The sequence below is a fragment of the Monodon monoceros genome, unplaced genomic scaffold, assembly GCF_005190385.1.
Source record: "Monodon monoceros isolate NGI ecotype Baffin Bay Population unplaced genomic scaffold, NGI_Narwhal_1 Super_Scaffold_1, whole genome shotgun sequence".
Lineage (NCBI taxonomy): Eukaryota > Metazoa > Chordata > Mammalia > Artiodactyla > Monodontidae > Monodon > Monodon monoceros.
Genome location: NW_021703765.1, coordinates 13,287,221 through 13,431,399, shown reverse-complemented (window position 1 = coordinate 13,431,399; position 144,179 = coordinate 13,287,221). Strand labels below are relative to the sequence as shown.

At 43.6% G+C, this 144,179-nt stretch overlaps 1 protein-coding gene across 5 annotated transcripts; it reads right to left on the bottom strand.

Annotated features, from left to right (window-relative positions):
• Positions 1 to 50,743: 50,743 nt before the first annotated feature.
• RNF152 (ring finger protein 152) lies at positions 50,744 to 123,852 on the bottom strand. 5 transcript variants are annotated; one of them, XM_029224553.1, is made up of 5 exons: positions 123,746 to 123,852; positions 122,452 to 122,575; positions 97,866 to 98,225; positions 95,395 to 95,460; positions 50,744 to 52,204 (listed from the first exon to the last, which is right to left on the bottom strand). In XM_029224553.1, the coding sequence occupies exon 5, from the start codon at positions 52,052 to 52,054 to the stop codon at positions 51,443 to 51,445; it is 612 nt and encodes a 203-aa protein (XP_029080386.1). In that variant the 5' UTR covers positions 52,055 to 52,204; positions 95,395 to 95,460; positions 97,866 to 98,225; positions 122,452 to 122,575; positions 123,746 to 123,852; the 3' UTR covers positions 50,744 to 51,442. The 5 variants fall into 5 exon arrangements, with proteins under 5 accessions (XP_029080386.1, XP_029080397.1, XP_029080390.1 ...); XM_029224564.1 differs by lacking the exons at positions 95,395 to 95,460; positions 97,866 to 98,225 and having other exon boundaries at positions 123,742 to 123,779; XM_029224557.1 differs by lacking the exons at positions 95,395 to 95,460; positions 97,866 to 98,225; positions 122,452 to 122,575.
• Positions 123,853 to 144,179: the final 20,327 nt, after the last annotated feature.

The window sequence follows — 144,179 nt, the reverse complement described above, 5'->3', positions numbered from 1 at the left end:
TACAGTCCCTGGTGCCTCTGCCTGCATATCTCTGGGAGGTCTTCGAGGGGCCCACAGGCTCTGGGGGCAACGCCCAGCTTTGTCAGATGAGGTCCCCACTGAAGAGAAGGACAGGACCACTGAGCTGTCAAGGTAGTCCCTTCCAAGATCAGCTTGGTGCTCTGTGACCACCTAGAGGGGCGGGATAGGCAGCGTGGGAGACGCGAGGGAGGGGATATGGGGGTATATGTATATGTAGAGCTGATTCACTTTGTTATACAGCAGAAACTAACACACCATTGCAATTATACTCCAATAAAGATGTTAAAAAAAAAAAGCTAGTCCCTTCCACCAGCTGCCACTGTCCCCAAGATCCTCCACACTGGAAGGCTCCAGATTGTCCACAGGACAATGATGCCTAAGGTCTGAGGACCACCCAAGCGAAAACACCTTGAGTGCTGCTTCAAACATGCAAAGTTCCGGACCTCCAGAAGCGGACCCCTGGGAATAGGTCTCAGGAATCTGAGTAAAAAGGCCACTGGACTTGAAGAACCACTGCTCTAAATGCCTCCATTCCAACGGGAGCCAGAATAACAGTAATAGAATGACCTGCTAACAGCGGTGGGAAATGAGGGGATGGGGCCCGAGATTGGGGAAGCCTGATAGAGACAAGAAATCACCTCTGTTTGGGGCTCAGGTAATCCCACCCCTTCCCCATGGGGAGTTGCTGGTCCCCTAGGGGCTTAGGGCCTTCCTCTTGAAGTTCCGGGAATTCCTTCCTTGAGCTAGTTATTTGGTTTCATATTTTCTTATTATGGCATCAAAGAACATCACCCTCTACCCTCCCGTTCTAACCTCCTTAACGAAGGGGCCTTGTCGGTGTCAAGGACAGAATGGAAGCCTCAAAGGAATGTGCACTGTGGGTTCCACGGGTGAAGTGATGGGATCGCCTTTACAAGAGGGTCCCTGCTGAACTCCCTTCAGATGGGTCCATGGGGCTAGACTTGGGGTGGGGGGGGGAAGGTCGGGGGTTAGCAAGGAGCCAGGCAGGGGCTGGGTGGGATCTGAGAGTGACAGGGCTGCCTCAGAGATGGAGGGAAGAAGGGGAAGGAGATCCGTGGACATCAACTTGATCCCCTGCAGTTTATCAGGCTAGGAGATCAGGTAGGGTCACGGGGCAGAAGCCCCTATAACATGATTAGGAGCGTTGCCCCCCATGCAGCTCATCCCCCAAGAATCAGGAGGAGTACGGGTCAAGAAGCCCCTTAACGCAGATACAGAACCTATAAAGGGGGACAATTGCAACACTTGGTCCTGGCTTTCTCTGCCCCGTCCCCCATTCCCCATGTCCCCCATCACCCCTGCACACTTGCTCAGGCTTTAGGGTTAACCTAGAGCTTGTAGAAGGTGGATCCAGACTCTATGCAAAGCCATCCAATCTTGCCGTGTGCTCGGCTGTATGTCTAAGGAAGTTCTGCACTTCACACGTGTGTGGTTTCCTTAGGCTGGTGGAGTGGTTTCCTAGGGCTGCCACAACAAAGTGTCACAAACAGGGTGGCTTCAGCAACAGAAATTCATTGTGTCACAGTTCTGGAGGCCAGACGTCTGAAATCAAGGTGGCAGCAGGGCTGGTTCCTTCTGGAGGGCCCTGAGGGAGGGTCTATTTTATGCCGCTTTTCCAGCTTCTGGGGGCTACTCATAATCCATGGCATTTCGTGGCTTGTAGATGCATCACTTCAGTCTCTGCTTCCATCTTCACATGGCCTTCTTCCCTGTGTGGGAAGGAAGAATCTGCTTTTTGTGTAGAAGAAACGTTCAAGTCCTAACCTTTGGTATCTGCAAATGTGACTTTGTTTGGAAATAGGGTATTTGTAGCGTAATCAACACCTGAATAATTAAGAAAGGGATCCAGAGTGATTTCCGTGCACGGACCCGGCGACCTGCTTCAAGGTTATTTAACCTCCCTGGGCTGCAGCTTTCACTAGTAAAGGAAGGAATTAAATTAGATAATCTCTTCTGGGACTAAAGGTCTCTGAATCTGTTTTTTTTTTTAATTGACTTATAATTGACATCCAATATTATATTAGTTTCAGGTGTACAACATAGTGACTCAATATTTTTATATATTATGAAATGATCACCAACTTTCTCCTCTGTTATTTCCTCCGCTGCTTCCTTCTCTGATCGGAGATGGAGGGTCTGGAGGGCGATGGGCTGATGCCCACATGCCTGCCTGCCCTCCCTCCCTGTCAGTGTTAGAGCTGGCAAAGACTTTTTTGTCCAATATTCCAGGTCTGACCCTCAATTCCTGGTGTAAAAACGGAATAAGTGGTCCCCGTGTACACCCAAATTCCCTCAGCTCCCTCCTGGCCCGGCAGCCACCTACCAGCTCGCACATCCACGCCTTCCCACAGGCTCCTGGCCTGAGCAGCCTGTCTCCCTGCTCCCTTGATTTATTTCTCGCCCTTTCTCTTGTCTCACCTACACACCAGGTTTCCGGTCTTTCTTTCCATCCATTGTTTAGCTGCCAGTTGGCCTAACCACTCTATTTTCCACTTTTCCCCCCACCAACACCTTTGTTTATATAGGACACACAGGGTTTGGCATCTTGTCTACAGGCAAACAGTCCACAGGATCCAGGCTGAGACAGGAGGCCCGTGTTTGCACCAGGTTGGGCTGAGCTGCCCTGGTGTGACTGCCGCATCCCCGGGCCTCGCTTTCTCCTGTGGATGATGAAGGTGCGGGACCCAACGGGGGTAACAGGCTCCAAGCAAGACAAGGGTGAGCAGGGGACGTTAGATACGCCCTCTGCCGAGCTCGTGTTTCCCACTCACCCCAAAGTAGCCAGAGCCACTCCACCAAATCTGTGGCTCCTCGGGGCTGTGAGGATGGGGCCAGGGCTTGCTTGTATTAATACGGCGTGTCCCCCAAGCATTCAAATAAACGCAACTCGGAGTGACACTCCCACCCCCAAATAAGGGTTTTCAGAGTTCTAGGGATCAAACCCGAGGCTGCAGCGGCTCTGAGGAAGCACAGATTCCTGCACTGGAAGCAGGGCACTGGTCATCTGTTTTGACTCTAAATTTGAGAAGGAATTCTGTGAGCTGCTATGTAAACTGCACGAGACTGCTGCGTCACGGAAACCGGCGCAGGCAAGATTCCTAGGCAGAGGCGGGGTTTATCCTTGTTACATGGGCAGAAGGTCGACAGAAACGGAAGTCCCTCCAGGGCCTGAGCAGCAAGGTGGGCGTAAGCGAGGGGAGTCGGTGGGTTCCAACCACGTTTCCACACATCTGGCCGTGAGAGGAGGAAACCTGGGTCACCTCCGTGTCCCAGGTATTTTGGTGGGCACCTAACTGCGAGATCTCACTTCAGCCTCATAACTCTTGCCGGCATTATTATCACTGTCTCGCGTTGCTGTTTTAACTGAGGGGAGTGAGGGTAAATCACCTTCCCTAATACACACATAGAAAGAGAAAGGCAAGACTTAAACCTGACTCCAGCCTGTGCTTTTCCTGCCATGCCTTCCCCTCTGTGCTGTGTGAGGGAAAGGACAGCAGCACAGTTATCTTGAAAGGGTAAAAGGTTTTATGAAGTGATTGTGCTTTATGTTAAGGGACAGCCATGCATATTTGTCAGGGAGGGAGAGGAGTCCATAGCAAGAAGAAGAGGAGAGGAAGAGGAAGAGGAGGGCTCTTCTTTCTATGAGTTGTGGGGATGGGGGGAGGACGGGAGACCAAGGAACAGAGATCCTTCTCCATTTAGAATGGTTTGCAAATAGCCTCACACGTGGATCTTTCCACTGCCTCAGACTGGCCTCTTCTCTAACAGGTATAAAGCAGTGAAGTTTCTCTTTGGCTTCCTTGCTGGGTCATGGCCAAGTTTGCCTAGAAAATCTCAGCTATCACTGATTGTGTTCTTTCTTTTCTCCCTTTTACCACCAACCTCTGATACCCCAAATGAAGTGTTCCGTGAGAACAGAGGGAGATCAATGGTGTGGAAACAGACAAAGGGCGTAACCTTGACCAAATCTGGTATGAAAATCTTGCCAGAATGTCGTTTGATTTGTCTGCCATCAGAATGAGTCTTGGTCATCGTTACAAAGCTTTAGAGCCCCAATATGGCACCTCTTGTTCCTGAGTCTCCTGTACGCACTGCTAGAACCTGGCGGACATTGCTAGCTCCACTTCAGAGATGGGGAAACTGAGTCAGGGAGAGAGAGCACCACACCTGTCTGAGCTCCACCGAGATAAGCAGGCAGAAAAAGACTGAAGTTCAGTCTTCCAGCAATGGGCTAAAATGTCTTCTTTTTTTTTTTTTTTTGCGGTACACAGGCCTCTCAATGTTGTGGCCTCTCCCGTTGAGGAGCACAGGCTCCGGACGCGCAGGCTTAGCAGCCACGGCCCACGGGCCCAGCTGCTCTGTGGCATGTGGGATCATCCAGGACTGGGGCACGAACTCATGTCCCCTGCATCGGCAGGCAGACTCTCGACCACTGTGCCACCAGGGAAGCCCTAAGGTGTCTTCTTTTGTCTAGAGTAATAGAAATCAGGATTTTAAAGTCTATTCCCTTACATACCCCAGAGAGCTCAAGAAGTCTTTCTTCTTGCTTTTTAATAACTCTGGTTTTGCCTAGAGAAGTAAGTAGCACTATAAATCCCAAATAGCTTCCTACCTGCTGTTCTTCCCTAGGGAGATTAGAAGTGATTACTAGATATGGTTTCCGGCTCTGCAGAATGATAGGAAACTTAGAGAGTTTGCTTTCTGCTCAGATTTACCAGGGAGAGAGGGTAATGTAAATGGCATTTCATTATCTCAAAAGAGGTGACAGTAAATATGTTCTGTTACTGAGAACAGACACTTAACTAATTTCTATTACTGGAGATCTTTCTGTTGGAATTAGAGGAAAACTTCCTAGTTCAAACACTTTGCCTTTCCTGATTAGACAATCCTGTACCAAATTGTCCCTCTTTAAGACCAGTTGCAGTGGGAAATTGTCATCCCTTTGAACAATGAGTAAAGGTAGAGAAGAAAAACATTCAATACTTTATCTGCCGCAATTCCTATGTGGCCCTACTCATGGCTGGACCCAGGAGGGCCCCCTCCTCCTTTCCAGATGGGAAGAAATTGGTTGACAGTCTGAAAGTTGTCTTTTCCAGAGGACAACACCTGCCCCGGGGCCCAAGTTATTGAGAAGTACACATTAAGCCAGAATCTTACTACAGCTGTCAGAATCACAACGATTGACAGCTGGGAAATCTCACTATGCATTTCTGCAGCATTACAGCAAAGCTTTGATTAGTATTTAGACATTCACATTTGCAGGAGCAGCATTTTTCTTTGCTCTTATAGAATGTCTGATAGCGCTCAGGCCCAGCATTGAAACTCTGTAATGAGCTGAGGACGAAACCGGTGCCTTACAAAACTAAGGTGTGTTTTGGTTTGTTTCTCCTTAATTTCATCTTGGCTAGATCAGCTCTGCTCTTTCTTCTCTTGGATAAAGAAGGAGCTGAACAGAAGTTAGTCAGCCCACAGTTTGTTTCCAGGATATGACACAGATTTGCTCTTGACCTCTGAAGCACATTTCCAAATTCTTAAATGTAGTAGGAATGAACAGCAGAACAGGTTTAAGATAAATAAATCAAAGTGCCACCTTTATTTGCAACTAAGAAGGGTCACATGTTTACATTTGGTTAAATAAAACTCCATGGTTATAAGGAAACTTGCATGTGGTCAGTAAGGATATTTCCACAGAATCTTGACTTGTTTAAAGTCATAGGTGACTAATGGTAAAAAATGAGATTTTTTTTTTTTCAAAACAACTCCTTGTGGCACAGCATATGGTGCCTTTGTATCACAAGGACCATGGGTTCCACTCATTGGAATAGTGACTGTGTTGGGTTTTTGTTTTGTTCTTTTTTTAAAATACATTTATTTATTTGTTTGTTTAGTTTTGGCTGCGTTGGGTCTTCGTTGCTGCGCGCAGGCTTTCTCTAGTTGTGGTGAGCGGGCTTCTCATTGCAGTAGCTTCTCTTGTTGCAGAGCATGGGCTCTAGGCGCGTGGGCTTCAGTAGTTGTGGCACGTGGGCTCAGTACTTGTGGCTCGTGGGCTCTGAAGTGCAGGCTCAGTAGCTGTGGCGCACGGGCTTAGTTGCTCCATGGCATGTGGGATCTTCCCGGACCAGGGCTCGAACCCATGTCCCCTGCCTTGACAGACAGATTCTCAACCACTGTGCCACCAGGGAAGCCCGATTGTGTTGGTTTTTAAGCTGTTGCTTCTCTGCTCCACATCCACTATTCTGTACTCTGCTTTGTGATTCTAGGGTTGGGTTGCTATAAATCCCATTTTCCTTTCTTTCTACTCTTTTAAAATAGCCTTTAAATGATACAGAGAGTTTCATTTTACTAATAACTATTCCAAATAAAAAGAGGATTTTGAAATCCATTATTTAGAGCATTTCATTCCCATCAAAATTCTCCCAAATGGGGCATGTTATGGAAATAAAATGTTTAATGAAGACTCTAGGGTCAGAGACTGTACTCTCATTGGACCCCTATCAGCAGTACGGAGCACACAGTAGATGCGAATGTAGCAGATCTATCTGAGAAAGACCTGCTCATTCTACTAATTTCATGGTAGACAGATCAGTACAGAAAATTGTTGCAAATCTGCAAGGCTGCATAAAACTGTCTATTCCCTGAGGTATCCACCTGTTATGGTCTGAATATTTGTGTCCTCCAAAATTCATATGTTGACACCTAACGCCCAAAGATAATGGAGTTAGGGAGTAGGCCTTTGGGAGGTCATGAAGAGAGGGCAGAGCCCTCAGGAATGGAATTAGTGCCCTTATAAAAGAGGCTCGAGGGAGATTTCTAGTCTCTGGACACAGGGAGAAGTTGCCAGCTATGAACCAGGAAGAGAGTTGTCAGCAGAACCCTGTCACCAGAACCCAACCATGCTGGCACCTTGATCTTGGACTTCCAGGTTCCAGAATTGAATGGACACGACTCCAGCTAACCATTCTGAGTAAGGAAGAAATAACCACTGGGAGCTGTGGAAGCCTGCAGGGTCCAGAGGAATGTCTTTGAAGGTTTTGCACAAAGAGCACAACTGCTCAAGTTTCCATAAAAAGCGACCCAAGCCAGAGCCCTGTGCCCCATTCCTAAAGAGAGGGAAGAGGGCAGTAAAAGAGGATCTGGTGAGTCAAATGTCTGAGAAGACATGAACCACTGGGAGATCAAATTCCAACTCCAAATCCCCAAATGGAAGTTGTTCATTTCCATGTTTATTTTGTTTTAATTTTTAAATTTTAAAATATTTTTTATACAGCAGGTTCTTATTAGTCATCCATTTTATACACATCAGTGTACACATGTCAATCCCAATCTCCCAATTCATCCCCCCACCCCCCCCACCCCCTGCTGCTTTCCCCCCTTGGTGTCCATACGTTTGTTCTCTATATCTGTGTCTCTATTTCTGCCCTGCAAACCAGTTCATCTGTACCATTTTTCTAGGTTCCACATATATGCGTTAATATATGATATTTGTTTTTCTTTTTCTGACTTACTTCACTCTGTATGACAGTCTCTAGATTCATCCACATCTCTACAAATGACCCAATTTCATTCCTTTTTATGGTTGAGTAATATTCCATTGCATATATGCACCACATCTTCTTTATCCATTCGTCTGTCGATGGGCATTTAGGTTGCTTCCACAACCGAGTAATGCAAATAAAAGCAAAAATAAACAGATGGGACCTAATGAAACTTAAAAGCTTTTGCAAAGCAAAGGAAACTACAAACAAGATGAAAAGACAACCCTCAGAATGGGAGAAAATATTTACAAACAAATCAACGGACAAAGGATTAATCTCCAAAATATATAAACAGCTCATGCAGCTCAATATTAAAAAAAACAAACAACCCAATCCAAAAATGGGCAGAAGACCTAAATGGACATTTCTCCAAAGAAGACATACAGATGGTGAAGAAGCACATGAAAAGCTGCTCAACATCACTAATTATTAGAGAAATGAAAATCAAAACTACAATGAAGTATCACCTCACACCAGTTAGAATGGGCATCATAAGAAAATCTACAAACAACAAATGCTGGAGAGGGTGTGGAGAAAAGGGAACCCTCTTGCACTGTTGGTGGGAATGTAAATTGATACAGCCACTATGGAGAACAGTACGGAGGTTCCTTAAAAAACTAAAAATAAAATTACCATACAACCCAGCAATCCCTCTACTGGGCATATACCCAGAGAAAACCATAATTCAAAAAGACACATGCACCCCAATGTTCATTGCTGTGCTATTTACATTTCCATGTTAATAAATTTTATTTTATTGACATTTGTGATGGACAGCACCAGAGATTTTTTCTTGGGTTCCGATATTCATAAATACTACTGATAATGGGCAGGCCACTGTAGCATTTTCCCTATAAAATACATAAATGAAAACATAAAAATACGGAGCCACACTGAGATGCAGATGCTTGGTTAGACACTCTGAACATGAGGAGCTGGCCCCATACCCTGGCGTCCTAGGGAGGAGATTCAGCTCATGTGTCAGCAACTTAAATCCCTAAATCATGGCTCTTCCATGTTATTTGCTAAGGGTGCCCAAGAATAGTCTAGCAAATAGTCAAAGCCAAGAAAGTTAAATCCTCCAGTGCCAAAGGTCTAGTCTTTATATTGACTTTGGTTGGTCTCATTTGATTAAAATCTCGTAACTAAAGTTCATACAGAGTGAGAATACAACATGACGTATTGGAGGTAGAATGAAGTTTGAAGGGGGTTGGTTTTATGTAGAGGTCCTTGGGCACAGCATTTGGACTCCCTGAGCCTCAGTTTCCTCATCAGTAAAATAGAGCTAGTAATGATATTTGCTTTCCCACATTGTTATAAGGATAAACGCAACATTTCATGTCAGAACACTCAAACACAAGGACAACTTTGATCCCAGGAAACACTTTAGAGCTCTTAATAACCCCTATGGCCACCACAGTGTCTGGCATATAATGGGTGTTCAAGAAATATTCACTGACGACTGAATAAATGAATGCATTCCATGATTTATTGAAATATCCTGACAGTACCTTCACGCTATGTAAGAGTTTATATAGCTCTTAAAAGAGCCCAGGGCTTCCCTGGTGGCGCAGTGGTTGAGAGTCCGCCTGCCGATGCAGGGGACACGGGTTCGTGCCCCGGTCCGGGAAGATCCCACATGCCGCGGAGCGGCTGGGCCCGTGGGCCATGGCCACTGAGCCTGCGCATCCGGAGCCTGTGCTCCGCAACGGGAGAGGCCACAACAGTGAGAGGCCCGCGTACCGCAAAAAAATAAAATAAAATAAAACTTAAAAAAAAAAAAAAGAGCCCATATCAGGGAGAAGCTACACAGACATCGGAAGGACCTGGACCATTTGTTGTAATTCATTTAAATGTGATCCTTCTCCTGAGAAGCTTTAAGAACTTTCCAGCAATCATATCATTACTCATGAATTCTGGGAAGCTGGGTAAAAGGTATGCAGGAACTCTCTGTACTACTTTTTCAAATTCTTAGGAGTCTAAGATTATTTAAAAATTAAAAAAAAAAATTTTTAACGGACCAACAAAAGAAAGTCATGAATCCTTCTGATAAAAAAGAGTGCAAGAAAAAAAGCCTGCCATCTACAGCAGCTGTATGACAACCATAGAAACTGAGGCAAAACCTGCTTCCCTGATCAGCTGCCCTGGGCCTTGGGCTTTCTGGTACTCAGAGATTGGCTGTTTCCAGAAATCAGCAATAAAGAATGGCAAAAATCTGTTGCAGATATGTAACCCAACCGCACTTCTGCTCGCAGACCATATTCTTGTTTCTTCTTCCCTCTTCTGGAAAGGAGAAAATAAATTGATGTTCTCTACTGATTCCTGGTATGCATAGCCTAGCTGTGAAATTTGCTCAGCAAATACAGTTGCAGATTCTGGCTTTTCTAAAAAGCAGCCTCAATATTTAGATAGAATAGGGCATAGAGATCACTTGACCAATAGTCACTGAATTCTCTTAACAGCCATTCATTAGAAGCGCTGTGCTTCTAAGGAAAGCAAGACCCCACAGCTTAGAACACTAAAGAGGAAAGAGAAAGATGTGCTTGTGGCTGATTTCTTCCCACCACACCCCGTGCTCTGTTTCGTTATCTGACACAAATACATTACATGCCAGATGAATTTCCCAAATCTATCAGTGAAAAAAATGTCCAGGAATCCAAAGATACTTTTTATATTGCTTGATGCACTGGGGATTACATTTAAATATTAGGCAAGGGGCTTCCCTGGTGGCGCAGTGGTTGAGAGTCCGCCTGCCCATGCGGGGGACGCGGGTTCGTGCCCCGGTCCGGGAGGATCCCACGTTGCGCGGAGCCGCTGGGCCCGTGAGCCATGGCCGCTGGGCCTGCGAGTCCGGAGCCTGTGCTCCGCGGCGGGAGAGGCCACAGCAGTGAGAGGCCCACGTACCGCAAAAAATAAATAAATAAATAAAAATTAGGCAAAGCCTATTTACATGTGACATTATTCTAAAACACCAAAAATGACAGTACCCCGAGGCCCCTCACAGCACCAGGAAAGGATAATTCAGTTCTGTTGCCACCAGAGGCGATTCAGGAGCACGAGATGCCATATCAAGATGATTCATTGTTGGAAAGAGAAAGCAGGAAATAAACTGTGATAGCAGAATTTCAGAAAAAGATTTTTCCTGACCACCCAGGATGCAACTGAGGATGCTAAACAGTTCAGGGTTGTGTCCTATAATCACCAGAGATTCTACCGATGTTCAGTGTTCTTATCTGTTCTTATCTGCACTAAATCTGTGACTGACTCTACCTTTGTGAAGCACATTGCAGTGAATTGCCTAGATGCCTGTCATTCCCCTTGACCTTGAGTCTCTTGAGGACCTAACATATAGCAGATGCAGGGAGAATGAAAGGAACATTTAAGTAACTGCCAGAAGGGTCACGGTAAGGAAGACCCTGGAAATCTCCATGGGAGCACCTCTTCTGAGGATGCAAAGGGCCTTCTGAAAGTCCTCTGAAGAGAGGACTCTAGGAGGGGGGCCTAGGGAAGCAACAGTGGGGACACATAATCATGTCAAAGGTGACCAGCCCCTCTGGAAAAGGAGCTCAGCGGTCTGCTCAGGATGGGGCAATAAATTACAGAAAAATATATTTACATTAAACTAACATTTATCACCAACTCCAACATTGTGTTAGTACGTTCAGCCTGGGTGGCTTAAATATTTATTTGTCACAGTCCTGGAGGCTGGGGAATCCAAGATCAAAGAGCCAGCACATTGGGCGTCTGGTGAGGGCACACTTCCTGGTTCATACACAGCCATTTCTCACTGTGTCCTCACATGACAGAAATCGAGAAAGCCCTCCGGGGTCTCTTTCATTAGGGCACTAATGCCATTCATGAGGATTTCACCCTCATGACCTAATCACCTCCTGAAAGCCTCACCCCCTAAAATCCATCACATTGGGGGTTAGGATTTCAACATATAAATTTGGGGGAGACACGTTCAGTCCACAACAACCATCCTTTTCAGGACTTGCCCATTGATAACCAATTCCCCCGGGCCTTCTAGACCTCGATGTTTCTTTTTCCTCCTCTTAGGCAGAGCAGTGAGTGAATCCCTGCAGGGTGGCATGGAATCCCAGATCTGCCATTTGCTAACTGTGAGAATGTGGAGAAGTTTCTACATCTGCTTGAATGTCATTTCCTCACCTGACAATTGGGATAATAAAAACTACCTGGGGATTTTGTAAAGGTTAAGTGTCCATTGCAGTCACTATCATATTGTGGCATTCAGGCACTCAATCAAAAAGAAAAAAAAAAACCAATTGATTATGTGCTGTATTCTAGCAACTTCCTACTGCTACAGGGCTGACAGCTGTCAGATTCTGTTACACACTTGGGATGAGTGGGAAGAAGGGTGGTCCAGAAGTGTTAAAAAATAAGGATCATTGCGGTAGAGTATATATCATCTGAATACCCATACAGAGCCACTCAGTGAGTATTCGTTTTTTCCTTTCTCATTGTCAGCTATGACTTTTTAGGGTCACAGAGTGGTGATTCATCAAAGACTCATGGGCACACAACAGCCCCATCTCAGCCTGCAATAATTCAGATCAAAATCTGGCCAGTCTCATAGAAATACTCATGAGAATCTTCTCTAATCTATATGCTCGTCACTTATTTAAATAATCTCTATGGTCTGTTAGAAGCAGTGGGGAAGTACAGCAAGGATCGGATGAGATCATGGGAGAATCCTTCTGTCAGAAGCAGGAAGACCAGCGTGGTACAGTGGGAAATGCATGGACCCTGGAAACCAGAGACAAAAGTTCCTAATCCAGCCCAGTTGTTACTGGTGTTGTGACTATAGGCAAGTTCCTTAATTTTGCCTCAGCGTCTATCTCTGTAAAATGGGGCCATTAATGTATACTTTGCAAGGCTGCAGGGAGAATTAAATGAAATGAGGCTCATCAAGCCCCTGACCCATAAACATTTGTTTTTCTTCCTCTTGAATTCCTGTTATAATGGTATATCAGGTTTATGCCATATCATCAAAAATTAGCATATTCCATTCATTATAATATAGGCTGACAATATGTATTCTTACTTACAGACAGTGTAGACCATTATACAGTAAGTAATTTGTCCGAAAGAATTAATGAGGTCTACAATGGTCTCAACTGCCCTTCTATGACACAAACTTCTGAAGGGCATGGTAAATGTCTTACTTACCTTCAGATCCCCCAGAGTGTCAGACCCAGTGCTGGTCACGTAGCAGTGTTCAGTAAGTATTTGTGAAAACTGGTCAGTTTGTCTCAAAACATTAAGATGTTTCATTTTACTAGCTCTACATGGCATCCCCCAAATAAATCTATATTTATAAGACACACATTCTTCAGTGGTTCCCACCTTGAGTTTTTCAGCTCTTGGGTTTCTGAAGGGATCTATGGAAGCAAGAAATTTGGGAATCATGATGTCATTTGTTCGTTCCTTTTATGCGTTCTTTTCTCCCCCATTGGGCAAGTCAGTGAGTAGAATCACCAGATGGTATCATGGGATCCCAGATCTGCCATTTGCTATCCGTAGACCTGAGTGCATGCATCGTCATCTCCTCAAACCTAGATTACTATCCTGCTCTTAACCAAACTTACTGAATTAAAACAAAATGGCTGCATCTATTATTCAGGGATAATTGCAGTTTCTGCTTCTGGTTGTACTCTGCCTGGCAGAACAATTTTTAAGCGTAGGTTAAAAAGGCAATGACTACAGCTCTTTGAAGTGTTCCCTCCAACCCACCTCACAAAAGAATATTTCCTTATTCTCTCCAGCTAGCCTGGGATTCTAAATTCCCCTGCACAAAAGAGAGACTCATTCTCTGAGGTTAAGGCATTTTCCATCTACCATCCTCTCAGTCAATGTCAACAGTCAGTCTCTTGGCTTTGAGTTTCCACAGCCAAGCCACAGAGATCTTCCTTCAGGTCTTTGAAGGTACCGGGCACTTTGTGGTCTACCGGACTTTGAATTTCTTTCTCTCTACCTGGAAAACTATGTCCTGCCCATCCTAACTCCTGTCATCACTCCCTTTTCACTTGCTAAATGACTCCTACTTCTTATCTTACAGGTCCCCTCAGCTCCAGAAATCCCTCCCTTCCTTCCTATGTGTCCTTATAGCGTGTTTGTTTCCCCATCGTAGTCAATTAACATGCAATGAAACAAGGGCTATTTATGACCGTGCATGCTCCAATACACTACAAGCCTCATGTGACCAGGGACATATCTGTCTTATTAATCACTGTTTCTCCAGTGCCTGCCCCAACCCCACTTACCGTCTGTAGTACTCACCCCCATTCATGTTCTATTTTGAAAGGCAAACTGCAAATATTAAATGAAAACTTATTTTGTTTTTCGTATGTATTAGTCACTGACATAAGTAAATGTATACCAACCTCTAATGAGTACAAATTAGGTTCCTTTGGTTATAAGTAATAGAAATTATGACTCTGGCCATGTATTGGCAGGATATCTGGTGGCTCAGATACTAGAGAACCAAGTCTAGAAATTTGGGTCTGGTGGGGATGGTGGGTCAGAGAGTTTAGATCACTATTTACAGTATTATCAGAGCGCTACCTCTGTGAACAATGTCTTTTTTTCATTCTGATCAAAATTTAAACTCCAGGGTGGCTTGGGCCACTATCCCATCCCTTGGCTAGGGGAAAACTGGACAACTTTAGTAACAGTCTCACCAAACTATATTAGATGGAGGAGAAATAATTTCCCACAAGGCACGTGAAGTACTATTACTAAAATATGTGCTGAATTCGAGAGTCAAAAGTATCCTTACTTCAATAAAATATGCAGTGTTACCACATCCAATCAATTAAGTTATAATCAGAAGCAAATAAATTTAACATTTTTGTTAGCCTGGATAAGCTTATGATGGATAATCTTCTCAAAACAAAAATCTATTTTAACACACTTTAAATTTAGCTTTGAGAAGGAGAAACTCAATAAGACGGGAGCAGAAAACAGCTCTCTTCTTCTTCCTCACTGTCTGTTTGAGCTCTTTCTGCCCGCACTCTCTTGGACGAACTCTTGGCTAGATCCCATGTCTTTGTCAGGCACCCTTTGATAAGAAAAAGTTCTCCAGCCACTTTTAGAACCAAGGACAGCCTCCATTCAGTAACTAAAACCCTCTCTTCAGTTTAACAAATAAAACTACAAACTTCATTAAAAGTTCCCGCCTCTGCAGATGAGCTTTGTTTCTGCCTGGGAGTCTGCAGGGGGAAGGGGTGGCAGGGTTGACTACTTACTGGTTTCTCTGCCTTCCCCTTCTTCTCCCCTAGTTGGGCAGCCTAGATTGCTGAATCCTCCAGGATTGTAGCTTGAAGGTGGGATTCAGGGGCCAGATACTGGCGGGGCGTGGTGGGGGGGGAGACTGGAAAGAGCTTACTTGACAGCTACTGTCAAGGTCTACTAACGTGTTCCGTGGGCAATTCCTTTGTTGACCCTCTCATGGGGCACCTACTAGAAACATCCATTTGCAGCTCTCTTGACTGAAAATGTGAAGTCTCTCCTCCAGCTGTCTTCTTATGACATTCCGATCAGCTTCTGCGTCCAAAAGTGCACCTGGCAGGATGCCATTTCTCTGTGACCTATATTTAGTCTACAGTGTACCCCTGCCTTGCCACCAGCAGCTCAGTCTTCTCCCAGTAGTGCCACGTTGGTGAAGGGAAAAATGCCAAAGCATGTCAACAACCACATCAAGGAAATTCTCTCGACATCTTCAACCTCAATCCTTTTCTATGCTTAAGGTCACAAGATAGGCTTATAGGAACTTCATTTGCAAGTCCAGCGTTAAGTGGTCTAGCACCCCACTTAGGAGCATGAGGGTACTTATCTCATTTTGCTCTGAGTCTTTGAAAGAGTCCCATTTCAAAATGTTAATGTGTAAAACCTAATATATTTTCCAAAAGTTGATCATGCACCAGGCACTGCTAATCACTGGAAATCCAAACATGAATTAAGCTTCCTGCCCTCTAGAAGGCCATAAGAAACATTTTAAGATAGGAAAAAGTATATTTTTAAAATATATAGTAATCAAACATTCCTAGTAAGTATGATCTTGAAAAACAATTGGTCCGTTTTGATCCTTAGCTTCCTTACCTTTAAAAATAAGAGGCTCGGGCTTCCCTGGTGGCGCAGTGGTTGGGAGTCCGCCTGGCGATGCAGGGGACGCGGGTTCGTGCCCCGGGCCAGGAAGATCCCACGTGCCGTGGAGCGGCTGGGCCCGTGAGCCATGGCCACTGAGCCTGCACGTCCGGAGCCTGTGCTCCGCAATGGGAGAGGCCACAGCAGTGAGAGGCCCGCGTACCGCAAAAAAAAAAAATAAAAAAAAATAAAAATAAGAGGCTGGTTCCTCAAAAGTTTAAACATAGAATCACCATATGATCCAGCAATTCTAATCCTAAGTATATACCTAAAAGAATTGAAAGCAGGGACTCAGATATCTGTGCACCAACATTCATAACAGCATTTACAAGAGCCAAAAAATGGATCTTTTTTCTCTTGTAAATAATGTGTCCCTCAACAGATAAACAAAATGTGGTGTATATGCATGATGGAATATTATTTATCCATTAAAAAGGAATGAAGTTCTGATGCATGCTACAAGATGGATAAACCTTGAAAACATGCTAAGTGAAATAAGTTAGGCACAGAAGGATTAAATTTCCTATGATTACACATGATATGGTGTACCTGGAATAGTCAAGGTCATAGAGACAGAAAGTGGAATGGTAGTTACCAGGGATTGAGTGGGCCTGGAAATGGAGAGTTATTGCTTAATGGATACAGAGTTAATATATGGTATGAAGAAAAGGTTCTAGAACTAGTTACTGGTGATGGGCTGCAAAACATTGTAAATATACCTAATGTCACAGAACTTACACTTAAAATGGTCGAAATGGTAAATTTTATGTATATTTTATCACAATAAAAAAAATGAGTTGGGCCTGAGAAACCCTCACAGCTCCATTGGGTTCTAACTCTCTAATTTCTCTGAGTATGGAAATTGCTGCTATGATGAAATTATTTTTGCTTGATTAACTATAAATATTAATGTGCAAATTCTAATAGGAGAAAAAGGAAACTGTATCCACCCACCAAGTTGACCTCAGCCTTAAAGGGAAGAGTGTGAGAAGAGTCAGCTGACTGAGGCAAAATAATTCTTATTCTCAGAAACCACAGCTGGCAGGGAGCTCTTAATTTATTCATTTATTGACTGTGAAAACTATGGCTAAACATCTGAGGTACAACTTCTCATCCAGGAAGTCCAATTATATGCTGTGAAGCAATGAATAAAGTGAAGCAATGCTTTTTGTTGGCGGGGGGTGGGGGGGGGGGGGGGGGGGGGGGGTGGGGGGGCGGGGGAGGCGGCGGGGAATGATAGTGAGGGAACCGAGTTTTAAATGGCTTTTGGGAAGTCAGCAGATCTTGGAGAATGAGACTTACAGACTGAAAAACTAAGAATGCCACCAAACTGCCACCTTGGATCTAGGGAATGAAGTGGCTGTTTTATTTTGAAGGAAATTTTAGGAGACAGTAGAAATGAGGGCCCAGGAACCATAGAACCTGAGGTTTTTACCACCCAGATAATGTAGGCGACTAGCTCCTTGGAAGATTTATTTGACACTGAATATTTCACAAGTCTCATTTCAAAACCTAAGTGTGTTAAGGTCACGATTTGGGGAAATGTCACACCTCCCCTCCACCGCTCAAAGCAAGTTTAGAAGAGGCGGTTATTGGAAGTAAAATGGGCCACAGAGGGAGAGGAAAGTGGAAAATGCAAACTACTGACAACATTCCGTACAGAGTAAGCCCTGCCCAAAGGGAAAATCGCTTGCAAAATTTATAGTAAACACACCACATCAGAAATCTCTGCTTCTTGCCAGATGCTTATGCCCTAAATCACCTCTGCTAAATTGTTTTTATTCCAGCTCCCTATTGAAAGATTAAATTCTGAGAAGAGGTTTTCTCCTAAATGAGTCATGTTAATTGGCCTGGTCTGAAAGTAAGGGGGACGTCTGCATTGATTAACAGCCTTATCTGTGGAGAGCAGCCTCTCAGGACAGCAGGCAGATTTGTCGTCTGTCTGTTTGCAGTGTCAGCTGGGTACAACTTTAATCGAGGTGTAAATTTATTTCCAATTCATCATTACCCTCAAGACATAACCCTTTGAGTCTCAGCTTTATGTATGGACCTCTAATCAAACACCCAATGGGTGGGACCCAGCTTTTGTCAAATGTCCCCACAAGGCTTTGAAAACCAAGTTCAAGTTCACTCAACAGGAAATGTTGAATCAGTGCTCCACCTACTTCTATAGGTTAAAGCTTCTACTTAGATTCTGAGTATTCCTTCTTCTTGCTAGCTCATTGATGCATTTGAAAATAATTTTTTAATAGTTTCAGAGGCAGAGTCATTATGGTACCAAGTCCAGCACACCGCCAGAAATGGAAAGGTTCCTTTAATTTTTACAGGTTTCCAAAGAAGTGGAATTAATTTGACAATGTTCACCCATGTATCTCATAAAATAATTCGTAAGACTTCGCCTTAGTAACTTCAGGCTGCTATAGCAGAATACCATAGGCTTGGTAGCTTAAACAACAGAAATTTATTTCTCACGATTCGGAAGGCTGGGTAGTCCAAGATCAAGGCAACAGCAGATTCTGTGTCTGGTGAGGGCCTGCTTCCTGGTTTGCAGATGGCCACTTCTTGCTGTGTCCTCCCTCACATGGCAGAAAGCAGAGAAAGATAACCTCTCCTATGTCTCTTCAATAAGAACACTAATCCCATTCATGAGGGCTCCATCCTCATGACCTAATAATCTCCCAAAGGCCCCACCTCCTAATACCATCACATTGGGGATTAGGGCTTCAATGGATGAATTTTGGGGGACATAAACATTTAGTCCATAGCAAGCTTATTGTTTTCTCGTGACCTTTATATGGTTTGATCTCAAGCAGCTGCATGTGTAGCTCTAAATCAAGAAGATGCAAAAGGTGAAAGAGAGTTCAATTGTGCTTTCTTGTCATCTTGAGTAAACTTTTAATAAGACATCCCCCTTATTCCTCAGCCTCGCCCCCCATCCATCCCCACACAGAGGAACTATTAAGATATTTTCAGACATCCTAACGTGGATGGAATGACTTTGAATTTCATTGCTTTGCGAGAGATGAATCTATCTACGAAAATATAAAAGATTCCCAGCCCCACTAGTCTAAACACCTTTAGACAGCTTTTCAAGAAGCCTGGCTGACTAAATCATCCTCATAAAGCCCCTTTAGGTTATGGAATCATGGAGGTTTAGAGTTGGACGTTGTTGCTTCAACATCTCATTCAATAGCTAAGGAAGTTGAGGTCCCAATACCTCAGCTGGGACTAAATCTGCACCTTGTACATTGCCTTGCTCATAGGAAGCAGCTTGGTTTGATTCAAGTGGCCTGAACCCCAGTCCCAATCTCTTTCCTCCACACCCCACTGCGAATATTCATACAACCCAAGACTTGCTCTCTGAAGCTATAAGGGCTTTGGAATACAAACATCGCCCAGAGAAACTTCCTTCCATAACCTAATAAGACACATAGAAATATTGTTAATTTATGCTTTAGAGTGAATTTCAGCTTCTATTTTAGCTCACATCTCTGATTTGGCCACTCATAATTTTTATGTGCTATTTGCATACTTTATAGCCCATTGAGAGCCTGTTGTATAATGTGCACCGTGCATTTATGACCAATTCATAGGCATTACTATTTTAATTAACTGAAGAGGTTAATAGTTTTGTATATTTGATTTTATGGCACATATTTTGCATATCCATTATTTATTTGATATTGCATTCTGGGTCAGAGATGGAACCCCTAATTATAACGTGGTTCCCGAGGGAAAAGATAACTTGCTTTATGATAATTACTTTATGACAACAATTTCTAGAAATGAATTATGGTCTACATATAATTTGTAACATCAAGTTTATGAGTAATGGGATTAGAACAAGTGGCCTGTGTGCCATAATTTGAGAGGCAGTGTCATTAGCAGCAGGATCTTGACAATTTTCCATGGGATAACCAAGATTTTGTGATAATTTGGTGGAGGAGAGGGGATTGGTTGGAAATAAAGCATTTAAAGAAAGAGTGCATATTATTAACTAGTGTGATATAAAATTGTCTCATCCCACTAATAAAGAGCACTGAATTTGTTATTTTATAGCAGGCTATCTGTCTCCTAGGGAATACAATTATTGGTAATATTTTTAATGGGAGAAAGTAGAATGGTGTGGTTGCAGGAGCTAGAGGGAGGGGGAAGGAGGGTGTTATGGTTTAATAAGCAGAGTTTCAGTTTTGCAAGATGAAAAGAGCTCTGGACGTGGATGGTGGTGACGGTTGCACAACAATGTGAATGTACTTACTGCCACTGAGCTGTATATTGAAAACTTGTTAAAATGGTAATTTTTATATTAAGTGTATTTCACTACAATTATTATTATTATTTTATTTTTTATTTTTCTTTTTTGCGGTACGTGGGCCTCTCACTGTTGTGGCCTCTCCCATTGTGGAGCACAGGCTCCGGACGCGCGGGCCCAGCGGCCATGGCTCATGGGCCCAGCCGCTCCGCGGCATGTGGGATCTTCCCGGACCGGGTCACGAACCCGTGTCCCCTGCACCGGCAGGCAGACTCTCAACCACTGCGCCTCCAGGGAAGCCCGTCACTACAATTATTTTTAAAGGAAAAAAAAAAAAGATGATGTGACCTTAGTCCAAGGCTCTGAATCCTAACATCTCCAGTCTTCTCAGGACTTTAACTCCATTCATCATCCTGTCTCTTTCTCTCTGGGACTTTCAAGGGCTTTTATTTTTTTCCTTCTCTCTCTCTCTCTCTCTCTCTCTCTCTCTCTCTCTCTCTCTCTGTCTCTCACCACTTTCCAACCAGTATTATTCAATATTATTCAAATAAGTGTATTATTTGTGCACTTTGTAGAAGCTATTTTTTCATTCCCCAACCACTATCTTCAGACTTGCATCCTCTCCACTCAGTCAACAATCATCCCTCCTCCTAAAATGCAATGCATGCTTTTTAGTTCTTACCTGGCTGGACCACTGAGCAGCCATTTATCCTACCAACCTCCTCCTCTTCCTTTAAATTGTTTCCATCCCTCCTGTGTCACACCAGACTCATCTGCTACCTCAAGGTCTCACTCCCCTCCCGCCTCTTCAAGGTCCTTTGTAGCCATTCTTCCTGTGTGCATAAGAGCCGGACCCCTGACCCCCAGTTCCATCCTGGGCACTTTTTTGCTCTCACTTTGCACACTTTCGGAGCGATTGCATCCATGCTGGCCTTTCTCATCATATGCTGATGATGCCTAAGTCCACGCCTGCCGCAGAGATTTCACTCCAGAACGCTACACCCATAATTCCTGGCCGTCTGGACCTCTCCACTTGGATGTCCCATATACATTTCAAACTCAAGGTGTTTAAATTTGAACTCATTTTGGCCCCTCTCCACCACACACATACCAATTCCTCCTCCAATATGCCATTGGTTGAAATGGCAGAATTACCATTAAATAACCCAACCAGAAAGTTCACATCATCCTTCACTTCTCTCGCTCTCTCATGCCCATTTCTCAACAGTTATAATCAGGTCCATTTCACCTATCCAGGGAAATTAGAAAATCCCCAGGTAGGCCAGTGCCCCTGAGAAGAAACTGTGTAGTGCTCTGCCCATCTGGGAGGTCATTGATAAGTTTAATAGTGTGCCAGAAAGACATCTTTTAATGGTGGTCTGATCTGTGTATTTGGAGAAAGGATTTGAATCTTCAAATGAATTGACAATCATTGGTAATAGGTATTTCACAAGGATGTAGTAATCCCCGTGCCAAGGATGCTCTCTACAGTCTGCTTTTGAAGCATTTGAATTGTATTTGTTGTAAAAAGTGTGTATTCAGTATCGGCAAGCGTGATAAGTTACTTTTAGAAGCCCTGGGAACAACATCTCTTGCTAGATTATAAGGCATCAGTTCTAAAGCCCCAAGACCCTGACATGTAGGAAGGAGGCAGTCAGCTGGCGTTTGCCAGGAAGGGCTGGTTGAGGAGTCCTTGGCTCCCCCTCTGAAGCCTGCTGGAGATTTTCAGAGCTCCTTCGAAGTTCAAACACTTGGCTCACTCACTTCCTGTGGGAAGTTGCATCATCCTACGTGTTAAGACCCTCCTTCCTACACTGCTTGGAGCGAAGAAGGCATCTAGGGGGTGATGGCAAGAGAACTCATGAAAGTGAAACAACACTGTCGACTACTGAATAATCTGTGCTGTGACCGAAACCTCTTAAAGGGTGTTGGAGATTGAATTGTTTCCCCCCAAAAGATGTGTTTCTAGGATCCATGCCTGTGAACGTAACCTGATTTGGAAATAGGTCTTCAAAGATGTCATCAAATTAAGATGAGGCCATTGCATTAGGTCCTAATCCAAGGACTGGTGTCCTGATAAGAAGAGAGAAATTTGGACACAGAGAGCACAGGGAAGAAGGCCATGTGAAGACGGACGCAGAGATTGGAGTGATGTGTCTACAGGGAACGCCAGGGATTGCTGTCAGCCATCAGAAGCTAGAAGGGAAACAGGAAACAGATTCTTCCCTAAAACCTCAGAGGGAGTCTTGGTTTCAGACTTCTAACCTCCAGAGCTGTGAGAGAATACAGTTCTGTTGTTTTAAACCCCCAGTTTGTGGTACTTTGTGGCAGCAGGCTTAGGAAATGAAAATGCTGGGGAATCCCTGGATGGGACAGACACAGGAGCCAAAAGGGAGGCCTCCAAGACCTCCATCACAGATGTAAACGGCAGCCGAACCAATACACAGTATGTTAAATAGCTCTCAGGTCCACCCACTTCTGTGAACTAGGCCATCATGCCCCCTTGGCTGGATTCCAGAATGGCCTCCTGACCAGTCTCCCTGCTCTATTCTTACACCAGTGCATCAGGGAAACCCTGACAGAATTGCTGCATTTATTGAGAACTGTGTCCTTGACAATGTCTGAAGAGTTCACATAGTGTGTGCAAGTGCAGGCAGAATCCTAATGAGGATCTTAATCTTCTATCATGTTAACCTTGATCACAGTCCTTTGTGATGTGTTGTACTATAAACCTCATTTGGGAGCATGGGGACACTCCAGCCCAGGGAAGCTGAGTAATTAGCCTGAGGTCACACAGCTAGAAATTGAACTCAGGTCTAGCTGCCTCTTTATACTCTATACTGTATTGCCTGGGGGGAAACCACGGTTCAAGGCTCAAAGGAGCAAGCAGGGCCCCTAAAAAAGACAGAGCACCCACCTGGAACAGTCCTTTGAAACTGGGAAGAAGAGGCATCATCTTTGTCAGTGGAGACACTGAAATCTGAGATTTGCTTTAGGTTCCCGATGCAAGTCAGAACGTGGACCAGAAACACCAATTTCTACACTTTCTCTTCCCCCGCCAACCCCCTGGCCTCCCCCCAGCCTCTCTTCACCCACCACCCCACTTCCATCCCCAGCCCCACCCCGCCGCTTGCTGGCTCGATAACCCGCGTGTTATCAGTAACTTTCCCAAGAGTGCAGGGAGAGTTAATGTTTATAAAGTGCTCTGAAAGCCTCTGATAAAAGACGTTAAATGGTATTAACAGAACACATTCTACAGGCCCCGCGTTTCGCTCGGCTTGATTGATACGCGTCCCTCTTGCAGAAGGGTGGACTCCGCTTCCGATGAACTGAGCTCATTAATTAGGATCCTGCCTGCAGGGTTATTATTGGTTATTAACGTAATTAGGATCCTCAGCCACCACTATCTCACTGTACACATGTCGGGGGAGGGGGACTGTCTCCTTGAACCCATTGTGCTCATAGTTGCTAAATTCAAGCCCATTATCTTGTACCAACAGGCAGCTGAGACTCTAATATTATAAAAAAAGGAGTTCGCTGATTTCAACCGTGCTTTCTTGAGACGATTGGCATATGTAAGCACAGCAGTGATAAATGCATCACTTAATAGTGCTTCCCTATTTCCAGACATGAGCTCAATTCTGGACCTGTAACTTCTCTCTACAGCATTTCCACTCAACATCTCATAGACATTTTAAAGCAAAATCAAGTTTCTTTACCCATTTGCAATCAAGGGACTCTTTGCATTAGCCAGAAAACTGCAGTACTTTTAAGGCAATTCCTTACAAAACTGGTCGCATGTTAGAAACCTCTAGGGAACTTTTAAAAAATCCAGGTACCCAGGCCCCAGCCTCAGAAATTCTGATTCATTTGGTCTGGGGACCACACATAAGTACATCAGTATTTGTGTGTGTGTGTGTGTGTGTGTGTGTGTGTGTGTGTGTGTGTTGTTTCTTTCTTTCTTTCTTTCAATCAATAGACTTTATTTTATTTATTTATTTATTTTCGGTACGTGGGCCTCTCACTGTTGTGGCCTCTCCCGTTGCAGAGCACAGGCTCCAGACGCGCAGGCTCAGCGGCCACCATGGCTCACGGGCCCAGCCGCTCCACGGCATGTGGGATCTTCCCGGACCGGGGCACGAACCCGCGTCCCCTGCATCGGCAGGCGGACTCTCAACCACTGCGCCACCAGGGAAGCCCTAGACTTTATTTTTTTAAGAGCAATTTTAGGTTTACAGAAAAACTGAGCAGAGTCCAGAGTCCCCATATACCCATACCCATAAACCATATAGAATGTTTTTCAATGCCTGGAGTGATGCAGATGTGCGGGCAGGGCTAAGGATGTAGTGCTATCATTGCCTACACAGCTGGAATTCAACGGCCTTTTAAAAAATAATTTCTGATTAAACCACAACCCAATCACTTCTGGGTTTTCTCAATACGTTTCCTTAATGTAACAGCCCAAGCTTGAGAATGTGCTTGGCATTCACTCAGATGAAAATGACTCCACTCACCACTGTGGTTTATGCTTTCAGATTGCATAACAAATGGCCTTATCAGTTATTACAGGTCTTGGAGGACTCTCTTCCTTGTTAGATTAAAAGAAATATAAAGAGATAATACAATAGAGACAACACAGTGGGCAATCTAGAACTCTTTGAAAATGGTTGATGATTTGCAGAACTGAAGGAAAATTAACATATTACTTCTAAAAAGAAGTTATTTAAATATTTTAACATTAGTAGTCTTACTGGAAAGATAATTAAGTAGAGTGAAGGCAACAATCCATTTGATAGAGAATAAAAAATATGAAAAAATGTTTTACACTATCCAAAAGGCAGCTATGCACTTAACCAAGTCTTTTGGGTCCATATTCATTCATTCATCCATTCATTAAACAAATATTTACTGAGCACCTACTAAGTTCCAGGTTCTAGGTGCTGTGGATAAATAATGAACCAAACAGGAATAGAATTGCTGATGGCGTATTAGAATATATACTCTTCCACTTGCAAAAATATTGTTGAAAATGTCTAATTATCCAAATGTTGGATACTTTTGGAAATGTGAAATATGTAAATTCTAAACATTATTAATATTGACATCACTATGGCCTTTAATCACACTAACATCAAGATACAAAGGAAACTCTAAATTATGAAATACACTTAATTGTTGAATTTTGACTTTAGAAAAAGCTACTATGCTTTGATATTGGTATGTTGTAATAATTGGATTGCTGAAGTATAAATCACAAATCATATAAAGTATAGAAAAGAAATAAATTCAAGTTCCTTCCATAAGGTTAACAGCTCATGCATGTGTTGGGTCTATTTAAGCTGATAGACATGTTTTTGAATCTTGTTAGGAGGAAATGGTATCTTTATTTATTGAAGGGGACTAGTGTCTACCAGTTAGCTTATGCTGCATAACAAACTTCCCTGAAATGAAGTAGCTTGAAACAACCACCATTTTATTTAGCTCACAATTCTGTGAGTCAGCTGGAAGTTTCTTCTTGATTGGCTCAGCTGATCTTTGTTGGACATTCACATGTGCTGGGGTCAGCTGGGGAGAGGACCTCACTCACAAGACTGGTGGTTGGCAATCTGGTTTGTCTAGGGCCCTGCAGCTGGGATGGTGCATCTCTTCTCCATGTGGCTTCTCATCCTCCAGTAGGCTAGCCTGGACATCTTCACATGAAGGTCTCAGGGTTCCACAAAACATAGGGAACAAGTGCCAGTGTTCAACTACTTTTCGAGTCTGTGATTATGTCCCATTGATCAAAACAACTCAAATGTCCAAGCCCAGAGTCAGTGTGAGAGGGAATGACTCAAGGGAAGAGAAGGAAATTATTTGTGCAAACAACTACCCCAATATCCCATTACTGGGGTACAGGTTTTTAGGTGAGAATCCCCCAGAAATTGCTCTTTTATAAGAGAAGTTCCCCATTGGTCCTGAGCTCCACATACACTCAGATCTGACTGTTCCCAGTGAATGCAGTCCAGGGAAGATGGCATCTTGCTGCATCACTACCCATCATGCAGTTCTGGGACCTGGAGATGCACACTTCCTTCATCCTCTAGGCTGTTCTACGTACATTCTACCTCTGGGGGCTATGCTTTCCTATCTTAAAGTGGCCTCATAAATTTCATATATAACCCTAATCTCCATGGGGACCAAACCCCTGCATCTTTAAGAGAAGAGAAAGATGTTTGTGATACTGTTGTGAATCTCTCTCTCCCAGGACTCAAACCCGCACTATCTTCCTCTTCCTTAAGCCAAAAGTATGAGTGAATCATTGTTAGAACCAGTTGTAGGGGATTGCAGGCTTGGGACTCATGGGGACCATGTCAAAAAAGAGGTTCAGGAAAAAGAGAACAATATACCTCCTGGGCCAACTCAGATTAGAGCTCTTCCCTCAGAGATGAGAGCAAGTGTAACAAGGTGGAAAACCAAAGAATCTCTATTAGCATCTACATCTCTTAATTTGGAAAAGTCATTTAAAATTCTGTTTCACCTGGGCTTCGCTATTGAGTTTGAATATAATTTTCATGAGTAACTCTCTGTCCTTGGGCAGGAGGAGAATAGCCTTCTCATTAGGAGGGCAGACTTCCCTGGAGTCCTGCTTCTACCAATTACTACTTATCACCTGTGTAACCTCGAACACGTTAGTCCATGTAAGCCTCAGTTTCTCCATCTGTATTAGATATGGAAATGTGGATATGAATATAGGTATAGATACAGATATTTTAGAGAAAGAGAGAGAGATTTTGAGGAATTGGCTCATACCACTGTGGGAGCTGGCAAGTCTGAAATCTGTAGGACAGGCTGGCAGGCAGGATTCTGATGAGTCAATGTTGCAGTCTTGAGTCAGAGCTCCCCAGGGCAGCAGGCTGGAAACTCAAGCAAGCTTTCTATGTTGCACTCTTGAGTATAATTTCTTCTTCGAGGGTGACCTCAGTTTCTGCTCTTAAGGCTTTCAACTGATTGGATGAGGCTCACTCAAATTATGGAGAAAAACCCACTTTACTCACAGTCTACTGGTTTAAATGTCTAAAAAAGTAACTTCAGAGCAATAGCTAGACTAGCGTTTGACCAAACAACCGGGCACTATGGCTTAGCCAAGTTGACACATAAAATTAACTATCACATCACCCATCAAAAGGAAGAAAAATAGTACATACACCATAGAATTGTGATGCAAAGAAGCATACAAAGCAGGGAGAATGACTCCTAGCATTAACCTTGGTCGTCACTGTCCTTGCCCATATCCTATGGATACAGTAAAGGCTGGTCATTCATGTAAGTCAGGGCTTTCTAGTTTGAGGAAGGGGTGAGCACAAGGTTTGGTGGATTTATGACAGGTTGTTTTATTCCTTACAGAACCAGAGCAGGGCCTTTGGGGTTAGTTTTCTGTGTTTATCTTTTGCTGTTGTTGTTGTTGTTTTTAATAAATTTATTTATGTATTTATTTATTTTTGGCTACGTTGGGTCTTTGTTGCTGTGCGCGGGCTTTCTCTGGTTGCGGCGAGTGGGGACTACTCTTCGTTGCGGTGCACGGGCTTCTCATTGCGGTGGCTTCTCTTGTTGCAGAGCACAGGCTCTAGGTGCGTGGGCTTCAGTAGTTGTGGCACGCGGGCTTAGTAGTTGTGGCTTGTGGGCTCTAGAGCACAGGCTCAGTCGTTGTGGCGCACGGGCTTAGTTGCTCCATGGCATGTGGGATCTTCCTGGACCAGGGCTCGAACCCGTGTCCCCTGCACTGGCAGGCGGATTCTTAACCACTGTGCCACCAGGGAAGTCCTGGGGTTAGTTTTAAATTGATGTTTATTTTCAAAAGAAAAGGAATTTAAAAAGAGCTCTGATCCTTTAAGACTGAGCTATTGCTTTAGAGACCCATCACCTAGCAACAAGAAGGTAATACTTCTCTCCTCCAACAGGTAAACCTCTGGCTTATCTAATTGAAATTTCAGGCTTCCTGCCTCACTCCTAAAAAACTATCACTTTAAAGGGATCAAACCGTACAAGCCAAACAAAGTCAGAGTTAAATGCACTACTTTTCAAATGGCAGGCTAATGAGATTTTCATTGGGAGAAGAGATTTGAAGCTTTGCAGCTCATAATTTAAGTAGCTTTGTTCCACTGGCATTTGCTGAATTTCACAAAAAGAGTTTGCAGTAAAATTCCTTTTTTGACTCCTGTCTGGCGATCAAAGATAAGTGTTAAAGGAAGAAACAAAGTATAAATTTTAAGAAAATAAAGAATTATCTAGACTTTTCACCAGGTTGAGTTATCTTTTATCCTTCCCTCCCGATCCCCTCCCCTCCCCTCCCATATTCATTGCAAATGCTACCCATTCTGCTCCTAAAATGACAGCTCCTTTCATGCTTTTCCATTCCACTGACACTGCCATTGTCAGGGCTCCTAACCCATCTTCCTGACCAGACTGTGCCAATCTCATCTAATCTTCACATAGCTGGCTGGTTTATTTTGTTTAAGACACAGCCTTTCCTCTTTCTACTTTGCTCAAAAGTTTCAATAGCTACTATTGCTTTTTTCAACAAATTCAAACTCTTTTGCCTGGCATTTAAGAACTTCTGTGATCTGACCTCAAACTCTCTTTCCAAGTTTGTTTCTATTCAGCAATTCTAGCCAAATACAAATGTCTTGTCCTCCCCAGACATGGCCTATGCCTCTTTGACTCCACACCTGTTTGTACTAGAACTTCCTCAAATGCCTCTCCTTGAATCCTAGCGCAGTTGACCCTTGAATAACATGGGTTTCAACTGCATGGGTCCACTTATATCTGGATTTTTTTTCGAGTAAATGCTACAACACTACACAGTTCGCAGCTGGTTGAATCCACGGGTGTGGAGGAACCTCAGATATGCAAGGCCGACTATAAATTATATGCAGATTCACCCCCATGTTTTCCAAAGGTTGACTGTAAGTCATCTAGGCCTTGGTCAAATGCCACTCCCTCCAAGAAGCTTTCCTTGATTTCCCTTCTCCTAAGTAGTAGACTCACCTTTTAGTTACAACTCTGTTGTGATATTATAACATTTAGAGAAGTCAACAGGGCACAGTGGTTAAGAGCATAACCTTGGAGGCAGAGAGCTGGGTTTGAGCCCCAGCTCTGCTGCTTCCTAGCTGTGTTACCTTGGACAAATCGCTTACCTTCTCTGAGTCACACCAGCTATGTTTGTCTTTTTGAAAACTGAGGTAGCCTGTGATTGTGAAAGTTGAATAAGTTAAATCATAGAAAGTGCTTAGCACAGAGCCTGGCACGTGGCTGATAGCAAATATTAACTCCTATTTTATAAAAATCACATTTAACCTTGTTTATAGTCCATGTATTCTCCATCTCTTTCCTCCATTGTAAAATTTTGGGGGAGTACAATCGATATCATAATCCCACCCTGTCCCACTTCCCACAGCATCTGACATGTACTAGAACTCAAAAAATTTTTTATTCAAAATCTTGGTTCCTGTGGTCTTCCCTAGGCACCCTACCCAACACGCCAGCCACACTATCTTTTCAGTGTGCCTTAATTTCCCCATGACACTAATTATCACCTGAAGTTATAGTATATACCTATTGTTTTTGTGATTTTTTAATTTTATTGTCTATCTTCCCCACAAAAATGCACTTTCAAGAGGACAGAGCCTCTTCTGTGTGTTTTGATTATTGCTAAATCCCAGCACCTAGACTTCTTCACCAGGACTGAGGGATGGATTTGCATGAGTCCATGATACTTTCTGACCTTTGCGCAAGAACAAATAATTGGCCAGAAGATGAGACATGATCCATGACCACAGGTTATGGCAAATGGATTGACTTGCCAAACGATGAAGTCCATGTCCTTGGCTACAAGAGCATGATGCTTTAACCAGCTGAACTCATGAGTCATCCTTAAAGACATTTCCAAACCTATTGATTCATAATTGACACCAATCCAACCCATCCTTGGTGTTAGAAAAATCAAACGTTTTAAGGTGTAGTCTATGTACTTGAGGGTCTTACAGTCTAGTTGGGGTCCAAGTGACTGTGTCTTCTGAAGCAGAAATAAAGAGAGAATTGTGCAAAATAATTTTCTGTTTCAGAAAGTCTGGAACTTTCTGTCATGTCAGTATTACATTATAAAAGGTAACACATGATAATCCAAGAGTAGTGTGGACACAGTAAGTGGTACAGAAATGAAAAGCTGCCAAAGGAGGGACTGGGCAAAATTTTATCGAGGAGGAGAGAGAAAGGAAAACTAAGACTTGCATCTGAGATAGGAACTCAGATGTCCACAGGGCCAAGCAGAGAATGTGACACTAGCGCAGGAGAGAAATATTAATTCCACATGTCCACCTGCTGCGTGGGAGCGCGGGGCCCGGGTTACTGGACCTTCAGATTATTCAAGAAAAGGTAGAAATCCAGATATTTGTAAGAAATACCAGATTTTAAAATATTGACAACTAAGATAAACAGGGTTGCAGGTCAAATAAAACGGTTTCTGAGGACTTCCCTGGCGGTCTGGTGCGTAGGACTCGGCGATTCCACTGCAGGGGGCATGGGTTCAATCCCTGGTCGGGGAATTATGATCCCACATGCCACACGATAAGAACAGTTTCTGCCTGACCTGGATGACTGCTGTGCGCTCTGACCCAGTCAGCGAGGTGGGCAGCTTGGGAAAGTTCTTTCTTCTCCTGTCCCCCGAGCCTTTGCATTTCAAGTGACTCATTTTACTCTCTGCAGAATATATTTAGCCCTGATTAAATTGATACTAGATGTAGTGCACTGACTTTGCATAATTCCTTAATTTTGATGAGGACATTTAAGATATGCATTCCCCGCCCTGCCATGATTTTGCTCTGTCAACAGTAATCGTCCTGAGCCACCACGCCCACCGGTCAGAGCTGTGGAAGAGGGGTTGGCTGTGATTAATTAAACTCTGTTTGCTGAGAGCAAATGGCAGCGCCCTCAATCACGCTTAATGCCTCTTCAGCTGCCTCCAGAGGAAGCTCTTGCCCAGGATTATAAAACTGTTATGGCATTCTTCCCCATTTACTTTTTTTAAAATTAATTAATTTTATTTATTTATTTTTGGCTGTGTTGGGTCTTCATTGCTGAGCGCGGGCTTCCTCTAGTTGTGGCGAGCAGGGGCTACTCTGCGTTGCGGTGCACGGGCTTCTCATTGCGGTGGCTTCTCGTTGCAGAGCCTGGGCTCTAGGTGCACAGGCTTCAGTAGCTGTGGCTTGCGGGCTCAGTAGTTGTGGTGTGCAGGCTCTAGAGCGCAGGCTCAGTAGTTGTGGTGCACGGGCTTAGTTGCTCCGCAGCATGTGGGATCTTCCCGGACCAGGGCTTGAACCCGTGTCCCGGGCATTGGCAGGCAGATTCTTAACCACTGCGCCACCAGGGTAGCCCCCCATTTACTTCTTATTTTATTTTTTTATTGTGGCAAAATATACATACTATTTACCACTTTAACCATTTTAAGGTGTACCGTCCAGTGGCGTTAAGCACATTCACAGTGTGGTGCAGCCATCACCAGCGTCCATTTCCAGAACCTTTTCATCATCCCAAATAGAAACCAAGTACCCATTAAACAGTAACTCCCATTCCTCCCTGGTAATCTCTATTCAACTTCCTGTCTCTATGAACTTGACTGCTCTGGGTCCCTTATGTGAGTGGAATCAGACAATATCCTTTCTTCTGTGTCTGGCCTATTACACGAAGCAAAAGGGTTTCAGATCCATCTGTGCTGTAGCAAATATCCCATCTACTTTTTACTTTGTTCCTTTCCTCATGCTTCCTTCACCCCTTTTCATATTTTAGTGGTAAATATTTACAAAAAGGATAATGCTTTAGCATAAAAACCACCAAGGATAAAACATTCAACGTTTTAATTCTCTTAAAGAGAAAGGATCCTGATTTATCCAAATCTATGGCTTTCAGACTGCCTGGATTTGAACCCTGGCACTACCATTAACTACTCATGTGGCTCCAGGAATGTTATTGGACCTTCCTGTTCCTTAGAATCCTCATCTGAAAAACCAGGATAGTAATAATTCGTACATACACTAATATCTAATGTTATATATAACATGAGTATACATGAACACAGTAGCACCCATTTATTCAGAAAACCTTTAGTAATTTAATTTTCTTGAAACATAACTAGGACTGGTTATGTATATACATCATATGTATATTCTAAATAATTTTAAAATAATCTAAATAATTTCTTTAAATAAGTCCTTGCTAGTAAATACTATTTACTAACCAGGGACTGACAGGTGAACCAGGGCTACTAGAAGTAGAGGAAGAGCCCAGGCACATCTCCCTCTGAGATAGACGGAAGGTTGGGAGCAGAGGATACGGTACACAACAAGACCACAGTGACAACTCTCAGTAAGAAAGTCAAAAGTAATACTTGGAAGGAATGAAGAAAAGGAGGGGAAAATGAACAGAGGGAGGAAGGGAAAAAAAGGAGGAAGCCAGTCCATTGAATGGGGGCAGTAACCCTGACATCCTTCTTATTAGCCCCTGAGAGCATCAGCTGTTTCACTAGCCAAGCACTGTACAAAGAGTCCAGGTGAGACAAAAGATACAAGTAAGAACCCTCTCTACAGACCCCTTATACAGGCTGATCACAATCCCTAGGAAAGAGAGGTGTGTAAGCCAGTGAGTTCTACAAGAGTGATGAACACAAGAAGAGAAGTACATAAGATACTGGTACCACAGAGGAGGAATTGATGAACCCTCTCTCATACGGTCAGGAAACCTTCCTTGCATCTATAACATCTACACTGAAAAACTGAGTGGGAGTTTCCTAGTCAGACGAGAATGGCTGGGAGGGAGAGACAGTGTGTGGACAATTGCATTTAGGGAACATTGAAAATCCTTTAACACTGCTGGACCTTAAAAATAGACTAGAGAAGCAGGGAGGGAGAGGAATGAGGAGCCCTGTGTGTGATGCTCGGGTACGGAGACCCTGGTCTTAATGGTGAGATGGAGCCAGTGCAGGGCTTATTCAGGAGAGGGGCGTGCGCAGAGAACACACTAGCTTTAGTGAAGAGGATACAAAGCTCGTGACAGAGATAGAGCAGAAGGCAGGGACTTTAGCCTTGGCTAACGTCGATTGGAATCTCCTGAAAAGCATCTAAACTGGGGCATTGGTGGCAAGGATGTAGAAGAAAAATAAACAAACGTGGTGCTTCTTTTATCATTCTTTCTGGTCTTTATAGTCATTCACTTAACAGGTGTTTATTGAGCATTCATTAGTAACCGAAGTATTTCATTAATGCTATTTATGAATAGTGACCTATTTTTAAGCTTAATAATTTTCACAAACTTCATTATCTTGTTTGATCCTCAGGGTAAGTATGTGAGGTAGTAAATGTTTTATCATCCCCATTTGACAGATGAAGAAACTGAGGTTCAAAGAAGTGAACGCATTTTTCCCAAGGCTACACAGATAGCAAGCGGCAAAGCCCCAGCTTAGGCCCAAATCTTCTCACTCTGGCCCAGGTGTACCCTCCAACCCCATCCCATGACATCATAGTCCAAAACAATTTTATTATTTGTGCATCCCCGGGAAATGAAAGTCCACTTGGCAATGGGCTATCCTTCAGGGGAACGGAAAACTTCAAAGAAGATGAAAGCTTTAGCAGTCTGTAGAATTCTCTAAGTCATTGATCTAGACACAAATGGCCCAGCAAATGGGAAGGAATGCGGAGTTCTTTCTGGTTTGCTTTTTAAATAAGCAGTGAATCCACTTACCCACACACACCTCTGGCACGGTTAATAAAGAAAATTTATGGTGTGCTTGACAAGATGCCGTCACCTCCTCCCTGTGGTAGGGGTAAACATCTGTAAAATCTCTGCGTTAGATGAAAAGACCGATCAGGCCATGAAGATCTGTCTTGATCACTAAGGAAAACCAAAAAGCATTTGGTGACCCATTTAGGCTTAATTTGCTTTCAGTCTCCTCTACCATCTGCAGAGCTGGGAGGTGAGCTGTTGTTCAGCCCATTTGTATACACTGATTGTGTCTGGTGTCTCCATTCACCTGCATCCCAAACATGAGTCCCTTCAAAAAGACAGAGTCACATCTTCCACCTGTTGCTCAGGTCGTCATTTATTTGTGGCTCCCAGACCTACCTGTCAAAAAATATTTTCCATTCGGAGTCAAATCTGGCTGATTGCGCCAGTGTATTTATATGAGTGGGTCTGTGTTTTATTGCTGTAAAAAGGGATTAGTCCTGCTGTAATAATATTTTCCATTTAGAGAGCACTTTGGGCTGAGAGCCCCATTCGAAGGCATGTTGTTCTGATGCTGCTTTTCTAAAAACACCCGCTTTATCCCATCAAACTTTGTGAAAATGACAGCCTCCAGGCGCACCACCCCCCCCCAGTCAGCTGGCAGAGGAAACAGCCTTAAACAAGGTTATTTTGGCGATTTATGTCCTGAACCCCCATGGGAAAGACTGCCAAAACCTTGAGTTCAGACCCAAATCAGAGTCAACTGAATTAGTGGGAAAAGCCTGGCTGGAAAAAAAGTAGCCAAGGACTGGAAAGCACCTTAGAAATCACCCAGAAGAGTGATTTCCAAGTTTATTTCTCCAGCAGAACTCCTTTTACCTGACAAAACAGACGCCTGCCGGTTACTGTGGCCATCCTTGGTCCTACCCTGGTGGCTCCCAAGGGTCCCAGGGAACATTTTTAAAACCTGTACTGCAGGTCAACTTCTTCATTTTACAGATAAGAAAATGGAGGTCCAGAGAGATGACATGACCTGCTCAAAGGCTGACAGCAAGTGACAGGGACAGCATGCTGTCCTAACGGTCTCCTCAGCCAAGGAGGGACTGGAAAGGAGGAACAGGGACAGCATCTTGGTTCCTCTTTGATGGTTTTGATGTCAGTGGTTTTCTCCTGAATGGGAACCTTCAGTAGAGCTTGAATCTGGGTTCTCTCTGGTTTGTTCCTTCCTGGTGCCCCGTAGAGGGGACCAGCATCTTTCTTTTTTCCCTCCTTGAACGCAGATTGAAACTACTAGAGACCCTTCAAAGGCATACAGGTTCATCCACTCCAGAGCTTTTCCATTTGTGAATCATAAAATAAATAGACCTCCAGGGACAGAGCCCAGGCCTTTGTAGAAGGGTTGGGGGCGCCCTTCACTTCCGGGTCCCCAACTTCGCCCTGCACGGGGCCCCTCTCTGACTGCTCCACCTTCACCCAGGAACTTCTCTTGTTGTGTATGTCAAATAAAAAGGCAAGCAGTGTGAACCTAAAATGTCAGGATCCAAGAAAACTGCAAGACTAACCTGCTTAACCAAGCATTTCTGGAAGGGAAGAGTCCTTGTGATGAATGCTTTTAGACTGTTTGCTCACTCTCCATCCATCACCAGTTTTTGTTTGCCAGTCCCAAGCAGATCATTTATACGTGCTCAGAATCCCTGGGTAATGGGCATGCTGTAAAAATAAATGGAATAAATAAATTAGTGCTTGAGCTTCTCAAATAAATCCAGTTGAATTAGACACAGCTAAAGTCACTCAGTCTTGAAGAGCAAAGTGGAGACTGTAATGAAATGAGAGACAGGCTTTTTGTTTCAGAAAAAGTAAGAAGAGCAGAAAAACCTCACTCAAAAGGCATGAAAAATTTCAAGAAATAAAGGGAGTCATATTTGTACAGAGTTATTATTATTATTGAGGCTTTGTCTCCCAACTGCCTTTTTCCATAGCTTCAACTCACCTTATATTTCTAGAGCCCTCCACTGAGATTTGAATGCAGGTCTTTTTAAAAGTGACAGTGGGGCTTCCCTGGTGGCGCAGTGGTTGAGAGTCCGCCTGCCGATGCAGGGGACGCGGGTTCGTGCCCCGGTCCGGGAAGATCCCACATGCCGCGGAGCGGCTGGGCCCGTGAGCCATGGCTGCTGAGCCTGCGCGTCCGGAGCCTGTGCTCCGCAACGGGAGAGGCCACAGCAGTGAGAAGCCCAAGTACCGCAAAAAAAAGAACAGTGACAGTCACTTGACAATCACTGTATGTGCCCAAAGAGAAAATAAGGTTGTTACACCTCAAAAACTTACCCCTCAGAAAGGAGGAAGTAGCGCAAATTTTCACATCCTTATTGTCTTTCCTAATATATTTTGAATAAAAAGTTTCTACTTGGGTTAGACACATGAGCTAGAAACACACACACGTATATAACCATCCTTTGTTTTGTGGTTTTTTTAAATCTAGGTTGAATATTTGCACTTGGAATGAGAAGACCCTTCTTTCTTTTTAAATTAATTTATTTATTTGTTATTTATTTATTTATTTTTGGCTGCGTTGGGTCTTCGTTGCTGCACGCGGGCTTTCTCTAGCTGCAGCGAGCGGGGGTTACTCTTTGTTGCAGTGCGCGGGCTTCTCATTGCGGTGGCTTCTTTTGTTGCGGAGCATGGGCTCTAGGCGCGTGGGCTTCAGTAGTTGTGGCTCACGGGCTCAGTAGTTGTGGCTCACAGACTCTAGAGCACAGGCTCAGTAGTTGTGGTGCACGAGCTTAGTTGCTCCGCGGCATGTGGGATCTTCCCAGACAGGGCTCAAACCTGTGTCCCCTGCATTGGCAGGCGGATTCTTAACCACTGCGCCACCAGGGAAGCCCCTAACCATCATTTGTTGAGACCCCACAATATACCAGGCACTGTTCTAAGTCCAATATTTGCATTAACTGTTTTAATCCTCACAACAATCCTATAATCATGGACTGTTATTATCAGATGAGGAGACTCCTAGTTTTAGATTCTTACGGAGGTCACCTGATAGAACTGTGCTTTTAGGAGGCAAAAGAGAAAAATCACCTAGGATTTCGAATGTATTGTACAATTAAGGTAAATTACATTTAAAGTAAACATTTGACATCTATGCTTATAAAAGTTTATATATTCAAGTTGGCCTAAATTGCATTTTTCTTTTTTGGATCTTTCAACTGGGAAGATAAAGTATGACCTTGTAATTTGCATTATTTTCTACGTCGGCATATGCAGTATTAACTGAGCACGTACTTCGTTTGGAAGACTACCTTGGCAGCTGTGGGGGAAACAAGTGAGATGTATTTGGATCTTACACTCAATCCAGTCACAGTCAAGACTCACACACACACACACACACACACCCTCCCTTCCTCCTCCCAGAGCTGGGACAAGGGTGAGAAGAGGGAGGCCTCTCAAGAGTGTCTCCTTAAACAGTCTGCCCTAGAGGTCTCACTTTCATCACCCTAATCCAGGTCTTGTCCCCTCCTTCTTAAGCACACACCATGTACTGCAATTCAATACAACAAAATAGAACGTGTTCATGTATTCAAGCAAATGGACTATGAGGAAGGTACAAGATCTATAAGTGGTCAAAGTGAGAGGGTTGGTGCAGACTTCACATTAGTGAATTCTGATTAACAAGCGAAGTTGCCAAGCCAGTCAGCCTTGAGCAGGAACATTTTGAGGAGGAGGAAATGACTTTATTGCAGGAAGACAGCTGAACAGGAACAACTCGTTAGAGTGGGTTTGATGGACAGGATGGAGGAAGCAAACTATTCCCCACAGCAATAGCAAGAATCTAAGTCCAGGAAGTGATGAGATCTGCAAAGAAGAGAGCTCCAACCACACCGCATATCCCAAAAGTGTCAGTGCACCAGAGCCTAGTATTACTGAGTTACCTCAGCAGACAGGATGACACAGACACTCATTCATTCAGCGAATCCTTACAGACCATCGATCACTCCACTAGGCACTGCATGCAACGGCGAGTGCAAAGCATGGAGAGATCCCAGCCTACCAGGGATAGATCCCAGGCAGGATCTACAGGATCTCCTCTGTCAGTGGTACCAGGACCTGAATCATCATCCCTTTGTCCATCGTATCTCGCCCGTTGGTCACTTAGGAGCCATCTCCATTATGGGATCAACTGTCATGGTATCATATTACTTGTGTTCAGGTAACCCTTATGTTAGTTAATAATGGCTCCAAAGGCCAAGAGTAGTGATGCTGGCAATTCAGATATGTCAAAGACAAGCCATAAAGTGCTTCCTTTAAATTTGCAACTTCATAAGGAAAGAAAAAAGCATATGCTGAGATTGCTAAGATTTACAGTAAGAATAAATCTTCTGTCCGTGGAGTTGTGAAGAAGGAAAAAGAAATTCATGCTAGTTTTGTTGTCGTACCTCAAACTGCAAAAGTTACGGCCACAGTGCTTGATAAATTCTTAGTTAAGATGGAAAAGGCATTAACTTTGTACAATAAGATATTTTGAGAGAGAGAGGGAAAGACCACATTCACATAACTTTTATTACAGTATATTGTAATTGTTCTATTTTATTATTAGTTGCTGCTGTTAACTTCTTACTGTGCCTAATTTATAAACTCAACTTTATCATATGTATGTACAGGAAAATACATGGTATATATAGGGTTCAGTACTATTCATGGTTTCAGGCATCCACTGGGGGTCTTGGAATGTATTCCCTGCAGATAATCAGGGACTGCTCTATTACAACTATTGATTTCATTCCGCGAAATTTATATTTCTATTAAAATGATGTTCTGTGAAATGGACAAAGGATTTCTTTTTAATTTATGTGTTTTGTATATGCTTGTAAATTCCCTTGTTTGCCTAATTCTCTATGCAGTAGTTCTCAAGGTATGGCCCTCTGCCCACTGTGGGCATACTCTCCAGTCCCAAAACTTTTTCTTACCTGCCTGAATGAGATCAACTCATTAATAACTGACTACATATGTTTTGCTAAGTTCAGTATTTTTAAACTAAAACTAGTGCTTTTGAGAGCTGAGAGAGCTTATGTCTGCCTCCAATCTAGTATTTTGCTAATTCAGTGTTTTATTAACATTGCAAGGCTCCTACCGCACATGTGCATATGCAAATAGCTGAATTCCTACAGTTTGGGGGAAGGATACGTATTCATTATCAGCACTGCCTTGAATGGTCATGTTCTTTAATTGCTGCTCTTCTTGCTTCTTAATAGCAAATTATTGTTGGCTTTGCTCATCAGTTTAGTTTGTTGTGGGTTGTTTTTAACCCCACAGTATGTAGTAATGAATATTTATGAATTTTTAGGCTATAATTTTCCAAAACCTCTCTGGTCTCTATGCATTATGTTCAAGTATGAATCATCCATACCCTTATTACTACAGCAGATGTATACATACTCCCCCCCCACCCCCCGTGATTTGCTAATGTGAGAACATTTCGTTGGTAATGTGGGCAGTACATGGAATTTTAGCATGCAAACTGCTCACAATATACCATCAAGGTAACTCTAATACAGGTACTGGGTTATTTTTACATTTGCGTGACATTGATTTAAAATAAAAAAAACAAACGTGAGCTAATGGTTTAATTTTATTACATAATAATAAGCACTTAATGCATTTTAGAGGCCAGATTTGGATGATGTGGGGTGAGTCATAATTGTGAATAATTTTCAAGGTCAATATTCCCCAAACTGTGTTCTACCAGATGTTAATAGGTATTCTGCAAACAATGAGTTTTTTACTCAGATAAGTTGGGGAAAAGCGATGTGCATTACGTTCCCCTTTGACAGATTTGCAAGGCTCTTGAGCATACTATGATAGTTAATTTCATGTGCCAACTAGGGTAGGTCACAACAGCCAAGTATCTGATCAAACATTGGTCTGGATGCTGCTGCGAAAGTATTTTTTATATGACATTACAGTTAAATCAGTAAACTTTGAGTAAAGCAGACTGTTCTCTGTAATGTGGGTGGGCCCATTCAATCAGTTGATGATCTTAAGAGAAAAAAGACTGACCACCCCTGAGGAAGAGGGAATCCTGCCAGAAGGCAGCCTTTGGACTCAAGCTGCCGCCATCAACTCTTCCCTGGGTCTGCAGCCTGCTCTGAAGATTAGGGACTTGCCATAGCCTCTACAATTCCTTAAAATAAATCTCTCTCTAGATGGTGCATACATACTTGCAGATATGTGTATATACTATGTATGATATATCTGTATATATAATCTATATGCATAGATATATGTATATATACACTCTCTCTATGTGTGTGTATATGTATACAGAGAGAGAGAGATCTCATGTAGATAATACACATATGTTTGAACTGCAAGTGTTTCGACTTATACACAGATTTTTTTCAATAAATGTGTACTACGGTACTACGTGATCCGGTGATCCAGGGTTGGTTAAACCCACAGATGGGAAAACTGCAGATATGGAGGGCCAACTGTAAAGTTATAGACAGATTTTTAACCGAGTGGGGAGTCAGTGCCCCTAACCCCTGTGTTGTTCAAGGGTCTATATCGAGAGAGAGAATACACACACACACACACACACACACTACACACACACACACACACACACACATACACTCTACTGGTTCTGTTTCTCTAGAGAACTAATACACATGTTAAAGTCTCTGAAAAGTTCTACAGTTAAAAAAAACCCTGCTGGGGTTTCCCTGGTGGCGAAGTGGTTGAGAGTCCGCCTGCCAATGCAGGGGACATGGGTTCGTGCCCCGGTCTGGGAAGATCCCACATGCTGCGGAGCGGCTGGGCCCGTGAGCCATGGCCGCTGAGCCTGTGCATCCGGAGCCTGTGCTCCGCAATGGGAGAGGCCACAACAGTGAGAGGCCCGCGTACCGCAAAAAAAAAAACAAAACAAAAAAAACCCTGCTTAACCCAGTATTTTCCCAGTTTATTCAAATCATAAAACATTTTTCATATAACACCTACTAATCTCTCAAAATATAACTTGGGAAATGCTTTTCTCAACACTTACTTTAGACAGGTTGTCAGCAATATCGGGCTCTGAATCTGTTTGATTCTGAAACGAATAAGTATTGGGACATAAGATTCCATGTCCTCTTCTTCTGCACATGGCGAAGGCAGAAGAAAATAACTGCGTGTTATGTGGGCACAAGGAGGTGAAATGTCCACTGTGGAGCCCGTTCCACACGGTGATGACAGATGAAAATATCTACCAGTGAAATGGACCCCATAGCTGTGCTTTTGTCAAATGTTCCTTTGTGGACGTTCTTGGGGACTGGGGAGTCATACTGAAATATCATCAATCACAGTGTAACATGACACAAGGCAATGCATGAATGGCAGGGGGCCTAACAGGAAAAGCCAACTCTGTCTCCATAAAAACCCTCATACCTCCTTTGTCCCTTCTTGAAATTGTTTCCACAAATGGTCCTCACTGACCCCAATTTATCCTTCAGATCTTATCTTAGAAGACAATTCCTCCAGAAAGTCTTTTCTGACTACATCCCCTACCATGAACCTACCAGGTCAGCCCACCTGCTTCCCTGTTACAGCATGTACATTTGCACTGGACATGAACGTTATTTATTAATGCCTGTCTTTGCTACAAGGTTGTGAGGCTCATGACGGCAGGGCCCGTTTCCATCTTGTTTGTCTCAGCAGCCCCAGTGCGTGGCAATCAGTCAGTGGGAACTCTGAGCAAAGGAACGATGGATTGCAGGGAGCTTCCTTCTCCCTAATTTCTCTCATGATTCTACCCAGACTAACCTTTCTTTGTAGCCAAATCTGAGTACTTTTCTCTACTCTGATCTTTCTCGAAAGATCTTCACTCTTTCAACCTTAAAAAAAAAAACTATACCAAGAGTCTATGAAATATTCATATATATGTGTGTACACACACAGAGGCATGCGTGTACACACACACAGGCATGCATGTACACACGTACATCTATACATCCATTTACTCCTGTGAATAATAATGATAATAAAAACAAACATTGGGGGGCTTCCCTGGTGGCGCAGTGGTTGAGAGGCCGCCTGCCGATGCAGGGGACACGGGTTCGTGCCCCGGTCTGGGAAGATCCCACATGCCGCGGAGCGGCTAGTCCCGTGAGCCATGGCCGCTGAGCCTGCGCGTCCGGAGCCTGTGCTCCGCAACGGGAGAGGCTGCAACAGTGAGAGGCCCGCGTACCGCAAAACAAACAAACAAACAAACATTGGGACTTCCCTGGTGGCACAGTGGTTAAGAATCCGCCCGCCAATGCAGGGGACACGGGTTCGAGCCCTGGTCCGGGAAGATCCCACATGCCACGGGGCAACTATGCCTGTGCGCCACAACTACCGAACCTGTGCTGTACAGCCCCGAGCCACAACTACTGAGCCCACACGCCTAGAGCCCGTGCTCCACAACAAGAGAAGCCACCGCAATGAGAAGCCTGTGCACCGCAACGAAGTGTAGCCGCCGCTCGCCACAGCTAGAGAAAGCCCACGCGCAGCAACAAAGACCCAACACGGCCAAAAATAACTAACTAGATAAATAAATTAAAAAAAATAAAAACAATCATTTATCAAGTGTAATAGTGTGAAGAGAGATGGAAATGCAGGGAGCAGTAGGTTTGGGGAATGAGAGAGACCGAACCCAATCACAGCTGTATCACTTTCTGGGTCAAGTAAAATTGTGCAAAAGTTTTCAAACTTATATAAAGAAAAGCAGAGACTCAGTCTAATTCTTGGATCAGTTCCTTCCCCCCACCCCCTCCCGGGCCACCATTTACCCCAGCCTGGTGCTAGCTACATGGTGGACACTGGACATGGGTTTCTCTTCCCAGAATTATCACTGGAAACAAAAGCATTAAGAAAGACAACGCACTGGCAGATAGACAGGCTTTCATCTCAGGAAATTTGGCTGGTATTTGGAGGGGTATGTATGTAAGAATTGAGGGTGAGGGTGGGGTGCAGTGGACACCGGGCCTGGCTCCACTCACTATGTGTGCATCCTGCACCATCCCCATGGGACCTTCAACTACTCACACTCAGCCCCCCCTTTGCAGGGAGGGGTCAGAACGGCAAAGAGCTTGGAGCTGACACAGGCTCATCCTCTCCTTCCAGCCCTGCACCACAAGCAGACCACCTGTGCCATCCAAACAGTGTCATCTGAAGAGGTTGCCAACGTGGGTTATCCCCAGGCAAGACTGGCGTGTAGGGCTCTCCCGTGATTTCCTTCTCCTTCGCCCTGGCCCCCATTAAGTCTACAGAGAAGCCTCGAGATCAGACTATACATGGGATCCAGTCCCGGCTAAGCTCCTGGAGGAGCTAAGACCTTTTAAACGCCTTAAACGCCTTCTTCGAGTCAACTCTTCCTCTAGCTGACAGAAAAGCTCTGCTCTAACAGTAAGGAATCCCTCCCTGGCCCCCCAGCATGCACACACACACACACACACACACACACACACACACACACACACACACAAAAACACCCTCTATTTGAGATCAGGGAAATCCACACCAGAAATCCTAAAATATACTAAATAAATTTCACACTTTCAAAAATCTGGACTCCCTAAAAAAGGCCTGCTTTTTTGGTACAAGAAATGAGTATTGAAGCACAGTAACCTCTCATGTTTAAAACTATAGGCATCATTTTTATAACTTCCCAGCGAGAGCCCCAGCACACTAACACTAGTGTTCATGCATATCCAATCATTGCTAACCCCTTAATTAGGGTTGGGGCACCTGTTCCACTGAAATGCAATTCGCTGATGTGATCCCAAGTTACTGAAAGGCAGAATGCTTTTACCCAAAAAGGCTGCCCCAACGCCCTCTGTTCCGCTGATAAAAACATTTGTTAAAAGATTCTTTTCCAGACGCAGAGCCAAGAGGCCGGGGTCATGGCACTAATCACTACACAGGGACCTGAGAAACTGACGACACCTGTGTGAAAATGCTGACTAGTTGGCAGCATCATTTTTCTAGGAGAAGATAGTAATTCAAACCATTGGCATATCACTCCTCTCATACCAATAACCTTTGGACCTCTAATTTCCTCTAAGGTACTTAGAGATGGTCCACACAGCATCATTTCTAAATGGTAGAGGTTAAAGTTGGGGCCACCAGAAGCCACAAAAACCCAAATTGCAAAAGCACACTTGGACTTACCCATCACAAATGTGTTCTTTGGCTTCTCAGGGGAGCCACTTGAAGGTCAACTCCACTTAAAATCCTTGGCTCAGAAGCAGCTTGTTGCTTTATGACCCAAGTCTATTAAAATTCTTAGAGTCTCTGATGATGAAAATTCCAGCCAATTTTTTTCTCTTTATGAGGTGTGTGTGTGGGGGGAAAAACCAACACAAGTCTATTTGAAATAGTTTTATGAATTTTAATCATAGCAAATGTGTTTTAACAGTAGTCATAAAATCAACATTACCACATATACAAAGGACAAGACACCAGATTGGCATACAAAAATACCATATATTAAAATCGGGTTCATTGGAAAAACTCAGGACTTGCTAAGACACCACCTACAACAGAAAGAGCAAGCAAGAATGCTTTTTAAGACATTCAGATTTATAAACAGCAGCTTGATATCCCCCTAACGAAGTCAATATTTGGCAACATTTGGACACTATTTTCTACACAGTCCAGCAGCTCATTTATCTGTAGGCCTATTTGGCCCTTTAAAAGAAAAGATTCTAAAATAAATAATCCACATAATTGTAAATGAAACATGTCAAGGACTTAAGTTAACAGCCTCTGAGCAGCATTAATCTAGCCATTTGACTGGAGTACTAGTTATCAAGAGGGCCAGGGAACCCACCAGTGGAGCCATCCAAATGGCAGGGACCCTGTGCAGCAACTGCATGGCGTATGTTGGGAGTTTGTAACCACCCCAAGCTGAAACCTGCCTCCCCACCTGCATCTGCCAAGGGGGCGAAACAGGAACAAGTGGTGGAATAAAAAATATAATAAATGACCACAACCTGGATAGAAACTGAAATATTCTGAATGAGTCTTCCCAATAGTCTTAACCTACTCAAGTCAGGATACATCCACAGGCACGGGCGTTGCATTCCACGGTTAGGAGGATGTCATTAGAGTTTGTCTGCAATGACTCAGCAACCAACTGCAGAGCAGGTTCTGAAATTGTCTTGTGTGCTGACACCCAGTAGGGCCTCCTTGGACCCTCTCATCAGCTGATCATATTCCCTGTTTGTCTTCAGTTTAAACATCCTGAATTGAATTTCGTGGGCCATACTGGAATGACAAATCGTGCTTGGCTAAGTTAGTCCCAGGTGTCCTGGGTTTCTTTCTTCAGCTGGTTTCTGCCACGATTGACCTTCATCTTCCGTCTACTTTGTTCAGGAGTTATCATCTCATTACAGATTTCCCTCCCTTTATGTAAGTGTTTTCTCACTCTCTGGGGACATCTTCCTATCTATTGCTATATACCCAATGCCACATCTCCACCTCTACCATACAGTATCTACCTAAGAGCTGGGTTTTCTCTCAGCAAGGAAAATCCAACCAGGAATTTTCTGAAGCACAGGGTAAGACACCAACAATTGTGTCCTCCCACTTTTTAAATAGGGATGACCTAAATATCTCAACTTGAGATGCCCCTTTGAGGGGCATCTGCCTCATCTATTTCCTCCTTCTTACAGCCCATGCTCCTTCACAACCATCACATCCAACCGTCTACCTCTGGATTCTCAAAAAGCAAATGTCAAATTAAAAACTGAGCTTCCCTTTGGAAAACTCTTGTTAGAATAATCCAATTAACGTACCCCAGGGAGACCACAGAAGACTTTCACACGGGCTACTAGCCCTACATCTCATGTAGATGAATTTAGAGCAGTGTTCTAGAAGAATGGGGCAGCCATAAGAGAACATCCCCCATTAAAACAAAGAAAATCCATGCTGTTGCAGACTTCAAAAGACCCCTCGGTTCTTTGCCCCAAATATTACTGAGTGTCTCTAAAAAGATCCTAATATGAATATTATCAAAAACTGAAGACTAGAATAATAAAGTCCAGCTAATGAGATGAGTGTTTTCAAGCACCACTACATCATAAGTGAGATTGTATATAGTGGGGTACCCCAGGCAGTGAACCCTGAAAAAAAATAATTGGCCCGACTGTGCAAGCAAACTTGTGAAGAAAACTCGGAGCCATATTGCAAGAGTTCAATAGTGGTGCTCTGCCCTCGCCAACTTGAGCAGAGCCAAAAAATAAGTCATTTGGAAGACAGAGATTAAATGCCCCACCCACTAATATTCTTTAATGATCAATGGCTTTCCAACAAAATGTATATGGTAGAACCCACCTCTTCATATATTTGAAAAGTCTCAAGAGCTTAGTTATATACACTCCCAAAGATAGCTGGGTTTGACAAAATGGATGCAGCCTATAACACTTGTTGAGAAATTAACATCTAAATTCACCATTATATAACCCACATTGGAAAACATTTTACTTGATCTTTTTAGCTTCAGTTATAGCTAAATCGGGTGTCTACATATATATTTATATCTATATACAGTGAATCAATTGTGTCAGGAAAATCAATGGCTTGAATTTCCACTTTTTTTTTAGAAGACTTTGATGTTTAACAAACTTCAGCAACTTGTCATCACTTTTGAAATAGACTAACCACTTTCAAAACAGTTGCTGAATTATCTTCACTCATTCTTTGGAGTTTCTCTTTCAGTAAGGATTACTTTGTGGGCAATGTTTTACTGAGAATGGTGGAGATGGTAAGGAACAGCTTCTCCTTCTAGGTCAAGGATGACAGATTGACTGACTTATGACACCTGTGTGAAAATGCTGACTAGTTGGCAGCATCATTTCTGAGAGAAGATAGTAATTCAAACCATTGGCATATCACTCCTCTCATCCCAATAACCTTTGGACCTCTAATTTCCTCATAAGTCTAAAGAAAAACTATCATTGGGCAAAAAAAATTTTAATCATTTTCAAGGATGAACTAAAGAGCCCTGCCCATTGATGAGTTCTCTATAAAAAAAAAAAAAAAAAAAAAAAAAAATCAACCCAATTTTGCTAAATTGAAGCAAATGCATTTGGTTTACAGTATTTTTGGACAATGAAAAGCAGACTAACCAATTTAGACACAGCACAGCTTTTCAAATAAAACTATGAGAACTCTATAAAACCAAATCTAGACCGGAATAAATACTGTACTATCAGGAAGAGTCTGATCTTTCTATGAAAATATATCTCAAATTGAATTTTCTACTTCCCTTTATTCACTTAAAAAGCAATTTTAGTAACTTTAATAACCTTCAAGGCTTTAAATTCCACGGGCAATTTTTTTTTAACGTAAAACAAAGTGTCTTTGTGCAAGGCTTCAAATCTTCGATTCTTTCAGTGATAACTAAAAAAACCAAACAGGACGAAAACAATGTCAAATCTCACTCTAAAAATAGTACCTATGTTTTTGTCTGGCATCTGAAAAATGATGCCCACCTATGCCCATCTCAAATACGATGACGAGCTGGCAGACTTCAAGGGCAAGCAAAAACACTCCCCGTGAACACTGCAAAACATGCTTGATCTTTTATTTCATACCTTACTAATGTAATGATGGTGTTTGGGTAAGACCCTGAAAGAGGGATTTCATTAGGCTTTTCTTTTTTTTTCTGTAACATTTACTTTTTGGTCACAAGACCCTAAACACAATTTCACAGTACAGGTCATGCAAGTCAAACGTTTTAGAGCTACTGTCTAACTACTATTTTTGGACAATAGATTCACATGCAGCTAATGATCCCAGAAAAGGGGGCTTTATCGAGCACTCTTTAAGCTTCACTGATTATTCCTTGGCCCAGAGTATCTAAGTAATAACCCTGAAGAGCAATTGATGCATTTTTACTGTCATACTTGAGATCATATATTTTTTAAGCCAACTGCATGTTACTAAACCAAAAACTGTCTTCTTCGCCTTACTCTGCTTACTCCATTAATATTTTGATGCTAGATTCCATTGCACAACCCTCCAGAAGTGCGCTGTCCAATATAATAGCCACCAGCCACATGTGAGTGGCATCTATTTAAATAACTTTAAATTAAATAAAATACAAAATCCAGTTCCTCACTCAGACTAATCCCATTTCAGTTGCCCAACACCCAATGTGGCTACTGTATTGGACAGCATAAGTTATATAACATTTCCATCATCACAGAAAGTTCTATAGAACAGCGTCAATCTAGAAGATCCCAAGGTTGCACCAGCACACGGTTTTAACCTTCAAGGGACCCACTCAAGTCATGTGCAAGATTAAACTTAATTATATTCCTAAAGGAAATGCCTTATAGCTTTCTGATCATAAAGTATGACTGGAAATGAGAACCCATTTGCCTTTTCACAACTTATGCCCCAGGTCATTATACAAAAATGTTCCAAAGACAATGCTTTTTGATAGCATACTTGGCTCTACTTAGCATATTCAGCATTCTCTTGCTTATGTCAAGATCATTAATAAAGATGAAAATTCATGCTTCTTATAGTTTACTATTTACACAACACTCACTGTCCTTTACAGCTCAAGTGGGAGGGGGGAACCAATGTTTTGCAATTAAAAAAATTCAAATCACATGGTTCTCTTTAACTGTCTATACTCATCCCTAAATCAACACTCCTTTCATTTCCCGGAGAGGTAGATACTAACTAAAGTGAATATATAAATCTACAAAAACAAAAAACTTAATAGTTGAGTTAGTAAAGGGTATTGATCCTCCCTGAAAAAGATCATAGGCCAACAGAGAGGTCGACAGGTCTAGGAAGCAGCAAGAGGAAACGGCAGTACAAAGTTCTGGTCCCCTTTTGCTGCAGAATGACAAAACGGGCTCGCACCTCTGGGGACCCCAGCAGACTCATCTACAAAATGAAGCCACCAGAGGTTGCTTTCAGCTTTCTGTGCTTTCAGTTGTGAGTTTTTTCATTGATGTGCAACTGTGAATTCTGGCTGATTGTGTCACTGGACTTGAGTCACATGGGGTAGATGAGTTGTTAGTGTCGTGGGTAAATGCCAAAGAGGCCAGAGCAATGGGATGCCAAATAACATTAAACATCATTAAGCCTATAAAAATCCTATCTGGCAGGCTGAGACATCACATAGACATGTGCACGCACACACGCGTGCACGCACAGGATTGCACACCCTGATAAGCAGGTACACAAATAAATAACTGCAGGCAGAATCCACATAAACAATTGTTCTTACATCAGTATCAGTAAGACTCACATGAAAAATTCTGATTTTGGTTGTTATTGTACCTTAAATTGTAACGTCAAGAATCTATCATAGAGCCGATTAATTTTGCACTGCTTAATTGCAGCTCTAGCACAGGGTTGTTTTTAAGTAAAAGGTACATGGACATTTGTAATCTACAGCTTTGCACTAAGAAACACAGGGCACTGTATCATCACATATGTTAGTGTCTATATATAACCTACAGACCATGTAGAATTCTATCACACACTACACTCCAGGGCTGGTCATTTCATACCGGACATAAACATATGTAGACATCGTTCACAAAATTAATTTGAAAATGGCATGACTTAATATTGCAAGGGTAAAGTCCATTTGAAATGTAGAATTCTTAATGTAACATTTCTGTGGGGTTTTTTTCCCAAGAGGAATAGAAATTAGGTCAGACATGCATCAAGGCAGCCTGGGAGTTTGAGAAATTGAAACTAACCCAACAGTATATTAGGTTACATAATAGAGGATAGCATTCAGCTAATGTGATACCTAAATTATTAATACTAAATAAATCCTAGATTATTTGTTGTATAATGCCCAATAGCTTACACAATAAAATGGCATTTTAACCTAATTTCTAGTTTGAGCTTTCAAATACATTTCCTAAAGGTCTAAGGACAAATTGGAAAGATTTGAAAAACCCATGTTCATATTTTTATATCAAATCCTCATGTCAATGAACAGGGTTAGCTTGGGATTCTGTTCATTATATTGTCATTTTATCTCATTAATTCCATCACTTTAATGTGCATATTTTGTGCTGCTTGAAGGTAACAGTTAGCATATAAGTAAATTAAATTATCTCAGTCTTAAGGGCTTTTTCTAGCCTTACTTTTTGGAGCCAGTCACTGCTTATTTTTCTGTCCCCTATTTTCAGGGATTCAATGGAACATAAACAGACATATTTATGAGTGGGGACCTTGGCACATACCACTTGCTTCATGAATTCCGTAAGAGAAACTAGAAGAGAACTGTAAAGCTCACAGCTATGTCTGAACGCACACACATTCAGGGATAGAAATTTATCATTTAAGACCAGCAGATCTTTCTTCATGAGCATCTGTAGGCCATTACACATTTAAGAACGTCTGAGAATTTATGAAGAATTGGTCCACTTAAACTAGGAATGTGAGTTGCTAGTTCACCTTGCCATTTTTCTCAATGAAAACACATTTTGAAATACAAGAGATAGTCTCACTTATACCAACAAGAGGAAACTGGAATTCAAAATGATTTAACTCTCATGGAACAATCTCCTTCAAAAAATAATCATGGACTGTCTTAAAATGCCAGTCCAAGTTTGTTATTGTTTACCAACACTCATGGCTGTTACAATACATCAAAACTGGGAGCAAAGACAGAATCTTCTGTTACTCTCCCTTAGTGCCTTACAGAATACAGGATAGAAGAGGAGCAAGTTTGGAAGTGACGTGTCTGTGACACCTCGCTGGGTGGGTACCGGTGCCCTTGAGGTGGCCATCATTTCAGACCCCGGACTCATTCATGCCCACAAAGTCTTACTCCCGGGATTCTTCTGAAAAGATTCAAAACCTGAGGTAAATCAAATTACACCCCCCCACACACAACCCCCCCACACACAAATACACAATATTTACATTTAAAATTCTTATTTTGTGAGATGGCTTGAGAAAAATTGGCATGTAGGTTTCCTGTGGGATTAGGCATTTCTCATTATTACTCAGTTTATTGCTCCCCTGTTGGGCTTTCAGTTTAATAAACACATAGCGAGCTCTAATTACAAGGGAAGAAAAATGGAGGTACGTGACAAAACACAACACACTGGAAACACTTGTTCAAATATCTTCCTGAAAAAACAACTGTCCACTTAACTTATTTTAATTTGGGTGCCATTCAAAAAGTATAAAAGGCCTTAGCAACTAAATGAAGACTGGGTTTCATTTTTTAAAAAAGGAAAGAAACCAGCACTGCATGTCATCACTGAATTTTTACATGGATTCTCAGATTTAATTCTACTTGTATACATAGCATCTTTGTTTTAATCTACCACATTTAGAGAAGATCACATTGTATGCACTTCCACAGTTTAACATCTAAGTAGAATAGGTCTATCTGGCAACATGATTTTGAGAAATCATAAATTACAGTCATTTAATACATGATTATGAGGATGCATGCGATCGTCTTGGAAGCTGTTGCCACCAATAATCAGAGCGCTCTGCCTGGTATCTTGCTGACACCTCACATTCTGCCCTTCGTGTCTGTCTTGGGTTAATCAAGTGGCAGCCCAGAGGCCAGCACTCGGCACCCAGTGATCAGCGTGGCCCCCCCATCTCCTCACCGCGATCCATCACCAACACCTGCTCAACCGCTAGTTGGCACCCACAAGAGACTTCCCCGTGGCCCTCTTCAGCCACAGGATATCACAGTGAAGCGCTTAGAAATGCAAGACATGTTGTGGAGCACGATGCCGAGGAGGAAGACCAGGACGCAGGCCACCAAGATCACAGTGCACACCCCAGACCAGGTGGAGCTTTTCACCACGCCCCGCCTGTCTGGCTCCTCCTCCACCGCCTCGGGCGGAGCCCCGCCCTGCAGAGGCTGCTGCTCTCCCGGGATGGTCACCACGGTGACGGACTTCTGTTGGCTCCCGGGCAGCAGACGGCAGCCCATGTCTCCGGGCAGCAGCGCTCGCTCCTTGGAGATGGGCAGGGGCAGCATGTAGCACCCATTGCTCGGAAGTTTGATGAAGACTGGGGTGTGCTCGGAGGCGTGCGGGATGGCGATGACGGCAAGGACCTCGGGGTCGTCCGGGAGCTGGGACACGGAGAAGCCCGGGGGCAGCTTGGTGATGCCCCGGCACCAGGGACACCTCACGTCCTTCTGGCTCGTCCTCATCTGCTGAAGGCACACCGAGCAGCACGTGTGTTTGCAATCCAGCAACTTGGGCCTTCGCCGGGGGCTGTAGTAATTGAAGCAGATCTGACATTCCAGCAAAGACTCTTGGGAGAGCGTCTCCATGGTGGACTGTGGGCAGGAAGGCCAAGGCCGAGGGGGAGGAGCTTGTTCTCAGAGTCCACCACTCCGCCACCTTCTTTCTTGCAGTCTTTCCAAAGCTGCCGGGGGATCGGGGAGTTCACAGGCATCTAGCATACTCGGGCGTGTTCATTTCTGAAGGAGACAAAAAATGCAAACCAACTTAATTACTTCAAACAAGTTGAGATGGATTTATACGACTGCTCAAAAGTCTTGACACCAGGTCAAAAGGGTAAAGTTTCCCACTTGTGAGACTGTAGGATTCCCATAATGTCCAGTGGACAGTAATGAGTTGTCTCCGCGAATACTTTGCTTATTTCTGAAGAAATAAACATCTCTATGGGGTATACAGAGGGAGTCTGCTCTTTCTGCTTTATTGTTCTTCTGGACTGTTCTTCTAAATACACTGCAGAAATTCTCTCGTTTCCAATAAGTTTGTAGCATTTCCTAAAAGTAAATTTCTTTCCTTAGATCCTCTGACCTTCTTTTTCTGACTCTACTTATTATCTTCCTGTAACTATTCATTGCCAGATACGGGCAACTTTACAAATCCAGGTATTTCATGTAACTAGCTCGCTCACTTGATATAGGTTAGGACTATTCCTCTCTCACAGGTAATTAAAATGATGCCAACAAAGAAGCACATGCAGGCATCTGTTATCTTTTCCACCAAATCACCTGAACCAAGGTAATTCTTGTCAGTTGGTTTTAAAAAGAGACAAAAACAAAATAACCCCTAAATAACAACAACAGTGAACCTTTATGCAGTAGGGGGTCACAAAAATACACAGGATCACTACTACATTTCGGTCAGTTCTTTTAATTTCATTATTATTTGGGCTTGCATCAATTAACATGACCAAAAGCAAATACTGTTAATTCACTGATCATAATCAACCATTATTGTCAGAGAAGACTGGTAAGGCAGCCTCACCAAAAAAAAAAAAAAGTAGGAGGAGAAGAAGGAGGAACGTTAGCCTTCTGGTATTGACAGGAGGCAGAATAACTTAGTTCGACTTAACTGGAGTTTGAGGACCTCCCCCCGCCCCGTCCCCCACCTCCCCACCAAGTGTTCTAATAAAGGCTGCCCAACTCTGCTTCCTATTGAAAGCATCCAAATTATGTGTCTCTGAATGGAGCCATGATGACTCTGGAAAGAACTATTCAACCACTATTGTAGAAATAATTGTCAGTCCTAGACCCCCACCTACACCCAGAAGCAGGAGCTAATAACACAGAAAACCTTCACATTCTTCTTAAAAAGTGAACTTTCTTTTTCTTTCCAATTTCCTTTGTGAAATTAAGAATGCACCCCTCCCCAATGATTACGATTTGTTAAAATCAAAATTAAACATGCAGAAAAAGTTTAAAGTCAAAAATAATCACTGATAAAAATTAATGTTGACAATCAGAAGAGAAACATTTTAAAATATTTTAGCTGTAGTAAGAGCACTTAAGTTACTGAAAGTAAAAATATAGTAACATAGCATTCAGAAAGCTCATATTATTAATATAATCAACTACTCATCTATCCACTAATTCAAGAAATAGTTATGGAATAATTGAAATTTGCTAACCATAGAACTTAAATGTTCTCACCAAAAAAAAAGAAAAAAAAGATAAATATGTGAGATGTTGGAAACGCTTTCACAATGTAGACATATTTCAGATTACTGCGATGTCAACTTTAAATGTCTTACAATTTAATATGCCAATTATACATCAATAAAGCTGAAAAAGGAAATAAAAATAAAAAAGAAATATCTACTGAGTGTCTGTTATGCACAAAGCTAGCCATGGTAGGATATTAAGATGAATCAGACCCAAATACTACTCTTAAGCAATTTAAAGTTAGGCAAGAATGAACTAGTGAATATATTTTCTCTCCTATTCATTTATTCATTCAAATTCTCATTGAATATTTACCATGTGTCAAGCATTATGATATTTATTTTTTTCCCTTGTAACAAAGACCTTGTCACCACTCATAAGAAACTCCCAGACTGGAGGTACTTAAATAGTTATGCGAGTAAATAGTTATAATAGAAATACAGTGATGCATGCCTTACTGGAGCTGGAGGAATAAAGGACGGCTCAGTGAAGAATCTGGATTAGGGAGAGGATTCAGACATGTAAAATCAGGGACAGGTTATTTTCAAGTTCAGAAATCAGCATGAGCAAAGGAAAAGGGGTGAGCAAATAAGGAATTATTTTTATACTCTAGCTGTGACACTGGCTAGAAGATTTTTTCTAATACAAGAGTAACTTATAGATGCCATCTCTAAGAGTTTTACAGTTTTAGCTTGTAAGTTTAGGTCTTTGATACAGATGCCTTTTAAAGTAACAGAATTCTCACAGAACTGGCAAGCACCCTCCCACAGGCCCAGCCAGGGAGAGCAGGGCCCACAGGAAGGGGAGAGGTGATCAGACCCAGGCACGGGCCACAGACCACAGACCACAGACCGTGGACAGCCTCGAGTGCCAAGGATGTGGGGTTTTCTAGTGAGCAATGGGAAAACATCAGAAAGGTTAAGAATATGAGAATGATTCATTAGGTAGCTATATTCAGGATAGACTGGAAAGACCTGCTGGGAAGCTATTATAATAGTAGACGAGAGATAATGAGTAGCTGAAGTCAATAGTGGTGATGAGAATGAAGAGCTGAAAAGTGCTGACAGGTCCTACAGGGGTCAAGTGGGATCTGGCCACATGTGAGGATGAGGCTGTAAGGGGGAAGAAGTCCAAGGTCAAGTCTTGAGGGGAGGCTGGTATTATTAAGAGAAATAGGGATGGCAAAGAAAAAGATGATGAGTTCTGTTCGGGCCGTATTCCATTTGAGGGGTTAGGAAGATAAAAGAAATCAGTTATCCAGGAAGATGTTAAAGAGTCAAAAGAGGGGCTTCACTGGTGGCGCAGTGGTTGAGAGTCCGCCTGCCTATGCAGGGGACATGGGTTCGTGCCCCGATCCAGGAAGATCCCACATGCCGCGGAGCGGCTGGGCCCATGAGCCATGGCCGCTGAGCCTGCGTGCCCAGAGCCTGTGCTCCGCAACGGGAGAGGCCGCAACAATGAGAGGCCCGCGTACCGCAAAAAAAAAAAAAAAAAAGCTGAATATATGGATCTGATATTGCAGAGCAGGCAGAGCAGAGAGAGACCCTTAGGGAGCACTTATCCTTAAGCCTGGCTAAAAGGAAGAATAGGGGCAGACATAAGCAGAAACCCAGGAACTCCTCCCAGCACATACCCCAGATGAAAGAGTTCCAGGCAGCAAAGGGCTATGAGCGGTGGGCACTGAGAACAGAACTTGAGGTGGGGCGACCAGGAGGTCACTAGCATTTTGGGGGTGTGACTTCAGCAGGGGACCAGGGGTATGATGGAGACTGGCAGGATGCTGGAGTTCCCTGTGATGCAGAGTGATGTCAGGCGATAGGATCATAGCTTAGAGGGAAGAGCATCAAGCAACAGTTCTTTTTCTTTTCAGAGTAGAGAAATTTGAGAAAAGAAGGACAGAGCAAGCAAGTTAGGGTGCTCACAGCCAGATGGTCTGGTCTGTGCTGTTCAATACGGTGTCTGCTAGCCACAGGTCCCAGCAGAAGGTAGTGTTTGAAGCTCAGAAAGGAAAAAGTGTACGGACACTGAGGTGGGGAATGTGGAACGGAAACAGAAATCCCCGAAGTGTCAGCAATGAGGGTGGAATTCTTCTAATTTTATACCCAAGGTACTGAATTTATTTTTTCTTAGAAAATAAAAACCGAACACAGGGTTTGCTGGTGAATCTTGACCAATGCTCTTATCTATCCTCACTGTTAAAGCCCACTGACAGACAGCAGGCCATAATATTATAAATCATAGGAAGATGTGAATGTTAAATGGAGGGTGGGGGGCAGAGATTGATCATAATGAACTACAGTGGCAGAAACGACAAAATTGGGGAGGGGTATACAACAGCCAAGACATGAAAGCAACCTAAATGCCTGTTGACAGGTGAATGGATAAAGAAGACGTGGTATATGGGACTTCCCTGGTGGCCCAGTGGTTAAGAATCCGCCTGCCAATGCAGGGGACACAGGTTCAAGCCCTGGTCCAGGAAGATCCCACATGCCACGGAGCAACTGAGCCCGTGCACCACGACTACTGAGCCTGCGCTCTAGAGCCCACGAGCCACAACTACTGAAGCCTGCGCACCTAGAACCTGTGCTCCGCAACAAGAGAAGCCACCGCATTGAGAAGCCCGCACACCACCACGAAAAGTAGCCCCGGCTCGCAGCAACTGGAGAAAGCCCGCATGCAGCAATGAAGACCCAACACAGCCAAAAATAAATAAATAAAAAAAAAAGAAGACGTGGTATATATATACAGTGGGATATTACTCAGCCATAAAAAAGAATGAAATAATGCTATTTGCAGCAACATGGATGGACCTAGAGATTATCATACTAAGTGAAATAACTCATAGATTAAGACAAATAAAATATGATATCACTTACATGTGGAATCTAAAAAAATGATACAAATGAACTTATTTACAAAACAGAAACAGACTCACAGACATAGAAAACAAACTTATGGTTACCAAAGGGGAAAGAGATGGGGAGGGATAAATTAGGAGTTTGGGATTAGCAGACACAAACTACTATACAGTACTACTACTAAAATAAACAAGGAACTACTATATAGCACAGGGAACTAGACTCAATACCTTGTAATAAAGTATAATGGAAAAGAATCTGCAAAAGAAAAAAAAAAGATATATGTATATATATCTGAATCACTTTGAGGTACACCTGAAACTAACACAACATTGTAAATCAACTATACTTCAATTAAAAAAACATTGGGGAGGGGTACCAAAAAAAAAAAAAGCACAGATTCCTGCCATTTTATGAATTTGGAGAAAGCTGTCCTTAACAATGGCACTCAGGTCAACCACCTTCTATGTAAAGAGAGCTGGGAACAAAAAAATACTTTGTGACACCAATATAGAAACAGTGACCACCAGTTCCTTTCTTACCCTTCTCTACTTCCACATTAGTTACCTTGCTTCCGTAGAAAATTGTGGAAAACAGCTTAGCAGAGTGGGAAGAATAGGGGCTTTGGCTTCAAAGAATCTTGGGTCAAATCTCTGTTTTGTCACCACCAGCGGCGCCACTGGAACAAGTCCAAAGCTTCTAGAGCCTGCTTCCTTACTGGCTAATGAGGGGTGATGGAGTTTGTGGCTGAAGGTCAAGTGTGTTCAGGCACTGCCAGGTAGTGAAGGGCTCAGGGAGCCCTGGTGCTAATCCCTCCTTCCTTCTGACTTGGACTCCACACGGTGCCGTGCCGGGTGTGGTCTACCCAGAGGCACTTCCTGGCTCTCAAAGTACAGCTGTGTGCAACAGCTTGGGCGGAGAAAGGCGAGCACTCCTCTTGGCACTGCCCCGAGACCTGCCACACCATCATTTTTCAACAAAACCAACATGCAATTTTATTCATGAATTTATGTTCCAAGTAATGTTCACTTAATTGGTGTTGAGTTCCCTTAAAATTAGATTATACAACTCAATTTTCAACTCTATCCAAGTAAGTGTAGGCCTTACAACACAGGCTGAACACAAAGGCAGACAGGGAAAACAGTTCCTATCTTCTGTGCTCAGCCACTCAAGTCGTTTTGACAGCAGAGCAGCTCTGATTTATACACTGATTCTGCCCATACTGAATTCCAGTTTATTTCCTGTAGCATAATTAGTAATGATGATGACTATTTAGGTAATGAGAAGAAAATCTGGGCTTCCCTGGTGGCGCAGTGGTTGAGTCCGCCTGCCGATGCAGGGGACGCGGGTTCGTGCCCCGGTCTGGGAAGATCCCAAATGCCGCAGAGGGGCTGGGCCCGTGAGCCATGGCCGCTGAGTCTGTGCGTCCGGAGCCTGTGCTCCGCAACGGGAGAGGCCACAGCAGTGGGAGGCCCGCGTACCGCAAAAAAAAAAAAAAAAAAAAGGCCTAGGACAGCTGGCCCTCTGTATCCTTGGATATGAAATTCTCGAATATGAAACCCGCCGACTATAATGCAGGTAGTTTTACTCTGTTTATACTATAGACTCTTCATACGTTCTGATTTAGATCCACATCTGTGACATCAACTATGAAGCCTCTCCCCCCTTGTGACATGAATTGATATTAATTACATGTGGCTGACCTTGAATTATTCCATTTGATGGTCTACACAAGGATCTTAAATTCAATGGTTGTGTTGAGAAAAATCTCTAAGTCAAAGACTAAACTAGTCACCATACTGCTCTTCTTATTCTCTTAAAACAGCATGTCTTTCTGACGTAGGTCATTTACTTAATTTTTCAAGAAAATGTAAATATTTGAATTGAGATTGAAGAAATTAATTACAATTCCATTTAATCTGGCATTTCAGCTGGCAAGACCATTTAGTTATATTGGATCTTGACAAACTCTCCGATTAACGGCAAGAATAGGAATGGCTGGCAGTGACAAGATGTGTGGCTGACTTTTGGTCCTCTGGTAGCAGAGAGCAACCCTTTCAGGACACAGTTGCCTAATACGTGTAAAGTCCAATTGGTATAACTACACTCTGTTTTCATGGAGAAGGCAGTGGATTCCAGGACTCTGACAAATCTCAAGTGAGAATTCTATGGGCCAAGCTTTAATAGTTGCCCTGTTTTCTCCTATGAGCATCATGGTTTGTGTATTTGAAGATGCAAAAATTCTGGAAAGTGAGAATGGTTACTTAAAAGTCTTGGGTGACCAAGGGGGACGGGGCAAAGGACAGTGACGGTGTTGGAGGCCGACTGACCCCGGTAGCAGACGCAGGCAGGGTATAGAGAGGTCATTGGTTAAATGGGCAAAGAGTAGCAGACCAGAACACCATGGTCAGCCTGGGGACTTGCCACACAAAGGGCTAGCCTTGCCAGCACTGCCCAATGGCACAACCACGAGCCCGATGGACCTGCCCACAGAGTAGGGGCTATACCTCTGCACGTGCCAATATTTTCGCTGCAAAAATGCAACTAACCAAGCAGCTGAAACCGAACCACAGTTTCCAGAGATGTACTTACATAGGAGCATTTCAATTAAGTCAAGGTAGGGAAAAGATGAATGCATTTGACCTAATCACAGCTTGGTGATGAATATTTAAAATCAAAGTATATTGGAACCAAGACATTTTTAGGAATTAAAGCCAAATTTCATTATTGCCATGACTGATAATAACCACTGGTTTTTGTTGGTTTTTGCTCGTTTTAATATCTATCAGATAATGATCACTATTAGGAATCAGGAGGTAAGGATTTTAGCTCTAATTCTGCCTATAAGTAGTTGGGTTACCTTAGGCAAATCACCTCTCCATGAGTTGCAGTGTCCTCACCTCCAAGAACACTGGACTAGATGACCCCCTAGAGTCCCTTCTAGTAACAATAGTTCTATGACCTAAGTAACTGCTAACCACACTCCTGGGTTTTCAACAACATGACAGAGCTGTCAAGCTGTTTGTTCTATAGTCATTACATCTGACAGATCATTTATACATATTAACTGTCCATGATCTCATAAAGGTTTACGTGAGACAGTGGGCATCTAAAATAAATGGGAAGCATCTTACATATTAGAAGTTTCTTCGTTTAGGCCTTAGGTTTAATGAATGAGTCTAAAGAGAGCTAACACCCTAAAAGAAACAGCCCACAACCTCGATTTGCAGCAACTATCAAAGGAATAACTATTTATGTTTAATCAATAACCCTCTGCTCAAGCAAGATATTCCCATTATCCAAACTTGCTACTACGTGAAGGTGGTTCCAACTGTCCCTTGAGCAGAAGCCTGCATAACTGTCTGGCTCATAGAGAGGCCAAGGTTAATGCTGGAATCAATCAGACACACAGCTTCACCTTCACGTGCTCTGATCACCCAATGACAGCAAAGAGAAAAGTTGCAGATGGTCACAAAGGTAGAGAAGAGATATAAAGGACTGTCAGGGGATCCCCAGACTCCCTGGAGAGAGGAGATGATAAAAGATTCCATCAGACAGACAGGCACAGCAAAGGGGAAAAGATCAATTACCCCAACTCCTAGAATTCTGAGTAGAGCTGAAGGAACTGACAAGCCAGGCACATAAGTAAAGTAAAGGAATGGAAAACAAACAAAAATCCTAAGTCTTCCCAACGGCTGGACATCTACTAAGATAAAATATGTAGTAGGAGGTAGACAAATATCTACTGGGAATCCACCAAGTGCCAAGCATTACTCAAGGCACTGGGGTCACCATGGCAACAAGAGTCTCTGCCCTCAAGGACCCTGACTTTGCAACCTGATCTGTGGAAAGAGAAGCAAAGGTGAGGGGAAGTGTAGACAAAGCACTGAAAGGGAGACTCTTCTTCAAGTGATCATATGAATTCAATTGATCATGCATAGGGCTTAGACAGAACCACTAGCAAAAAACTATAATTGCCTGTTAGAGCCAAAAAGGATATTGGAACCCAAGGAGCCTAAGCTGGCCCACTGTTCTTTCCACTTCAGAGACACTGGAGAGCAAGAAGAGTCAGAGGGAAGGATACTGAAATTTCCTTTATTTGATTAAGCATTCCACCACCTGACCCACGTCAGCATCATCCCAGACAGAAGGTGGCTCTGACCTCACAAGTCTCAAGAGATGCAGGAGTTGAAGATGATATCGCAAGGCAGCGATACCTTGCGATATCTAAAGACAGCCCAATGCCAAGGAAGCACATTAAATCATCACTGGGGAGGATGTTTCAGGGCCAAGATTGTGAGTTAAGGACTGAGGGGCTGTCCAAGTAGGCAAGTGCCCTGGGGAGCAGAGGTCTCTCTCTGTGGAGGGTCCCCTTTGCCCCTGCTCTTCATGTGCAGAAGACAGAGAACCTCTGAAGGCCCCTGACAAACTTCCTATGTAAATATTTGCATTTTCATAATATGAACCACACACGTGCATCCCCACTCCTATTTCTTACCCAACCACAAATTCCAACCACTGAAACCTTAAGGCAATTTGTTTTTTAATGTTTTCCTATTATATTTCATCTACTTCAGGGACCCACAGCCTTCCTCTGTAAAGGGACAGATGATAAATCTTTTAGGCTTTTAGGGTCATGCAGGCTCTTCCGCAAATACTCAACTCTGCCACCGAAGTGTGAAAGCAGTCAGGCCATATGTCAAGGAGCAGCAGAGGCTATGTTCCAATAAAACTGTCTTTACAGAAACAGGCCACAGATGGGATCTGGCCAATAGGACATCATTTGCTGACCTCAGATCTACATCATTTCTCATCATCTCTGTCCTTAATCCCAGAAATTCAGTATATTACTCCAGAGATACCCATCCTTAAATCATCTTATTGCTCTAACATGAGTTATCTTAACTGAGTTTTCTGTCAAGCTACAGAATGCAAAATATTTTCATAGTTATTTGGGAAGACATTAAGGGAATATAATGTCTTACAGATGCATTGTCGTTTTGAATGACTATTCCCAGACAAGAGGAGGAAAGAGAGTTGAGCAAAGAACATTAACAATGACAAACATTTGCTTGTCTCACCAACAGCAAGTACCATTAGTGAGAACATACAGATAGGGTTCCAAACTTTCTTCACACTTAAAAATATGGATCCACTGCTTCAACAAAATAAGCAATGACTCTAGAAGTCATTGTGACAGCACCAGATTGAAGACAAGCCTTCATCTGATGGAATGTCACAAAGACAGCATGATAATGCCTCCTGATGGTCTGAATTTTGGATACAATTCTTGTGTTCATCTGCATAGTCATTCAGTAGCTCAACAAATTTAGATTTGGCCAGGTGAATCTCCGCCCTATACAGAAGCATCTTCTGATGGTTCACCTTTGCCAAGAAGGGACATTGGGTACATTTCCCAAACATGTGGAGCATTCCTTCAAAGTGCCAAAGAACGTGGACGATTTACAATGAGAGCTTCATTAATTTGAGGCATCTTAAGGCTGGAAGGGCAGGAAAGTCTTGGCTCAATTTTTTAAAAACCACCTAATTGTTAAGACTCACCTACTTTCACACATAAAAAAACATTTATATATATATATATATCTTTTTTTATTAATTTTTATTGGAGTATAGTTCCTTTACAATGTTGTGTTAGTTCCTGCTGTACAGCAAAGTGAATCAGCTATATGTATACATATATCCCCTTTTGGATTTCCTTATTTCTTAAGAGTTCTTCAGGTTACCTGGAGAATATTCTATATTAAACATTTGAAAAAAGGATGGCACATTAAAAACCTGGTGGGTTTTATAGCTATCACTTCAAATAAGCCTATTCAAAAGGCATTCATGAGATTATTTTCTTTGAGCAGAGTGTTCATTGCTTCAACCTCCCTACCTACCCTCAATATCGATGATTCATTGCACGAGTTAAGCCTCATACTGAAGCTGCAAAGAATTCCTAAAGGCATTGGTACTAAAATTAAGCGCCATGGGGAGTCAGCTGTCAATCTGCTCATTACTTCTGCTTTTTCTTCTGGCTGCAGTAACTCAATGAGGGTTGATTTTCCACTTAGGCAAGGTAAGAAGAAAAGAAAAAACCTACAACCTCCCAAATTAGATATTGAACAGTGCTGCAACCAAAGGCCATCAATCATTAACTCATCTTTCCTAACCAAACAATAAATCCAAAAGATTTTTCCTCTTGCTTTCTTATATTTTTAAGTCAACTTTGAGGTAAGGTTTTTCAATAATACACATATTTTAAGGGTACAGTTCAATGAGTTTTGACAAATGTGTGCAGCTGTGTAACCGCTGTGCCAATCAACCTATTTCCACCACCAAAGGTCCCTTTTGCGCCTCATCCAGCCCATCCTTCCTACCTCCACCCCAGACCCCTGTCCCTCCCAGCCACTGCTCTGCTCTCTATCTTTGAATTCGTTTGTGTATTTAAAACCGTACCCGTGGGGGCTTCCCTGGTGGCGCAGTGGTTGAGAGTCTGCCTGACGATGCAGGGGACGCGGGTTCGTACCCCGGTCCGGTAGGGTCCCACATGCCGCGGCGCGGCTGGGCCCGTGAGCTGTGGCCGTTGAGCCTGCGCGTCCGGAGCCTGTGCTCCGCAACGGGAGAGGTCACAACAGTGAGAGGCCCGCGTACCGCAAAAAAAAAAAAAACAAACCCTACCCGTGGGCTTTGACTTAGGCGAAAATAGCAATACTCCGAGGTTCCTTTCAGATGTCCCAGGACCATGACTTTTGTATATAAGGTGTTTATTCAACTTCAAAGAGAAAGCCTCGAGTAGCAAATACTACTACAAATGCATTCATTCAAATATATATTAAGAGGCACTGTTCTAGGTTTGAAGGATTGAAAGAGAAAAAGATGGGGCCCATCACTGCAAAGACAACCATGCTCACATAACTACTGCACAAGTGTGATTTGGGCTTAATGCAGGGGGTGGGCAGGGGATCCGGTAGAAATGGAAAAAGGAGCACCTCTATCTGTCTGGGGAAGCCAGGAAAGATTTTTTTCAGAAAAAGACGGCATTCTAACTCCAAGGTAAGGACACAGCATATGCAAAAGCACAGAGTTCTAGATGTGACAGAATGAGGAGTGGTTAGGAACAGGGACCAGAGCCTGGAGCTGCCAGCAAGTGACTCCAGTATCTCTGAAAAAGGTGATAATAACAGCACCTACCTCATAGGTTGTTCGGACTGAAATACATTAACACACGGAGAGCACTTAGAACAGTGCCTGGCATGCCTCTTCCAGGTACGATCGCCATCTCAGGAGGCAGGAAGGAGAAGGCTGGGTCCCAGGCAGGGTGGTGGGGTTGCAGCAGTGCTAACTAGTCAACCAATTAAGCAACAGTCCTCCCCCCAGGCTCTGAGCTCAATGGAGAAGCAGATGACGAAGCAGGCGGGGGTTAAAACATGAGCTCCGCCGCATGGCTCTAAAGCAAGACTGGAGGAAAGAGCCAGGCCCCGAAGCCCAAAGGCACTTCCTCCTTCCCCTTCTGGTCCTAACGATCAGAGCAGCTGTCCCCGCAGGCTGGAAAAGGCCAGGTCACTAGGTGGCAGCAGGTGCAGCGAGCAGCACAAGACCCCAAGGAGGGTGAACAGGTCTGAGAGATGGGAGGGGGGGGGAGAGGCGGAGGAAGGGGGAAGGGTGGGGTGGGGGGAACACAGGCCAAGCAGGGCCCCATCTTCTCCTCCTTCCCACTCTCAGCAAGGGGCTTAGAGGAAGGCCGAGGCCCCCTGGAGAAGGTAGAAGTGGGAGTTCTTATTTTGTAGGAAGAGATGAGATTCGAAGGAATGGAACAGTGGCCCCTCCCTTCCTGTTACACAGAGCCTGGATTTTATCTGGGAGGTGATAGGGCTCATGAAGACTTCACAGGAGAGAGGCATCCCAATCACAACTGCATTATCATTCTTATTTTGAACCATTTTAAAGAATATAATTCAGTGGCATTTAAGTACATACATAATGTAGTGGAACCATCACCACTGTCTATTTCCAGAACTTGTTCATCATCCCAAAGAGAAACTCTATAGCCATTAAACAGTAACTCCCCACCATCCCCTACCCCGAGCCCCTGGTGGCCTCTATTCTGCATTTTGTCACAAGAAACTACCTATCTAGGTACCTCGTGTAAGTGGAATCATATAACACTTGTCCTTTTGGGTCTGGCCTATTTCACTATGCATGTGTACCAAGGTCTGTTCATGTTAAAGCAGGTATCAGAATTTATCCCTTTTTATGGCTGAGTAATATTCCACTGTGCATTATTTTTAACAGCTCCCCTGGCAGCAGAGTGGGGATGAATTGGCAGGGGTTCAGCTGAAAGGGAAGGATGGGCAAGGCTGGAATGAAGGCCATGAGGATGGAGGAAAAGGGAAGAGAAAATGAAGAGGACTTGGAGATAGGATGGAAGTAGAGAGAGAGGGGAGACCAAGGGAGGAATGAGGGAAAGATCCCCAGTCTCCGGTTCAGACCACTAGATGGAGGTAGCATTTTTGAGGAGAGGGGCTCTGATGAAAAGCAGCGAGGGGTCTGGAGGTTACAGAGATGACCCAATACTCTCTGTGTCTTGAAATTTTCTAACTACTGAAGTCCTGACTTCCATGTGAAACTTACACAACTATTGGGAAACTAGCTTTACTGCATACTTTTATTTATATGAAGTTATGTTTCACCTAGCCAATTATTAGACAACAACAAAAAATAGGTATTTTCATTAATAGACCCTCTAGAAAAAATGAAAGTGGGGGAAGAGAACTATTAATCACAAATGTTTAAGTCTGAATTAATCAGTAAGGATTAATCACAAATCGCAATCACAAATGTTTAAGTTTCTAGAGATTAAACCTTAGCAGTTTAAACCTCCCATTCTTAGCACCTCTGAAAAGCTACAGTAAAATACTTGTAAGGGGTTGTGTGGGGCCAGAGTGATTATTACTAGATCATCACATTGTCAAATAAGGACTGTCTCTGGGCCCCCAGCCATTTCTTGCCTCGTAAATTCCTTTCTCAATCAACACCGGGCTGTGATAGAATCAACACAGGGAGATGCTAGATTCACCACCTCTCTCTTGGTTACTTATTCATCGGAGCGCCTTCTTCCTCTGTAAACAGACACATCTTTAGATGGTTCACGGCATGCACTCCTTTATTAAAGTGTACACTTACTCTCTTTTTATCTCAACTAAAATAATTCAACTTTCCAAGGAGCCCCAAATTGAAATGTGAGGTTATTACGAATTATCCAAATCCTTATATCCAAGACGGTGCACAAAGCATGTAAGCTGGCTGCAAGGAAAAAAATTAAGCAATTTAGGATACAGTGTTCCCCCTACTCTCACCAAGTACCCTCAAAGCAAAAAACACTGTAAAAATACAAGCTCTATGTCAGAAAAAAAAAGATTCATTTTATTTAAAAACGTTACATGTAAATGACTTCTGTTAAAAAAAAAAAAGCTTTCTTGTTTTATATTAAAGCTTAAAGGTCCCATCATCAAATAAGGAACAATTTACTTCCAAAACCATTTTTTAAATTATGTAACCTTTTCAGAATATTAATACATATTCTAAATATAGCATGTGCGTGTGGGGATATATATGTGTCATGATCTGTTGGTATATTTTTATATATAGGCCACATAAGATCCAATTCATTTTTTTTTTGAAAATAACAAGAGATGGACAATTCTTACATCTTAAACTGGTTTTGTTATAGAATTATTGCAATTTTATCTCCATCACATCAAATACATTCAATTTTAGAGGAAGTAAAATATTTAGTGTTTTAATACATTTATTTATTTTTATTTATTTTTGGCTGCGTGGGGTCTTCGTTGCTGTGCCCAGACTTTCTCTAGTTGCGGCGAGCGGGGGCTACTCTTTGTTGCGGTGCTCAGGCTTCTCATTGTGGTGGCTTCTCTTGTTGCGGAGCATGGGCTTTAGGTGCGCGGGCTTCAGTAGTTGTGGCTCACGCGCTCAGTAGTTGTGGCCCACGGACTTAGCTGCTCTGCAGCATGTGGGATCTTCCTGGACCAGGGCTTGAACCCGTGTCCCCTGCACTGGCATGCGGATTCTTAACCACTGCGCCACCAGGGAATCCCGAAGTAAAATATTTAAGTCATATTTTTAAACAGTTGATAGTCAGAATATCTGAATTAATCAGTAATGACCAACACTTAAGAATAATCTCTACCAACGCCTTTCGCAATATCCTTTTTGGTTGGAATAAAGTCATCCTCAAGTACTTTGGATTTGAATAAGTTGGTATTGTTATTCACAATATGTGGATATTTAATTTTTTTAAGTACACATGTATAGACATATTACCTAACTAAAACTACTTAAAAATATGTATCTTTATAGTACAGAATACTTATTTTCCAATGCTAGCAGTTCAGTTAAATAAAGTAATTGATAAGTCTTATTTGGTGAAAATTGCTATCCCAATTCAGTAAGGCAAATACCTTTCCCAAATAGCCATGTACTATCCTGTTAACTTAAGTCTATTTAATCTACCAATAACTTACTGAGTTTCAGCTTTCATTTCATTTGTGAAAAAAATTCTCAATAACTCATCCTTCTTAGAATAGTCATAAAATGTATCTAAAAACAGGAAGTTAATATTTTCTAAATTACCCAAACTCTATCTTTGAGTTTAAAACAGTCTGATTTAACAAGCATTCATTTTTTTAAGTATTGATAGAAAACAAATTAAAATAGAGTCAGGCCAGCAAATAAAACAGAGGATTTTAGAAGCCACCTCTATATGGCCCACCTGTTATTAGGTCATGCCTGTTAGCAAGCATGTGTTTTCAAACACCAAATGGTAATTTTCTATGTCTCACATTACTGAGCTTTTGTCAGTCTGTTCTTATCTTATGAGTACCTTTAATAACACGGTTCATCTATATCTGCTTAATTCAAGATATTTTAGCAGAAGAAATGGTAAAGCATATTTCAAATCTCTATGCCAGTTATACTATCACAGCGAGCTTCCTTGTTCCTGGTTCTATGGTTCTACTAAACTCAATGACTCTTACCAACAGAGAAAATAGCTGTTTCCTTGCTTTATGCGTATCATGACACTTTTCACAGAAACATAATAATAGTAGAAATAAAACAACAAATACAGATTTAAATGAAAATGGATGTCTCATCAGGCATTAGCCATGTAGGTCACAGGAATCAGATTACCTTGGTTTGTTGAGATAGCCGGTCTATTTCAGAAAATAATTCTCTAATGCTCTCAAGATATTGAGTAACTTAAAATGAAACAAGGTCGAATTTAACCTACATTAAAGGAGGGAAGAAGTAGCAAAGCCTTAAAGAAATTCAAATCTAAGGTGATTTACAGTGAGCCACTGGTACAGCTGCAAATTCAATTCCAGCTTCCACCAGAACTCCTGTCCTTCAAATGATTGCTTGAATTGTCGCAATTCCTCCGTTTTCCAGTCTAATTTGGAATATCAATGAAACCACAGAACGAGACTCACACACAACACAATTTCCTGAGGAAGTCATTCTACAGCTAACATCACTGGACACAAGTGCTGTCTATTAGTCTAGTCCGTTTGTTTTGCTTTAGCTGATGGGAAACATTCCGAGGGCTCTCAGGGCCAAAAGGACTATGCATTTTTAAAATGCCATCTATCCCTGAAGCTGGATTATAATAAGCAGATAAAGAGACAGGAACATTGTGAAAACAATTTGAAGAGATTTTTCTTTCTGTCCATCAATCCAGAATGGGGCAATACATCATCCACGTGACCCTTCCCAATTATGGCTACTTTCATAATCTGATTGCCTTTTGCATTTAAAAAAAATCAGCTTCATCCACAAGATAAAATATCAGATACACTGGGAACACCAACTCCTTTTATCTTGAATGTAGTTAGCAAAACTGCTCTATTCCACAAATCAGCAAGTCATCATTTGTGCGATCAACCAACCAATGGTTTATTTAACACCCACTATGCACCAGGCACTGGAGCAGATCATGTGGCCTGTGGTTACTTATCCAATCTTTTCTTTGTCATGCCCTGGCTCGAAGCCCACACTCTAGCCACTTTGAGGCACTTACACTTCTCTAAAAGCAATGTGCCTCTCTCACCGCTAAGCCTTTGCACGCACATCATTCTCTTAGCTTGGGATGCTGTCCCTCCCATTTTTAGTATGGAAAAATTCCATCCAAATGTCCATCACCAACTCCAAGAAGGCTCCCCTCACCCCTCTAGCTGGGTTAGATGCCACTAGTATGTTCTCTAAGGACCCCTTTCTATAATGATCATATTCTATTTACTTGTGTCTCCCCAATTGGAAAGTGAGTTCCCTAAGGGCAAAAACCTACACACACCCCATATTTGGCCAACCAAGGGGTTCAGTGGCCTCCTCTTTCCCTGCTGTCTCCTTTCCTTAGTACCTAAGCAATGACTGGCATTCAGTAAGTGCTCAATAAATGCTTGTAGAATGAATGAAAACTGATAGAAACCAGGCCATTTTTGAAAAATGAAGGATATATGGTCACCAGTATTCGTAGGCAATTCAGAAATCACGAGCATGATTAAATTCATGCATTTAACAGTATGCTTTCATTTACCTCTTCCCAGAACAGTAAGTTCATTAAAGGAAAGAGTTACTATGTTGGTAACTAAACTCAGATGTTAAACTAGTACTTCGACAAAATAATTTGAATCTATGCCTCATAGAGTCCACTGGAGGCTGAGCAAATCAGTGCCTGGGGGGGGTTGGTTCCAAGGTAAGTATCTGCGAAAAGCTCCCTGGGTGACTGTGACGTCAACGGAGGGCTGAGAGCCACTGATAAGTCCTTATTCTAACTAAAAAGGGCTCTAATAATCTACCCCCAAACAGGCACTCTCGAGCACTGCTCTTGAGAGAACAAATCAGTAGGAGGGGAACGCGTCATTATCTAATAAAGCTACTTATGATTTTACCTTCTACCCAGTGTTTCCACTTCTAAGTATTCACTCTGAAAATACACCTCCATAAATACAAAATAACATGTTCACAGGTAATTCATTCGTTTCACCATTATTTGCATTAGCAATATGCTGGAGAACAAATCATCTAAATTCCCATTCATCGAAAGTAATTGATCTCTATTCCCCCAATGAGTAGCATGTGGTCGTACAAAAGAATGAGAAAGAGAGCTGTGAACTGCTTTGGAATGACAGCCAGGTTATACTGTCAGGCGAAAAGAAAGCAAGGTGAAAGATTAAGAAGGGGAGTAAGAATATATATTTGCTTATTTCTACAAAAATAAACTCAAAACAATAAACCAATTAATGTAAACGGTCATCAGTAAGTGGAGGGGTGGCAACGGAGAGGAAGGATGTGCAGGTGTGGCCTCTCTCAGTATATCTTTTATACAGTTGTGACTTTTGAGTCCTGTGAACATTTTACATATCCCCCAAAATAATTAAATCAGAGAAGTAGAAAAAAAGATCAACCCTAAAATTAAATATAAACAGAAACAAGTGAACTGAACTCAGATGGACAATATAACTGCATTCATATAACTACTGGGCATAAACACTCTGTACACACTTACTGGGATACATTTTTTAATAATAATGGTATCTGCCAAGCAATCTTTTTTAAAAAATATTTATTTACTATTTATTTATTTTGGCTGCCCTGGGGTCTTAGTTGTGGCACTTGGGATCTTCACCGTGGCATGCGGGATCTAGTTCCCCAACCAGGGATCGAACCTGGGCCCCCTGCCCTGGGAGCGTGAAGTCTTACCCACTGGACCAGGGAAGTCCCTGCCAAGCAATCATGAACTTTACTTAGTTGGTTTATGGTTGGTATTCATGGCAGTGCCGTAGTAATTCTGAAACTATTTTGTAATATATACTACATGCTAGAATAAGCAATTATACTGATGTTGTTAGGAAACAGGGTTTTCCCACTGTGGGAAAAGGGAGGTAAAAAAATACTGAAATCAGGGAAGGTAAGAGGGAATTAGTTGTGCTGAATTTAAATTGGAACCATCAAAATACAATCATGATTTAAAATGATAGATACGTATTTCTAAGTTTTGTCCACTGAAAATGTTTAGAAACAATGATAGTCCGGTAACAATGAGCATTCTTCATTCCTAGATCTTGGTTTCTAAATACTATTTCTCACTAAAAAGAACCTGAAATCCTTGGGAAGTGGCTGATTCCAGGTCGGGGCAGGGAAAATACAAAGTGAGCCTGGATCATCCTATAGTGCCATCAGGTGAGAATGATGGGGACACGTCAGAGGCCACAGAAGTCAGCTTGAAGGCGCTCAAACTGCACTGACCAAACTTGGCAACATTTGAACACGGAAAAGAATGATTGTCTGAATGTTTGTGTCTCCCCGAGATTGAAGCTCTAACCCCCAATATGATGGTGTTTGAAGGTGGGGCCTTTGGGAGGTAATTAGGTTTAGATGAGGTCATAATGGTGGAGCCCTTATGATGGGATCAGTCCCTTTTAAGAGGAAGAGGCCAGAGCCCTTTCTCCACCAAGTGAGGACACAGTGAGAAAGCTGACACCAGCAAACCAGGAAGAGATCTCTCACCAGTAACGGAACCTGCCGAACCCCTGACCTTGAACTTCCCTGCCTCCAGAACTGTGAGAAATAATTGTTTCTTGTTTCCGCCCCCCAGTCTATGGTATTTTGTTATGGCAGCCCAAGATGACTAAGACAAAGGTAGTATTTTTATAAGACATTGAATTATAAAAAGGATCTGTGACCCCACAGTGATACTCAAAGGGAAAATCATACAGGAAGAGAAGGGGGAAATTAAGAGAGGAATTGGGGAGGGGAAGTACTTTTTAAATTGACGAATGCTGGTTTATAGATGAAAAAAAACGATCGATTAAACTTAAAAAACAATGTTTTGCCATCTCCAATGTAGGAATGATTTAGGCAAAGATCATCAATAGACACTAAAATCATTGGATAAAGCTTATTGAAAGGCAGGATATTTACGTGCCTCAAAGTATCGGCTAACAGATTGCTTACTAAACGGTAGAGGAAAGTCATCCTGACAATGTGCAGATCAGGCAGATATCACCTTAACCAAGTCTAATTTAGCACGCTCATAATGGAACAGACCGATGTGTCACTGTCCTCCTGCAGTGACGCAGTGAAATACTGCTAAACATCGCTGTGCCAAAATGTTCATCTTGAACCTCACCATGAGGGAACAAGACATGTAGGGCTGGTATGGGCTCCTCAAAACTGTCAATTGAGTGGAAAGGCAAATAAAGGCAAGGAGGCTGCTCCAGATGATAAGAAGGCATGGTAGCTAAATCCGATGCATGATCCTTTTTTTTTTTTTTGCGGTACGCGGGCCTCTCACTGTTGTGGCCTCTCCCGTTGCGGAGCACAGGCTCCGGACGCGCAGGCTCAGCGGCCATGGCTCACGAGCCCAGCCGCTCCGCGGCATGTGGGATCTTCCCGGACCGGGGCACGAACCCGTGTCCCCTGCATCGGCAGGCGGACTCTAAATCACTGCGCCACCAGGGAAGCCCAATGCATGATCTTTGTTGTGATCCAGGATTGAGGTGGGGAAAAACTCTACCGTGATAAAGGACATTTTTGAGCATGGACCGTATATTAGATGACATTACTGACTTAATGGTGAATTTCTTAAGTGTGATGATGTGACTTTGCAGGAGAATGTCCTTGTTCTCCGGAGACACATGCTGGAAGTATTCCAAGGTGAAGGGTCATGATGCTGCAAACGTGGTGAAACGTTAAAACTCATCTCCATTCCACCTGTTTAGTTAGTCCTTCTATTTCTAAGATTATAGGTGAGAGAAAGCCTCAATACAGCTAAAGCAAGTCTCTCACACTTCTAGAAAAGCTGTCAATTGCCCTTTAAAAACTTGCATGAGGACCTACAAAAATAAAACTGCTTGACTGTTATGGGCTGAACAGTGTCTCCCCACCTCCCTACCCCACCCCCCAAGATTCCAACGTCCAAGTCCTAACCCTCAGTACCTCAGAGTGTGACTGTATTTGGAGACAGGGCCTTTAAAGAGGTGATTCAGGTGAAATGAGACCATTAGGGTGGCCTGAATCTAATGTGACTATGTCCTCAGAAGAAGGGAAAATTGGGGCACAGACAGATATTTTGAAGACCAGGTGAAGACACAGGGGAAAGATGGCCACCTACAAGCCAAGGAGAGAATCCTCCAAAGAAGCCAACCCTGTGGACGCCTTGATCTTCAACTTAGCCTCCAGAATCGTGAGAAAATCAACTTCTGTTGGTCAAACCACCCAATCGGTGCTTCCGATTATGGCAGCCTGAGCAAACTCATACACTGACTTGGTGCTTTTCTTGATTAATTTTCTCTTTTGCCAGGCACAGTTCCTGGCTCACATTGCCCAGATGCACTCTTCTCTCCAGGACTGCTCAGAGGTGGCACACAAGGTCCTTCGATCTGGCCCCCATTAATCACACAGGCCCCATCTCCCACCCCCACCCCCTCCCCAGGCTCCAGGACACCCTCCCATTCCTGGTTTCTCACTTCTGTGCCTTTCTTTGAAGAAACACACACACTGTTCCTCCTGACTTGAAGGTGTCTCTCCACAACCCTTACAAAGTTGAAGGTTCCCTCCTCCCCAGTTCCTCATCCCTTTATCAGCCCCTATTAAGCTCCTTCCCATGATGCATTAAAACTACTTGTTCACTCACAATTCTCACCCCAAGACTCTGGTTCCTCTAGAGCAGGAAATACGTGTTCTTTATCTTTGTAAAGCACAGCATTTAAGTACATGCTAGGCATGCGTATCTTCTGTGAATTAAGTTACCATGAAATACAAACAATCCCATACAGACAACTTCAGACTCTTTTGGCTTTTCACTTATTTGCCATGTTCAAGGGACCAGAGCATCATCACAGAAAGGACTCTGGAGATCAGCCCTGTCACCAAAGGCAGAGGAGTAATACTTAAATCCTCCCATCAGCCTGTACTTGGAGCCAGCCAGGTTTTCATTAGCGTTAACAGAAATGAATCTCAGAGAACTGAGATTAAGTGAAACGTAACTCAATGTGAGCTTAAAACAACCTCTCTTTCTAGAATAAACTGCTGTAATCCTTCTGAAGTCCCCAGCAAACCACCTCTCCTGCCCAACTTGGCCCCAAAGCATCTATGGATAGCCACGGAGCGTCCCCAGATGGCACGGACATTCATGGCGAGGAAAAGATGGAAGAGCCACCATTTACCAGGATGGCACTGGAGGGTCCAGCAAAGGACAGCACATAGATTGATGCACATCTGCTGTTCAAAGCCCCTCTCGAGGTCCCTGCTTTCACCTCCACATCCAGATCTATCAAAGTCTTAGACCCACCCTTTTCTCAGGACTCAACTCCTTGCCTCCCATTTACTCCCCTCCTGGGGAACCCTTGGTGTTACACGGCCTTTTATAGGCTGATGCTCCTTTATCCTAAACTGACAGTTTCCTGTTTGCTCCTTCGTCCTTGTCCCTACTGGAACCTGCTTTTCTGATAAAGACAACACAATGTCCCAATCCACCTTCAACCTCCTCACTTGTCTGCAATCTGAGCTGAACTTTGCACCATCCTACACAACTTCAATAAACATGATTACCCATAGGACCTCACATTATTGCAAAAAACAAAATAACTTCCCCCCTCCCCAAACCACTTGAAAGTAAGCTGCAGACCTGAGGTTCCATTACTCCTGTATACGCAAAGTATTTCCTATTTAACTGCAGTACGACCATTAAAATCAGGAACTCAACACTGGTACACTACCACAGACTTCATTCAAATTTCACCAAATATCCTAATAATGCAAAGGGATAGAACCCAGAGTCACATGCAGTATTTACTTGTCATGTTTCTTCATTCTTCCTCAATCTGGAACCGTTCCTCAGTCTTCCCTGAATTTTATAACCTTGACAGTTTGAAGATTACCATAAATTATTTTGTAAAATATCCCTAAATTTGAGTTTGTCTGATATTTTCTCATGAAGAGATTCGTTTCCTTTTTTTTTTTTTTTTGGCAGGGGAGAGGGGAGATATTACAGAAACAATGTTGTAATTTCCTCCTTCTATCTTAGCAAGTGATTGTGTTACAGTAACTTGATCCCTTGTGTCTCCCAGGTTTCTCCAAGGTAAAAGTTACTCTTTAATCCCTCTCTCTTTTGTATTTAACAAATACTGGGTTGGCCAAAAAGTTCGTTCGGGTTTTTCTGTAACAGCAAACAAAAAGCCGAACGAACTTTTTGGCCAACCGAATATTTTGTGGAGACAGCCTGAGGCTACGTAAATCTCCTTATCAAGCTTTCACCCACTAATTTTGGCACACTTTAACATTTCTGGCCTGAATTAACCATTACATGATGATTGCCAGTGATGATATTTAATTCTACCTTTTATTCTACATTTATTAGTGGACATTCTACTGAGGACAGAATGTCCTCTTTTCCTTATTTATTTTATTCATATTAGTATGGGCTCATTGATTTTATATTACTTAATGAATTATGATCCATTACCGCTATATTTATTTTGATGCTGAAAACAACCCAGGTTTGGCTGTTGGGAGCTTCATCAACCTGGCTGCTATGTCCTTTTGACATGCCCCCACCATTCTTTGAGCACTTCCTTACTTTGTGGCACAAAAAGGTGTTTTAGGCTCATCTTATAGTTCCTCTTCCCCAGGCCCAGAATCAGATTTCTCCAAGGAGCCCATTCCTTTTAGTTGCAGAATGGTATTTAGAAACCAAGATCTGGCTTATAGATGTGTTCATGGCCATTGGATATCGCTACTCCCAGGCTCTGTAAGTGGACACAGCTAGGAAATATATGTAACCTCTGAGCTCCCCTGGAATGTCCAAAGTTTTGCTCCTATGAAGTAGAAAAGCCTCAACTTCAGTAAAATCTCCTAGAATCCTACAACTTGAACTGGTCTGTATTTTCTTTGTAAGCCACAACCCCAAGGAGCTAAGCCTACGGAGTGGGGTCCTGTCTCTCACAGCTCTCCCTCCTCTCCCTCCTCTTCCAAAGCCTCGCACTCTGGTCTGGAAGCTCCTAGTTCCATCTGATGAGTCATCCGTGGTCTCTCTCCTAGCCATATACTGTTTGCCTCTAACTTCTTGGCTTCATAGGTGAACTTTCAGAGTCCCTGGGTCCCAGGCAGCCCAAGAGCCAGGCTTGCCCTGAACACTACTCCATTCCAGCTCCCAGAACCCAGGACCCCAGGGACCTATTTGTTCCAGTGGAGAACACCCCCATTGAAAATCAGCACCAAAAAGTATTTAAATCCTTAACTGTAGTCCATCTTAGCCTACATTTATCTCTAATGGATTAAAAAATAGTTTTAGATTGTGAAGCAAAGTGATCTGTACCTTTTTGGGTTTGTGAGGATGATTATTTTTGTCCCAAGGTCAAAATATCTGTCCCAAGGTCAGACAGTCCTGCATTTCTAAGCTTTTCTTTCTCTACCTCTGACACCACAGTTTTCTAAAAGCACCATTGCTATTCCTCCCTCTACTGATCTGCACAACTTCCATCCCCAGAAGCACGTGTCCATCTAGGTAAACTTGACATGACATGTAAATCGTCTGGTCCTAACACCTACTGTAGGAGCCTGATGCAGGGTAAAGAATACCCACAGAATACGTGAAACAGCCATTCACAGGAAAGGCAATCAGAAGTCAGCCTCAGTCCATTTTAGAGTCTGTCTTCTGCCTTTTAGAAATTCCTACAGGGTTCTATACATGATGGATATTCAATAACATTGTCGGGCTAACTAGCAGTGATTTCTAGTGGGTACCCATAAAAAGTCATTACAAAGTCCTATAATTTTGGACCTTTGGACTTTCATTTTTCCAAGGTGGGAGAGGCATGTAATAAATATCTCCATAACCACAATGGGATATGACAATAGCTATTAAGGCTCAAAGAACCAATATCCATGAAATAGTCCCTTATCCATTAATAACAGTTACAAAATGTCATATTCTATAGCCAGGCTGTGCTGCAAATCTTATATTCTTTTTTTTGTTTGTTTTTGGGTTTTTTTTTGTGGTACGCGGGCCTCTCACTGTTGTGGCCTCTCCCGTTGCAGAGCACAGGTTCCGGACGCGCAGGCTCAGCGGCCACGGCCCACGGGCCCAGCCGCTCTGTGGCATGTGGGATCTTCCCGGACCGGGGCACGAACCCGTGTCCCCTGCATCGGCAGGCAGACTCTCAACCACTGCGCCACCAGGGAAGCCCCCTTATATTATTTATTTAAGCATAAATAAATAAATGAGCACGAGCTGGGTCTGACTTTTATTGGTGTAAAGTAGTGAGATCTTCGTAACCATCACTTCAAACATGAATCCATGAATTCTGAGTCAAGGCCATCCTTTTCTAGCCTAATGATTCTCAGCAATTCTGAGAAAAACAGAAAAGCAGATTCTGAGAAAGTGCTAATGGGTGCAGACCCCTCCATCTCTGAGAGGGTAGAGATGCAGGAAAATACACATAAGCACACGAACAGAATTGTGCCTATAACTTCATGGAGTTTGATCACCAAAACCCCAGATGAAGAATGCCCTAGGCCATTACTTCTCAAGCTTTAATGTGCCAATAAATCACCAATGAATCACCAATGCTGCTTTGAGTGGCAAAGTTCTAGAATAGAAATTAACACACTTTTTCTGTACCGGAAGAGATGGTAAACACTTTAGGTATTGTGGGTCTTACTGTATCTGTTACCACTACTCAACTCTGCCATCGGAACAGGAAGTAGCCATTTACAATACGCAAGCGGATGGATGTGCCTGTGTTCTAATAAAACTTTATTTACAGAGACAGGAGGCAGGCTGGATTTGGCCCAAGGACTACTCTGGAAGGTATCACTTCAAAGTCAGCACAAGGACTATAATAGCAAATCACAAAACTCAGCTCACTTCTGATATTTTTAAGGGCTCACATTTATTTTTACCACAAATTTTGTCATATTCACTCTGTTATTCACTTACCCAGCAATTCCCATTACTGCATTTTTTCCTACTGAACAATTTGCTATGAACAAGCCATTGTTCCATTTTTCAACCAACACAATGAAGATCAGAATAATTCCACGTTCTAAACATTTCCTGAAAGAGCTTTTGCAGCCTAGTTTTCTGACTCTCAGCAAAGTTTTATTAATTGACAGCTGATCACACACACGATGCAAAAGCAGAACCCAATCTTTCGTGTTCCGAGCCACCTATGTCTCTTCTGGAGGCCGCTTTCACTTCTTTAACAAGCCTAGCAGCTGTCAGACTCAGGCCAAGAGTCACAAGGGCTTTGTTTCCCTAGAGACTTATTTTCACAAAAATTAGGACCCACAGGAGGTTCTTCTCTGGCCCATCCTTCCTTCATGGTAAAAGGTCAAATGCTTGCCTACCGAGTGCCTTCCTGGGTCAGCAAGCGTCACCCAGTCACTTTCCGTTTCCTGACTCGGTCTGGCAGTACCCATCAGCCACAGCCACCTGACTCCCCAGAATGGATGTGGTATACGTCGGTTTTCCTCCCTCCTGCATTTTAAAGCTCAGGCCTGGCCACGTGCCTGTCAACCTGGTCTGTGGGAAGGATGTTAGAATGGCCCATGTGGGCTTGTACCAGGGGAATGTGGATAACCACTTCTGAGTGATTGGGAAAACTATTTTCTTTACAACTCATGCAGATACTCACAGAAAAACCAGCTCCAGCTAGAAATGATTTAAGTCCACGGTGTATTTCTAGCCATTTCCACTGGCTTCTCAGTCAAGCCTCACCAAACTAGATGTCAACTTTCTTCAGGATTGCAGCTACGGTATAAAACCCTATATGGTACTCTAGGTGTCTAAAAAGCACAGTGAAACTCTACAGAGCACAAATGTTATCATTTTGTATGAGAGTCAAAGTCAAATTCATGAGCAAACTTCTTTTATAAAATCCCAACTAATTAGAATTTAGTTATCAGTAACAGAACACTGGAAATCATAAAACCGATAACCTACTGCCATCCTTCACATGGCAAAGGGCATCCATCACCTCGATCTGGTGCAGTAAGCCACACTCGCTCTGGTGGGTTCCGTATACTTGTTTCGTCGTTCGTGTGTGAGAAGTATGTTCGGGTCTGTAATGTATTCATGCACAGCACGTCTTACCTAGAAGGTAAGCTTCTTTTTCTAAGTACTAGCACAAATGATCCAACAAATCACTCATCTTACATCTATCCAGTAACTCTGAGGGTTATGAGAGAAGAAGAGTAATGAAAGCATGGGTCTGTAGGCCGTATGTGCTTAAAACTTGTACCTCCAACGAGGGCAACAAGATGCAGTGAAACTTGATTTCTCAAGGGAACATGCAAAATGCATTTTATCCTAGTCCTTAAAGGCTCTGATGAACTTTAGATATTCACAATGGCCTTGCAAAAAAGGCATTTATTCACCTACTCACCCTAGTGACAAACAATTTATGTAGGGCAAGTAAGAAAGTGCCTATTTCATTCATTTTATTCCCTCTGTTCCTCCCAGGGACCATAAGTGGATCTGAGGGTAGAAAAATATTGGTAACACTATAGGATATTTATGCTAGGAGAGAAGCTGGGTTAAGACGATTTTCTTATTCATTTATAGACGTGACAGCTTTGGCTGTGCTCTAGAAGAAGGGAAAGGCTAGGGAGGTAAGATAAAACTCGGTTAAACAATGACGATGGCTCAGAGTGCCAGATCTGTTGCCAAGTTCGCACACCAGCCCCACATCAGTCAGGCATACAGTGCATGCCATTCAGGCCACCACTCAAACTGACTGGGCCATGCAGAAGCTTTTGTGCTAGAAAACATCCAGCTTTCATCTAATTAGGTGCTGAAATTGGATGTTTACAATCACAAAAGTTTCTTCCCCTACAACAGATTTTGGGAGTTTTTCTATCATCTCGTCTCACATGGGTAGATACATTCATTCGTACTTTCAGACGTTGCCCAGATGAGGTGACTACCCTCTAAAGCACTCTCCACTCTTCCAGAAACTGTCTTCCCATAACAGAGGTAGCTCGGCTGACACTCCCCCCAATTAAAACCATCTCCTAATAATCATTTGTATGTGGTGGACCTGGCTGTAAGCCCGCTCAAAAATTTAGCCAACACACAATTTCATGAGTCTCAGTCCAGCCATGCTGGCTCTTGTCCTTGGCTTCTTCCTAACCTTTAAAAAAAAATCCTCAAAGATTATTTTGGAAAGTGGCTACAATATCATGAAATGAAAAAGTCAAAAGGAGGGTAGAGTCAAGATGGCAACCTAGGAGGACACGGAATTCACGTCTCCGCACAACTAGGGCACCTACCAGGCACCAGTGGGGGAACACAGACACCTAAGGGGATGGGAGGAACCCACAGCGACCAGTTGTTTCAATTATACTTTTATTTTTCCTAATATATTTTTTATCTTTCTAATTTTATTTTGTTTTTTATTCTTTGATATTGTACTGCTTCCTTCCTTCTTTCTTTCTTTCCTTCCTCCTTTCCTTCTCTCTCTCTCTGTCTCTCTCTCTCTTTCTCTTTTTGCGGCATTACGCAGTTTGCGGGATATTGATTCCCAGGACGGAGGTGGGGCCCAAGCACCTGAGACCCCAGGGAATATTAATCAGAATGAGGTCTCCCAGGGGTCCTAATCTCAGCACCAAGACCCAGCTCTATCCAACTGCCTGCAAACTCCAGTGCTGAACACCTCAGGCCAAACAACCAGTAAGACAGGAATACAGACCCACCCATCAAAAAAAGAAGAGAAAGAAATGATAAAAAAAAATATGTTACAGACAAAGGAGCAAGGTAAAAACCGACAAGACCAAATAAATGAAGAAGAAATAGGCAACCTACCTGAAAAATAATACAGAGTAATGATAGCAAAGATGGTCCAAAATCTCAGAAACAGAATGGAGAAAGTACAAGAAACATTCAACAAGGATCTAGAAGAACTAAAGAGCAAACAAACAGTGATGAACAATACAATAAATGAAATTAAAAATACTCTAGAAGGAATCAATAGCAGAATAACTGAGGCAGAAGAATGGATAAGTGACCTGGAGGATAAAATAGTGGAAATAACTACTGCAGAGCAGAATAAAGAAAAAAGAATGAAAAGAATTGAGGACAGTCTCCAAGACCACTGGGGTAACATTAAACACACCAACATTCGAATTATAGGGGTCCCAGAAGAAGAAAAGAAAAAGAAAGGGTCTGAGAAAATATTTGAAGATGTTATAGTCAAAAACTTCCCAAACATGGGAAAGGAAATAGTCAATCAAGTCCAGGAAGCACAGAGAGTACCACATAGGATTAACCCAAAGAGAAACATGCTGAGACACATATTAATCAAACTATCAAAAATTAAATACAAAGAAAAAATATTAAAAGCAGCAAGGGAAAAACAACAAATAACATACAAGGGAATCCCCAGAAGGTTAACAGCTGATCTTTAAGCAGAAACTCTGCATGCCAGAAGGGAGTGGCAGGACATATTTAAAGTGATGAAGGGGAAAAACCTACAACCAAGATTACTCTACCTAGCAAGGATTTCAACAAATTAAAACCTTTACAGACAAGCAAAAGTTAAGAGAATTCAGCACCACCAAACCAGCTTTACAACAAATGCTAAACGAACTTCTCTAGGCAGGAAACAGTAGAGAAGGAAAAGACCTGTAAAACAAACCCAAAACAATTAAGAAAATGGTAACAGGAACAGACATATCGATAATTACCTTAAATGTAAATGGATTAAATGCTCCAACGAAAAGACATAGACTGGCTGAATGGATACAAAACAAACCCCGTATATGTGCTGTCTACAAGAGACCCACTTCAGACCTAGGGACACATACAGGCTGAAAGTGAGGGAATGGAAAAAGATATTCCATGTAAATAGAAATCAAAAGAAAGCTGGAGTAGCAATTCTCATATCAGACAAAATAGACTTTAAAATAAAGAATGTTACAAGAAACAAAGAAGGACATTACACAATGATCAAGGGATGAAGCCAAGAAGATATAACAATTGTAAACATTTATGCACCCAACATAGAAGCACCTCAATACATAAGGCAAATGCTGACAGCCATAAAAGGGGAAATTGACAGTAACACAATCATAGTAGGGGACTTTAACACCCCACTTTCACCAACGGACAGATCATCCAAAATGAAAATAAATAAGGAAACACAAGTTTTAAATGATACATTAAACAAGATGGACTTAATTGATATTTATAGGACATTTCATCCAAAAACAACAGAATACACTTTCTTCTCAAGTGCTCATGGAACATTCTCCAGTATAGATCATATTTTGGGTCACAAATCAAGCCATGGTAAATTTTAGAAAATTGAACTTGTATCGAGTATCTTTTCTGACCACAATGCTATGAGACTAGATATCAATTACAGAAAAAAAAATGTAAAAAATACAAACACATGGAGGCTAAAAAATACGCTACTAAATAACCAAGAGATCACTGAAGAAATCAAAGAGGAAATCAAAACATACCTAGAAACTAATGACAATGAAAACACAACAACCCAAAACCTATGGGATGCAGCAAAAGCAGTCCTAAGAGGGAAGTTTACAGCAATACAATCCTACCTCAAGAAATAAGAAACATCTCAAATAAACAACCTAACCTTACACCTAAAGCAATCAGAGACAGAAAAACAAAAAAAACCCCAAAGTTATCAGAAGGAAAGAAATCATAAAGATCAGATCAGTAATAAATACAAAAGAAATGAAGGAAACAATAGCAAAGATCAATAAAACTAAAAGTTGGTTCTTTGAGAAGATAAACAAAATTGATAAACCATTAGCCAGAATCATCAAGAAAAAAAGGGAGAAGATTCAAATCAACAGATTTAGAAATGCAAAGGAGAAGTAACAACTGACTCTGCAGGAATACAAAGGATCATGAGAGATTATTACAAGCAACTATATGCCAATAAAATGGACAACCTGGAAGAAATGGACAAATGCTTAGAAAAGCACAACCTTCCAACACTGAACCAGGAAGAAATAGAAAACATAATCACACCAATCACAAGCACTGAAATTGAAACTGTGATTAAAAATCTTCCAACAAATAAGCCCAGGACCAAATGGCTTCACAGGCAAATTCTAACATTTAGAGAAGAGCTAACACCTATCCTTCTCAAACTCTTCCAAAATATACTAGAGGGAGGAGCACTCCCAAACTCATTCTCCGAAGCCACCATCACCCTGATACCAAAACCAGACAAAGAAAACTATAGGCCAATATCTCTGATGAACATGGATGTAAAAATCCTCAACAAAATACTAGGAAACAGAATCCAACAGCACATTAAAAGGATCATACAACATGATCAAGTGGGGTTTATCCCAGGAGTGCAAGGATTCTTCAATATACACAAATCAATCAATGTGATTCACCATATTAACAAATTGAAGGAGAAAAACCATATGATCATTTCAATAGATGCAGGAAAACCTTTTGACAAAATTCAACACCCATTTATGATAAAAACTCTCCAGAAAGTAGGCAGAGAGGAAACCTACCTCAACATAATAAAGGCCATATATGAGAAACCCACAGCTAACATCGTTCTCAATGGTGTAAAACTGAAACCATTTCCTCTAAGATCAGGAACAAGACCAGGTTGCCAACTCTCACCACTATTATTCAACATAGTTTTGGAAGTTTCAGGCCCAGCAATCAGAGAAGAAAAAGAAATAAAAGGAATCCAAATCAGAAAAGAAGTAAGACTGTCACTGTTTGCAGATGACATGATAGTATACATAGAGAATCCTAAAGATGCTACCAGAAAACTACTATAGCTAATCAATGAATTTGGTAGAGTAGCAGGATACAAAGTTAATGCACAGAAATCTCTTGCATTCCTATACACTAATGATGAAAAATCTGAAACAGAAATTAAGGAAACACTCCCATTTAGCAGTGCAACATAAAGAATAAAATGCCTAGGAATAAACCTACCTAAGGAGACAAAAGACCTACATGCAGAAAACTCTAAGACACTGATAAAAGAAATTAAAGATGATACAAACAGATAGAGAGATATACTATGTTCTTGGATTGGAAGAATCAATATTGTGAAAATGACTCTACTACCCAAAGCAATTTACAGATTCAATGCAATCCCTATCAAACTACCAGTGGCATTTTTCACAGAACTAGAACAAAAAATTGCACAATTTGTATGGAAACACAAAAGACCCCGAATAGCCAAAGCAATTCTGAGAAGAAAAAATGGAGCTGGAGGAATCAGGCTCCCGGACTTCAGACTATGCTACAAAGCTACAGTAATCAAGACAGTATGATACTGGCACAAAACAGAAATATAGATCAATGGAACAGGATAGAAAGCCCAGAGATAAACCCACGCACATATGGACACCTTATCTTTGATAAAGGAGGCAAGAGTATACAATGGAGACAAGACAATAAGTAGTGCTGGGAAAACTGGACAGGTACATGTAAAAGAATGAAATTAGAACACTCCCTAACACCATACACAAAAATAAACTCAAAATGGATTAAAGACCTAAGTGTAAGGCCAGACACTATCAAACTCTTAGAGGAAAACATAGGCAGAACACTCTATGACATAAATCACAGCAAGATCCTTCCTGACCCACTTCCTAGAGAAATGGAAATGAAAACAAAAATAAACAAATGGGACCTAATGAAACTTCAAAGCTTTTGCACAGCAAAGGAAAGCATAAAGAAGACGAAAAGACAGCCCTCAGAATGGGAGAAAATATTTACAAATGAAGCAACTGACAAAGGATTAATCTGCAAAACATACAAGCAGCTCATGCAGCTCAATATGAAAAAAACAAACAACCCAATCCAAAAATGGGCAGAAGACCTAAAGAGACATTTCCCCAAAGAAGATATACAGATTGCCGACAAACACACGAAAGGATGCTCCACATCACTAATCATTAGAGAAATGCAAATCAAAACTACAGTGAGGTATCACCTCACAACAGTTAGAAGGGCTATCACCAAAAAAATCTACAAACAATGCTGGAGAGGGTGTGGAGAAAAGGGAACCCTCTTGCACTGCTAGTGGGAATGTAAATTGATACAGCCACTATGGAGAACAGTATGGAGGTTCCTTAAAAAACTAAAAATAGAAGTACCATACGACCCGGCAATCCCACTACTGGGCATATACCTGGAGAAAAACATAATTCAAAGAGTCATGTACCACAATGTTCACTGCAGCACTATTTACAATAGCCAGGACATGGAAGCAACCTAAGTGTCCATCGACAGATGAATGGATAAAGAAGATGTGGCACATATATATACAGTGGAATATTACTCAGCCATAAAAAGAAATGAAATTGAGTTATCTGTAGTGGGGTGGATGGACCTAGAGTCTGTCATACAGAGAGAAGTAAGTCAGAAAGAGAAAAACAAGTATCATATGCTAACACATATATATGAAATCTAAAAAACAAAAAGGTTCTGATGAACCTAGGGGCAGGACAGGAATAAAGATACAGATGTAGAGAATGGACTTGAGGACACAGGGAGGGGGAAGGGTAAGCTGCGACGAAGTGAGAGAGTGGCATGGACATATATACACTACCAAATGTAAAATAGCTAGCTAGTGGGAAGCAGGTGCATAGCACAGGGAGATCAGCTCGGTGCTTTGTGACCACCTAGAGGGGTGGGATAGGGAGGGTGGGAGGGAGACGCCAAGAGGGACAGGACATGGAAATATATGTATGCATATAGCTGATTCACTTCGTTGTACAGCAGAAACTAACACAACACTGTAAAGCAATTACACTCCAATAAAGATGTTAAAAAAAAAAAAGACAAAAGTACAAGAGTCAGTTAGTCCCAAAGAGTGGACCACTTCTCTCTATTGCAGGCTCCCTTCTCCCCCTCTACCATCTCGGCCCGACCTCAAGCCTTGGTTGCTGCTGTTTCTGCTGCAAAGAGCCTTTTTTCTATCTCCTTGGCTGGGCAGCTCTTAGGCTTAGCGTTTGAGGTGGGGTGAAAGGTGGTCCCAAAACACAGATGCACACACGCAGGGCACGGATCCTTCCTTTGCCCCCCACACTTCTCCCATGTAATTCCTTACGTAACGTTGGCTGGAGTGGAAGCCCCCTGAGGTCTTGCCACCTCCCGCCAACACCGAGCACACAGCAGGTATGCACCATACGTCCCGGTAAACTTGTAGAAACATTTATGAAAGAAGCATGAGGCACAGAAATATTACTACTGCTCACTTCTTCATCAGTAGAAAGCCAGAGAAAACCGTGAACGAACTGATGTCCAGAAGCACTAAACTGCCAGAAGAGAGAACTCCGCTCGGACAGAGTTGAAGCCCCGGGACCTTGGAAATTCACTAATTGGAACTGGACACTCAACTCTTGTGACCAATTAGCTTCAGGCCTTCTGCACATCATTTACCCTCACTGATTTCAGCTTCCTCATCTGTTAAGGAGGAACAGCCATACCTATCTCCAAATACTGTTTTGAGGATTAAATGGGTTAGGAAGGTATCCAATGGGCAGCATATAATAGGTGCTCAAGAAACACCGGTATTCTTTCCCAACTCATAGTCTAACTTCAATTTGGGAGCAACAGTGACACTGCCAACAAGAAAACAGAACTTTCGGAAATAAAGACGTGGAGAGAAAAGCACAAGGAAAAGATACCAGAATGACACTGAAAAGCAAAAACATACCTAAAAGGCAGCAAAGCTTTAACACACCAGCAAATCGGGGCTTTGGTAAATGTGCGCTTTCAATCTGCATGAGGTCTGCTTTTGTGGCTGGCTTGAAACCGTCACTGCCTGATGTCATAACACGCAGCCCTGCTCTAAAAAGGTTTGGTGTTGTTATAGCCAGGCTGGTAAAACAGTGCCCAAAGTCTCTTGGCTCAGAATAAATCCCCACAAGTGTCCTGAATCTGTGAAGTATGCAAAGACGGTTTTGCATCAATGGAAAATATAGGCATTGCATATTCTGCCTTGAGGCTTACTCTGAAAATCACTACAGCCACGGTTGTAAATATTTCTTTTTCCTAAAACTCACCTCAGAGAAAGCCAGCCACCAAGGGTTATATAATTTGAAAGTAAAAACTACCATTCAAACATTGACAACAGTCACACATCTGAGATCACTCATAGACTTCTCGCAGTTAACAGGTCCAGAATGGAATTCTTGGTCCCCTCCCCCAACCACCCACAAACCTGCCGTCCCCAAAGTCCTCCCCATCTCAGCTACTGGCAACTGCATCCTTCCAGCAGCTCAAGCCAAAAACCTCAGCAGCCTCTGGGTCACCTCTCTCTGTCACACGTCATATTCCATCTACCCCATCAGCTTCACCTTTTAAAAAATTTAGTGCCAGGCACCCTGGCACTATCTCGGTCTGGCTCCCTGTCCCCTTCTTATGCCCCTACCGTCGACTCTCGGTACTGCATCCAGAGTGATGGAGTGACAACACAAGTCAGAGCAGGTTACGATAACCACCTTCTGTGAGCCCTACAAGAGCCACTTGTGTCACAAGAAGTAAAACCAAAGTTCTGGGCTTCCCTGGTGGCGCAGTGGTTGAGAGTCCGCCTGCCGATGCAGGGGACACGGGTTCGCGCCCCGGTCCGTGAGCCTGCGCGATCGGAGCCTGTGCTCCGCAACGGGAGAGGCCACAGCAGTGAGAGGCCCGCGTACCGCAAAAAAAAAAAAACAACAAACACCCCAAAGTTCTTGCAATGGCCTACAGAGCCCCGCACCATCTGACCCCATTGCATACCAGGGCCCCCTCCCCCTGCCCACCCCTGCTGCCTCTGCTCCAGGCCGGATCTTCCCTCTCCCTGGAATCTCTTCTCTCAGATATGGATGTCTTTCCTCCTCGCCTCCTTCAAGCCTGTGCTCAAATGTCAGCTGCATTTTCCTAAGGAGTATTTGAAGAGAGTTAAGGAAGGGACTGTCTGCGGGGCTGTGCAGGGTTGAGAGTCCTATCAAGACCACCAGGGATTAACAACAGTGGAAGACCCCACCACCTCCAGGGCTGAAGGGCAAAAGAAGGGTGCTGTCACCAGAATCAGTAAATGTAGTCATGTAGCCTACCAGGAGGAGCTGAGAGAGAAGTAGGGAAATGGGGCCCAGGGAAGAAGGGAACAGGGATGTGTTTTGACTTCTCTTGTCCTTCCATCTCCTGCCAGTGGCACAACCCAACCTGAAGCCAGAGGGCAAGGAAGCCAGGGTGATGGAGCCCAAGAAGGTCTGGGGAGATGGGAGAATGATCTGGAGGGATGAATGGAGAATGTCCAGCACACCCTTGTTAGCCGATGGAGATCCTAGAGTCCAGTCCAGGGAAGAGCCTGCAAGGGGAGCCTGGAGGTGGCCATGAGCTTTCCTTACCTCCCCTCACTGTGAGCTGCTGATCTACTGGGAATTGGAAGCCAAGTCTTTGGAGGGGAGTCCTGCCCAGGGAGGGTCAATAGCTCATAACCTAAGTACTAAGTCCCTTGTCCAAAGTTGGTGGTCTCTAGTGCCCAACACACAAAAACTGAGATGCAACTGCTATGTGGTATAGCAGAGTTTCCATTCCTGCTACCGTGAAGTTGACCCTGAAGAATTCCCCTAGTCCCATGATTACAGTTTTGAGAGCCCTGCTCTCTCTTCCAAAGTTATTTCAAATGCAGGCTAAGTGACCAATCACTGAGCAATTATAGCAAATACCCACAAAGTTCCAGGTGCCATTAGCACCCACTCCTCCCAACAGCCACACAAAGGAAGGATTTGTTGCTGGGTTTAAGAAGTAGCTGCCCAAAGCGACCTCTGAGTAGACTCCAAAGCCTGTGCAGTATTCTAAAACAGGAAAAGAAAAGAAGTTTTAGAATTGAATCCAAATTGAAAATTCTTAAACCTCTGATTTCAGATGATCCAAAACATAATGGATCTCTCTGTCATCCATGCAATTGAATTGCTGTAGGTTATGCAATTGTGTAAACTGACTCTCCATCGAATGAGGTGGAGAGGACCCAGCTTCTGGATTAAGTTCTATCAATGATTTACTTTATGACCTTAGGCAATCCGCAGTTTCTCAGCAGCTCAGTGTCCCTAACTCCAAGATAAATATGATGCTTCCTCATCCAAACCTGTCAGGGACCTATTGGGGTGAATTAGCTAATATATCCTTCCTGTCTCCTTCAGAGGTTCTTCTCACCCAACCTCCTAACTGGATTTTGCCCAAGGAGATAATAAAGTAGTGTGGAAAGCACCTCTGAGTCAGACTCATTTGGAAACAAAATGGTAGACCTTTCACTGATGGGACATTTGAACTTGGACAATGTATCCAACCCTGTGGTGCCTCAGTGCCCCTCCTCTGTAAAGAATGAAAGCCAAGAAAGGACGACCTCATACAACTGCTGGGTGATAAAATGAGAGTATGCGTGCAAAGCCCTCAGGACGTTGTCTGGCACAGAATAACCACCCGAAAGCAAAATGCAATCATCGCAAACATTACCATCATTATCATTCTCATTACCACTTTTCATAGGCAATTCTAAGTGGGATTGGTGAAAGCACAAAATTTCTTTGAGCACTCTCTAGAATTTTTCTATGTCCTTAAAATAATTCTCTTTTTTTGTCTGGAAAAGTAGAGCTGAAAATAACACCAACGGTTATTATGATCACCACCAAACTTGATTAATAGCTCTAATCACTAACGAAACCTAAGTGGCTGAAAAGCAGGGTCAAGCTACATAGATTTGATTAGAGCACAAGAAATTCATCCTAAGAGAAATCTTGGGAAAAGAGGAGTTCATTTTGGAAACTTTTCTATGAAAAAGGTATAAATTCACGACAGTAAGGGAAACCTGTTTGTGAATGGTACCCAAAAACTAAGTTAAAAAATAAACAATTTCATGAACCATAAAATACCCAAATGCTTCTTTGAGCTCAGGGGTCTGGTGAAAGCTTCCTAAAGCTCCTACCTGGCTGGCATCCACACTGTAAGTACCCCACCCCTCAACTGTGAAATCTCCTGGTGCTCAGGGAGCTCCAAGTGGACAGGGACCATGGACCCTCAAGAGCTGGCACAGCACCGGGCAAACGGAAATGCCCAATCACCATGTTTGCTCTGACACATGATTGACCATACGGCCAGTCGGATCAGAGAACCATGTCCTCTCCCCAGGGGACCACTTGGAGCATCATTCCAACGACCTTCCTCTGCCCTGGTCCCTAGGTCCATCAACTGATTCCCGTAATTACAAGAAACATCTTAGGAACTTACTCTGGTTGGTGCAGATAAACCATCTGAAGTCTTACGTTTCAGATCTATCAGGAACAAACAGGTTTTACTCACCCAATCCTACCCTATCACCACTTTGCACCAACATTTTTTTTTTTTTGTGGTACGCGGGCCTCTCCCTGTTGTGGCCTCTCCCGTTGTGGAGCACAGGCTCCGGACGCACAGGCTCAGTGGCCATGGCTCACAGGCCCAGCCGCTCCGCAGCATGTGGGATCCTCCTGGACCGGGGCACGAACGCGTGTCCCCTGCATCGGCAGGCGGACTCTCAACCACTGCGCCACCAGGGAAGCCCTGTACCAACATTTTAAATCAAACTTTCAAACCATTAAAGCTCTGGACAAGAGTGTCTACATTGCATAAACATTGTATCCATGGTATAGTTCCTAAAAGCATTAGGTGTCCAATAAATATTTATTGAAGGGACAGGAGGAAGGAAAAGAGGAGAAAACACTAACCCATGCTCCTGAGCTGCCCCAAATACAAGGGTAAGGATGTAGGCCATGGTGACACACCCAGAATGGGTGCCAGGTTTTCTCCATGCCTTAGCCAATCCTTACGGCAGCCTTCTCAGGTATCTTATTTGCCCATTTTACAGATGCCAAAACTGAGGTACAGAGAGGTTAAATCGCTTCCTGAGTATCCCCCAGACAGTAAGTTTCAGAGCCAAGATCTAAACTGAGACAATGTAATACAGAGGTACACTGAAGTACCACCCTACTGTCTGGACACCCAAATTCACCTAGGGCAGCATTAAGCAGTCAAGCATTAGTGCTTCCATTTAGATGAGAAAATTAAACCCAACTGGTTAAATGACCAGTAAGAAATCACATGACTTTCACAGTGCTTCTACTTGGTCACTTAGGACCCTAGAAAATAAGGACCCCATCCGTTCTTATCATGAACAGAATGAGCTTATGCTACAGGCTTTCTATCATCTTTATAACTTCATGGCAGACTGCACACTCAAAATACAATAGCAACAAGGTACAGCACCTTGTGATTTGTAAAAATAATTTTATCTGTAATACCCTCCCTGCGACATACATAAGGCAGATAATGTCACCAGCCGTCAAGGCCAGGGTGCCCTCAGTGACAGGGGGCCCAGAGACGCCTGGAAGCACACGACAGCTCACGGCAGCCAGGAACACAGGGAGACAGCAATGGCAACTTTCAACTCTTTCACAGCTTCTGACTCCATGGCTCCAAAGGAAGAAATTTCAAAATGATTATTTTCTCCTTCAGACAGGAGACATAGGACATACAGTCCAAGTAAAACAGTATTTATCAGTTTTCAAGCGCTCGACCATTTGAGGAGAAAAGCCTCAACGTCTTCCTTTTCTCCCCCCAACCGTTGCTTTTAAAAACGCTTGGGCGAGATGAGGAGAAAAGTACTTGTTGATATTGTGTTTGCCATCAGCGCACACCAATCTGTTTGCTGAACCTCTCAGGAGTGTTGGCTAATACTTTTGTATTTCCTACTGGAAACACACCACAGCTCATAAACTGATATGTTAATATCACTGAAAGATGTAACAGCGAGTCCTCGGCACAGCATTTTCCACCAAACTCAAAAGAACATCTAGCTACATCAGGCTTCAAAGAGAACTGATTTAAAATCTTGCTTAGCAAACACAGCACCTCTGCAGTGGATCTCAGCCTGGGCGGCCTGCTGCAATCACCCGCGGAGCCTTAAAAATCACCCACGTTCAGGTTCTACCTGCAGAGGTTCCAATTTAATCGTCCTGGGGTGTGGCCTAGACATTGGACTTTTCAAAGCTTTCCCAGTGACTCTAATAAACATTCAAGGTTGAGACGCACAGGTGCAGAAAGTGAGGCGCATACCCAGAAGCTCACCTGAAAAGTGACTCACGGGTGTTAATGACCATGAACAATTTCACAATTAAGAATTATTTGATAACACGGATTTAATTTTTCAGACACAGTTTGTTCACTGCATAACTGAGAAGTCTTGATTCTTGTTCTCTGGGTCTTCCTGACCTACCTTAACCAACTTAACCTGGAAATCCAGATGAATACAAAAATTCATTTAAAAAGTACTAACGTCTATGTAGCACTTTGAGATTTGCAAATATAGAGATACAAAGTCACATTTAACCATTACAAGAACTATGAGGTATGTAACGTAAGTGTATTCGTTTCCTGTTGCTGCTGTGTGTTACAAATTATCCTAAGTTTAGTGGCTTAAACAATACGAGTTATTTTTATAGTTCTTGAGGCCAGATGTCCAAAATCAGTCTCCCTTGGCTGAAGTAGGGTTATGGGCATGGCTGGCTCCTTCTGGAGGCTCTCAGGAGAGAATCTGTGTCCTTGCCTTTTTCAGCTTCTAGAGACCACCTGCATTCCTAGGCTCAGGGCCCCTTTTCCTCGTATCTTCTGTCTCCCTCTTATAAGGAAGAACCCCTGGGATTACACTGGACCCACTCGGATAATCCAGGATAATCTTTCCATTTCCAGATCCTTAATCACCTCTGCAGAGTCCCTTTTGCCACATAAGGTAACATTCAACAGTTCCAGGGATTAGAACAAGGACATCTTTGGGGACCAATATTCAGCCTGTCACAGAGTAAGGCAAACGTGACCAGCATCACCACTATGCCTATTCCCTCTGCCCACCACCGTCACTTTTCAATTGAAACTGAGGCTCAAGGCTGCATGACTTAAACCAGGTTCCACGTGTGGGACGGGGCTGAATTTAAACCCGATCTCGTAACTCCAAGCCCCACTCCTTTCGGCTGCTCCTGTCGCCTCCCCAGATATGGCAATGCCTGCAATACTATTTTCTTTTCCAGGCTCTCACCATACTATTAACAAGAAGTATTTCAACTCTGCCCCAATCATTATCTCTGTTCCTCAGCCAACAGATGCCAAGTGGAAACTTCCAGTTTTATTACCGCTGCTGGTAACCCTGTCTCACGTCAGCCCCCTTCCCTGTGGTCCAGCAGAAGCAGCAAGGCACTGAGGCAGCAATTCAGTTTACAGACTATGATGTCACAACTACCTGAGAGATTAGTGTCACAAGAAAGTATATGGGCGAGGGGGTATGGAAATGACAGCTCTCAGTTTTTTGGGTTTTTTTTTTTTGCGGTACACGGGTCTCTCACTGTTGTGGCCTCTCCCATTGCGGAGCACAGGATCCGGACGCGCAGGCTCAGCGGCCATGGCTCACGGGCCCAGCCGCTCCGCGGCATGTGGGATCTTCCCGGACCGGGGCACGAACCCGTGTCCACTGCATCGGCAGGTGGACTCTCAACCACTGTGCCACCAGGGAAGCCCAGCTCTCAGTTTTAAAAGGGCAAAACAATCTTAACTTGCTAAGACCTACACATACCAGTAACTGTCTCAAGAAAAATTTATAATAGGTGACATCCCCATTCTCCATGTTTGAAACAATCTATTTAGAATACATAGGAAACCGTCCTCTCAGTGATTTTCCATGGTTCCTTTCTCTCTTGCTCTCAAGTGAGGGAATTAGAGAGGGCTGACAGGGTGCTATTTAGAGCCTTAGTCTGTGGTCCTCTGGTGTGTGGTGTGTCGCAGCTGGGTAATCAGAAGGGAGTGGGCAAGGCTTCCTACACGAAGGACGTTCTAATACGATGGTCACACTTCCCTTGATGCCTGGGATGTGCCATCCCCTCCTCTCACTTGAACATCGTGGAGAAGAAAAGAACCCAGTGTTGAGTCATAGGCACTTTAACAATGGGAGAAAATAAACAAGCCAAGCAGGTGTCATTGCCAAGCTTATACCTTGCCTGTGTCTATGTGCAACCTGAAGTGAAAATGGTAGTGAAGAAAAAAAAAAAATCAGTGCCGCATCAGAATGCAACTGGTATAGTATCAGCAAGTTACATGGTTTTCCTGGGTTAAGATAAGTCATTGTCTCAGTCCCCAAAACTATAAAGTAACAGTGAATAGGGCTTGTAAAGTCATGCGGAAGAATTCAAGCAACCGGAATATTATATTTTAAATAAGCTAATGTGGTGGGGAGAAGGGGGGAGGGCGGTGCTGGAATACATTTTGTGGCTTGTGTTCATGCCAAATCCATGCTCTGAAGCTATAACCCTACACAGTTACAACCAATATTTGGAATGATTCTAAGGACGGCAAGATTCCCAGACATCTAAGAGTCAGTTTGGAAAATGACTATTTTCCTATTTCGGAAAAATGAACCAATAAACTTTGTTAAGTTTTTCAAAACGGGTAGCATCATAAGGGAATTCTGGTTTACCAGGAGTTAACAATAAACATGTTAATAAAATTAGGATGTTCTAATCCATGTGATACATTATTTTGGCGATATCATAGCCTCCAGATAACCTGGCTAAATTAAAAGAGGGTACACCTGCTAAGGACGCCTTACTCCATACTTTATAGGACCACGCAATGCTTCCAGATAGTTAAAGAGCCCTGGGTCCTTGTCCTGACTCCGCCACTAACTTGCTGTATAACCTGGACCCGTCAATCAATTTCTCTGGGTCTCAGGGTTCTCATCTGTAAGGTGAGAGGGCTGGTCATGATGACTCCCAAGGGCTCCTCCAATTGCAACTCTAAAAGCTTGCAAAGATCCATTAACAAAATTTACTGACTCATCTGACATTAGATTCCGATTGAGCTGGTGAGTAAAAGGAAGATAACGAAGCGGATGTTCGAGACTGCTAACAACTAAAAGCTGGAAAGCACACGGAAGCTGGTGAGCAACATGGTGAAATACACATCGGGTTCCTCTCCTGGGAAAGCTACAAAGCCTGGGGGTCCCAAGAGTTTATTGCAAAACCCTCTGAAGGTGCTTTACTTGTCTGCAGGAGGGTCCTCTTCATTCATGCTGCCTCCTGTTCAGCAGCCTCTCAAGTACCGGCTCAGAAGGGATGGGTGAGGTGGGGTGTTACCCTTGGGACTCAGATCCCACACAAATATCATGGCTCGGGATCTTCTGGCCACTGAACATAGCTTTCAAGGTCACTCTGATCCAGGGATTCATTGCCGCCGGAAACTGAGCGTCTGGGGATTTGCTGCACCTCCCCCCTCCTGCCCTTACTAGCAGGGGAAGGGGGGCAAACTCTGTCCTCTTGAGGGCCCACAAAATTAGCCACAGAAAATGAAAAGTAGATTCAAAGAGCTGTTGAGCTCTCAGGATTTAGTTCCCTCAACAGCTCTCTCTACGGAACAAATATGCTTAAGTGGGAAAGCCCAGGAAAAAAAAAAGTGACAGGAAAATTGAGGACTCACTATAAAACTCATCTTTAAACAGCCATAATTATCACAATAGTGTCACCTAAACATTATTTACGAACATCCTGCAGCACAATTCCCCCTCTTTGAACAGCCCTCATCTGGATATAGTGCTATTACTCAGGATAGCATTTGAAATTATCTAAGCAGTAAAACAAGGAAAAACCAGCATTTTTCAATCAAAAATCTGGAGTAAATATAACTAAAATCGATGCAGGGAAACAGGCATAAAAGAGAGAATCTGACTTTTTACCTTGATGCTGGTAACTCCTACTTACCAGTTGTATAATTAAGTCAGTTGTCAAACACTGTTTTGTGCATTACTCGTCGGATAACCCCCAACACTGTAAGAGGAAGAGAGGGTAGAAATTCTATTTTGCTGATGAGAAAACTGAGACTTAAGGATATTAAATGGTAAGCCCAAAGCTGAATCACAATAAAAACCCAAATCACCAAATTTCTTATTTCAAAGTCTCCTCCAGGACACCACACACTGTGTCCCAGTGATTTCATCTGCATGGCAAAACCAACATAATTTTTATATCAAACACTGTCATATATTTTGCCTGGGCCTTGCTTTTGAACTTTCAGGCCCTCAGAATACTCTAGTTTGAGTCTTGGCAAAATGAAGCAAATTTCCAACTGCCACATAAACGGAGTTTTCTTTACGAGCAGCTGCAGGTAAGAACTCGCCCCTCACAGTCGGACGTTATTACCGTAGTTCACCTCCTAACCCACTGTTACTTCTTTTAAATGACCAGGCCTATGGTTCATGGCCGTATTCTGATCACACAAGGGCACAAAAGTAGCAAATAATCCCACAGTCCACTTCCAGGCCCTAGCCAGCAATCAGAAATGTGACTGTGGGTCTCTGTTCATTCTATTTTTGGATGATACCATATCGCAAAACACCTCTCAGCCTCAGCCCTGTTAATCAATAGTCATTTAAAGTAAATTTGTCATGGAAGCGTTTAAACATCTACATTCGATAGTGTCTGCCAAAATAATGCATTTGCCCCGTGATTATAAATGACCAAATAACTAAGACAACACAGCAGCAGCAAAAACAGCTCTAGTCTGTGCTGAGGTGGTGGGTATGAGCTTAGCTTCATTTCTGGGATCCTCACTGTTACTAAATCCACCGAAATAAATGAAGCGGGGCTGAGGCCCAGAGCAGGGCTGGGTAGGGGGATGCTCTGTCCCAGACATGGTCTGTCCCAACCCTCTCTTCTCATAGCTGGAATCCCCTCCATCCACCCATCCACCCCAGTTTCTAGGGCCAGCCCTAACCTTAGTGGAGATGTCTGAGTAATTTTGGTACAACCCTCTGGGACCCCACCCAAGTCCCTCGACTGCTGGCTCGGCCATGACTTCCTGACCAGGCTCCTCTACCTACACTTAGAGTCCTTTCTTGATCCCTTAGCCCTCCGGGTCTGAAGCTCCCTGGACTCCTGGCCGCCCTTCCATCCCTCAAGCCACCTGGACCTGCTGTCCCTACAACCATGTACCCCAGGACTGGGAGCCTGTCCTGAGATACTGCCACCTCTGGAAATAGTCTTCAGTTCTGTCTCCTTCAACCTCCTATTGCAACCCATCACCCTGAGGGGACCCCCTCCCTTCCCCAGCCCTCCTGCAGCTCCTCCGTTTTATCTGGAAGTGGACTCCACCCATGGCCCCCACCAGAGAAGTCTACAGCACTCCTCCCGGACCTGGCCAGACCCCAAGAACAAGACCGGCAGCTCCTCAATCAACCCTCTGCATTTCAGACTTTGCTCTTACTTAAATGCCTCTGTCCGAGCCTAACATCTATTTATTCGTGGAGACAGAGCTCGAGAGAGGCTGTCCTCATCATCACCCTTCACTGGTTAACTTGAGATCTGCCAGTGGCTTGCACATAGCCACCTATTAATTGCCTTGCAGACATCATGATGCAGCAAATTTCACTATTTTCACACAGAGGTGAGAAACCTGAGATCCCATTTTAATAAGAAATGTGCTTAAATTCAGTTGGCAAGACTGGGGCAAAACCAGGACTAAATGCAGGCTGACCTGGCTTCCTTCTTACTGTATGAGTCCTAACTGGGGAAGCCCTATGTTTCTCAGGCACCAGGTTATGTCAATTACCAGGTGCAGGAGGGCGGAGGAGGCACTTTTTAACCCACGTGGGGCGATCTGATGCCCCTTGGCCACAACCTGTATTACTGGTGAGGGCTAGGGCTCCCTGGCATCCCAGTCACCTGCACGCACCATTCAGAAGCCACCATGAACTCATTCCACCTCGCAGAATGGGACAGAGTATGCACTTGCTCAAATTCCCACTTCAGTACTTCTGATAAAATCAATTGTTTCAAATAAAACTGGAAGGACTTTTGTACTTCCCACCAGTACCATCTAAGCTTCTTGGTTTCTGGCTTAGTTGACTTAAATGAAATTAGCAACAGAGCATGAGAGGGCTGTTTTGGTGCTAATCCAAACTCTAAGTTGCTTCCAGAGTGCTGCGTAACTCTCACAGACCATGTTCCCAGGGGCTCCATGACATAGTCATTAGAGACACAAGGTCACAGCAAGCAGTTCTGGAAAGAGGCAGGAGCTGCATCCCTCTCCAGGGGGGCACATGCTGCTCTCTGAAAATGGGCTTGAAGCTGTGGCGTGAATGAGCATCAAACTATCTGATGGGGGGGGAGACAGGGATGTTATGGATTGAATTGTGTCTCCAAAAATGGTGTGTTCAAGTCCTAACGCCCGGTACCTCAGAATGTGGCCTTATTGGGAAATAGGGTTGTTGCATATTCATCAGTTAAGGTGAGTTCACACTGGATTAGAGGGACCCTTAGTCCAACACGACTGGTGTGTTTAAGAAGAGAAGAGACACACGAGGAGAGGGGGCCATGTGATGACAGAGGCAGAGATTAACGATGCGTCCACGAGCCACGGGTTGCCGGCAACACCAGAAGCTGGAAGAGGCAAAGAAGGATCGTCTCGTACACGTTTCAGATCGAGCGTGGCCCTGCCGACACCTCCAACGTGGACTTCCAGCCTCCAGAAATGTGAGAGAACAAGATTCTCTTGTTTTAAGCCGCCCAGTTTGTGCGACTCTGTCACAGTAGCCCTAGGAAATTAACACAAGGGGGAAATGAACAACTGAGGAATCACAAAAACCTCTTGATTGAGAAGCAGCATCAAACAGGAAAGAGAAAATACAGACGGGTCCCCAGCTTAGGAGGGCTCGATTTACAATTTTTCGACTCTACAGTGGTGTGAAAGTAATATGCATTCAGTAGAAACTGTACTTCGAATTTTGATCTTTTTGGGGGCTAGCAATTTTCAGTACGATCCTCTCTTGTGATGCTGGGCAGTGGCAGTGAGCACAGCTCCCCATCAGCACGCGATCCCCAGAGTAAACAACCATACACTCACAACCATTCTGTACCCAGACGATCATTCTGTTTTTCACTTTCAGTACAGTAATCAATAAGTTACATGAGATAGTCAATACTATAGGCTTTGTGTTCAATGGTTTTGCCCAGCTGTGGGCTAATGGAAGTGTTCTGAGCTCGTTTAAGGTAGGCGACGCGAACCTACTGGTGTTTGGTAGGTTGGGTGTATTAAATGCATTTCTGACTTAAGACATTTTCAACTTACGATGGGTTGACTGGGACATAACCCCATCGGAAGCCAAGGAAGATCTGTACATATCTGTGATCAGGAACATCTTTCACAGCGTGGCCGCCTGCCTGGTTGAACTGGAGGAAGATAGACAAGGCCTAGAGTCCCTAGAAGGAAACTTCCTTCCCCTAAGAAACTAGACCATCTAATTCAGGTCCTAAGTAGAGGAAGGAACGGGGTGGGGGCGGGAACAGTAGAAATTGAAGCTTTTTTCCTCCCTGTTTACATACAAAATACTCCCTCCTGCATCCTGAGCCTCGGAGTCCCTCTCTGCCTCACGTGCTTACAGAAAGGTACTAACAGGTGTCTTCATAGCCATGATCTCATGTCATCTTCACAGCCATTATTGCTACAGGGAAGGAGGGAAAGTATTATCACCCCCATTTTACACACAAGGAAACTGAGGCTCACATGAGATCACAGATGAGATGACCATCCTGAAAAGAACCTCAGCTGACCAAAGGCCTTTTCAAAAAAGGTGGAGTGGAAGTAGGAGGTGGGGAGTAAAAAACAGTCCTAAATCTTGTCTTTTTAAAAAAAAAAAGATGAGTTCAACAAAAGTTCTAGAAGCCTACCACGTCCAAAATAAATCAAATCTGTTGGCCGTGAAAAGCAGTCCCTTTACCTTTTTCAGTAGTTGTTCAGGTAATATTGCTTTGGACACAATCCACTGATTCTCTGACCTTTTTTTGGGGGGGGGCTACGCGGGCCTCTCACTGTTGTGGCCTCTCCCGTTGCGGAGCACAGGCTCCGGACGCACAGGCTCAGCGGTCACGGCTCACGGGCCCAGCCGCTCCGCGGCATGTGGGATCTTCCCGGACCGGGGCACGAACCCGTGTCCCCTGCATCGGCAGGCGGACTCTCAACCACTGCGCCACCAGGGCAGCCCTCTCTGACCATTTTTTAAAGTGTCTTTGAGGGAAAACCCCAAACACATTTTCCAGGCTTGAAAATGTAAGTATTCTGGCCTTTGGTGTTCTGTCTCATTCGGTGCTTCCAAATCTTCACGCACTCCTGCGTAGCCACAGGGACCTTTCATAGCCATCACCCCGCAAAAGCTGGACCTCAGACCGTGTTTGAGAGGCTGGAACCCCACAGACTCACATCCAACAACCTCTGATGACTGAATGGACCTTTTCCCAAAGCAACACTGGATAAGGGGAAGGAAGGCAGGGACAGAGCAGGGTGGCAGGCGTCCCAGGAAAGGATAAGACTGAAAGGGTTAAGCCTCAAAACACCGGGGATGAGAGCGTGGGTGGTGAGCTCTGACTGCAGTCAGCTGCCTTTTCCATATATTTTAATATTTCCCCCCCTGGAAAACACCCGGTCACTCACTGGTCACTGAGAAGTCTTGACTTTCATACCCGCAAAGCTGCAGCCAAGATGTCAGGCACACAGACCCCAAGACCTACCGCTCACCACTCTGGGAAATTACTTCTGTGAAATGCCGTTCCACGTTTTTGTCAGCTTGAAAATATTAAACACCACTGAAAAAAATTTAAGGTTTCTTTTTGAGATTTAAATGTCTACTTATTTCAAAATGAATTAGTAGTTCTCTGAGTTTCATGTTTGATTCATTAATGATAACTACAGCTTGAGAATTTGAAAGGGAAATTGCTTCCAGGATAAAATTAAATGCGAAACTCTAAGCAGTGATTCACGGCTGTTCCTATCTAAATTACTAATCCATGTGACGACCTGGTTGGCAGCACAAAAAAGAAATACTATTTTCCCCTACTGCCTTTATAGACTTTGCTGAATTGTTTTTGCAAATTGTCTAAACCCAAGTCCTAGATAATTCCTTGCTAGCAGCCTCCATTTCATTGTGGCATTTAGTACTTACTGTCTCTATTGCCTCAGAGAGGTTCAGAATGAACTAATACTTCTGTGCCTCAGAAAATAGTTTTCTCAACATACAGTGCAATGGATTTCCAGGGCAACTCATTTTAAATTAAAGGCAAATATCTCCGTGATATCTGTCCACATTCCCCCAAAAGAGACCTGCATAAAACTCTAAAAATGGCAATTTTCTTTTAGTTTGCAAGGAGGGCTAGCCAGCTGAGATTCAATTACATATCTCCCTGTTGGAATGACTGGGAACTAGAGTAAACCCTGTGGTCCAAAAGACAAGATAATATAATATTCCCAAAGTTTCATCAAGCCCAGGTTATGCTGTCTCCTAAAATTTCTCTCAGGTCTGTTCCTACAACCACTGCCTGGGTCCACACCTTAGACCAGGGTGGAGAAGCAGGCATATTCCCGACCATGTGGCCCCAACTTCCAAAGGCGCTCAGAGGACCAAGGTCCCACAGGGCACACCTCACTGGGAACCGCTGTCCAGACCACCATGAAAACCCTGCAAACCAGGTCCATCCCCATCTCCAATCTCCCCCTCACTCCCACCGCCCTGCGTACTGGTCCTAAGTGGCAATCAGGTCCCTGGAAGCCCTCAGGAGCACTACTCCATGTCAGGGCTTTAATATGATGATGGCTTAACCCTTGGGACAATTCGGGGAAGGTGCCCTCATGGTCCCAACACTGCCAGGCAAGAGACGGCAGCAAAGACACTCAACACACTTGCCCAGGTTACACAGCAAGAACACGGCAGAGCCAGGATTCACACCCACACTTTCTGCCCAATTTCCCATGCTTTGAACCATCTGAGCACGCCTCCCACAACTTCGAACATTCTACTTACTCCTTATGACCAAGGGAGTGGGGCCCACATGCCCACTAAGGTCTGAAGATCCTTTGGTGATTTGGTTACATTTCCAGACTCATCCGATCCACACCCTCTTCTCCATCTTCTCCCAACTCTGGCTTTTCCAAACTATGCACGTGCTGTTCCCTCCGCCGCTCCTCCTGGGAGGGCTCCCACAACCCCCCTTTATGCCCCTGCAGTGCCACATTCATCCCCTTCGTCAACCATTCACTACTTCCTATTGACACTGGGGACACACATGTGTCTCCCCCGAGTCTGTGACCTTCTCCAAGGCGACGGCTCTGGCTCTTCCACAACCAGCCCCTGCGTGCTCACAGCAGGGCTGCAGTGAGCCGGTCCCCAAAGCTTTGGAACTAATGAATGTGCTATGACAAATGTCTTCAAAGCAAAAGCAAAACCAAACAACAGACTTAGGGGCTTGCCCCAGATTGACTCAGGACCCTTAAGAGTAGGGAGGAGGACATGGGAAGGGTTTATGTGCCCTTTTTAAAAGCTCTGCCTGTCGGGGCATTTTTTTCCACCAAGCATTCAAACATGGCAACCTCGTGATGGCAAACACACCTAGCTATCTGCTCGCTAGCTCAAGGGTTTATGAAGCAAGCCTGTTTCAGATTTTAAATCGGCAAGAGATAATCTTCAGAGTGGGAACTCAAGAGTCACACGTGAGTTACAAAAGCGAAGAGATGACAAACTGAATCCACAACTCCGACTGGTTTTTATTGTTTTTTCCTGGCAGCAGGAGGGAGAGCAAAGAGATATTGGGAAGAAGGGGATTTTGTTGTTGCTGTTGTTTTTAATTTTAAGAAGGGAGGGTACCTATTCCCTACATCTCTTCTGTGGACCCTACCACAGGGTGAACCAATATAAACCAGGCTGGACTCCCTGTAGCACCAGTCTGAACCATTCAGGCCTCTATTCCTGACCATGAACTTGGCATCAAATAAACCCAGATGCCATTGACAATGCAGCATGAAAAGCAAAAGTAACAATTGGAACTCGCGGTAATCACTTAAAATATAAAATAACGTTCCTAAATCCCTTAGAATGGTTACCAATGTCCAGGGCACGCAATTTCTCCGAGGAACCCCACCGTACTGTGAAAACACACAAAATGCACATAAAGATACGACTTCAACTGATATGCTAGCTAAGACAAACAACACATTAAACCAATTTCACTCACCTTCTTAGAACTTAATGAGCCCCTGGGGGACAATCTGGATGCCCCGTGCCTCCTTCACAAACCCCCATTCGTGGTAAGGCATGAAGCTGGGCTTTCCTTTCTCTCCATTTCCCTTGCAGCCAGCACAGGCCTTCAAGTGTTGCCATCAGCTGATGGCACCTATCTGCGCCATGTTCAGGGGTGTTTCTCCCAAGGAAAAGCATTTTTTAAATATTTTCCAATGTTTCTCTTTTCTTCCCAGTTTATTCAATGTCTCAAGAGCAGCCACACCTGCTCAGTGTCAGCTTGGAGACCACAGGGCGGAGGGAAGTCCAGCCTAGTCACCCTTAGCTGACTCTGCAGGGCACTCACTGCCCTGGGCATCCAGAAAGGCCGCCTCAGGTCACAAGGATAAGTATGGGCTTTAGAAGCAACTTCAAAGTCGTCCACTAAATGAATGAGAAGCATACATCAATATTTTGCTGTGTAGTTCTGTGGAGAAAAGATGCAGAACAGAAAAGTGTGGGGGAAAGTCAGGACCAGGCATTGCAAAGGCAGCTTCATGAAAAGGTCAAGGACACACAGGATTCTTCACAAGTGACTTAAAAGCAAATTGATAAAGAATTGCCTATTCTTGAGTTCCTTAGGGTTCCCACTTTAATGATTAAATACAAAAACTAAGAAGCATTCATTGTTCATAAGAACGTAGATCTTCCATAAGCATTTGAGGTTCTTAGAAAAGATTTTTAGAACATTCTAACATCTTGGTAATCTCATTTGTTCTGGGAATATCCTAAGTTCTCCATTTCTTTGTAAGTAGGACTAGCTAAAGTAACTCCAGTCTTAACCATTTCAATCACCACAAAATTCTAATTACTGAAATCCACAGAAATGGGAAATGTCTATCCTCAAATATGAACGGCTAACAGTACAAGGAACAATGATATAAAGACAAAATAAGAAAGCAGAGGTACCTTTGGACAGGAAGCCACGACAGTAGCCGTGTAATTAGGATTCACGATAAGCATTTGTATTTTCTGATATAGACTTCCACGCTGAGCTCATTCATTCTGAATTCAACCCATGAGGGAAAAGATGGGCAAGTCTACCAACTCAAGTTAGGCATCGCCATATATGTTGCCCTATCACATCCTTCCATTTCTCCCAAACCTCCCCCTCTCTTGGAAAGGAATAATTGAAAATATAGAAATATTATTTTACTGGACCTGTATCTAACACTAATCCCCTGCTTTTAGGATTATAAGGAGGCTGGACTTCGGGGGGTGGGTAGGTGTAGAAAGCACAGCAGGAAGCCTTCAGTGGCCAAATTTCACTGCAGCCATGATGTGGCCTGTGACCTCCAAACAAGCTTTACTTATCACAGCGTCCGAGGATGGGATTTATTATTGCAAATATGCACAAGCAATGGTATTTTTAAAAAATCCTCATGTCATGCATCTCCTTGTCTCCCACAAAGCTTTCAAACAAAGCTCTCATCTGCTCTGGTTTCTTCTACCCAAGGAAGAAAGGGCCCTTCCCCAACCCCGGCTGACCCCTCATCCCTGGTTCTTCACAGCTGGCGTGGTGCCCCGAGAAAAGACTTCACATCCCTGCTGGCTCCATCGCCCCAAAGTCCCGCCCCTTATTTGTGTCTTGACCCAAGCAGACCCCAAACCCCACTCCCTGAAGGTTCTGCTTCAGGACGTCACTCTTCTTTCTCTACCTTCTTTTAAGGATGTGGAAAGAAGAGTTCTTTTAAGGTTAACCAAGAAAGAAAAAGGGTCAAAGTCCTATCTCCCTATCAGCATGTTTGTAGACCTCACTTCTTCAGATCCAAGAAAGAGAAAAAAGTGAAGCCAAAGCAAGGGACCACCTCCATCCGAGGCAAAAAGGTCCAGTTTAAACTGAGCACCCACTGCCTTTCCTTACCCCTGCCTCCTGCCTCACTGTGATGCTCACCTTACTCCTCCCACCACTCCCGGGGTCCCTCCCACCACACCATCCTCAAGTCTTAGCCTACCTGCCCAGATCACGTTACAGCTTGTGGTCGTCTTTTTCACCTTCCCTCCATCGGACCTGCACCTGCTTCTCAGAGGGGCTAAACGAAACCTGATTCACAGGATTAGCTACTATACCCTTACAGAGGTGAATGTGTTATCCTACCCAAGGGCACTCACATTTTAGCAAAGGACTCATGGATATAAAACCCAAAAGGAACAGCAAAAAGAACGAATTTATACTGATTGTCTATGTACCAGCTCCAGCTCTCAGATACATCATTTAACTTCTCTGGGCCTGCCTCTGATTCCTACCTCAGACTACCGTTCTGAGAATTAGTGAGGTGACATATACATAACACTGAAAACAGCACCCGGTACCCTTGCAAGGGCTCCGTGCACATCAGTTACCAGTATTAACCTTCACAGCAATGACCCTTCGAGACAGGTACTGCTGGCCTCATCTTCAATGAGGACATGGACTGATTTGCTCAGGATCACAAGGCTAATACATAAGTAGCAGAGGGGGGATACAGCCCTCAGTCCACTGAGTAACCACAGTTCATGCTGTCTTCTCCATACCACAAGGAATGAACCTCTAATGGTAGAGCCAAGGACACTGCAGGCCAGCAGAGTGAAAGTGCATTAGCGGGTCCTGTGGTATGCTGATGGCGCCCCATCAGAAGGAAAGGCTGGACGGCTGGGGTGCGCATCGAGTGACTCCTGGAGCACGACAGGAGTTGAACAGGATGTTATGTTCTATCAGGGCTGATTCAAGGCTTACCTCTGAACTGCAGAGACCTCGGTCTATCATTTCACCTCATTTAGTCTCAGGTTTTCCCGACTATAAAATGGGAACAAATTTACTCGGGAGGTGGTAAGCTTCTGACACCGGGAAGTGTTCATGGCAAAAGGTAAAACTTGTCATGAGGGAGGTTCCAGAAAAGGATCCTGCGGTCAGGAGGGCAGCAAACCTGATGTTGGTTACTCCCAACATTCAGAATGGGGAGTTCATAGAACAGGCTAGAGATGAACAATGTTTATTAAAAAAAACTTAATACCAGAGCCAAAAAATATTGCTAATGACCTTGATACTATCTGGTTAAAAACTCTGAATGAACTCTGGGCAGTCTGGTTTTTGATCTCCAAAACAGGATCCATAATTAGGCCCCCTTCCTCTCTGGCTTGTCCTACATTCGAAAAGCATTGGCTATTCTACTAAAGTGGACTTCCCTCAAAATAACCTCACTATTCTCTACTTCCACATAATTTCAGCAGCTACTCTTTGCACTATAATCTCCGGATGAATTTCTGGTATAGACACAAAATAGCCACAATAAGGTAAATTACAACTCTATTGTGACCAGGTCACAGAGTGACTGAAATTAAAATTCTAAAATTTTTAGCATTTCATTTTTAATATTATGTTCATTGAAGACGCTTATTGTCAGTATATTTTGTTTCTGATAGCAATTACTTTTTATCGGTACTTCCCAATAATGCAAAGTTTTGAAAGATCACTGTATTATAATGAACTGATGTACCAATGCTACTACTGAGTTTCCATCCTGGTTCTGCCACTTGACAGCATAATCTAGAGCAAGCTGCTGGACCTCTCCGTGCCTCAGTTTGGTCATCCAAAAAATGGGGACAAAAACCTACTTCTAAATTATTGTAAGAATTACATTGGGTGACTATGTAGAGTTTTACAAGATGCTTTGGATTTAGTGACTGCCAAGTACATATCAGCAATTTTTTTTCACTTATAAAATTGTGAGACCAATTTAAAGATATTTAATACTTAAAATTTTGCAACCTCCATACTTAAAAACTGGCAGGTCTTCCCTCTTACAGCACGGCGGCTACCACCACCACTTGCTTTCTTTCTGCCAACGTACTGAACTCCCATTACTCAAAAGTTAGTTATGAACGTCAGCCCACCTAAAATTCTCTGAAGGAGGAAAAGCTCCTTCTCCATAACCCAGAGGAAGTGGACTTGTTTTCTGAGAAAATGCAACAGGCCAGAGCCCAGGACAGCAGATTCTAGCTGAGATTGTATTGGTAAACAAACATCAAGAAAGGAAAATTAAAGCTGCTTTACTCCCCAAAGTATTTTCCTAATCTATCTTAATAAGCATAGTTTCATTCTGTTTACTCACAACCATTTTTCATACATTACTAAATGAATTTTGTCTGATTAAGTTAATTTTAGAAACATAAAAACTAATTTCAGGTTTCTACTTCTGTTTTTACCCATTTGGACTCTGAGTATATTTTGGTTCCCGAAAACCTAACCCAACATCTTACCTTAAAACCAAAGGCAAAACTACATGGCAATGTGCCCCGACACTATCTCCTTGCAACCACTGCTCAACACCACATTAAGAAAAGAATCAATCAAGATAGTCAATATGTCTTTTGAATAGTAGACAAATATAAACAAAGTCAAAGGCGGTAACTAACATGACACTTCTGATTACAGATACAAGATTTAGCTGTCAAGATGCAGTGGCCCCAACAAGGAAAGGAAACTTTCTGATGCTACAGCCCTTAATCAACCAGTACCACCAAGATACCATATCCAAAAAACAGTGTGGGAAATACAAAAAAGCATTAGATCTCTGCAGTCCTCAAGGAGATTAAAAACTAGTTAGAGATGTAACAGTTCACACTAACATTTACTGGTGAAAAAAGTAATAAGCTAGGTCCCTGCAGTGCAAAGATGAATAATAGGTGGGCTCAGCCCTCAGCCCTGATCTGCCCTCGGTCAGCAGCTGGCTGTCCCCAGGACCTACATTAAGGTCTGCGAGACAGAGGAGGCAGCAAAGGCCACTTTCAGCTGCGATTATCAGGGATTCAGTGATGGGATCTGAGCAGGGAATTAAAGAAAGAGTTATGATTTGAATAGAAGGGCAGAGGAAGAGGGAGCAGGCTGGCCGGTCCCGAGCACATCTAGGGGCTGGTGAGTGAACCGGCTTAGATGAGGAGAGGGTCTTCCAACCAGGTTCCCAATACTCCAGGCAGGGTCCCATAGGGAGCACTTCTCATGCATGGTCCGTAAAGCATTTCAAATCTTTAAGAAATCATAACCAATTTAGGAGCAATAAATAGAAATCAAGCTACACGATAACGTGAAGTCACATACCACTTTTAGTTTTCGATACATGCAAGTCTCCTCTGCTCCAGATAATTTTTTTCTTTGTTCCTACCATTCTTTTTACCTATGTCCTTTCACAGCCAGCCCTCGAGAGGTTCTCTCTGGGTAACACGGTTCAAAACTCAGACTCATAATGACCACCTGGATGTGCATTACTCTCGAAAGAACAGCTCTGACCTCGCTACTAAATGCATTTCCAAAGTGAGCTCTTGATTTCTCCCAAATCTGGTCCTTCCTCCACAATTTTATATTTGTTACCACTATTCACCCAGTAGCTCAGATGTGAAAACCTGTTTACTTCTCACCTCTCATTCAATCGGTCTCCAAAATTCTAACTTTGTCTCAGAAACACTTCTTGCTTTCATTCACCCTTTCCATTCCTGTGGCCTCCCCTGGAGTCCAAGTCTTCCCCACATCTTCTCTGGACCCCAGCTGGCCTCCCCACCTTTGTCCTTTCCTGCCCCGATCCATACCGACTGCTGGCAGGTTAAGCTTCTGAAAGCACAGCTTCACATCCACATCCTTTCCTGCCCCTACACCATCAACGGCTTCCTGCAAAATAAATGCCAAAGTCCCCCTCCCGCCCACCATTCTAATCCTTTTCCTACAAGTCCTGCTCACATGCTCCAGGCTTCAGGCAGAAAGCATTTTTTGTTGTCCAGAAGACAAGATCCACCCTCCCTTACCACCTTGCTGCTGCAGAAATGCCACTCCAGATGTCCGGATGACTACCTACCCTTCCAGGGCATTGGCAAATGCTACTTCTTCCATGAAGCCATTCTAAACCCTCTAGCAGGAAGTCATCTTTCCCCCTCTGAACTCCAAAGCCACTTCATCCAACACCACCTGGCACTTGAGTTCCTTGTGTCCATGTGTTCTTATTCCTACAGAGGTAACCTCCTAAAGGAGCATCTCTATATAAAAATAATCAAACCAACGTGCTAAATTAGCACTTTCTTACAAGGAAGCGTTGTGTCAAGAGTTATGGAAGACACAAGGCCATCAGCTGACAGCTTAGTAGGGAATTATGCTCAATCCATGCAAAAATAAAGCAATAATATCACGAACTCTTTTTAATCATCATGTACAAATGTCTGTCGAAGTCATAAAAATACAGGATATCTCAGACAAAGTGAGTCTCCTTAACAGAATGAAAAATCTGAGGCAGCACACTGCAGTGGCTTATACCATAAACTCTGGAGCCCTTCATGGCTGGGTTCTAATCCCAGCTCTGGCATTACTTATTTTGTGATCTTGGGCAAATCATTTAGCCTCTCTGTGCCTCAAGTTCTTGTAAATGGAGAAACCAAAATAGAGATACTAGTAGTACCTTCCCCTGAAGACTACTGTGATAATGACGCACTTACTGTATGCAAAACACTTAGAGCCTGGGACATAGTGTCATCCATATTAGCTGCTCTTATTCTTATTCTTGTGCAAATGTTTTATCTGGGGAAAAAAAACACAGAAGGATCCGACATTTGGTAGTTAAGATGCCAGCAGGATTTTTTCTAGAAAGAGAGACTTTACCATCTTAAAATCCTGAGGCCAGATTTGTTCTATTTGCTGACAGGGAGTCTTTGACAGGTAAGGTAAAATTCACCGGGGGTGGCTCTTTGTACAATGGACTGAACGCTGTGCAAATGGGGCAGGCACCGAGACCACTGACTCAAACACAAAGCTTTCAGCCAACGAAGGGCTCACCCACAATCAGCCACTGTCTCCCACAAACAACCCCTCTGTTGTCATCCAGATGAGTGCCAAATGAAACCGTTTGACTTACGAGTTGCGGGCAGTGGCTCTGCGTTGACACAACCACAAACCCAATTAACTGCTGCAAAGGAAATCTTGCACTAGGCATTGAATTTGGTCTGAGAAGCAAGCTTTGGGGTTCAGCTTTTTAAGGGACACTAATCCACATCATTCAGCTGGACTAAGCATATAGGAGTCTGGTTCAAAGCCCATCACATCATATACAGTGATTTATTTGTTAATGGTGTGGGGAACAGCTGTGACTGTAGGGTATCAACATCTGTCATTTTCCCCCCAAAATATGAAAACGCATTAAACATAAATTACCACAGATATCTCAACCTGAACTTGCATTGCAGACTCATATTCATACACAGTGAAACGAGAACCGCTGGGACATTCGATGTTTTATTAACTTTTTACTAAAAGCATTTATAGCTCAGAGCTGCCTGTTATTCACAGGTCAGAATTATTAAAGTGGTGGAACAGCAAATTCACATTTATCATCCTCTTATTTCCTGATAAATTTTAGAAATTAAAAGAATTATAGCGATAAGACTGATGCTACCTACATGAGAACAAACAAATAAACAAACTCTCTCTTTTGCTGTGGTTAGAATGTCTGATTTTACTCACTGCCTGGAATACTGGGCATGGCTGCTTCAGCAAAGTCCCTTCTTTCCAAGCATCAGGGAAGGTTAGGGAAGGTAGACTGACTGCCAAAATACGTACCCCCAAATCTCACTGGCCTAACGCATGTGGTTTAATTTCTTCACGTTGCATCTCAATGCAACTTGGTAAGGAAGGCTCTGCTCCACAAGGTCATTCAGGACCAGGGGTCCTTCCACCCTGTGACTCCATCATACCCCAGGGCTTCATAGTTCTCCCCGGCACCCCCCTGCAGCTGGCCAGCAGACCAGAAAGAGAGCAGATATGCAAAAGGACCCCCACTCTTAACTGCCTCTCATTTCCACACACATCCTTTCGTGAGAACCAATCTCATGGCTCCACCTAGATACAGAAAGTAGTCCAATACAGTGGTTGTCAACTGGGGGCAATTTTGACTCTCAAGAGGCAGGTGGCAATGTCTGGAGACATCTCTGATTGTTACAGCTGGGTAACTGGCATCTAGTGGGTAGAGTCCAGGGAAGCTCCTAAACGTCCCCCAGTGCACAGGACAGTCTCCCCACAACAAAAAATTAACCAGCCCCAAATGGCAATATTGCCGAGACTTTGGTAAGCATCTAGCCAGTCTCCACATTCGCACATACGTCAGTGCTCAGATCCACCACCATTTCCCACTACCATACACTCTAATCAATCCCAGCAAATCCACGTATCGATAGTCCGTTCGTTCATTTGCTTGTTCGTTCCTCCATTCATTCATCCAAGCTCCAAGCTCCTAAACAAGACAAGGTCTTACAAATCAAAGACTTCACAGTGGAGCAGGGGAGGCAAGCATATGTAGGATTATCAGACATGGGGGGAAGTGGGATTTAAAAGAACAAATGGAAGGGCAATGAATTCCGGCTGAGAGAGTTGGAGGAGAAGCCATAGGGAAAGTGGAATAGGAAAGACATCTCGAAGGAAGCATATACTCATGGCTTTCCATCGAAATGTTGTGGGGTTTTTTTTGCAGGGCGGTGGAGAAGAAAAAGGTGGTTCCAGGAAAAGGAAACTGTACAAACAAAGGAATAACAATATGAAAGGATATGATTTATTCCCTTTTTGTTTAGGGGAAGAAATAGGAACTAGGGGAGGAGGGGTAGTAAAAAACGCTATTTGGTTCAAACATTTTTTTAGCAGTGTATTCATGAAAGTCTTAAGCTCCCAGCCACACACACTGGCTTTCAGTCAAGTGGCCCTTTGAGAAACAATTCATACCACCAGGCTTCATAGAAACTTGTTAGCACAGGGCAAAGCCCAGGTAATAGCTGGAAATCTCACTGCAAATTTCCCAACAGGACCTGCCACAGAGTCTTTCAAACCATGCTACCTCAAAGCCAACATGAAACTGATTCAGGCAGATGGTTGACCAAATGCATCCATCTTTGTTCCCCAAAGACAGGACAGCGCAGAAGTCACATCTCTTCCTAAATTATGTTACACTGAACCTGTTGGGTTAAAAAAGAAAAGCTTTTGCTTCTTCCGATCTTTAATTCCAGTTGTGAATGTAGCTCCCAGGCTGTGGTTAAGAGCACAGACTGCCCGGGTTCATATCCTGGCTCTGGAATAAATTCACTGTGTGACCTTGAAGAAGTTACCTAAGTTTCCAGGATCTACTGCCTCCCGGATAATGTGCTTAAAGCTCTTAGCACTGAACCTGAAGCATATAATAAACACTATCTCTATCTTTGCACCATAGCCATCTCCTCTGCCCCCCAAAATTGTCTTTCGGTTGTCATAAAATACATTGTGGAATCTGACATAGTTGGGAAGGGAAGTATCTGATGAACTTTCATGTTGTTTTGTAGAATATTACTAATAGCGACTTCAGTTTGCTTGGGCCAGATGCTATTAATTACAAACCAATATCCCCATGTAAACAACGGTGGTTCTTAATTTTGAAGCTAAAATTAAAATTTTTAAAATACCATACTCCGACACAATTATTTACCCCCATCATTCTCTTTACTCACGCTTCCTCCCTCCAATTATTGCCTCTCTCTCTAACTCTTATTTTCACTGTGATCAGCTTCGGGAAAACTATGTATCTAGTTGTTAAGTACTATAGATTATATCGAACGACACTAATCACCTAGCACTAAAAAGCCTCATAAAAGGAAGAAATTTGTTTCTTTACAAGTCGGAATCTCGAAGAAGTTAAAACGAGGGAAGCAGCCTCCAGAACCCGGAGAAGAGTCAGCCTGTTCCGAACTGCTTCCTCCTATGGTGAGGGGGAGACATCTAGGGTCTCAGGCTAAGTCAAGTCCCATCCACCTTTACGAAAAGTGGAAACAAAATTGCATGGCAAAGCCTTCTGCAGTAAGTCAAGAACAAGGAATAAAACAAAAGTCAAGCCAACCAGAAGAACTAGGCTGAATCACGCTTAGGCTTCAAAATTGATTATCACTGCCCTCCTAATTTACAAGGAATTCTAAATTGTCTGGACAGTGTCTCCTTCAATTTCCATTGCAGACTGGACTTGATCCCAAGAGAATGTTATTTTAAGGAGCACATTAAAGAGAGGGTTCGGCATCTGCATGGACAGATTTCAACAAGTAAGGTATAATAATAAGTCTGGAGTGAAGTCTGTCGTGTTCTTTTTAACTTCTTAGTAAAGACATTTTTCCTTGTACGTCAATGAACTCCTCGTAGGGAAGTATGACCGCCCTGAGGTGCAATTCTCAAAAACTTTATTTTGATATAAACTCAAGGCGTATGAACAATAAATTTTTGATAGCTCTGACTCCACTGTTGGGAAAAAAAAAAAAAAGTAAACTATGGACTCTGCAAAGAAACACTCTCTTTGAACTAATATTTAGTATTTTGTGTATAGAAATAAAGGCAGTTTAGTAAATCAATTCTGTTTACCCGAAAGATTCCCCTTCCGTAGATAAGCTATTTACCTTCTTAGGTGAAGTAAGAACCCATGAAGAAATCTGGCTTGTCAGGAACATAAAAGAATATGATTTCTCAGCGTACATAATGATGACATGGGAATCTGATGCGAAGGGTGATGTAAATGTCTGGCAGTTGCCCTCAGGTGCTCTGTGCATAAGATTTAGAGAACTGGCAACCAGCAAACTAATTACTGTTTCTGGCAACTTGCTGCGGGTCCTACCATCCCTGGATAAACAGTTAACACTTCTCAGGAAGAAACAGAAGACAAAAGATTACCATTTGAAGCCTCAGCTAAAGACTAGAAAAATCTGTGGCTTATCTAAGAGCCTTATAGGTTGCCATCCGTGTTAATAACGAAGGTTCAGGAGGAGGGAACGCTGGCAACTGGGAGCCCGGCTCTGGACATCTCCACCCAGCAGTACGGAGCCAGGCCTGGTCCCCTTCCCAGCCCCCACTTGGAATTAACAGACTCATCAGGAAATCCCTCCCACACCTTTGGGAGGAAAGCACTGAGCACTGTGTACACAAGCGCCCCCATCACAGCCCACGCTACCGTCACGTTTACAACACGGGCACGTTCCAGAAACATCCTAGCTGCAACCAAAAGACAAGGCAACCCATCTGCTGGTGTCGTGTGGTTTCACCGAGAAGAAAAAAACACAAGTCGAGAAGGGCCTAAGCTCCTACATAAATACACTTCGGATATCAGCACAACAAGGAATCTGCTCGCAACAAGAGCAGACCTGGGTTTACACACTTTCAAATTAGGTATCAAAGGCCCAGGCTCAAATCCAGCCTGAACTGGAACCCAGCTCTCAAAGCTATTTCTGAAGATTAAATTGATTCCAGCCTTCCTTCAACAAATATTTACTGAATGTCTACTATGTACCAAGTTCCATTCAACAGCCCTACCAGGCATAGCAAATACCACTGTCTAGGGGAAACTTTTTAAAGACTCCATTAACTTTATATTTTGCACTGTACAGTCCAGTTTTTGTGCCTTTATTAAAGAGCTCTCTTCTTTAAAATAATATTAATACTAATAAAGATTCCAACCAAAAAGCAGATTCAAATATAGACTGACAGCTACACAGCCTTCTCCAGTCTTATCCTGCCCCATTCTCTCCTGCCTCCTGTCTTACGATGGCTGTGTCTCTAACGATGTGAAATGTCTACAAAGCCTGCTTCAGGATGCGAACAACAATCATAGAACAAGGACAGGACCCCTAAGTAGGGTGACCAACTGGTCCCAGGTTTCCTGGGACTGCTCTGGTTTTAAAATGGCAAGTCCCTCAACTCAGGTACCCTCTTAGGCCTGGACAAGCTGAGTCAGTGGGTCACCCTACCCCCAAGAAACCAGACCTCAGCAAAGGGAGGTACATTACTTCACTTGCCTGAGGGAAATGAGGCCCTAGGAGAAAGGCGCCTGGTGCCCTTTAAGGAAGGCCTGGGTTGCCCATGGGCTGTCCTAGAACCTCACAGTTTCCTCCAGCTTCCTCCTGAGAAGGCCTATCCTTTTAAAATGCCACACCATTTAAGCTTTACAAAGACCGTCCAATGACAAGACTCCAATGACACGACATACAGAAGAAATCTTCACATAAATGCCGAAGGCTGGAGTTATTTGGATGTGGGTATTTCCTTGGCTAGTTTAAGAGCTCCTTCAGTTTAGACCATAACTATTCACCCCAAGATTTCCAGAATCCAGCACCAAGACTGGTGGATGGTAAATACTACATAAAATGGACGATAATAGTAGCTGCCATTACGCAGGGCTTGTGATGTGAGGACAACACACTAAGCACCTTATAGAAATGATCTCACACTCACAATAACTCAGTGAGGTTGATTGACCTCCATTTTCCAGAGGAAGAAACCAAGGCTCAGTCAGACCTTATTTACTCAAGGTCATTATGACAGAGCTCATGTCTGAACCCAACCCATCTTGCTTCAAAAGTTCCATGTTTTCAACCATTCAATTGAATTAGGTTCAAGTAAGGTGAGCATATATCGTAAGGCATCAAGAACTGAGAGAGGAGAGTATCAGATAACATTTCTTTGATTCTCTCCACTTTTAGTGTTGCCATTGCAAGAAAAAAAGGCAGAAGCCAAATCAATTATGAGTTAAGCTCGTACATTAAGCTAAGGCAAGGTAGGGACTGTAGTTAGAATTGGGCAGAATTGTGCCTGGCAAACAGTAGGCACTCAATATTTGAATAAATGTAATGAATACAACTGCATACCTAATATGAGGTTTAAGTTATTGATGCTCAGCGTTTCAAAGGCTATTTTACCCACCACCATAGGTGAATAGATGAACTCCTACCTGAAGCTTCTGAAGGGTTAGCGTGATGGGGCAGGAATACATGGACAGGTACTTACCCCAGTTAAGGATGGCTGGCACTCTACCTGCATGGTAGAGATCTACCCTCCTGCTCTCCAACCACTTTCAGTTTCATTTAACCTGAAAGGAAGCAATCTGCAAACCTACAGAGCGACACAACTGCAAAAGAACATCACACCAAATACTTTGTTTTTGAGACATTTATATCTCAGCTCCATTCATTACCCGTCAAACTGAGAACATTATTTTAATGTTAATATATTCCTGGCCATTTTCTCCAAGCAGTTGAACACACTTTCTCTTTCATAATAACACTATCCATAATGATCGAGCATTCCGAGGGCTAAAGAAGACTTTCTGTCATGTGAATTATTCCAAAATCGAAAGAAGTGAGGTAAACCAGACGTCCCTCCCAAAGGCATTTATGGCCAGAAGTTAATTAGGAAGGGAGAGGTGGTAGCCATTTGTGGGAAACTGTCACCCACTCATGTCAAACCCAAACAGCACCATCTGCTCCCTGAGTTTGTTGGCTGGCCTGGTGGAGTGTAGAGATGCTGCTTACTGTATGTCCCCAAGAGGGTTTTTTTGTTTGCTTTGTTATTGTTTTGGAAGAATCAGCCCAATTCAAGTTGAAAAACAGGCCACCAGTGACAATTCATTTTGTTAGAATGATGACCCTCTATGAGAATGTGCACCTCCCAACCACTGGTGCGCACACTGCAGCCTGGCAACTCTAATCTGATTCGACATTACTCATTATTAATGCAAGTAGGGGAAGCTCTTAAAAATAATCTTCTCTCTTCTTAACTTCAATTCTACAGGCCCAAAGCATACATAATTCCCTTACCACAGTAAGTCAAAATCATTTCTGTGTTATCAATGATGGAGTATGTACGGAGCCCTTAATTTGTACAAACGTGGTAGGGAATACAAAATAAGGTCAAACCTCATCCAGTCTTCATCTTTAAGGAACCTGCAAGAGAACCGAGATCCTGCTGTTTTCATCTCTACATCTACCAGCCTGCAGGCCCCTTGGAAAGAACTGTACGCCTTACCCTCTCCCCAGGCTGAGCAATGACTTGTGATATGTGGCTTGATGACAAAAGAAACCCTGGGACATCTTGTCAACACACCTCCTGTTACATGAACTAGCTTTAGTGGGTTTCTATTCTTTGCAATTAAACAGAAAGAAAAAGACACTTCAATCTTAGGTGATAATACAGGACAATCTATGATAAGTGCCCTTTGTTGAACGAATGTTGAGTGAAATGAGAGAGGTAATTTTGACAGAGAACTGTGGAGGCGTCGAGGATTGCTATGAACTAAAATGACGGAGTTAAGTTTTTTAGGAGAGTTAAGAGCTGAGTCACACCTTTAATGATGGGGTATCATGAGGCACAGGAGACTGTAGGCCACAGAATATTCCAGGATTAAGAAATAGGGCCATGCAAAGCATTTTGGGGGACTAGTGGGCTAACCATCCCAGCTAATGTTGTGTTTTAAAGTCATGCAGAGCAAAAGTCAAAGTTGGACGGGAAGCTGGGGCTGGGAAAGCCAGGAATGAGAGAAATAAGGTTCTCAGCTAAGATGTGGCAGTGGGGATGGAAATCAAGGAAGATGTGGGAACTGTCACTAAAGATGCTCAGTTCACTATTTACAATAGCCAGGACACGGAAACAACCGAAGTGTCCATCGACAGATGAATGGAGAAAGAAGATGTGGCATGTATACACAATGGAGTATTATTCAGCCATGAAAAGGAACGAAACTGAGTTATTTGTAGTGAGGTGGATGGACCTAGAGTCTATCATACAGAGTGAAGTAAGTCAGAAAAACAAATACCGCATACTAACACATATATATGGAATCTTAAAAAAAAAAATGGTTCTGAAGAACCTAGGGGCAGGACAGGAATAAAGACGCAGACATAGAGGACGGACTTGAGGACACGGGGAGGGGGAAGGGTAAGCTGGGATGAAGTGAGAGAGCGGCATGGACATATATACACTACCAAATGTAAAACAGATAGCTAGTGGGAAGCAGCCGCATAGCACAGGGAGATCAGTTCGGTGCTTTGTGTTCACCTAGAAGGGTGGGATAGGGAGGGTGGGAGGGAGGGGACATGGGGATATATGTATACATATAGCTGATTCACTCTGTTATACAGCAGAAACTAATGCACCATTGTAAAGCAATTATACCCCAATAAAGATGTTAAAAGAAATAAAAAATTTAAAAAATGAAGATGATCAGTTAATCTGTTAATAAGCGGAACACCAACGTGAATAATAATGGCCCCTATTTCCACAGTATCTATTTCCACAGTATCTCTCAAAGCTTTTACCAAAATCTCATCAGTTCTTGAAGAACCTCAGTGAGGAGCACATTACATGTGATTATCTGGACTTATTAATGGAAAGTGAGGCAGAAAAGTTACACTTCCTTGACAGGTAGGAGTAAGATGGGGATGGGGGAGCAGAAAGAGAAAACACAAGCACAGAATACTGCGTTCGGAGACTCCATTTCCTCACGACTTCTTCTCCACCAGCAGCACATCTGCATTTGATCAATCCCTTCCCTGGGGAAGTCTGCTCCCCCAGGAAGCCTATGTGATGTTACAATAATAACCTTTACCATGCAGGATGTTGCAATGAGTTTCATCCATGCAGGAATTAATAAATCAAGTGGTGAATAAGGCATCCTTTCCTACTCAGCCCCTTGACTCCCAGCAGCTCACAGGTACCACACCCACCCCCCCCCCCACACACACACACACACACAACTCCACAAGGAATGTGCTCCAAGGCCTGCGCAGCCACATCAGGTCTCCAGCAGGAAATCCCAGGCCTCAAGAGCTACCCAAAGGAAATGCAAATCACATATACACTACTTGAGGCCTCCCTCCTGAACTCTCACAATGACAGTAAGTCAACTGGAAATAGAAAATCCTTAACCATAAAACAAGTACTTGTTTTATCCTGGAACATACAGTGTAGCTCCCAAAGCCCTGAGGGAAGGATCAGGAAAACCAACACGTTCCTTCCTTCCGGCTTCCACGACATTGCAACCACGTCATTGCGACCGGCAGTGCCAGGAACCACGTTCCCTCCACAGGGGTCTTCTACCTAGATGGCCAACTTCACTATGAAAGTAAAACGGTAGGAACTCAGAGGCCCAACAAAATCTAGGCATGTATTTTGGAGCTTCCCAAAGGTATTTCAAGACCAGTCCCTCCGGGCTTAATTTTCTCCCTCTCTCAGTCTGCATCTTGCCCTGAATTAGTACCTGGAGGTCTTGGATGGGCTGCATCTGATCTCTCTGCCGGTTTCTCAGCTGCTCATCTCCACCTCAGAACTCCTACGGGTGCAATACTTTGTCACTCAAGGAAAGCTGGACTAGGGGGCAGCCTCTGGACTCTTAGGCCAACACTGAGGTCCTCTGGTCACTGACTCACGAGCTAGCAGTCAGTTTACCATATCACCTGCCTACGGAGAGCTGTCTGTAAAAACGACTTAACAAGGTGATTACTGACCCAGAAGCCATACTCTTGTTCAATTCCATACTTATGCTAAAGGTATATATCAAATCCTAGATGTTCTAATCCATGCACGCATTTATCACAACTAAGATTATTTGTGTGACCAGCACTCTGCACAGCAAAATCTCTCAACGAGCCACCAGCCGCTTAATCCACAGCCCCTCACAATGACTATGCACAGAACCCAACTATTTTTAGGGAGGGTGCAGAAAGGGAGGCTTTAAAACTTACCACCCTCATAGCCGCCATGGTTGCTGATGAAAGTTTGAATGCCCCAGAACTCTCAGGTGTTCTATTCACCCTATGACCAGAAAATACCTCTTGTCCAAATTCCTTTTTCTAATATCAAAGCAATAGGAGGATGATCCAGACTGCCCCACACATCCCCTGCCCCCTCTAGGTCTTATCTGCCATACTGGCTGAGGGAGGCCACATCCTGGATGACGCTAGGCCCACCGTTGCTCTTTTTCTACCCTTGGCTGCTCAAACAAACTCAGGAAGTCTTAGACAAGAGGCAGACAACAAGGGAGAGGAAGTGTGTAAGCAACCCCTCTCTATTATATAATGCTAAGCACAGAACCTCCTAGAACCAGCCTTGGAAACATCTCCTGGCCTATCACGTCAGAACAAAGAACTACTCAAAACAGGCAAAAAGAGAAAATAATTATCATTTTTTATTTGATGACCGGTGTGCGGTCATATTAGCAAATATAATAGCAACATACTAGTAAAGAACAGGTTGGAGTACGACCAGATTCTTTAAGCGACGTATCATTTGTTCATTCAATCCATACTCGTATAACACTCAATGTGCTAAGCTAGACCCCATAGGAACACACTAGGCCACATCACTTGTGGAAGGTCATTAGTGCTACTCACCTATATCCGGTTTTCCCTTTTTCAGTACAAGAAATATCAGATTGTCGTTAAACGGGGTCATAGGACTAGTCTGGTGAAGCAACATAAGTCACTTCAGGGTCAGATCATGTCATTTTGGAGCAAGATCCTCTGGAGCTTCCTCTCCCATGCTGCAGTGATCTTGTGACCTTGATCTGCAGTGATCTTGTGACCTTGATCACACGTCAAGATCACACCCCCACCAATTTGGGTCGTTGCATGACTAAGATGAGCAGGGCCCACCTGCTGACTGTGTTGGACACACAGTGTGGGAAAGAAAGAAACCGGGCCACTGAGACCCGGAGGTTATTTGTTATGGCAGAATAACCTAACCTATCTTGCTGATACATCACTGCTTAAAAAAGAGAGAGATCTGCAAACGTCCCCCTCCCATCTGTTTTCTAATTCAGAAAAGCAGAATTTATTTCAAAATTCAAGGGCAGCAGGGCCTGAATAATGCCTTGAAATGTAGAGGGTGCCAACAGGATAGACAGATCTAAACAACTCTGAGAGAATAAGGAATGAAAACAGAATAACCTCTCGACAATGGCGAAATCTACCCATTCATGTGGAATTCAGCTGCGGAGTTTAAAGACTGAAGAGAAGGTCGCCTTCTGACAACAGGTGCAGACATTGGTGAAGCAGTGAGCACCCTAATGAAAGAGGCGTTCAAGTGGAGGCGGGATGATCATAGGCTGCCTCCTCAGAAGCCCAGTACCCCCTCTTTGCTCCCCTCTCTCTAGCGCCCACTGCACCTAATTAGTCAGGTCTTCATTTCTCCATCCCCCCAGAAGCTCTGGAAGGTGGTTCGCCTTTGTGTCTCCACACTCCGCCCCAGCCTGCCCCTTGGCAGCTGTCAGAGAGCCCAGTGCCTATCAGGTGCTCCATAAACATCTGCCAAATGAATTAAATGAACATGTAGAAAGGACTCAGCTCTGGCGGAAAAAGTCGGCCTCATCACCTCTAGGGCTCCTCCAACCTCAAACTAAAACACACTACTGCCGACATCTGGGAGTGGGGAGCATCCACCTAAAAGAACAAATTAAACATCAGTACAACACTTGATTAGGATTTATTACTAGACACAACTGAAAACCACATTGAAAGCTAACCCTGCGCTACGGCTATCTTTGTTCTTGGACATGCATTTACATGTTCAGACAGCTGTTTTCCCATGTGGAATTTTGTGGGTGAGGTATTTATTTTTTCTATTTAAAACACACACACACACACACACACACACACACCCTTTGTTTCTATTGCATTATTACACTCCCTATTATCCCATCACGTAGCTTCCCCTCTTGCAGGAACACAGCACACACCCTGCATTACTGCTGACATAAAAACCACTTGTCAAAATACCTCTACCTTAGCCCCACTACAAGGCTGATCTTTCCAAAGCACTGGTCTTTGTTTCAGCTGGGACAGGTTGATAACTCATCTACTTTTCCTAGTGATACTTGAATGCTGAGTCGAAGAATAAATGCCAGCATCACTGATGTTTTGTTAAAAGTCACGTTTCCAAACAAAACTACCCTAGAGGGGAATGACAAATCTTTCAAGTTTTTAAATTTTATTTTTTAAGGGATTTGGGGGAAAAAATGGTGAAGGGAGAATCTGCCCCGGATACCATGCTGTTGCTATAGTGCAAGAGACAGCACACTGGCCTCTGGTCCTCAGCCATCCCTTCTTCCTGCAAAATAAAACTTGAGTCTATGTCCATACACATCCTTCTTCCCTGCTTCTCATGTAGGACACCATGACTCTGCGCTCTAGGAGACAACACCAACACCAGGTGTCCTGATCCATCTGAAGGGTAGGCTTTCACTGAGCTTTATCAAGATAACCCCAAACCTGGTTAGTTTGCCATCAAAACAGAACTATCCTTGGAATGAAAAGAATAATAGGCCAGAGTTTTTGGAAAAGAACCAACACCTAAAGATAAAATGCAGACCGAGGGCCTAATGGTTCATGGCTATATAAATGGAAGCTTAACTGAAGCTCCATTTTCTGCTCCCCCAACTGTCCTCCCTCCCACCTCCCAGTAACTTACTTCTGCACTGTCCCTCTTGATATTGCGAACACTATTACAATAAAGGGGGGGGGGACAGTGTTTCATAAGAAGGTGAACAATTAGGACATTTGACCAATACCTTTTCAACAAATGATATCCCACCTACAGACTGAAGCCAAAATGTATTACTACAGATAAGAAAGCAGACACATATCCAAACCCCACATTCAGATACAACTGCCTATGTGTGGATTATATCAAAATTCCCCTCAAAGGGAACCAGGTGGAATTTATACAACCCCAAACGCAGCCTGCCCTCAATGACTTCTTCAAAAGGAAGGTTTCAAGTCTATTGCAATTTCTTTCTTTGAATCAGGAGTTTCAGCAGCCCCTTCTGCTCCGCACAGATAGGAATGGATGGTGTGAGGCAGAAACCACCCAAATAGACCCCCTGCAAACGCCCGTTGACCTAAATGACCCAGAGACACCCAGGAGGCTACCCAGATTAGCGGTGGTTACCTGAATCTGTCACCGAGTCCCTTTCACCCCCTTCTGCGTGATGACATCAAGTGGAAATGGTACGCGTTTGGGAGGCAAGAGGCTGACAAGCAGGAAGCACAACTGAGCCTGAGCTTTGTTCAGCCTGCAGTGAAATACATGCAGTAAGGGTTAGATAGGCGCAGCAGAGAAACCCTAACAACCTCCCGGGCAGAGCAGCGGTGGTGGCGTGGGTGCACTGGGGGGAGGTGGAGGAAGGCGGCGGAGGTGTGGCGGGATGGCGGGCCGCCGAGGGGCGTAACGCTTCCTAATCGTCTCCGCGGGACAAACAACGACCTCCCCGGACTCCTCTGCAGTCTCCCACGCCCCTAAGTTATCCTCTGGTTGTAGAGCCTCCACTGGCAACGGTAATCCCTCAGAAAGAAAGAAAAACGAGAAGGCATAGCATAGCACCGTGGAGCACAAGCAAAATATACTAGGTAAACCCGGTTATGTGGGAACGCGGGGCGCCCAGTCACGCGCCCAAAGAGACACACCAGCGCTGCGTTCGCGAGCATCCTTCTTTCCGTCGCCCCTGTCCGCCACCTCATCAAGTCCCGGTCACACTGTTTTGCCGATTTCTCTACTCTCTCCAAAACCTTGCGGCGCCGCCCCCAGCCTAGGCGGGATTGGGGACCGCCGCCTCCGGAGCAGCGTCCCACGAGTCCAACCTGCTTCGTGCTGCCGCTGCCCTCCCAGGAGCGAGCGCCCCGGACGCGTGGGTGCGCACAAAAGACCCCCAACATCTATCCCTCCACTAAGCCCTCTCCTCCCCGGAGGGGCCCGGGGACCGCAGAGACAACTTCCGGGGGGGCGGAAGCGCTCGACAGAGGCCCTGCCAGGGGCCCATCCCGGGGGGGCGCGCGCGGCGCGGGCACGAGACCGGCTCCCTCGGACAGGAGCTCCAGAGGGCATCCGAGGACTCGGCGGAGCCGCCGACAGCGCCGCTCCCGAGACCCAGCCGCCGGCGCAGCTCTGCCGGCGTTCGGGAGAGACGCAACTCCAGGGGCCCCCTCCCGCGCGCTCCCGGGCTGCCTCGCCGCGCCCCGGGGCTGCCTCGCCGCGCCCCGGGCCCCGCTCCCCGCGACCCCTGCGGCCCCGCCACCCCGCTCTCCACAATCCAAAAGGTGCCCCCTCTACCCGCCAGGCGGCACCTCCCCTTTCCAGCTTCCCTGGTTCCGGGCGCGGCCGCCGCGGGGGCGCAGACATCCCTTCGCGCTCCTCTCGCCGCCTGCGACCCAGGAGGGACAGAGCCGAGAAACCGAAACTCACCGACCTCTCTCCGCCCCGGGCTCCGGCGCTCCCTACAGAAGCGGCGACGGCGGCGGCGGCAGCGGCAGCAGCAGCAGCAGCATCGCCGGGGGGTCCCGGCGCGCCCGTCACCCGCTTGGCCAGACGCGCGCCGAGGGCTGCGGGGTGGGCGCGGGGAGCGCGGCGGCGGCGGCGCCTGCAGCCCCAGCTCCCTGCTCGGACCCTCAGGAGGCGCCCCACCTGCCCGGCCGCCCTCCGCGCTCGCAGTCGAATACCGCCGCCAGGCGCTCGGCTAGGAGCGGGAGCTTTTTGTGTCACCGCCCAGACTCGGGCACCAAAAGGGGTGGGGGCGAGAGGCCGGGCTCCGCTCCCCGCGGCACCGCCCCTCCCCGGCGGCTCCACCTCCCACGCCCCTTCCCTCCCACCTCCCCGCTGGTCCAGGACTTCAGTTTGTCAGTCCCAAATCGCAAAGCACTCACGGGCTGAGGAGCCGCCCACCGTCCCCCGCGCGCTCCCTCGGCCTTGCCTCCAAGTGCCGGACCTCGGCCGGGACCTCGACGTTGTCCCCTCCACGGCGCGCGAGTGGGACCCGAGCTGGAATCAGGTGTGAAAGGAGGCCGAGCTCGGCCGGCAGGAGGGCGGGTCTGAGGTAGGGGCAGAGGCCGGCGGGGACCAGTCTGCAGCTCGTTTCCAGGAACTGCCCTGGGTCCGCGTCACCGCTGGTACTTTCTGGCTGCCCCTAAGAGTTCATGTGGTCCAGGCAGGGCGGGGTCCTGCTTTGGTGGAGGGGAGGATGCGTCCAAAGAAGGCTGAATGACACTCCACCACCTGGTTCCCTAGGATGGGGTGCAGGGAGCAGGAACAGGGAGGGGCCAGTCCTGAGGGTTACATGTCAGTGCGAATCCCCGGGACCTCGGGGCCCACCCTATTCTCCACCCTGAAACCGAACTCCTACCTTAGGGACATGCTTAGAATGTCTAGTTCCTCCGAGGAAATCTAGGCGTGGCTCTTGTGTTAACTGCAGAATAGCAGAATGGAGGAGGGAGGTCGCTGGTAGAGGATGGTGTCCATGCTCTCTGTTGCCTTTTTAAAGGATTTCTTTGCAGAACGGAAACCCAAAAGTCTGTTCTATGACTCTAGTAAAGTGAAGCCTGCCAACTTTCCTGCCAACTTTCCTGGATCTCCAGCACCAGGGTTCAACTGAGTGGTCCCTAGTCATCCAGCAGAGCGGGCAGCCTTTCTGGGCTGCCGGAATGGAGCTGTCTTTATGTCCCTACAGTCTTGTCCACAAGAAAACAACTCCCATTCTAACCTCTCCCAATAGCTCATGTAAATGCTTCTGCCAAGATTATGAGATGGAAACCCTATGAACCACGCTATGTGACCTACTAAAATTCAAAGTGTACTCAAGGGACCCTTCTTGTCCCTCAGATAAAAACCTGTTAATAGTGTTCCCAAATGTGCGGTCACTCAGCACATACAGAAATCAGTCACCAAGAAACATAAAGCTTGATGGGTATCAGGCTTTTCTAGGATCCCAAATAAAATGTTCACCTGGCTGACCCATGTCCTTTTGCTCCCTGAAGTTATATCCTCTATTGTACACCTGGCAGGAAGGAAAGCGATATGTCTGCTTTAAAAGCAGACATATATTCTTGGAGTAGAAAACTTCAGGAGTCTTATTTTCAGGCTCAACTTCAGGAGCCAAAAAAAATTCTTTTCCTTGTTGTTGTTGTTGTTTTAATGAGAAGCTAATAAGAGTATTGAAAACTCTGATATTGACCAGGAGCTTTGTATAGGATGATGAGTTACAACACACCAAGATTTTACTAGAAAAGTTTAGCCTAGAAATATTATTATACAAGAGTGACTTTAAAGACTACGTTGAGGAAGCTACTTTCAGGGATCGCTAATTATTACAAATGTTTAAAATCTTTTTCAGCTGCTTTCCAAACAATTCTTTGGGAGGATTCAAGCATTTAGCATGGTGTTGGGTAAACTCTAACACCCTTAGTCATTCATTCCCCCTGACTGGTATTTTAATTCACAACCACATCACGGGTGTTCTGCCTTCTGTCCAGTCTTGTAAAGCTGTCACACAGAGAAGGTTAATTTAGTGGGGCAGACCGGGATAGGCAGCTCTTAAGATGAGTTGGGGGCCAGCGCCGGGGCAGGCAGCCACGGTTTGAGTCAGGAGAGGCACAGGCAACTACATGTCGAAAAGGACTCTTCAGTGAGACACTTCCAGGATCAAGGCAGTTAGGAGCAGGCAGTGTTGAGAAGCGCACGCTGGCAGGCAGCATGGTCAAAGCTTCAGGAAGGCATCACGCTCCAGACTGAGGCACTGTGCCCATGTGTGGGAGGGAGGGAGACGAGATCAAGGCAGCACCCCAGGTCTTGAAGAACCAGGCTTATCAGGATGGGGCCCCCGGCACTGGGGAGTAAGATAGGATCAGATAGTCCTTAGTTCCTTCAACAAATATTCCTTGAGTGTGGACTCTGTACCTGGACCGTGGCCCTAGAGTTAGGACAAAGAAGGAAACAGACCCACATCCCTACACACACAGAACTTTACATCCTAATGGAGGAAGCCGGGAATACACAAGATAATAAATAAGTGAAAGAAACTGTGTGCTGGGGAGGGTAAGGGAAGGAAAGAGGGGAAAATCAAGCAGGGAGGGGTGTTGTGAAGACTTTGTATTGGATGGAAGCTGAAATTTTAGTTTGGTGGCCAGGGAGGGCCCCCTGAGAAGGTGCCTTTTGAGGGGAGAGCTGAAGAGGGAGAGACTTCCTGCCATCAGACAGGATGTGTGTGAGGGGGAGGGCTCTAATATCCCCACTCCACTCCCCTGGGCTGAGTCAAGGTACTGGGACTGGGTTACAAGGTTAGTCAGACCAGTAACATTTATTGATGCATAGTCACTTGAGGTTGAATGAAAGCTGCTTAAATCCAGGCAGGGATGAGTTCTTATACATCTTTGTACCCACAGCATCAAGCATAGGTATCCCATAAATGTTTATCGAGCTGAACCCTTAAATCTCCTAGAACACGGGGTGGGGCTGAGATAAATGTGACCCCATGATTCCTAGGACTGCCCTTCTATCAGGATGACACTTCCACAAAACAATGTGATAATCTTTTGTTATCACTTTTCGTGACTGTGTTCTTGATCTTCGAGGGCAGAGATTATATTTCAACTTGTTCCCTGAGCACCTAAGATGCTAAGAGGGAGGGAGAGAAGGAGAAAATACAGGAGAGAGGCAGAGTCAGAGGAGAATGAGGATAGGGAAACACACAAACCCTGCCGGGTGCTTAAGACCCCTAAAGATCTTAATCCAGCCCAATAATGAGCATGAGTTTTCTGTTTAACATGTTTGAGTTTTACATATTAAAATTGCATCTTGAAACTGAACTATGGTGATAGTCGTACACTTAAAATAAGTGGATTTTATGGTACATAAATTATACCTAAATAAAGCTGTTTAAAAACATTGAAGTAGGAGCTGCATTTAGACAGCTTTCATGTGCTGTAAATAACCCAGAGGCATATTTAACCAAACACATTATCATCCTTCCTAATAGGTGTTTAAACCAAATAGATTTGTATGAAATAATAGGAAAAAATATATATTGGTCCACGCCCCCAGTTCCTGGCCCAGAGCTCCTAAAACCCTTGTCATTTTCTCAGTGATAAGTACACTAGAAGCATCTTTTATTCTAATATTTGGTCTTTGATGCTGGTTCCTGACATCAAGGTGATAGAAATGTCTTTTGTTCTAATGAGGTCACCCTGGGTGGGCTCCTGGATGGGGGCTGGTCACCAGAAAGACCAAGATCAGAAGCTTGGAATTTTCAGCCCCACTCCATATTCCCCCAAAGAGGGGAGAGAGGCTAGAAGTGCAATTACGGATCAATCGTGTCTCTGTGATGAATCCTCCATAAAAATCCCAAAAGTACAGGGTTCAGAGAGCTTCCAGTTGGTGAGCACGTTGGGGTGCTGGAGAGGGGTGGCCTGCAGAGGGCATGGACGCTCCTCGCCCCTTCCCACATACCTCGCCCTATGCATGTCTTCCATCTGGATGTTCAGCTGTATCCTTTATTGTACCCTTTTATAATAAACTGGTAAACAGTAAGTAAACGGTGTCCCTGAGTTCTGTGAGCTGCTCTAGCAAATTAATCAAACCTACGGCGGGAATCTCTGATTTAGAGCTGACTGGTCAGAAGCACAGGGGACAATCTGGACTTCTGATTGGCATCTGAAGTTGGGGGGTGTGCAGTCCTGTAGGACTGAATCCCTCACCTTTGGGATCTGACATTATCTCCAGGTAACTCCAGTTCTCTGGTGTCAGATCTGAGTTAAATCATAAAGCCGCCCAGCTGCCTTATGGTGTCACAGAGAATTACTTACCTTGGGGAAAAAACCCACACATTTGGTGACCGGAAGTGTCAGAAGTGAAGTATTATATGTGAAAGTAAAGGAGAAACAACCAGGAGAAAGAGTGAATTTTTCTTTCTCAATTTGCAAATTTACTTTTTCCCTTATGTGATTTTTTTGCCACCTTAAAGTACACATAGTCTTTTTAAAAGTGTAAAAAACGGTCTTCAAGTACATATAGTCTAAGATAGTTTACTGTTAGCGATTGCTAAAGATGGTGCACATTGCAAGACTGGTTTTTATTTGGGGGCCCTACGTAAACCAATCTCAACAGACTAATTATTCCAGTAAGGTGTTCTCTAAGTGAGAGAGCTACTATATTTGAAACAGTGTCTAATCTCTTACCTATTTAGAGCCAGGTACTATCTATGGACAATGCAGCCTCATCTGGAACAAAATAACTGAAGTATTCTGGAAACTCCAAAGGATTTCATAAGAACCATACCCAGATTGCTTTTCTAAAAGTGGCGATGGGTTGAACAAAGCCATCTTTTTTCTTAACCTCATCTTTAATACGTACAATACACATTCCAAAACTGTTGGTTAGAATTATGTGGCCACAAGCAGGGATGATAGTCAACAGCTATAGGCACAGGCATCCACCAATCAATTTGGATGATGACCATAAACAAGGTGGCCATTTTGGTGCATCCTGGCTGAGTGTCAGCTTACAGTGTGATGCCATGGTCCTCCGGACACCCTCCTCAGTAGCAGGTATCTGCTGCTTTCTCATCACATTTGTACAGTTTGGGGTTGAGTGAGACCCTCGCTCCCACCAGTAAGTTGCTAGTGTCTTTGCTATAAGCTTGGCGGAAGGAAATCATTATAAACTGAATTCTCTTCCTTGTACAATCAATATGAGACACTGTTCTCACTGACTAATGGGTTGGAGTGGCCACAGCTGATCAGCCAGGAGAGGATTGGAAAGCGTAGCTCCTTTCTTACACCGTTGTGTGTCACCTCCATCTTCTGTCCTATCCTCTCTCCCTACACAGCACGTCCACCTTCTATCACCCGTGCCATTCCTGCTGCCTCCCCTGCCTTTCCTTTCCATCAGCTGTCAGGTTCCTGGCATCCATTGGGCTCCTCCCCTCGCTTGGCCACTACACCTGCTGCTCCGGCAGCCAGTTAGGGCAAAAGTGCAGCTTTGAGAAAAAAGGGAAAAAGAATGAGGATGCTCTATCACCATTTGTCGAGACCCAGGTCTGGATCCAAGGCCTTGTCCTATGGGTCCCCGAAGCTGGCTCCAGACTCTCCAGGATCCATTCTTCTGTACTCCGTCCCTAGCCTTCATCTTACCCAAGTTGACCTGGCACCCCATACCTGCTCCAGGTCCAGACCTGGCTTCACCCACCCTCTTCTTCCCACTGTCTCTGTTCTCAGCCACCTCCTGCCCTAATCATTCAAACTCAAAGGAACCAAACATCTGTTTCTGTGCTTCTGGATCCAGAGGACCAAGTCAGAGCACCCCCTAGTGGTCAGGAGAGGTGGCACCCTTGACATCCCCCAGAGGTCAGACCTTCAGAGGTCAGTGAAGGATGATGCCAAATAGGACGTTCTTCACATACTTCCTACCTCTTCCGGCTTTAATGTATTTCCTCTGCTGTTACTTCCCTCTCTTCCCAGTGGGTGGAGTGTGCGGGCGGGGTTCCTGGAGTAAAGGACCCCCTACCAGATCCTAAACCTTCTCCTTCACTCTCTTCTGACACCTCCCCCGCTTCACAGTGTCCACGGCAGTTTGACAAGGTCACATATTCGTCTGTTTTAAAGAACACAGATTATTCTGCCACAGGGCGAGGGAACTACAGGATATCAATCGAGTCCAAAATCAGTAAATACCTATAATCCCTTTTTTGTCAGTGAACGGTTATTGAGCCTGTGTGCAGCTGGTGTCGCTGACCATTTTCCACTCATCCTTAAAAGAACGTTAGCAGCAGTGTGAATGTCTCCACTTTACAGATGAGGACACTGAGGCCTAGACAATTTAAGCACTTTGCCCAACTTAACATGACCAGTAAATGGTGAATGTAAACTTGACCCAGGTCTGTAGAACCCATAGCACCTCCCGTGAATCTCTGCACCAAGACTCCTCCCATCAACCGGGATCAAGACAATCCCTTTGATTTGGTTTAAAGGCATCTGTCTCTTCCAAGCTTCCCCTGTTGTAGCTCAGGGTTAGCAAGTGGCTTCTAAGCCTCACTGTGGCTCACAATCCTGCAGGGCCCCAAGTGTCCCCCAAGATTTCAAGCAGATCCGTTCTTTCTTATCCTTACCCTCACCATTTCTTTGTGCAGTTACATGACCTATGTTTATCACTGTAATCCCCAAAGATTCAGTGCTTTCAAAGTTTCCAAGGGTGTTTACATCACTGCCCTGACCCTCTGTCCCTTCAAAGCTCACTCACATTTCTCCAACCAGATTCATTTTTACCATCTGTGCATGAAACCCTGTGAAGCCCTCCAGGTACAAATCCTTTCTTTGTCCCCCATTTCCTGTTAGTAGTAAATAGGCTTCATTCACCCTCCTACACCTTCCAGAGTTCCAAAGAGCAGATTCAAACAGTTGCTAACCAGAGAGGGGAAGGAATGCAGAAACAAAGGAGGAACAATCAAGAAACAATAGTGCATCGATGGGGCAGGGTCCTGGTGCCTCCTCAAGGAATATACATAACAATATCTCTGATCTCTACGGCAGGAACTAGGCCCTCCACCCAGGTGGAGGATGGTAATTTCCAGGCTGAGCCCAGGATTCCTGAAACACCACCCTGTTCCCTCCCCACCAACCAGTCAGAGCAAAGTCACACACCCTGCAGCCCTCACCCCAAATTTTGCCTATAAAAACTTCTCCCACCAGTACCATCGGGGAGTTCAGGGTTTTTGACACAAGCCACCCGTTCTCCTTGCCCGGCCCTGCAGTAAACCTTTCTCTGCTCCAGAGTCAGATGTTTCGGTTTATTTGGCCTCACTCTGCATCCAGCACATGAACTTGCGTTCAGCAACATGCACTCTTAGGACCCATTGGTTATTCTTTTATTTAGCACTTCCTGTCTTCTGCCTTACATCATTGATAGCTTCTCACATATCTACATCATCAGTAGGTCCCCAGAGACCGGAACCATTGCTTACTCACCTTTTCCACCCTGGCATACAGCACGCCCCACAGCACCATGCAGAATAGAGAGCCCGTGCCCTGCACACAGTCAGGGCTTAATAAATGTTCAAAACGACCAAACAGGAGTTTCTTTTGTCCATTCCAGATTCCTGCTCCCTACAACCCCTGTCAGGGGATTTTCTCTACGTTTTTACTTAACAAATCTGTTACAACCCCATTACTCCAGCTTAGCCAGAGTGGGATTTAGGGTTATTTCCAAATCCATTTAAAATAAAGAGTTTGGGAGGGGGATGGGTGTGGGTGGTGTAAGGCCAACTGGCCCGAGGCAGGGGAACACAATCAGATTCACAGGTTGCATCAGACAGAAATTCTCCGGACCACCCAGTTCCATAAACTGCCCTGGAGACATTCCGGACCACCCAGTTCCAGGAACTGACCTGGGGACTTTGAACCCAGCCCAGCCTTCCCGCCTTTCGAGGGGCGGGACTAACGGTCCCCCAGGATACCCGAAAAGACCACCAAATAAGGAATACCCTGAGCCCTCCCAGATTCACCACACCCCTTTCCCTTCTTCCCCTATAAAATCTTGCCCAACCCTCGCCCGGGTGCGACTTCTCTGGCCCCTTTATCTCGGACCAGTGAACCTCGCCCGGTTTCGCGGTGCCGTTTGTTAAGATCCGACCTTACAGGTGGGGTGAAGAGTTCCGACCGGACCTGAGAATTCTCACCCTGGGCTTTTCAGGAAAATAGATCTCCATAGCAACTCTTAATGTATATTATGGGATGAAATGTGTCCCCTCAAAATTTGTACGTTGAAGTCTTAACTTCCAGTACCTCACAATGTGACAGTGTTTGGAGTAGGGTCTTTGCAGAGGTAATCAAGTTAAAATGAGTGGAAATTACACTTTCTTATTAAAGTGGTCCCTAGGGCTTCCCTGGTGGCGCAGTGGTTGAGAGTCCGCCTGCCGATGCAGGGGACACGGGCTCGTGCCCCGGTCCGGGAAGAGCCCACATGTCGCGGAGCGGCTGGGCCCGTGAGCCATGGCCGCTGAGCCTGCGTGTCCGGAGCCTGTGCTCCGCGATGGGAGAGGCCACAACAGTGAGAGGCCCGCATACTGCAAAAAAAAAAAAAAGAATGGGAAATTTAGACACAGACATGTACAGAAGATGATGTGAAGACACAGGGACACACCTTGATCCCAGACTTCTAGCCTCCAGAACTGTGAGACAATACATTTCTGTTGTTTAAGTCCCCCAGTTTGTGGCACTTTGTTTTGGCAGCCCTAATAAACTAATACACCCTAGGACTCCACAGCCCATGGTGGAATATCCAAGTGTCATTTATTTCCTGAGTATTTACCTGCATTAGGTAAGCTAAAGAAGATAGCCCAGGGTATTCCCAAGAAGACAGCCCAGGGAATTCCCTGGTGGTCCGGTCCAGTGGTTAGGACTCCATGCTTCCACTGCCGGAGGCCCAGGTTCATTCCCTGGTCAGGGAACTAAGATCCTGCAAGTCTCCTCGCAGTACAGCTAAAAAAAAAAAAAAGAAGAAGAAGATAACCCAGCAATTGTGCATTCACACTCCTGGGAGAAGGAGAATAGTCATGACAGCTACCATTTCTGAAGCATTTAATGCGTGTATCAGTAATGAAATAATGATCAATACAATAGTGTGTATAATCACTATACTAGATGCTTTGCAAACACTATCTTAGTTAATCCTCCCAGCCCCCCAGTTGAGGCAGACGTTGTTATCCTCAGTTCACAGTGATGGAAATTGAGGCTCAGAGATGTTTAGGTAAGTTGCCCAGGATCCTGCTTCTCAAGGCTCGACTGTGACCTGTTGGAGGTCTGTTGTGCTCTTCTTCCACGGGACACATCCCCCTTCTTTTGTTCCAGCATCCACCCCACCACATGGGGCTTTGACCATCCTGCCTAGTCCTGTGGTCACTCATGGTGGTGCCATTTCTCTCTCTGGTGGTTTGAGGATGAGCGTGTGATGAAATTCTGGACAATGAGACACAGAGGAAGTCGGCTGGAAGGCTTGTAGAAAAGGGTTCTTACTATGGAGAAGTTGCACCAAGAAGAAGCAGTTCATTCTCTCCTGCTGGATGTTACTGATCTGTATATGATGTCAGGATGGGGGCAACCATCTTGTAACAATGAGGGGAGGTCCCCTGAGGAGAATACTCTAGAGGTAGAAGGAGGGTAAAGGGCCAGGTGATGACTTCACTTCATATTTCTCATTTTCTGAGGTCATAAATCCACTTACTGCTCAACCCGTTTTGTGTTGTTTTCTGCTACTGATAGCCAAAATCATACCAATATGTCACTTCTACACATATGCTTTGATTTCCCACAATTCTTATATCGTATTATTGGAACTAATAACTTTACATTGACTGCCATGCAGAGTTTCAAAGGCCCAACAGAGAGAAATGGCGTTTTTTTCTTATTGAGGTAAGCTATACATAACATAAAATTTCCCATTTTAACCATTTTCAAGTGTACAGTTCTGTGGCATTAAGTACATTCACCTTGTGGTGCACCCATGACCAGCACCCACCTCCAGAAATTTTTCATCATCCCACACTGAGACTCTGCACTCGTTAAACAATAATTTCCCATTCTTCCACCTCCCAGCACCTGGCAACCACCATCCTACGTTCTGTTTCTATGAATTTGACTTCGGGTACTTCATGTAAATGGAATCATACAGTATTATCCCTTTGTAACTGGCTTATTTCACTTCACATAATGTCCTCAAGGTTCATCCATGTTGTAGCCTATATCAGAATTTGCTTCCTTTTTAAGGCCAAATAATATACCATTGCATGTATAGACCACATTTAATTTATCCATTCATCAAATAGACATTTGAGTTGCTTGTACCTTTTGGCTATTGTGAATAATGCTGTTATGAACATAAGTGTACAAATATCTGAGTCCTTGTTTTCAATTCTGCTGAGTACATACCCAGAAATGGAATTGCTGATTGCTGGATCATATGGTAGTTCTTTTGTTCTGTTTTGTTTTGTTTTAGGAACTGCCATACAGTTTTCCACAGCAGCTGCACCATTTTCCACTTGAACCAACAGTACGCAAGGGCTTCAATTTCTCCATATCGTTGCCAACATTTGTTTCTGGTTGTTTGTTTGTTTTTATTGCCAGTCTAATGGGTGTGAAGTGATGTCTCATTGTAATTTTGATTTGCATTTCTCTAATAATTAGTGATGTTAAGCATCTTGTCATGTGCTTATTGATCATTTGTAGATCTTCTTCGGAGAAATGTCTATTCAAGTCTTTTGCCCATTTTTAAATTGGGTTGTTTGGTTTTTGTTTGAGTTTTAGGCATTTTTATATATTCTAGATTTTAATCCCTTATTAAGTATGTGATTTGCAAATATTTTCTCCCATTCTGTGGGATGCCCTTCCACTCCACTGATAGTGCCCTTTGATACACAAGAGAGAAATAGCATTTCTTTTGGCAATTTCTCTAAATAATATGGAGAGCCTATCTGTTCTTCAAAATACCCCAAAATCTATCCCTGAATTAAGTCAGACCAGCAGAGCTAGATACCTATTTGATTCATATTGTCCCCTATTATTCATCCATTCACCCACTCAGCCTTATTCAGTACTGAGCTCCTCTCACTTGATATACCTTGAATTGTGTGCTGATACTGTGTGAGGTACATTAAAAGAACTGGCCCTGTGATGGGTGTTGCTGGGTTCTTGGTGTGGATGTTGCCAGTAGTGTAAAGACTTTTGTACCGTGTCCCAGTTAGGAAGACCCATGAGACAGATTTCCCTGTGGTCTCCTATCAGGGATATTTGTGTTTCTTCCTGAGCCACTGACCATGGATACAGCCTATCATCCTCCCCTCCTCACAGTGGCTGCTAGAAAGTCTTCAAACCCCACTCATGTGCAACTTCTAGTAGGCAAATTGGACTGCTAGAAGTCCATCTTGACTTTAATGTAGTAAACTCAGTCCAGCTCCGTCTTAACTTCCTAATTTTATTTTTCCTTTGCCTCAGTAAAAAGCTACTTATCTTCCTCCATTTTAGTCATCATTTATGCTGCCTTAAATTCTTTTTAAAACAAAAATAACATAAATGAATAATCAAACATTGTCACTCACTATCAGTACGTCCTACATAATTTGTAGATATATGTAGACGTAGAGCTGATTCACTTTGCTGTACAGCAGAGGCTAACACAACATCGTAAAGCAACTCTACTCCAATTAAAAAAAAAATGAACATGTGGGTCCCCTGCCCCAAAGTTATTAAAAATTTCAAGATGGTGACAGCAGAGCATTAAGCCAAGCATAGGACCCTTCAGAGTGTGGGGCCCCGTGTGACTATGCAGGTCACACGTCCCTGAAGCCAGCCCCGCCAACTACCGTCATTCTCAAAAAGCATGGGAAATAGACACCATTTATTCTACCATTTAGTAATGACATTATGTTCGCTTATCTCTTAAAGTTTGTTCAAGAACCACTTAAGACCCAATTTGCATTGTGTACGCTGTTGCATTGGAGAATGCAGAGGCAGAGAGGTGGGAAAATCAAAGATGTCTTTGGAGATCATATTTAACTAAAACTAATTATTCTATGAAATTATTCTCGGTTAGCTTCTCGGTTCACCGATCTCTGGTTCATATTTGCATTTCCCCACAGATCGATGCCGTCATACAATAGGATCTCCAGCGTTTGCTAGCTGGCTGGCTGGCTGGTGGTTGGATGCAGATAGGCTGCATTTAGGAAACAGAAGAGAAGGTTAGGAAAGCACTTTGGGTTTTGATTTGAGGATGTCTAGAGTAGTAGACTTGGTTTGGTAGGAAATGAAAAGCAGGATGGTTTTTGAGAAAGACTGTGACACGGTAAAGCTGATCTGGCCCCAATGTAGAGGATGATGAATTGAAGGGTAGAGATAATGGAGGCAAGAAGCTCAGCTAGAGAGCCCTTACCCAGGGCCCCTGAAGGTGATTAGGACCTGAATTAGACTGGGAGCCGTGAGAATGTGATCATCATAACAACAGTACCTACTTCTTTACAGCTATCATGCCTTTTCGCCCCACTGTTTCATTTGCTTCTTCAATAATCTTGCTAGGAACCTTTTATCACATTTTATAGAATTGCAAATTGATTCTCAGAAGGTGTGAATGATTTCCCCAGGTCAGCATAATTAAAGACCAGGTTAGCATTATCCCTCAAGGCAACACTTTTCCTTGTCCACCAGTGGAGTTCCACCTGACTACACAGTAGAATCTCGGGATAAACTTTTAAACAATAAGCTGTCTAGGCTCCACCCCAGATATTCTGATATAATTGGCCTTGAGTGAGGCCCAAGGGAGTTTTTGAAAGTTCTCCAGGGATTCTAATTTGCAGCCAGGTTGAGAATCTCTCAGCACCATCAGGACCACTTAGGGTAGGGGGTCTGGCTGAAAATGAGAGACAAGGGGAGATAAAGTGGATGAGACTTGATGACTAATTGCAGAAAGATACCAATGGGATGACAAGGTTTTTAGCCTAAGGACTAAACTTCTCAGTAGCCTCATCTACACTGCCCAGGATGGATACACTACACCTAGAACAGCTGCATTCAGGGTTAGAATTAAAGAAAAATGGCTGCTTTGGATGTGATCTAAAACAGTCATCTACAGAGGGTAACAAGGAAGCATATGACATGTGTATATGGGGAGAGGGGTAGCAATGTGGATGATGCTTCCTCTGAATTGTCTCACAGGCTTCCAGTCAGTGGCACTAAATTGTGTCCCTAGAGACATCCCACTAGAAAGTTTCCCTCTTGGATTCTCACAGTTCTGCCCAGATGAGTGGTCCAGGGAAAACAACCTGGATGGTGTCAACAGTAGCAGTGTCATCCCTTAGATTTAAGGCAGTCAGTTAAGGAGGATGGCTGGAGAGGAAGATGGATTTAGGAGTCAGAAACATTTGAGAGGCCGGTAACGTATCCAGGTGGAAAAGATCAGCAGGCAATTGGAGATGTGAGACAATCACTAAGGGTTGGTCTGGATTAGATTTTAAAGCAACCCAGGTAGAAATTGGTGTGAATGAGATCACCAAGGAACTCCATAAAGAAAGAGAAGAGGTCCAAGGACCAAACCGTGAAGAATGGCTGTCTTTAGGGGTTTGGGTGAGAAAGAGGAAGCACACAGGTGCTTTCTTTGTAGTGCTAGCCCACCTTTCCTGATTCATCTCCCACCAGTTTCTGACGTGCATCACAGAGGCAGATCACTGACACTGCCCTCTTTCCTGAACGTGACTTTCACTTTTCCATCTCCTTGTTCTTTCTCCTGAAATGTTATTTCTCTTCTCCATATGCACATACATGCCCAGTTCTCTGCAAGACCCATCTCAAATGCCACACACCTCCATCGGAGGCTTTCACTGTTCTCCCACGGGGATGTGACCGCTCCTTTCTTTAGCCTTCATTGTACCTCTTTGCAAAGCTCTAATGCACTGTTATAGTATGGACTGCTGTAACAAATTATACCCAAATTTAGCAGCTTAAAAAACTATCTATTATTGCTCCTAGTTTCTGGGGGTCAGGAATCCAGGAGCGGCTAAGTTAGGTGGTTCTGGCCCAGGATCTCTCATGTGGTTGCAAGGTGTCAGCTGGGGCTGAGATGGGCCAAGATGGTGCCCTCAAAATATTATCTCTAACACAGATAAGGCAGGAGATCCTGAGTGCATCAAAAAGGGTGGTGTGTCCCCATAAGTAGATGGAGAAGAAACAGGAACCCCACCCTGGGTGGAAGACCTGACATATTATCAGCCAAACTTCTGGCTCTCTTCCCTGGGTCCCAACTACACCCAGCTGAAGACACAAAAGTTTTCGGCAGCTTCATAGCTGGCTTTCTCTCCCACCTTCGTGGAGACTGGTCCTGCTCTACACTCTTCTACTCTCGAGGCCAGAGACGCTCAAAGCTGTCAGCCTTCTCCTCCTCACTCTTATTCTCCTGGCAAAGGTGAAAGAAGGGAAGGATGTAATAAAGCCTCTACTCAGAGAAGCCATTCCTCTGTCTTTGTTTTACACCCTTCCTAACTAGTCATGGGATGAAACTAGCTTCTACCAAGCCAAATCAAAGAACCCTGATGCAAACTTTGGAACTCAGACCCAACTCAAGCTCTTTGAGGTCATGGATCTCACGGATCACACCTCTACACCTACCTCACAGTGGATCCTCCATGAATGTTTAAAATTTTGAATTTTTTCTTTCTCTTTTTTTAAAAATTATAGTTAATTTACAATATTGTGTTAGTTTCAGGTGTATAGCAAAGTGATTCAGTTACACACACATATATATATATCTATAGTCTTTGCTTTTTCGATTCTTTTCCATTATAGTTTATTACAAGATATTGAATATACTTCCCTGTGCTATACAGTAAATCCTTTTTGCTTATACAGGTTTGAATTTTAATAAAGTAAAGAGAGGCTGAGCAGTGAAGTACTGAAGTTAGTAAGTGTAGCTGCCACTTCCAAATACTTACCAGTGCCGGTAAGGGGTGAGCCAGGACCACTTCGAAGGAATAGTGTCATTGAGAGAAGTCTCCAAGGCTGGGAGAGACCTAAATGTGTTTGTACACTGAGAAGGAAGAAGATACCGTAGAGTTAAAAAAGAAGTCTATTTATTTGACCCATATATTTACTTAAGGTTGACCTAAAAACTGAATTTGTTTAAAAATGTAAGTTCACAAGCATTCATGGGACACACACACGCACACATGCACACATATATATACATGTACGTGTATGTATGTATACATGCACACACAGTTAAATATGTAGTAAGAAAGAAGATAACTTCAATAAATTCCAGATAGCAAAAATTGTGTAGGTCCTAATCTCTTACAATGACAATTGAAAAAAGTAATAAAAGTTTAAACAAAAAACCCTTCATTATTTGACAATAAATACACTTCCTATTATGTTACCATAAAAATACAAACTGTTTAGAAGAAACAGAAATTAGAACCATACATATTAAAACTTAAGGTATTTAGCCAAAATTGTACCCAAAAACAAATTAAAAAGTTTAAAAAACCTTCACTGTTATTCAGGAAAGGTTGAAAAGAGAAAATATAACCATTTGAATTTGGAAGCTAGAGAAAGATCATATGATAACTAAAATGAAGCAAAGGAAGAAAATAAAAGAGGTAGAAATCCCAAAATAATAACATTAGGGACTGGTCAACAAATTCAAGAGCTTTATATTTGAGGAAAAATAAGCATAATAGGCCATGTTTTACAAATTAAATGAAGAAACAAATAGAAATATTTAGAAATGATACAGTAAGCAACAACTAACATGGAAGGAAATTTAAATAGATTAGCATAGACATGCATATGAAATTCTCATACCATGTTCAACTCTATGCTAAGAAATTTCAAAATCTGGCCATTTGCTGAAAAAATGTAAATTTCCAAAACTGAAACCAGAGATAATATAACGTACTAGAGCAATAACAATAATATAAACTGAAAAAACTATTAAAGAACTACTTCCCCCCAAAAGTTCCAGAACCAAATCATTTTACTAATAGATTCTGTCAAATTCTCAAGGAATGAAAATTCACATCCTCCATGATTTGTTCCAAAGCATGTAAAAAATGGAAATTACTCCACTTGTTTTGTAATCCTTCCCTTTGCTTTCTTTTACCCCATCTTTCACCATTTATTTATTTTACTGGTCTTTTACACTCAGTTAACCTCGTATTCTATCAAACACTGCCTCACAAAAATGGTTTAAAAAATGTTTTTGCTTCTGAGGAGCTTTTAATAGGCCGTGAAACATGTTTATAGATAAGAAGTAAACCGGAAGATGCTTTTCTCATCCTTTCCAGAATCCAAACTTTCAATAATAAATATCTACAATGTGGGCGACACCTACCCTGCTTTTTAAGCAAGGCAAATGGTTTGTGAATATTATGATGTCTTTTTGTATTTTAACTTTAATATGTAATTTGTTTGGCTTTGTTTAGTTTATTTAATGTCTTTCCTTTTTAAAATCTCTGCTGATACTCAAAAGGGAAGGCCAAAATCTTGACTTTCCAATTCTTCCACTTGCAATGACTTTATAACCATGAATGTTGTTCCTTACCAATTTTTTTCCTGAATACCAACTGCTTAATATTCTACATCAACCCTCAATAAACACGTCAGAGTTATGAGCAAGTGAAGAAAATTGCTTGACTCCAGGAAGAAGGTTGCCATCATGGTTGGCACACTTGCTGGAAAACTGAACAATGTGGAAACCTCAGAAATAATTTCTAATTTGCAGAACTGTGCTCACCAATTTCAAGGGCAAAACTAGTGAGAGGAAAATTTTGCTACCATAGTTCTCTGTGGTGCCTCTTCCATGGGGGCTGTAAGAGGAGTATTTTCACCAACCACCCATCCAGAAAGATTTGAATCCTTCCAAAAGGCAAGGGGCACAGATTTGCTGAAAGCATTCATAGTTAATTCAATGCAGCCAAAATCATTCATCTTTGAACTTTTCAGCACCTGGACCATGGATAGGTATTCCCTTCCCTCTGCCTCCTTTGAATTTTGTTCTTCCCATGGACCTAACTGCATTTATGTTAACACACACAAATGCACACACAACACACTTACACACGCTCTACATGTTTGCTGGAAGGTACAGCTCAATTTTTTTTTCCTCGGGGCCTAAAACAGTAACTAGCACATAGTTTACACTTAATAAATGTTACCTGAAACTAAAGCAAATCAAATTGAATTGAATCTAGCTAAAATAGAAGTATGAAGAAAAAGCTATGGGAGCAACAGAGGAAAGAAGTTTCTAGTCCCACCTGGGGGAATTAGAAAAAGTCAAAACAAAATGTGTCCTGAGGAGTTATACAAACCATGTGACAATGTAATTTAATTGTATGGAGCAAACATTTATTTAATTTTAATAATAACTGTTTACACATCTTTACACAGCACTTTAATCTCTGAAACCCTTCCAGACACTCAATAATTGAATTTTCTAGATCACATTCTTCAAAAATCATGCACATTGATTTAATGTTCCCAACAGAGTAGTCAAATGAAAATAGAAACAAATTGAAGACAGCACAAAGTTCGGGACTCCCCTTCACATTATTCGGACCACCCACTACACAAGAGGTGGAACCTAGAGGAGACAGCTGGCCCTGATTCTGTCTCTGAGAAATGGGAACCACTCAAGCCAATGTTGACACCAACATCACCTTCTGTGCACAAGGGAGATCGTCTAAGAACTCCTCAGATCCTCTGGGCCATACGTGCAAAGTAACAGCATCAAAGCTCAACACTGGCTATTCTTCTCAGCACTTACTTCTATAGTCATTTCTTTCTTTCCTAGTAAACTAAAGAACTCCCAAGAATTATATTAGGCTTTGAAGAACTCTCTGATCACATGCAGTCAAGTTTCTGCCCTGGAATATACCTGTGCTATGGTCTATGTATCTGTGAACAGATGTCTAATGGGACTTTCCGTGTTGAAATATATTGTGAGGACAGCCCAATGCTGAGAAAAATCAGAGCAAAATCCCTGTCGTCCATCTGCAGCTTAAGTAAGAAAGACTAGAAATAGGAAAGAATAATTGGAGAAAGTTACTAAGTGGCAGAGGGAGAGCTTCCTCCCACTCCAGGCTGGAAGTGGGTGGCCATTGAGAGACCCCTCACAGAGGCTGGGGAGGGGGGTCTTCAAGAAGATGGTGGGAAGGCAAGGAAAGGGGAAAGAAGGGAAAGAACCAGCCCTTCCTGACTGTGTCTCTTGAGCAGAGGTGAGGCCAGAGGTGGGGAAGGAAGAAGCTTTGGATTGAATGGGAGAATGAAGTTTTGATTTAGACTAGAGCAGACATTTTAACTCTTGAAAAATGAGTCACAGCTACCCAAGTGAGATGATTCTTATCACTGAAAGCCACCCAAAAGCCATGAGACTTGTCCGTGGTGCTGTCATAGATCAGGAAACGGAGCTGACAAAGCCGTGAGGGGAAAAATAACTAATGCCATGTCCTATTTGCATCCACTAAGATCATCCCATTCAGTAAACTGGTTACATTGCCCTAAAACATCACCTCATTTGTCCTAACGTGGCCAAAATAAATATGCTGCTACATGGTCAATTCTGTTTGCTGTTGTAATGATCCAGTTGGCTTAACCACACGGTATTCCAGACAATTGTGCACACAGAACGTTGACTGAATGGCTGTGTATAGATGCAGCTTTTGACTTGTTTCCCTTTTTTCTCATAATATAGCTCTCAATAAAACTAAATAATGAAATTTAGATCAAACTGTCATTAACTTGACATTACGACTTATCTGGATAATCAAAACCTGGCAGACATTCAGCATAATTGTTGTTTTAAAACACTTTGGTTTTCTACTCAGAAACAGGCCAAGGGACTAACCTCCATGATTAATAAGGGCAAAGCTTAGCTGGAGAAACAAATTTCAGCCGAGCCTTCAAATGTCCTGGGTTTAAACTACCTTTTTACATGGACAAGAGGCTTAAGTGGTATATTCCAGCCCCCAGGTGATTGTGGAAATGGCCTTTTGATTTTGAATCACTGAGACATGAGATGCCCAGGTCTCATTCAACACCTGCGAAGAAACTGGAAGGGGTTTCTTTCACTATGAACTGCTTTCATTTTCACCTGTTGGAAGGGTCAGCAACCCTGACCAAAAAAAAAGAACTAAACTGATCAGGAGATGGCTAAATAAATTAACTAATAAAATCTGAAATGCTTTGTAATCGTACCATAATGACAGAATGTACAGTAATAAAATGGCTCACAATTTGAATTTACAATCTCTACTTACTCCTTAAAGCCATAGCATTTTAGAGACGAGATTATCTATTCACAAGGCTTCTGCCCAACTCATGTAACAGGATTCTATTATGGGTAAACTGGAGATAAAATGAGAGTTTTAATATGATTATAGGTCAGTGGTTTCTGAATTATTAATGTATAAAAGACCCCAGAGGCATATGCTGAATATATAGTCCGTGAAAGACAAAATTAAATAAACAAAAAGCAATTTACAAGCTGGAAAACATTTTTTAGTTCTCATGGAGCGTTATAACACATGTCCTCTAGCATCCAACTTAGCCTCTGAGTTGACACCACAGAAAAGAGGAGAGTGAATTAATTTAGCTTCATAGGCCCAGAACCTGAAAGAAAATGGTTTGTGGGAAAGCATTTCAAAATTGAAAACGTGAACCACAGGAGCAGACATGATTCCTGAGGGCATGGAAGCTTCTTGGAATGAGATTCATTCTAGTGATATATTACAAAATAATGAAGATGAGATATATTTATCTATGTGTTTATTTATGTTTGCTGTACCCTGCCCACTTCCAGAAGGGATTGGTAGTGAATGAGAAAATTCTGGGGAGTAGGGGACATATTTTCAGTCTGGATCGGGCAGTATTATGAACGTATCTGCAAGACTGTCATACTAGGTATGGTATCTATGAGAGATGTTACACGCAGCTTCCCCTTTTGTGGTTCAAGGATGACCTTGGCCATGGTAACTAACTTCCTTATTTTCTTGACTCTCGGTCCTGTAGTTGCGCATTTACGCCAATTGATTTCTCACCCCGAGATGCCCATCTGAAAACATCAGTCCAGAGGAGAGAGATGGCCCTCCTTATCAGTGTCACTGCACACACACCTCTCCCTGTCACAGCCTAGAAGCGTGAGAAACTCTGTCCGCACTTCTAGTTAATGATTCAGAAACCAGAGACACAGTGCTGGTTGGGGGCAGGGGGATCAGGTTGCAAAACTTATCAGAAATGGTCCTTATAGACTCTCAGATTCTCTGGCACCAACTGGGTGTCCAACAATTCAATTCCATTCTGACACTACCCAGAGTTAGCTCAGATCCC

Excerpts from the sequence above, each read along its gene's own strand:
- RNF152 (XM_029224553.1), bottom strand. The coding sequence starts at position 52,054 with ATGGAGACGCTCTCCCAAGAGTCTTTGCTGGAATGTCAGATCTGCTTC.